At 37.4% G+C, this 137,587-nt stretch overlaps 1 protein-coding gene across 3 annotated transcripts; it reads right to left on the reverse strand.

Annotated features, from left to right (window-relative positions):
- Positions 1-26,315: 26,315 nt before the first annotated feature.
- LOC108695967 (mucin-4-like) lies at positions 26,316-88,366 on the reverse strand. Of its 3 annotated transcripts, none has more exons than XM_041569751.1 (37): positions 88,220-88,366; positions 81,312-81,348; positions 78,892-78,977; positions 73,990-74,049; positions 73,663-73,722; positions 69,405-69,464; positions 68,973-69,044; positions 67,173-67,220; positions 64,244-64,368; positions 62,682-62,960; positions 60,044-60,181; positions 58,298-58,457; positions 56,817-56,876; positions 56,667-56,726; positions 56,515-56,556; positions 54,804-54,863; positions 54,662-54,721; positions 54,509-54,550; positions 52,796-52,855; positions 52,646-52,705; positions 52,494-52,535; positions 50,784-50,843; positions 50,643-50,702; positions 50,490-50,531; positions 47,996-48,055; positions 47,855-47,914; positions 47,701-47,742; positions 44,392-44,451; positions 41,809-41,862; positions 39,387-39,511; positions 38,132-38,410; positions 36,616-36,753; positions 34,615-34,774; positions 34,234-34,358; positions 32,226-32,495; positions 30,506-30,643; positions 26,316-26,776 (listed from the first exon to the last, which is right to left on the reverse strand). In XM_041569751.1, exons 3-37 carry the CDS (start codon positions 78,926-78,928, stop codon positions 26,552-26,554), a joined length of 3,423 nt encoding a protein of 1,140 aa, XP_041425685.1. In that variant the 5' UTR covers positions 78,929-78,977; positions 81,312-81,348; positions 88,220-88,366; the 3' UTR covers positions 26,316-26,551. The 3 variants fall into 3 exon arrangements, with proteins under 3 accessions (XP_041425685.1, XP_041425683.1, XP_041425684.1); XM_041569749.1 differs by having other exon boundaries at positions 67,173-67,223; positions 88,220-88,365; XM_041569750.1 differs by lacking the exon at positions 81,312-81,348 and having other exon boundaries at positions 67,173-67,223; positions 88,220-88,365.
- Positions 88,367-137,587: the final 49,221 nt, after the last annotated feature.

Here is a 137,587-nt window from a genome sequence, read left to right on the forward strand (position 1 = left end):
AAGTCAAATTCGTAGGATTTTTTGCATCGTACGATCGTAAGATTCGTACAATTTTCCTTCGAATACAAAAAAACTTAGAAATATGCTCTGGAAGGTCCCCATAGGCTAACATAGCACTTCGGCAGGTTTAAGTTGGCGAAGTATTGAAGTCAAAGTTTTTTTAAAGAGACAGTACTTCGATTATCGAATGTTGGAATAGTCGAGCGATTTTACTTTGAATAGAAGGTTGAACTCGAAGTCGTAGTAGCCTATTCGATGGTCGAAGTATCGAAAAATTACTTTGAATTTTGAATTTTTCAACTTTGAAAATTCCCTCGATTTCACTTCGACCCTTGAGAAATCTGCCTCTAACTGTAACAGGAAGAAGCGTCGAAGCAAAAGACACAACTCTGTCTGTTAATTGGCTCATGTGACCTAACAAATATAGTTTGTTGGTGTGTATGTGAGCACATTGAATCCTATGATCCCAGGGGGCGGCCCTTATTTTTTTAAAATGACAATTTTCTATTTATGATTACCCAATGGCACATACTACTAAAAAAGTATATTATTATGGAAATGGTTTATTTACATGAAGCAGGGTTTACATATGAGCTGTTTTATGTAATATCTTTTTTATAGAGATCTACATTGTTTGGGGCTATAGTTTTCCTTTAAGGATACTGAAGAGGTTGTTATGCCAGCCATAAATCTATTACAATCGTGACACTGAAAAAAATGACTGAAATAAAATATGACCAGTACCTTGTTGGAGCTAGATCCATAATAAGGGACATTATCCCATGTTGCCACAAACACCCATTTCACAGTGAAGTTCCCATTATGGAAATATCTTCTAATGTCGGTTGTAGTTTGGGACAACAATGCTTCATCTGTGCTTTGCCGATAATATATGTCACCTTGATTTATGTTGTACACATCAGCCCAGAAGGGGGCAAGGAAAGGGTTCCCTAATGAAGTGGTGACATCACTGGGTATAAACATTGCTATTGATGAATTAAATGATATCAGACCATTGTTGTTAACCTGTTGGGTCAGAAAAAAAGCAAAAAGTGAAACTTTTTAGGTACATTAAATTAATTACACTATTGGCTAATGCATTTAGGTTTAAATATTGTATGTACATTCTTTACCAAATAAAATCATTTAGCAGAGGCTGTGCCAAAACAGTTTAATCTTAAAGAAAAATCAGTTTTTTCCTGAAGATCAAGATTTTTAGCACAGTTTCTGTAAAACAATTTTTTGAGCTCAAAGTTGTCAAGATCCAATGAAACAAATGGACGAATCAGGATTGTTTAAAGGATGTTTTTCAATCACACTCTATACATAAAAATTGTAATTATTCAACAAGTTTGTGCCATTCATCATGAGCAAGATGCACCAATCTACAGACTGACAGTCTGGACAGCAGGTCATAAATGACCAATTAGTCTTTTATGGGCATGTTTAGCAAGATTTGAATACAGATTTTAATAAATAAAAATTCACCCACACTCTATTCATTCCTATGGGGGTTTTAGAAGGATATTTATCAATGGGTGAAAACCATTTTATAAATAAGCTTCCAAAAATCCCATAGGAATGAATAGAATGTAGGTGAGTTTTTTTTATTTATTAAAATCTCAGCTCATATTTTGATAAATCTTACCCTTAATGTGTAATGATCACTGTATAAAAGCAGTAATATCTTGATTACCTACAGTGGCATTTCTTGGTCCTGCATAAATGACATTATGCCAAATGGGAACTAAAATATTAAAAAGTACAAAATTCCGCACCCTACTTACATACAATGAGGAAAAGGTCTTTCCAAAAAGAGGGAGTTTCATTGAGAGTTGTATTGGCCCTGATCCACCATCGTCATCTTTTGGATTGACAGTATCAATTTCCAGGCCATACGGATAGAGAACATCTGAGGGACATACAAATATACTCAGAGATAGTTATGGGTAGCTAATAGTTCGGTCTTACAGAGCATACTTGAGAAACCTCAGTTTTGTAAAAAAAAAAAATCCACCAAACTGAAGTGAATCATAAATGATCTGATTTACAAATAGTCTTTATTATTATTATTATATGTTGTTTACCCATTGTTCCTCAAAAAAACAATAATAAACCTTATCTATGGCTGCAAAAAACACCCTCATGTTGGGAGTTCTTGGCAGAATTTCACTACACATGCCCAGGTTTGGTCAAGGAGTTTTGATCCAACTGGGTTTATGCATGTGTGCCACCTCAAGAGGGTGGCCGTTTGAATAGACCATCCTGCAGTCACAACTGATCTGTCCAGAATAAATAAATATCAATATACAGATATGGGGTTAGTTATCCAAAATGCTTGGGACCTGGCTCTTTCCATAATTTGGATCTCTATACCATGTCTATTAAATAATCATTTAAACATTAATTCAGCCCAATTGAATTGTTTTGCCTCTAATAAGTATACATTAAGGGGCCGATTCACTAACTTCGAGTGAAGGATTCGAAGTAAAAAAACGTTGAGTTTTTTTTGGGCTACTTCGACCATGGAATGGGCTACTTCGACCTTCGACTACGACTTTGAATCGAAGGATTCGAAGTAAAAATCATTCGACCATTCGATAGTCGAAGTACTGTCTCTTTAAAAAAAACTTCGACCCCCTAGTTGGCCATCTAAAAGCTACCGAAGGCAATATTAGCCTATGGGGAAGGTCCCCATAGGCTTGGCTAACTTTTTTTGATCGAAGGATATTCCTTCGATCATTGGATTTAAATCCTTTGAATCGTTCGTTTCGAAGGATTTAATCGTTCGATCGAAGGAATTATCCTTCGATCGTACGATCGCACTATTTGCGATAAATCCTTCAACTTCGATATTCGAAGTCGAAGGATTTCAATTCCCAGTCAAATATCGAGGGTTAATTAACCCTCGATATTCGACCCTTAGTGAATCAGCCCCTATATCTTAGTTGGGATCAAGTACAAGGTATTGTTTTATTATTACACAGAAAAAGGAACGCATTGTTTAAAAATGTAATTATTTGATTAAAATGGAGTCTAGGGGAGATGAAACTTTGCCATTTTGAAACCACATTAAATGACAGCATTTTTAATGTACTGTACTACTGTCAAACAGTATTATTGAGTTGTTAGCAGCAGAAATAAAATAGTTTAAGGTAAGGAAGCCCAATTATACCCCCTAGGGTTTTGACATTTAACATGCAGGTAAAGTTGCTGTACCAAGTCAGCCAGTAAAAATGTTACAGGGCAACCCTTTGAAATAAAAAAATAACAAAAGTGGTATAAAGGTGATATATATAGCAGAGAACACCACAGCTTCATTGTAATCAGCTTGAAAAAGGAACTAAAATGTTCTGAAAGCTTGTTATGATTATATTAGTTAGCCAATACAGGGATCACCTCACCTTTCTACCACTTCTTTTATTTTCTTTTTTATTTCAAAAGTGTTGCCCTGTAACATTTAACATAAGGAAGACTTAAGAATTTTATGCCTAAGGAAGGGTGGACCAGAGTTCATTGCAACTATGCACATAAATAAATGCTACTTGCTTATGATGCCTTTTGTGCCATTTATCATTTGCTCTACTATAACCAACTGTGCAACATAGTTGAATTACTAAGACATAAAAATGTTTATTACCATTTCCGTAAGTGACTTGTGTTGAGCAGTGAGCTAGAAGAAAAAGGGAAAAAAGTTAGCGTTAATGTTATTTTGCATTAGTTTGTGCTGTCTTGGTTTCTCTGGTTAATACATTTCAGCCTATAGGGCTCAGTTACCATAACAAAGCAAAGTGCAAAGAAGTCTGAATTCAGTGGCACTACACACAGAAGGGGCTTGTCATGGACTTCCACTGCAACAATCAATAGTTTGGGTCTTATTTAGGATATCTGAGCTGAGGAGTAGTGATGGGCAAATTTATTCGCCAATTGCGAATTCGCTGCGAATTTGCGCTTTTCGCCGCCAGCGAATAAATTCGCAATTTAAAAAAAAAAAAAAAAAAACGGACGCCGGCGTCAAAAACGGCCGCTGGCATCGTTTTGCACATTTTTTCGCCGTTGCGCAAATTTCGTGGGAAATTTGTGAATTTTTCTGTGAATTGAAACGGCGCAAATTCGCCCATCACTACTGAGGAGCACCACAAATGCAAAGTGTTGCGGAACTCTGTATACATGGTTCAGAACACAGTTTACACATACTAATGCTTTATGGGTTCTAGGGGGCATGATTGACACCTACTTGTGCTCCAGTGCTTGTGAAGATAACAATATGAGCCCTTATATCTGACCTCTAGTGATGAGCGAATTTGTCCCATTTCAACGGCTCAATAGTCAAAAGTTATTAGGCAACAAAAAAATGTTTAATGAGCAAAAATTTCTCTCTCTCCAAATGCATTAAAGTTAATGAACATGTTTTCTTGTGCTGAATTTTTTTTGTCTCTGTGCCATTTTTGTTTTAGCAACTTTTTTGTTGCAGCACATTTTTCCACTGCAAATTTTTGCCACAGTTTAGAGAACAGCGAAATGCGGAAATTCCCTGTGAATCCAAGACTTCTGAAAACATTTGCTCATCACTACTGACCTCTGTACAATACTACATCGAATTACAACAGAATCGACTAAAGAATCCTGGATAAATCCCTTTAAAAACTGCATTATATTCAGTAATGCCAGTGGTGCTGTAATAGAAGAAAGTATAGCCAGAAAGAATAAGAACATATCTGGATATTAGTAGTGATGGGAGATTCTGACCCTTTTGGCTTCATCAAAAATTTGCAAAACAGCAAAAAATTCGCCAAACGCATTAAAGTCAATGGCCACTTTTACTTTGAGAATTTTTGGTTTTTACACTTCAAAAATCTTAGATTTCTCGAATTTTAGAGCAATAAAAAAACAAACATTTTATGATTCGTGGGAACACAAAAATAAATCCTTAAATTAGTAAATAGGCCCTTAAATGTTTAAATGGTATCTATGATCCTGATTACTCAGGACTGGAGGTTTTCTTAATGAGATGGCTTTCTGTAATGTGGAGCACCTTGCCATAGAAGACTATTAAAAATACTTTTCATCATGAAAAACCAAACAGGATTGCTTGGCCATCATTATGGATTGACAATAACTTACCATTAATCAAAAATTAATAAAAGGCTCATTTATCAACACTGCACAAATCTGCCCATGGGCAGTTACCCCTAGCAACCAATCAATGATAATCAGGTGCAAGTGGAACAATGAATGCAACAATATGATTGGGTTCCTGCCCAAAGGCAAATTTGCCCAGTGTTGACAAATGGACCCCACTGTCTTATTGCAAAAACAAGTACAAATCCATATAAAAGAGTTCCATAAAATATTTCTAGACATTGAGTATCTGGAACTTCAGTAATTTAAAATCTAGATCATAAAAACAAATGTTTTCTTATTGGCTGTTCTGCATGACATGAAAAATAAATAGAGCATCTACTAAATAAAAAAATAGGCTTATTATTTCGCAATAAAACATTTTGCTATAAAATCAATATTTATCATTGCCTGAGCCTTCAGGATTTATGGACCACAGGCGGTTTCCATTCGTATCAATCACAGGAGGTAGAAGCATATAAAGTGTTTCACAATCAGCGACAATATGTTAGTGGGGGGAACTACTTGGGCCATTATTTTTGGGGTATTTAAAAAATAATGTTGATTGGAATAGAGCAGGGGTCCCCAACCTTTTTCACCCGTGAGCAACATTCAGATTTAAAAAGAGTTGGGGAGCAACACAAGCACGGAAAATGTTCCTGGGTGGTGCCAAATAAGGGTTGTGATTGACTATTGGTAGCCCCTATGTGGACTTGCAGCCTCTAGGAGGGTCTGTTTGGCAGTACATCTGGTTTTTATGCAACCAAAACTTGCCTCCAAGCCTAAAATTCAAAAATAAGCTCCTGCTTTGAGGCCACTGGGAGCAACATCCAAGGGGTTGGAGAGCAACATGTTACTCACGAGCTACTGGTTGGGGATCACTGGAATAGAGGGATTAACATAACGTGGCCCTTCAGGAAATCCCACAATGGGACCAGTAACACCAGTTTCACAAGTAAAATGTTTATGAGAAGTTTTGTTTCTGTAGTTCTCAAGAGAGCCATGAATGCCTTTTGACCCCTGTTTATTTCCCTGGTTAAGTACTAACAACCATATCATTCCAAGGAGATTATCTGCTATTTTGCTGTGTAAACTCATGCCCCCCATGGTTATCCAGCTGCTTATTTACATGTACAATTATCTGCTCTGTGTAAGAAAATGTGTAACTTTGAACATAGTTTCCCCTTCACAGCTAGAACTACAAGATGACTTATCAGAAACCATCAATGATGCAATTCCTTTTAACTGCATTAAGGCAGGTTGACTCATTTACAGGTGGGGGGATGTATTTGTCATTAATGTTATCTAGCCCTGTATCTACAAACATACATGTTCTGAGGTTTTGGACATGGTATTCTACAGTATGAACCCCATACCTTCCAAATAAAAGATCCCTTACTTGTAGTAAGAATAGGTGCCTACTGCGATTTACTATTTAAAATTATAGAGACAACATTACTAAGGATGAGCACACATTTTACCAGATTTGCAGCTACATTTTTGTTTTTGCAATATTTTTACAAATCTTAACTAGAATTTTTTAAAATTAAACACTATTCAATCTGTTTTGGGGAGTATCTATGGCCAGTCAAACCAAGGTCAAGGACCAGAGTTAATAGAATTCAACCCCACAGTACCAAAGGCATATCCCACAACAAAAGAAAAAATTTCCTATATCCCAAAAATAGATGAGAAATTTGCAATTTTTATTCAGAATTCCATAATAAAAGAATATATATATAAGTCCAGAAAGTACCTGCACTCTATCCCTTCAGGTTTGTGGTGGGTGCTGGGTCAAAGTTATGACATATAATTTTCAAGAATGGATCCGCACTCCAAACAATTCAATCAAAGTGATTTTTATTGAATTATCACTCACGTGTCGGCCCACATTAGGGCATTTATCAAGGATAAGTGTAAGTGGTTACTTGTAACAAGTAATCACTAATTGAATATGTAACCACAATTGCTCATTTGCATTAATTGGTAATGATGTCATCTGTACGCCCACTTTTTTTGTATTTAAGTATTCACACAACCACTTACACTTATCTTTGATAAAGGCCCTAATGTGGGCCAAAACGTTAGACACGTGAGTGATAATTCAATAAAAATCACTTTGATTGAATTGTTTGGAGTGCGGATCCATTCTTGAAGATTATATATATATATATATATATATATATATATATATATATATATATATATATATATATATATATATATATATATATATACACACACACACACACATGTACAAATGCCATGGTATGCCAGAGTATGACCAATATTTATTTAGAATTCCAAAATAAAAGGATATATATATATATAAACTGACCCTATGGCATGCCTGAGTACCCTGGGGTATGTAAGTATATTATTTTAATCATCATCATCATCATTTATTTATATAGCGCTGTCAAGATACGCAGTGCTTTATTTTAATATGGAATTCTGAATAAAAATGAGTAATTTTTCATATTTATTTGAGCTATGGGGCAATTATTATTTTGCTGTAGACTAGAATTATGCCATGCAGGAACCACCCATTGACTCTGATGCCTATAGCACAAGAAAAACACCCACTGACAATTCATTTGGCTTTGGTAAAAACAGCCATTGGCCGCAATACATTAGGCATGAGATAAAACACAAGGAAAGATACAGAGGTTCTACCAACTCACCCAGCAGAAGAAGCACAAGGATGATACTGAGGTCCATACCATGACCTGGACTGGTGCTCTAGTTACATTATAAGCATACAGCCTCTGACTTATCTGAAAAAGATGATAAATACTGGTGGGCTTATTGTTTCTATTTCAAAACTACAGTACCACTACTATTAATACTTCTTCTACTTTAAACAATAAAAAAACACCAATTTTTTTTTAAAAATCTGAATATAAAAACATCCATTGAAAATAATCAATAAAAACCTTGATGCAACTCAACTTTGGGAGTTTACAAGCTCAAAAAAACCTTGAAAAATTACAATTTGTGAGTTTATAAGATAAAAAAAACAGATTTAAAAAAATTGCAACTCCGATTGACTTCTACATAAACTCACAAGTTTTAAAATGCCAAAGTTTTACATTTGAGTTTTTTTATTTTTTTGTACTTAAATACCAAAATTCAAATTTTTGAAAATATAATACGAATCGTGGCAAAAATTCAAATTCAAACATTGATAAATCACCTCCTTAAAGTTAGTTCTGATTTTCCAAGTCTATTTACATAGTATTCCAATAGAGCTTGATGCCTTTTAGCAAGTAAATAAAATACTGCTGACATGAATTAGTTTTCATATATGAAAAAAGAAAGATCAACAACAAGTAAACAAAAATATAAAAAAGAAAGAAAAAAATAGAATTATAGAAGAAGGCGGTGGTACATTAGGAAAAAAAATAGGAAGAAATTCAATGGTTTAATCCAATTTTTCAATAATATTTCAAAATCTCCTATACTATCAGTGTACTGTTACTTCTATATCTTCTTTAAAAAATAGAAGTATCCCTATTCCAAGATCTTGTCCATGGAGCAAATTTTTTTGTGTTTTAATAGCTGAATTATTCATCCTAGCTGTTACGTTACATTTGACAATTCTGATACAATTCAACAGGAATTTGTGAAATACTTAGTGGATTTGTATTTTTCCAATTTCAATATTGATCCTGGTGGCAAATAGAATATGATGAGCCACTGAATAAGAATAGAATTTTTTCCTAATAGTGCAGACATCATAGTTACATAGTTACATAGTTAAATTGGGTTGAAAAAAGACAAAGTCCATCAAGTTCAACCCCTCCAAATGAAAACCCATCATCCATACACACACCCCTCCCTACTTTTAATTAAAATTCTATATACCCATACCTATACTAACTATAGAGTTTAGTATCACAATAGCCTTTGATATTATGTCTGTCCAAGAAATCATCCAAGTCCCTCTTATAGTCATTAACTGAATCAGCATCACAACATCACCCGGCAGTGCATTCCACAACCTCACTGTCCTGACTGTGAAGAACCCCCTACGTTGCTTTAAATAAATAGACAAAGTTATCATAATACAGGTAAAGGACTTGTTATCCAGAATGTTTGGGTCCTCAGGTTAGCCTTAAACCTATTAAAAAAAATGATCTAAACTTTTAATAAACCCAATAGGCTGGTTTTACCTTCCATAAGGATTAATTATATCTTAGTTTGGATCAAGTACAACGTACTGTTTTATTATTACAGAGAAAAATAGTTTTTAAATAATTTTTAAAAATTTTTAATATTTGGACAAAATAGATTCTATGAGACACAGCCTTTCAATACTTCAGAGCTTTCTAGACGTGTTTCCGGATAATGCATCCCATACCTGTATTGAATATCTGAATAATGTATTTCTAGTGATGGGCGAATAAATTCGGCAATTTTCTGTGTTTCGACTTCAGTGAATAAATTTGCAAAACTGCCGTGAAAATTGTCCAGGTGCAAATTTTTTTCCGCTTGCGTCAAAATCACTGTGAGTCCATGTTTTTTGGACGTCAAAAATTTACGCGGGTGTAAATTTTCGAGTATAACAGATTTTTCACCATTTCACGGAAGTTTTTTTTTTGAAGCAAAATGGGAGAAATTTGCCCATCACTATGTACTGTATTTCCTGAATATGCCTACAAAGAGAAAGTTTCCTAGAATGGAACCAAATCTTTCCAACATATTTGTATAACCTGACACAGACAGGTGTAACATAACGCATACCCCATATACATCACAAAATCGCTAGAACACCTTCTTTCACAAATTATTTCATTGGGGAAATACATTTCAGAACCCCCCACAAAAAAAAAAAAGAAACAGTGTCCTCATTTATGTCATCTGTATGAGGCTCAAAAACTAATGCCTCCTATTATCTACAGGATCATTGGCAAACCCAATCTCATCCCTTTTAATACTATAATTTCCCTTTCAATTATTAGTCCTTTATACTAACAAAATTACCAGTTCCTATAGCAGAATGTAACTTCCTGCTTATTCAGGCGCTGGTAAATCTTTTTAATCTTTTAATGCTTAGTCTTCTTACAAAAAACTATTACTGATTTGCTGGCAAATTGTAGCAATTGTTTTGACATAGTGGAAGCAAGCTTGTTTTGGGGAAAATATATTGATGACAACATTTTGCGGAATTATGTTTGGTACAGCGTAATTATGATTTTAAGTAAATATTCTATATACAATACACCAGATGTATTTTAGGAAAACTTTGGTGGCTTTAGACAAGGAGACATTTTACACTTTAGCCAATGTTTCATTTTTTAATTTTATTTCTGGTATTTAATTATGTCCAATAGTTTGGACCCAAGCTGAATCATGTCTGATTCTCTCATCTCATTATACAGGTATGGGACCTTTTATCCAGAATGCTTGGGACCTGGTGTTTTCCAGGATAAGGGATGTTTCTGTCATTGGGATCTCCATATCTTATTATAATCTATCTATTATCTATAGATATTATATCATGTAAACATGAAATAAACCCAATAGGATTGTTTTGCTTCCAATAAGGATTAATTAACCTTTTAACAAGCAAAATGTACTGTTTTATTATTACTACACAGAAAAGGAAAATCATTTTAAAATGTTTTAATTATTTGCTTAAAATGGAGTCTATGGAAGATGACCTTCCTGTAATATGGAGCTGTGTGGATCATTGGTTTCTGGATAACGGATCCCATACCTGTATGGATTGGTCAAAGACACCAGAGATTGTGTTGTGGCTGTTGAATTAACCAGATGTCTTTTCACTACTCTATTTTATATATGCCACTGTTTTTATTCTGTGCCTTGCTGTTGTGTTTTTAATTTTTGTTCATATAGTACAAACTATTTACACCTTAATCAAGCCCGAAATATCAGGTTTTATCACAACAAAGCACATGAAAGCAAACCTTGTGTTGAGACCAATTTTCTATACAATATTTATAAGGAATATACCTTATACCCCAAACACAGGTTCCAGGGCATTTCAATGATGGGTTTTTTGTTTTTTCTTTTGTTTTTTTAATAATAGCCCCATATATGTTGTATTGTTGGAATACGCCTTGATGAAAATTAGGAGAAAAATGAATCTATTTTTTTACTTTATATATAATGTCAACTTGCCTATCATCTGAAATTAAGGGGGTTATTTATCAAAGTCCGAATTTATCTCAATATTTTCTGCTACAAACTCCCATCAAATCCACTTGGGTTTTTTATGCTTATTTATTATTACATTTTCCCGATAAAATTTGCTTTGCGGGAAAAAAAATCAGATTTTCCAAATTTTTCGGATTTTTCATCCGATTTTCAAGATTTTTTTCTACTTTTTCAATCTTTGGGAATTCTCCCATTGACCTCAACAGGTCTGAGATGCCAGATTTTCTGATTCAGACTTTTTTCATCCTCGGGGCTTAATAAATTCCAAAAAAATTGTGTTTGTCTGATTTTATTTTGCATTTGGAGTTTAGTAAATAACCCCCCTAAGTGTCTGATGTAAAGGAAAAATAAAATTTTAAAGTAAGAATTCAATAATTATCTTGCCTTAAACTCCCATTTGGCATAAATATGATATATATGTGTATATATAATATACGTAAAAGCTCTTGGTGGGCACCAGAGTAACATCAGCTGGAATTTACACAAAAAGTACTCATTTGCATGGCAAAATTTGTGAAAATTATATGGTCATTTATGACTCGCAATCGAATATGAATGTTTGTTTTACTTCAATGCATTTAAATACAGTGGTGATCAGATATGTTTAGACTTTAAGCTCTTTTGGGCAGGGCCCGTTTTACCTCTTGTATCTGCTTTTGTTTTTTATTTGTTGTTTTTATATGTAAATATTTATGTTTACTGTACATCCATTTATTGTACAGCACAACAAAATACGTTGGTGGCTTAACATGTTCCATGCTATTATTATTATTATTGATAATAATACAGGTATGAAATCAGTTATCCAGAAAGCTCTGAACTACAGGAAGGTCATCTCCCATAGAGTCCGTTTGATCCAAATAATCCAAATTTTTTAAAAATGATTTCCTTTTTCTGTGTAACAATAAAACAGTAACTTGTACTTGATCCCAACTAAGATATAATTAATCCTTATTGGAAGCAAAACCAGCCTATTGGGTTTATTTAATGTTTATATGATTTTCTAGTAGACTTTAGGTATGAAGATCCAAATTACAGAAAAGCCCAGGTCCCGAGAATTCTGGATAACATGTTCCATACCTGTACTGGTATAAAGTGACACATTATAACATCAGCAAGTACTGTTACATTAAGGGGCCCATTTAAAACAGTTTAATTTCATTTTTTTTTTCATGAATCACAAAAAAATTGTGGTTTTCCTATTTTTAAAAAAATCTCTAAAAATTTGAGACGTATTAAGTGTAAAAAACACAAAAAACACTAATACAAAACTTTCCAGATAAAATGTATCGAGGTCCTATAAAAGGCAATGGGAGCTGCCTGATCCTGTTGGACTGTTTTAATAAATTTGGACTTTTTGAGGTTTTTGGATTTATCCAAAAGGCTAAAAAAAATTTATAAGTTTTAGAGGTATTCATATTTTTCAGTGCATTGTTCAGTGTTGTCTTCCTTGTACTATTCAGATCTTTTAATAAATGTCATGACATCTGTGGTTTTAGAGAAAATTATTTTAACTGTGGTTTCAAAAACCTCTAAAACCACAAAACATTCAACCTTCAATAAATAGGCCTCCACGTTTCCTGTTTTTGTCTTAATGATTTATTATAACAAGTGGCAATAAAATTGTATTTTCTGGCTGAAAGCAATCGCTAATAAGAGATAACAGACACTTTCTATTCTTTTATGACAAGGTATCATGTAAAGAATAGAAACATAGAACATTGCACCAAAGGCTTCTCACAGTTTTATAAATATGCCCCAATCTTGTTCAGATTTACAAAATGTTTCCAAATCTCTGTCCAGCGATTAAGCCCATAATACATGATATTTTACAAACCTTATAAAAGGAGTAAATATTTACAATGCAGAGTTATTTCTGGTTCTTACCTGAGTGAGATGCACAATAAAGCCACTCGCCTCTCCTCTGTTCTCGCACCGAGTGTACTTGATGGAAACTGCTAAACCCAAAGAATGTTTTTAAATCTTTAACTTGGGACTGATTGACAAGAAACAAGAAAATCAGGGTGTGAATGAATTTCCATCAAACCAAGATTAACATGTGCCTGTAGGGAATAGCCATTTGTCCGCCAAGAATAATTGATTTCCCCAGTTATCTCCACTTAACGTTTACATTTTAAATTACGAATTAAAGATTATAAAAAAAAAATGTCATTAAATTTAGGTAACTCCCTAATAGACATTTCAAGAGCTAAGCGAATTTAGGGCCCTGTGAATAATGAGTTCTAGGGAAATTTCTGGGATGTGCCAATACTTAGGGGCACATTTATCAAGGGTTCGAATTCGAAGGATTTAGCTCAAATCCGAAGTATAAATCATTTAAGCGATTGATCGAAGGATTTTTCTTCGAACAAAAAAAGGTTAGAAAAGCGCTGGGGAAGGTCCCCATAGGCTAACATTGAACCTCTGTAGGGTTAAACTGCCGCAGTATGTAGTCAAAGTATTTTTTAAAGAGACAGTACTTCGACTATCGAATGGTCGAACGATTTTTAGTTCGAATCGTTCGAATCGAAGTCGAAGGTCGTAGTAGCTTATTCGATGGTCGAAGTACCCCAAAAAAATACTTCAAAATTGTTTTTTTCATTCAAATACTTCACTCGAGCTTAGTAAATGTGTAAATGTGCCCCTTAATGCTGTAAACTATTCCTGTACAATGAGCAGGTAGTGCCCTGTGTCTCTTTTACTCTCTTATCCATTCAATCTTTCCTAATTTCTTTCGCTATGTTATTGCATTAAAGGGGTGGTTCACCTTTGAGTTGAGTTTGTTATCAAGTTAATTATGTTACAGAATGACTAATTCTAAGCAATTTGCCTTCCTTTTTTTGAATAATTTGCCTTCTTCTTCTGACCCTTTTCAGCTGACCCCATCTAAAGCAAATCACCTGTAAAGTTACACATTTAGGAGGTTATTTATCAAAATCCAAAACTATTTGAGTAATTTCTGAAGACTACTGCAACCAAATCCAAATGGGTTTTTCCCCTCATTTATCAATACATTTTTCTGAAAAATTCCTGTGCGGGAAAAAAACCAAAAAAAATAGTGGAAAAATTTGAATCGTACAAATTTTTCAGATTTACTGCCTGAAACCTCTTTTCGGATTTTTGCCCAAAACCCACAAAATATTCGCATTACTGCACAACACCCAGCGCAAATCAGGATATCTTTGGGACTTCTCCCATTGACTTTTACGTGAACTCGGCAGGTCTGGAGTTGGAGTACTTTCTTATTCAGACTTTTAACACCCTCAGGGTTTAATAAATCCCTAAAAATTCAAGTTTTTTTTCCACTAAAGATTCAGATTTTATAGCAAAAAATGTTTTTTCTACTAAATCCCCTTATTGTTTTTTTTCTACTTTTTATTACTCATCTTTATATTCAGGCCTCTCCTATTCATATTCCAATCTGTTATTCAAATCAATGCATGATTGCTAGGGTACTTTAAAAAAGTTTTTGAAATATTTTTGACTTTACCTCCTTTTTTACTTTTATAATCAAAATGATCAGGTCAATAACGTCACCTAAAAATAAAAAAATCCTATTGTTTGACTGGGTTTAAAGGCTGAATCTAAATTGTAAAAAAATTAAACAAATCATGGGATTTGGATTTAAATCTAGAAATAAGATCGAATCGTTAATTATTGTTACCAAGTAGTGAGACATGATGAGAATATTTAGTACAAAAACAGTACTGATTTAAATATAGCCACATGCATTGTGATGGCCGAATCTATTCACCAGGCTCGAATTTGCGGCAAATTTTGTGTGATTCGCGTCATCAAATCAATTCGCGAAAATTCACCGGTGTCAAAAAAAAAAAAATGAGATGCCTTCCCCGTTTCACGGGAAATTCGCAAAATTTTTTAGCGAAACGGCGCAAATTTGCCCATCACTACACATGCATATTAGCAGGAAGTGGTGCTATTTGATATTTCCAACATTACAAGTAGCTAAGAGCAATTAAGGAGGATCTAAACACCGCTACTCAGCAACACTTGGATGTTTGTATAACTTTATTTAGAAAGCGCTACATGAACTTGCAGCAATCTACAATTTTACAGAGAAGAAAAGTGCCCACAGGAAGGATAAGCACCATAATAAATACTAAGTGGGATAGAATAAGGTCATAGACTAATGTTTTAGCTGTTAATTAAGGGAAAAGGTCTTATCTTAACAATATTACGTAGGAAGAAGCAGCAGGTTTTGGCAGTGGCATTAATACGATTAGAGACAGAAAGGGAATGGTCCAAGTTAACTCCAGGCATTGTACCAAATTAACTAATACTAAATTAATTTAATTTTTAATACTAAATCTAATTTTAGAGCAATAACCAAGATATAATCCACCCATAGCCAATTGATTTTAAACCGTGAAAATACTGGGTGGGGGGTTAAAAGGTGATAACACAATAAACACAGACTACAACTCCCAGCCTCCTCTTTTAGATTGAACCACACCTTAAAGGGACAGTAATGCCAACAATTTTAAGTGTTTTAAAGTAATTACAATATAATACAGTGTTGCTCTGCACTGGAACAACTGGTGTATTTGTTTCAGAAACTCTATTGTAGTTTATATAAACAAGCTGCTGTGTAGCCATGGGGGCAGCCATTCAAGCACAGGATACACAGTAGATAACAGATAAGTACTACTATAGTTTATATAAACAAGCTGTTGTGTAGCCATGGGGCAGCCATTCAAGCACAGGATACACAGTAGATAACAGATAAGTACTACTATAGTTTATATAAACAAGCTGCTGTGTAGCCATGGGGCAGCCATTCAAGGACAGGATACACGTTAGATAACAGATAAGTACTACTATAGTTTATATAAACAAGCTACTGTGTAGCCATGGGGGCAGCCATTCAAGCACAGGATACACGTTAGATAACAGATAAGTACTACTATAGTTTATATAAAAAGGCTGCTGTGTAGCCATGGGGCAGCCATCCAAGCACAGGATACACGTTAGATAACAGATAAGTACTACTATAGTTTATATAAAAAAGCTGCTGTGTAGCCATGGGGGCAGCCATTCAAGCACAGGATACACAGTAGATAACAGATAAGTACTACTATAGTTTATATAAACAAGCTGTTGGGTAGCCATGGGGCAGCCATTCAAGCACAGGATACACAGTAGATAACAGATAAGTACTACTATAGTTTATATAAACAAGCTGTTGTGTAGCCATGGGGCAGCCATTCAAGCACAGGATACACAGTAGATAACAGATAAGTACTACTATAGTTTATATAAACAAGCTGCTGTGTAGCCATGGGGCAGCCATTCAAGGACAGGATACACGTTAGATAACAGATAAGTACTACTATAGTTTATATAAACAAGCTACTGTGTAGCCATGGGGGCAGCCATTCAAGCACAGGATACACGTTAGATAACAGATAAGTACTACTATAGTTTATATAAAAAGGCTGCTGTGTAGCCATGGGGCAGCCATCCAAGCACAGGATACACGTTAGATAACAGATAAGTACTACTATAGTTTATATAAAAAAGCTGCTGTGTAGCCATGGGGGCAGCCATTCAAGCACAGGATACACAGTAGATAACAGATAAGTACTACTATAGTTTATATAAACAAGCTGTTGGGTAGCCATGGGGCAGCCATTCAAGCACAGGATACACAGTAGATAACAGATAAGTACTACTATAGTTTATATAAACAAGCTGCTGTGTAGCCATGGGGCAGCCATTCAAGCACAGGATACACGTTAGATAACAGATAAGTACTACTATAGTTTATATAAACAAGCTACTGTGTAGCCATGGGGGCAGCCATTCAAGCACAGGATACACGTTAGATAACAGATAAGTACTACTATAGTTTATATAAAAAAGCTGCTGTGTAGCCATGGGGCAGCCATCCAAGCACAGGATACACGTTAGATAACAGATAAGTACTACTATAGTTTATATAAAAAAGCTGCTGTGTAGCCATGGGGGCAGCCATTCAAGCACAGGATACACAGTAGATAACAGATAAGTACTACTATAGTTTATATAAACAAGCTGCTGTGTAGCCATGGGGGCAGCCATTCAAGCACAGGATACACAGTAGATAACAGATAAGTACTACTATAGTTTATATAAAAAAGCTGCTGTGTAGCCATGGGGGCAGCCATTCAAGCACAGGATACACAGTAGATAACAGATAAGTACTACTATAGTTTATATAAACAAGCTGTTGTGCAGCCATGGGGCAGCCATTCAAGCACAGGATACACAGTAGATAACAGATAAGTACTACTATAGTTTATATAAACAAGCTGTTGTGTAGCCATGGGGCAGCCATTCAAGCACAGGATACACAGTAGATAACAGATAAGTACTACTATAGTTTATATAAACAAGCTGCTGTGTAGCCATGGGGCAGCCATTCAAGCACAGGATACACAGTAGATAACAGATAAGTACTAATATAGTTTATATAAACAAGCTGTTGTGTAGCCATGGGGCAGCCATTCAAGCACAGGATACACAGTAGATAACAGATAAGTACTACTATAGTTTATATAAACAAGCTGCTGTGTAGCCATGGGGGCAGCCATTCAAGCACAGGATACACAGTAGATAACAGATAAGTACTACTATAGTTTATATAAACAAGCTGCTGTGTAGCCATGGGGCAGCCATTCAAGCACAGGATACACAGTAGATAACAGATAAGTACTACTATAGTTTATATAAACAAGCTGTTGTGTAGCCATGGGGCAGCCATTCAAGCACAGGATACACAGTAGATAACACATAAGTACTAATATAGTTTATATAAACAAGCTGCTGTGTAGCCATGGGGCAGCCATTCAAGCACAGGATACACAGTAGATAACAGATAAGTACTACTATAGTTTATATAAACAAGCTGTTGTGTAGCCATGGGGCAGCCATTCAAGCACAGGATACACAGTAGATAACAGATAAGTACTACTATAGTTTATATAAACAAGCTACTGTGTAGCCATGGGGGCAGCCATTCAAGCACAGGATACACGTTAGATAACAGATAAGTACTACTATAGTTTATATAAAAAAGCTGCTGTGTAGCCATGGGGGCAGCCATTCAAGCACAGGATACACAGTAGATAACAGATAAGTACTACTATAGTTTATATAAACAAGCTGCTGTGTAGCCATGGGAGCAGCCATTCAAGCACAGGATACACAGTAGATAACAGATAAGTACTACTATAGTTTATATAAACAAGCTGCTGTGTAGCCATGGGGGCAGCCATTCAAGCACAGGATACACAGTAGATAACAGATAAGTACTACTATAGTTTATATAAACAAGCTGCTGTGTAGCCATGGGGCAGCCATTCAAGCACAGGATACACAGTAGATAACAGATAAGTACTACTATAGTTTATATAAAAAAGCTGCTGTGTAGCCATGGGGCAGCCATCCAAGCACAGGATACACGTTAGATAACAGATAAGTACTACTATAGTTTATATAAACAAGCTGCTGTGTAGCCATGGGGCAGCCATCCAAGCACAGGATACACGTTAGATAACAGATAAGTACTACTATAGTTTATATAAAAAAGCTGCTGTGTAGCCATGGGGGCAGCCATTCAAGCACAGGATACACAGTAGATAACAGATAAGTACTACTATAGTTTATATAAACAAGCTGTTGGGTAGCCATGGGGCAGCCATTCAAGCACAGGATACACAGTAGATAACAGATAAGTACTACTATAGTTTATATAAACAAGCTGCTGTGTAGCCATGGGGCAGCCATTCAAGCACAGGATACACAGTAGATAACAGATAAGTACTACTATAGTTTATATAAAAAAGCTGCTGTGTAGCCATGGGGCAGCCATCCAAGCACAGGATACACGTTAGATAACAGATAAGTACTACTATAGTTTATATAAACAAGCTGCTGTGTAGCCATGGGGGCAGCCATTCAAGCACAGGATACACAGTAGATAACAGATAAGTACTACTATAGTTTATATAAACAAGCTGCTGTGTAGCCATGGGGGCAGCCATTCAAGCACAGGATACACAGTAGATAACAGATAAGTACTACTATAGTTTATATAAACAAGCTGCTGTGTAGCCATGGGGCAGCCATTCAAGCACAGGATACACGTTAGATAACAGATAAGTACTACTATAGTTTATATAAAAAAGCTGCTGTGTAGCCATGGGGGCAGCCATTCAAGCACAGGATACACAGTAGATAACAGATAAGTACTACTATAGTTTATATAAACAAGCTGCTGTGTAGCCATGGGGCAGCCATTCAAGCACAGGATACACGTTAGATAACAGATAAGTACTACTATAGTTTATATAAACAAGCTGCTGTGTAGCCATGGGGCAGCCATTCAAGCACAGGATACACAGTAGATAACAGATAAGTACTACTATAGTTTATATAAAAAAGCTGCTGTGTAGCCATGGGGGCAGCCATTCAAGCACAGGATACACAGTAGATAACAGATAAGTACTACTATAGTTTATATAAACAAGCTGCTGTGTAGCCATGGGGGCAGCCATTCAAGCACAGGATACACAGTAGATAACAGATAATGAAATGAAACTGCCTTAAAACTGGAGGAAGTGTTTGTTGTGGGTCCTGCAAGCTTACATTGTATATACTGTAAGTTAGAAACTGAGCAAAAGTTGAATATACAGTACATATTTCTCACAAGTTGCAAAATTGTTCTATTGTAAAGAATCCCAATAGGGAACTGGTTCTAGTGAGGGATGCCTTCAGATAGAAACTATATACAGCGATATATATTTATGACTTATTAAGACTTAGGGGCAGATTTCTCAAGAGTCTAAGTGAATTCGAGGGAATTTTCAAAGTAAAAAAATTTGAAATTCGAAGTAATTTTTTGGATACTTCGACCATCGAATAGGATACTACAACTTTGAATTTACTTCGACTTCAATTCGAAGTAAAAATCGTTCGAATATTCAACCAAATTAAACCTGCCAAAGTGCTATGTTAGCCTATGGGGACCTTCTACAACCATTTTCTAAGTCTTTACACATCAAAGTAAAATCGTTCGATCGTACGTTAAAATGGTTTGCATCGTTCAATTCAAACGATTTAATCGTACGATCGAACGATTTTACTTTGTGCGATGGCCAAATTCGGTGAAAAATACTTCAACTTCGATATTCGAATTCTAAGTATTTTAATTCGATGGTCGAATTTCGAAGTATTTTATTTTATTTAATTCCAGATTTTCCCCAATGAGAAAACCTATATCACAGTGGTAAAAAAAAAAACCCTGGAACTGAATTAGAAGAACATTTTTTTCTACGCAAATGGAATCTCACCTATAAGTTCAGGCATGATAAACTGGGCTGGATATTTTTGTATCTATTGAATTTCCCAGTGGAACACTTGACATTCATGACTATTCCATCTTAAATTGGTTATCTGGTAATATGTGTTACCATAAAGCTTCAAATACAGGTATGGGAGCTGTTATCCAGGATGCTTGAGACCTGGGGTTTTCCAGATAACAGATCTTTCCGTAATTTGGATCTTCATCCCTGAAGTCTACTAGAAAATCACATAAACATTAAATAAAGCCAAGGCTGGTTTTGCCTCCAATAAGGATTAATTATATCTTAGTTGGGATCAAGTACAAGCTACTGTTTTATTATTACACAGAAAAAGAAAATCATTTTTAAAAATTTGGATTATTTGGATAAAATGGAGTCTATGGGAGACGGCTTTTACGTAATTCAGAGCTTTCTGGATAAGTGTGTGTGTGTCTAACATTTGAATGGTCAGTTTGCATGTGAGCAGTCACTTTTATTTCATATGAAGGTTTTCACAAAAGTGTTTGTAGATGCAGCAGGCTGTCCACATTATCAGGAATATTGGTGGGATGCAGGAGTACAAGCATGGAGACGTTTTTATCAGAGAGATATAAGCCATTGAATGGTCTTTTGTGACAATGCCCAGATGCATGTTAAAAGCAGAAACCAGATTGTAGTAGACTGGGGAAAGAAACTGAAGCATACGGGACGGCAAAGAACAAAGAGAGATCAGTTGATATGTCTTAGAGCAAGTGTTTATTATTATACCATATCCATCTGAATAAGCAAAATAAAAATTATGGGTTTACTTTACACAGTAATAATTAGCTTCAGACATGTTACATTATAATACTCTGATGTATATATGATGGTAGGGGAACTCATTAGACATGGTTGACCTCATCAGATGCACCACTTTTACCTCATAAGCCAGTGAGAACAAGAGCATCAACAGCAATGGATTTGGTTCTGTAGGAAGCCTAGCAGAAAGGGGCAGATTTCATTCCTCAAATGACACATTGGGCTTATCTTTTTACCTATGGATTGTAGGAAGCGTTAGCACAACTTGTGAACCCCACTGCAACCATAATATTAGATCAGTCAATACAAATTAAGCTTTTTTTCTAAATACCAATGTTACCAACAGTAGCGTAACTAGAGTGCTCCGGGCCCCCCTGCAAAAAAATCTTCAGAGTGGGCAGGCGCACTCCGATCCCCATCTTCTCACCCACTTACCATCCTACCTCCGTCCCACCCAGACTGCACCCACTCCTGCTCGACTTGCTTCCTCGCGGGTTAGTAAGAGTGGCTGGGGAGGGGTTTTTTTTAAATTAGACATAAGCTGGCCATAGATGTTGAGATTTTTAAAAGATCCGATCCTCATTGTGAGACCATGATTTTCGCGGAACGATCGTACGAATTGACCATCAACTTAAAATACCAATTTGCCAGGAAAACAAAGGGGAGCTGCTTGGCCCTGCAAACATAGATACATTGCACTGGGACCGACAAAGATTTTTTGACCTGGCCGATCAATTTCCTGACAGATGTCGGCCGAAAAATCGTAAGATGTACGATCGTTCAAATCCCTCTATACCCCACGATAATTTAGAAGGATTGGTCGGGCTTCCCTAAAATCGGTCGTTCGCCAAGAAGAATCGTCGCTTCTATGGGGAGCTATAGAGGAAGCAGACCCCACCCATAGCTCACACTGATTCTTTCTTACACAAAAACCTGCACTACACTGCTGAGTTGGAGATGTTTCTCCAGAAGACATTGATCTAGTGAGAAGCACAACCATGGTACTAATTCCCTGGTAACATTTTCTGTGTGATTTGTCTATTGGTTGCATTTGTCTGTTATAACTGGATATTCCTACAGTATCAGTGTGTATCCCTGGTTGCAGTGTAATTCACAAATTGTGAGCAACAGAACCACGACAAGGTCCTTCCTCAGTCTGTTGAAAAAATTGTAGGGGAGCTCAGCCCCATGTCCTTTGCTAGGACCTTCCCCAAGGCTAACAGGGGACATTTATGGAGTGATAAACAATTTGCATTAATCATAAAAACTAATATTGCATTACAAAAAATGACAAAGCAAAGAAAAATGATACAGAATACTTACCCCATTTATTCAGAGGGGGCTTCTGAACCTTGTCGTCTGAGGCTGCAGACCTGATGCTGCCCCCCATTCCCACGAACATTATCTTAATGCGTAAATCATGCTACAGTACCTTTGTTATTACACTTTTTATTTATTAATGAACAAAAACTAGGCACGTGAGGTGTTTGCTTTGTGGCAGTCCGTCTCAGACCTGTAAAGGTTGTATATAAGTCAATGGAAGAGGTCCCTTTCCTATTTGGAAGTTTCTATGGTCTGGGCTGGAATTGGCCCGAAAATCAAACTATTTCTGACTTTTCGGGCAAAAATTCGAAAAATTTGGGCTTTTCTGGAAAAATTTAAAAAAGATGATACAATTCGGTAAAAAACTCTGAAAAAAACCGTATGATTCGGATTTTCACTCGATTTTATCGAGTTTGTCCCTGATCCAATTAAAGTGTGCTTTTTTATTAGTAAACAAGGTCACATCGTGGAATCTAATTTGGTCAGACTTTTTTATTTAAAAAAATTTGAAATACAATTTCAATAAATAACCCCTAAGAGTTATATCTGATTCTGCCGAACACTTTAATTGGAATCTTGAAAAAAATGGGTTGAGGTTTGGCGAAACCCAGAACAGAATCTTGGCTTCCATGTTGTCTTAAGTTCTAGTTACCTTTAAGGCATAAGAATTAACTAGTTCAATTATTCCTGTGTGACGAATACATAACATAGAAAAGCTTCTAATCTCCATATACTGTGGACCAAGAAATCACCTCTCTTAGACACAATATGGCAAAACTGATGCATCAGGTTGGGGTATATCTGGGATCTATGACCGGCTAACATCTTCTTTTTACTTGATGATTTGCCAAGACCCCTTAGCTTATTTTCTCAACAGCTGCCCAGAGCACACTGAGCATGTGCAGTCCTGCCGATTCTCATAAAATGGCCAAGATCCAAGACGAGGAGTTGATGTAGACAGCTTTGAAGGCCTGAATCACTGCTATTACAAGGTTGCTGAGGAACATCTAGGCTGATGCAGTTAATTTAGTATAGCAAATATAGAATTATTATTATTATGTTTTTTTAGGGTTTATTAGTACGCATCTGTTATCCGAAAAACCCGTTATCCAGAAAGTTCCAAATTATCTATCTCCCATAGACTCCATTTTATTCAACTAATACAACCTTTTTCTGTGTAATAATAAAACAGTAGCTTGTATTTGATCCCAGCTAAAATATAATTAAACCTAATTGGAAGCAAAACCAGCTTTACTAGTAGAGCTAGAAAAACTTCAGAAAAACATCTCAAGGTTTATCACGTGAAAACTGTATTGAAGTCTATGGGGAAAAACTGGAACTGAATTTGGAGAAAAGTTTTTTCTCCTCAATTTGAATCTCATCCATGGCTTTTCACGTGATAAAACTGGAGAAAGTTTTTACTCACTGAATTGAATCTGGCCTCTGTACAGGTATGGGACCTGTTATCCAGAATGATCGGGACCTGGGGTTTTCCGGATAACGGATCTTTCCGTAATTTGGGTCTTCATGCCTTAAGTCTACTAGAAATTAAATTAAACCTTAAATAAACCCAATAGGCTGGTTTTGCTTCCGAATAAGGATTAATTATATCTTAGTACAAGTGACTGTTTTATTATTACACAGAAAAAGGAAACCATTTTTAAAAATTTAGATAATTTGGATAAAATGGAGTAATTCGGAGCTTTCTGGATATCGGGTTTCAGGATAAATACCTGTACCTGTATTAATAACACAGGACATTGTACTCAATTTGCAGGGGAATTTTGGACATTGGAATGTGATAATACATTATGGGAGTTATTTATTAAAATGTTTTTTAATTTTTTTTTAAAGTGTTTTTAATATAAATATTCAAGTTCTTTAGTGAAAAATATTAAATATTAAGCTCTGAAGCTGCAAAAAACTTGAATCTGAAAATACTCCAGGTTAAACCAGTAGAATTCATGTAAAAGTCAATTGCAGAGTTCCCTTTAACCATTTGAAGATGTTCTTTGCCCTCCGGATTTTCTTGTCTTTGACGCTGGTTTTCACTCAAAAAACTTGAATTATTAGAGTATTTGTTCTTCAAGTGCGATAAAATCGAGTTTGTTGACCGACAATTTCAAAAAGTTGCACTATTTAAATTAATGATCAAAGTTTTTTATCCGATTTTTTATATGACGCTTCTGTACTTTTGTTATGTTATGGGACAAATTTATAAACATTTGTACTCTTTTCATTTCTACAACTTGAACTTCTTAAAACTAAAATCGTGGGTTAAATTAATTATGCTAAACAAAGAAAATTTTTTATATTTATTAATTGTAAAAACCACAAAAAAGCCTAATGCAAAAAATTGCCATCTAAAACAAGCTCATGTAGAAGTCAGTGTGAGCTGTAAAATCTTTTTAAAATCTTTTTTTAATGTCAATGTTTTAGAGGTTTTTGGGATTTTTGTTGCATGTAAATGTATCTAAATTCTTACTACAAAATCATTTCACTTTCCCTGAATTTTTTTTACTAAATAAGGAAATATTCATGATTTTTAATAATGTGAGCTTTGTCAAGGTTGAAAAAAAACCGCTAAAGCCTCACAAATTCAAATTTTGATAAATAGGCCTATGTATACAATAGTTTTGCTTTTACAGATCCTTCACTGGTGTAAACAGATCCTTACTTTGTACTTATTTAAGTACGCAAATTAGTTCATTGTAAACCATTGTGCTATTCTTATTATGCTTAGTCAGTACAGACTGAAACAGGACAAGTTGATATAGAAATAAATGCGATTAAGTTAAAAGGTGTATCACCTAGGGGCAGATTTATCAAGGGTCGAATTTCGCAGTGAAAAAACTTCGAAATTCAACCATCGAATAGGTGTAGTACTATAGTCAAAGTCTAAGGTTTTTTCTGCTAAATTAAAATTGTATGATCGTATGATGAAATCCTTTGTATCGTTCAATTCGTACGATTTCATTGATTTAATTTTACGATTTAATGATTTAATTTTACAAAAAAAAAAAAAAACCTTTGACTTATCAAAACTTAGCCAACGACTCATATAGGTTATAGGAGGTTCCCCCATAGACTAAACAGCAATTCAGCAAAGTGTAGAAGTTGAGGTTTTTTAAAGAGACAGTACTTCGATTTTCGTATGGTCGAATTTGTGAAGTATTTTCAATAGTGATGGGCGAATTTATTCGCCAGGCGTGAATTCGCGGCGAATTTGCGCAATTCGCGTCCAGCGAATAAATTCGCGAAACGCCCGCGAAAATTCGCGGAAAAAATTCGCCGGCGTCAAATTTTTTTTTTGAAAAACGGACGCCGGCGTCAAAAACGGGCGCCGGCGTCAAAAACGGGCGCCGGCGTCTAAAAAAAACGAATTTTTCGCCGTTTCGCGAATTTTTCGGCGAATCGAAACGGCGCAAATTCGCCCATCACTAATTTTTAATTCAAATTGAATTTTGGCCTCTTCGATGGTAGAAGAACCCAAAAATGACTTCAAAATTCTAAGTTTTTGAATCCGAAAATTCACTTCGACCCCTAGTAAATGGGCCCCCTAAAGTTGTCAGTAGACATTAAAGATAATACATGTCAAGAGCGTTTAAGAAGTACTGTGTTACTATGATGTTCTAAGGAAATTGAACTTCGCGAACATACTGTATCTAAAAATAATAACATCTAAAATAAGAGTTTAATGTAATTCAAAATGCCCCTTCTTTTTGCACAGGTACTATGGTGACAATTGTCTCGATATCTAATTTAGAGCCAACGCTTTCTCACCAACAGTCATCTCCACTCAACAACACAGAAAATCCACTGATTAAAAAAAAAATGTTCCTACCTGGTATCCCATTGGGAACTTCCACAAATAATTTGTCCACTTTGAAACTCCAGCATCCAGTAAAGTTAACGTTGCTTGTTGATGACAAACTGCTGACGCCAGAGGAGAACGAGCCAGGAAGTTTATAGAAACCGGTGTTCTCACCACTGTTAATACCAGCCTGTAGGATGAAGCTTTACATTAAATTAAGGGCATTCCCAATGTGATTTGTATGGAGATCATTAACATGCTTTTATGAGTCTAAGCGTGCTCCATGAACACAGAAGAATTTGATTTTTTTGTCATTGTATTAAGACATAGCATTGTTTTTAGCAAAATTCTATTTGTATACTTTTGATTTTTCAACCTTGACTAAACTCGCATTTTTCAAAAGCACAAATGTTTCCCTTGTTTATTAAAAAATCCAATTATAAAAAACACACAATGAAGGAACAGTAACACCAAAAAAATTTAAGAATTTTAAAGTAATTATTATACAGTACAATGTACTATTGCTCTGCACTGGTAAAACTGACGTGTTTGCCTCTGCAACTCTACTATAGTTTATATAAACAAGCTGCTGTGTATCCATGGGGGCAGCCATTCAAGCACAGGATACACAGTAGATAACAGATAAGTACTACTATAGTTTATATAAACAAGCTGCTGTGTAGCAATGGGGGCAGCCATTCAAGGACAGTATACACAGTAGATAACAGATAAGTACTATTATAGTTTATATAAACAAGTTGCTGTGTAGCCATGGGGGCAAACATTCAAAGCTGAAGGAGAAAAGGCACAGGATACACAGCATATAACAGATTTGCTCCATAGTATACAATGGGATTCTTCAGACTTTATCTGTTATCTACTGTGTATCCTGTGATTGAATGGCTGCCCCCATGGCTACACAGCAACTTGTTTATATAAACTATAGTAGTACTTATCTGTTATCTACTGTGGACCCTGTGCTTGAATGGATGCCTCCATGGCTACACAGCAGCTTGTTTATATAAACTATAGTAGTACTTATCTGTTATCTACTGTGTATCCTGTGCTTGAATGGCTGCCCCCATGGCTACACAGCAGCTTGTTTATATAAACTATAGTAGTACTTATCTGTTATCTACTGTGGATCCTGTGCTTGAATGGTTGCCCCCATGGCTACACAGCAGCTTGTTTATATAAACTATAGTAGTACTTATCTGTTATCTACTGTGTATCCTGTGCTTGAATGGCTTCCCCCATGGCTACACAGCAGCTTGTTTATATAAACTATAGTAGAGTTTCTGAAGCAAACACACCTGTTTCCCCAGTGTAGTACAACAGTAAATGACATTTTTATTACTTCAAAAGACTTTAATTTTTTGGTGTTACTGTTCCTTTAATAAAGAATTGGAACACTAAAACAAAATTGAAGTAAATAAATATTTTACAATTTTCTAAGGACACCTACCATTGGCATGACTGTGGCAGCTTTTAGATGCCAAAGTTCTGTATTTGTGTTTTTTACGCTTAATAAATATCTACATTTTCGTGGTTTAGAGAAATTATTTAATTACATGATTTGAAGAGCTAAAAAGTTTGATTAGCGGAAATGGAAAAAAAAATGTCTAAACACTGTTGGTTAAATTTGGTTATGTTTTCATTAAGCTAGCTTTTCCCAATATTGTCAAACATTTCATAAGTATTCCAGAATGGGAAAAATGTAATAATCTGGCTAGTTCATCCACTCATTTCCCCATTTCCCATTGTTTTTTTTCCAGATCTGAGCTTTTGAAAATCATTTTAGCTTATGGGCCAAACGCATCAACATTTGCTCCAAACTCAGTCGTGGTAAAAAGCTGTGTAATATGCAAAAAGGGAAGATTTATCAAATATTGAACTAGGTAATCATGAAAGATCAATTCATAAAAATGCATTTTAAACTAGTAAAAATATACTGTTCTTTTATAAATCTGCCTTCAATTCTATGAGACAATCCTGCAACTCAGTATATTCTTTTATAAATTGGCCTCCAATTCTATGGGACATTCCTGCAACTCAGTATATTCTTTTATAAATTGGCCTCCAATTCTATGGGACATTCCTGCAACTCAGTAAATTCTTTTATAAATTGGCCTCCAATTCTATGGGACATTCCTGCAACTCAGTAAAATATTTTATAAATTGGCTTCCAATTCTATGGGACATTCCTGCAACTCAGTATATTCTTATATTAATTGGCCTCCAATTCTATGGGACATTCCTGCAACTCAGTAAATTATTTTATAAATTGGCCTCCAATTCTATGGGACATTCCTGCAACTCAGTAAATTATTTTATATATTGGCCTCCAATTCTATGGGACATTCCTGTAACTCAGTAAATTCTTTCATAAATTGGCCTCCAATTCTATGGGACATTCCTGTAACTCAGTAAATTTTTTTATAAATCGGCCTCAATTCTATGGGACATTCCTGTAACTCAGTAAATTCTTTCATAAATTGGCCTCCAATTCTATGGGACATTCCTGCAACTCAGTATATTATTTTATAAATTGGCCTCCAATTCTAAGGGACATTCCTGCAACTCAGTAAAATCTTTTATAAATTGGCCTCCAATTCTATGGGACATTCCTGCAACTCAGTATATTCTTTTATAAATTGGCCTCCAATTCTATGGGACATTCCTACAACACAGTAAATTATTTTATAAATTGGCCTCCAATTCTATGGGACATTCCTGCAACTCAGTAAATTATTTTATATATTGGCCTCCAATTCTATGGGACATTCCTGTAACTCAGTAAATTCTTTCATAAATTGGCCTCCAATTCTATGGGACATTCCTGTAACTCAGTAAATTCTTTCATAAATTGGCCTCCAATTCTATGGGACATTCCTGCAACCCAGTATATTATTTTATAAATTGGCCTCCAATTTTATGGGACATTCCTGTAACTCAGTAAATTATTTTAAAAATCGGCCTCCAATTCTATGGGACATTCCTGTAACTCAGTAAATTCTTTCATGAATTGGCCTCCAATTCTTTGGGACATTCCTGCAACTCAGTAAATTCTTTCATAAATTGGCCTCCAATTCTATGAGACATTCCTGTAACTCAGTAAATTCTTTTATAAATTGGCCTCCAATTCTATGGGACATTCCTGCAACTCAGTAAAATCTTTTATAAATTGGCCTCCAATTCTATGGGACATTCCTGCAACTCAGTATATTCTTTTATAAATTGGCCTCCAATTCTATGGGACATTCCTGCAACTCAGTAAATTATTTTATAAATTGGCCTCCAATTCTATGGGACATTCCTGCAACTCAGTAAATTATTTTATATATTGGCCTCCAATTCTATGGGACATTCCTGTAACTCAGTAAATTCTTTCATAAATTGGCCTCCAATTCTATGGGACATTCCTGCAACCCAGTATATTATTTTATAAATTGGCCTAAAATTTTATGGGACATTCCTGTAACTCAGTAAATTATTTTAAAAATCGGCCTCCAATTCTATGGGACATTCCTGTAACTCAGTAAATTCTTTCATGAATTGGCCTCCAATTCTTTGGGACATTCTTGCAACTCAGTAAATTCTTTCATAAATTGGCCTCCAATTCTATGAGACATTCCTGTAACTCAGTAAATTCTTTTATAAATTGGCCTCCAATTCTATGAGACATTCCTGTAACTCAGTAAATTCTTTTATAAATTGGCCTCCAATTCTATGGGACATTCCTGCAACTCAGTATATTGTTTTATAAATCAGCCTCCAAATCTATGGGACATCCCTGTAACTCTTTTACAGATCTTTTCACTCAGAAAAAGTGGTAGGAAAGAAAGAGAAAGGATAATTTCATGACAATTTCCCCCTGAGAGCACATTGATAACATTGTTTCTAGATATCCTACACTTACCAGTACTGACATGCCTTTCAGTCCTATATCAGTAGCTCCACCAGTGTCTGTGCCCGTAGTCCAGTTGATATCAGCATAGTTGAACAAAAGGTAAGTGACGTTCCCATCGGTGCTCAGGATGGTCTGAAATGTGTTCACCTATCATCAAAGGACATAGTCCAGAATTATCATAGGTTCAATAATGTTTTCTGGTAACATTGTCCCCACTGGTCAAATGTTTTCACCCAGGAAAAGTGCTACGGAAATTTTCTATGATTTTCATTTCAACTTTTTTACATTTGAAGATGGAATGTGAGGCTCAGCCAGAAAAGCAATTTAGGTCAGATTTGGGTCAAATGACTGTTCTCTTCACTAGATACCAGAAAAAAAGTATGTTTTAGTGGGAGCACTTACCGGACACTGAATTCAGACGTGCTGTACTGCTAGCCGCCATCCCACACGGTCACAAGAATTCCAGGAACAAAAAAAGCGAAGCACCGTGAGAATTCAGTAAAATGTAAAAAAATTGAAATTTTATTCAATAGACATATAAAAACCAGTTACAGCAGCAGCCCGTGGCTGCCCGCTTAACGCGTTTCGTGGCGTCCTGCCACTTCATCAGAAGCTTCTGATGAAGTGGCAGGACGCCACGAAACGCGTTAAGCGGGCAGCCACGGGCTGCTGCTGTAACTGGTTTTTATATGTCTATTGAATAAAATTTCAATTTTTTTACATTTTACTGAATTCTCACGGTGCTTCGCTTTTTTTGTTCCTTCACTAGATACACCTGAAATCCCTTCTTAAAGGACAATTATAATGAGATTTGCAGTTAAAATCTTGGTACTACATATTCTTGGATCTATGGCTGAATGACCGATACACAAATGTTTTTCTATAGCCAACAGAACTGATACAAAGGACCTTTCCCTTGACATTTGATAAATATGCCCCATAGTATTTATGAATGGATAACTGCAGGCTTTAAAACTAAAACCTGTATTTTTTATTTATAATATATAATCAGCTGTGTAACGAGAAAGAGGAAGCAGACCCCGCAGTCACAGGGAGGCCAGGACTGTGGGGTCTGTTTCTCTTACTGGCTAGGAAGGGGCTGCAAGTTGGGGTGGGGTGTGGGCAAAGTCGGGGTGGGTGTGGGTGGAGTCTGGGTGGGGCATGGGCGGGACATGTTTGGGAAGTGTGTAGGAGGATGGGAATAAGAGTGTGCTCGGCCCATCTGAAGGTTTTTTCAGGGGAGTCTAGCACACTCTAGACTAGTAACCCCACTGTATATAATAGATAAATGACAGAAACCCTCCATATTGTCAGCTATTTAAATACATGTACATACTCCTGGAGTAGTAATAAATATACCCTATCTTGGATTGCACACAGTACTAGTGTTCTTCAGCCCCAATGTGGGCTGAACCGCCTGCTGCTCATTTGAGTGACAAAGTAGGGGGATGATAGGTGGTGGTGGGGGGGACACCTACATACCTTCCCCCACTACCCATCTTGAATGGAGTGCTGTCTAACAAGGACAGTGTTCCATTTACGCAGTGGGCAAACTGCAAAAAACTGTCTGTTTTTTTTTTTTTTGCACTTTGCACACTGCATGGGGCATTAATATTGAGACCTATTGGCTTTAAATATTTAAAACATTTTATGGAGGAGAGCTAAACCATGTGTATCTGTATGTACCTTTATATAACATTGACAGTAATAAAGCAGAAAGCAGAAATACCGTATTTGTAATATTTTCAGTTCTGCTCCATGTCACAACAAGCACCCACTGTGCAGAGAAATCTGTGGTATTGAAATAATTTCTAATGTCTGATGTTGCACGTGAAACAAGTTCAGCATCTCTGCTCAGACGGAAAAATATATAACCTCCTACATAGTCAGATACAGGAGTCCAAAATGGGGCCAGAAAAGCGACATTAAAAACTGGTAGGTTTTGGGGTGTCAGTAGTCCCACTGGCGTGTTGAATGATATTAGACCATTGTAGTTCACCTGGAGAGAAAACAAAGCATAGCTAACTACTTTTTGCCTTCTTAGTAATAAATATTATAGGGCTAGTACAATGCTTTACTTCTTTCATGCAAAAAAAGAGAAAAATCTATGAAGGTCAAGACTTTTAAAATGTTTGCAGCTCTGATCTATTTGCCTTTTTTGGAATTGGACTATATACAAAAAGCACATGGAGACTGAGCCAGTTTTGACTGATGTGGCATATAAAGTCCCCAAAACAATGCTGTAACAACATGTAGTTTATTATATTTGGCACTCACGGGCTTCATAAAAGCAGTGGTGTCAACTATTACATGTATATAGCATGTTCAAAGGCAAGAGGGTATAAATAATGATAGCATACCATGAAGTCTATGGAACCCTTAAACAGAGGCCAATTTAGTTAAGGCTGAGTTTTAGTGGTATTGGAGCTTTGTCAAACCCCGAATAAACTCTATTTCTCTAAAATCACGAATGCCACGAAATTCATTTTAAGATCCAAAATTAAAAAGTACGATAAGAAAAAAGTGCTGAAAAATCTGATAAAAAAATCTGAATACTTCTAAAACCTCTAAAAATGTGAGTTTTTTGGTCAATTATAAGTGGAAAAAAAAAACCAAAACCCCTAAGTCTGAATGGCTATAAAAAAAACGTTCAGTAGGATCAGTGCAGCTCCCATTGACTTCTATAGGACCTCCATTACTTTTACTAGGAGAAGTTTTGTATTAGAGTTGTTTGTGGTTTTTACACATCTCAAATCTTTAGAGTTTTAGAGATTTTTTTTTTTAAAAAACTCCCCCCCATAAATTTTTAGATGAAAAACTACGATTTGTAGAAAAATAGGAAATCTTAATGTTAGTACAAAAATAGATCCCTTAGAGTCATAAAAACTTTTGGATGACCACATAGGACATTTGGACTGCCCTGTGTCCGGAAATATCACTAACTTGTAGACACTGTCATATTGATGACATATGATAAGAAAAACAGGCTTTGAAGCACAGGAAAAAATGTGGTTGAAAATATAGTTCCTTCTCCCCATTGTGTATCTGGTGAGTAACTAGTGCATTATCAATAGGGATGTAGCGAACTGTTTGCCCGCGAACTAGTTCGCGCGAACTTCGACCGTTCGCGTCCGCCGAATGTTCGCGAACGTTTGGGAACGTTCACATTTTGAGTTCACGTTCGATTCGAATACAAGTCGTTCGACCATTCGACCATTCGAATTCCTTCGACCGCTAAAAATCGACCGATTTCCATTCGTTCGAACGATTGTAAGCATTCGATCGAATGAAAAGCATTCGATCAAATGGCTTCGATCGTTCGATTCGAATGAAAATCCTTCGATCGAACGATTAAAATCCTTCGATCGTTCGAATCGAACGATTTTAGCGGGTGTTCGAAGTTTGCGAACTGTCCGCGAACGTTCGCATTTTTTGCCGGTGTTCGCCAACGGCATTCGCGAACACCAAATCGGCAGTTCGCTACATCCCTAATTATCAAGCAGACTCCCAGATGCGCAAACATTCCCGTGGATGATTGTTGACTCTGGGGTTGGCTTTGCATTTTTTAATGTTGTTTAATGTGAGTTAATTTACATCTACAGAAATGTGAGAAATGGGCAATTTTAGCCTTATTTCTATTGCCAAGCCTTCTATTATCTTTCTGTTTGCTGATTGGGGGTAATAATTAAATAATTGTAATGCAAATGTGTGAACAACAACAAAACTGATATACTCACATATAGAGACGAGTAATAAGTGCCAAAAATAGGTATTGCAGTTGATAGATTGAGAGAATACGGGGTTCTATCATCTAGACCTTCAGTGACAGTGTCAATTGCATATCCATATGGGTAGAGTAAAGCTGTGAACAAACAGATGAAAATGCCACTTTCCATGTTATCATACTATTTCTTACATCCTTACTGACCATACATACAGCAATTGATGTTTCCAACATCTAACCTCTCAACTGATCATCAAAATGCTACAGGTGTATTTAATAATTACCCAAATGTATGCAGATCTGTTTAATGAGATTATTATGATCTTTTGCCTTTCAAAAAGACAAAAGAATGTCAAAAAATAAACCATACAGTAGAAACATTGTTTGGACTTACCAATAGTTCCATTAAGAACGTTAGGAATCAGATCATTCACTTGGAAAGCCCAGCGTCCAGAAAAGCCAACATTAGTAGTGGATGACACGTTAATAATAGAAGGAGACAATGACACGGGTATTACATAGCACCCAGTGGTGTTGCCGCTGTTAAGACCAGCCTGTGGGGAACACAAGATCCTGTTAACGGAATCATCCAAAAAAGAGAATTATATATATGTGATTTTCATATATGCGATAATATATACCTATATATTTTATTTATAGGTTGGCCTCATGTGTGAGACCAAGATATGTAGACCCAGCAACAGAAATATTTAGGCCCCTGTATCACAGGTGGATAAAACCCTCAGTATATGCTAAAATATACCTGCTAAAGTTGTGATCTCTGTTTTTACCGGTCAAGCAAATACATTCTCATGTATTGATTATTCTTAAAGGAGAAGGAAAGGTTAAAACTAAGTAAGCCTTATCAGAAAGGTCCATCTAAATATACCAGTAAACCCCCAAAGTAGTGCTGCTCTGAGTCCCCTGTCAAAAGAAACTTTGCATTTCTTTCCTTCTATTGTGTACTCATGGGCTTCTGTATCAGACTTCCTGCCTTCAGGTTAAACCTCATTGCCCTGGGCAAGAGCATGCTCAGTTTGTTCCTCTTCCCCCCCACCCCTCCCTTCTCTGCTGTAATCTGAGCCCAGAGCAGGGAGAGACTCAGGCAGGAAGTGATGTCACACCATGTTAATACTGCAGCTCCTATCCTAAACAAACAGAGACTTTCTAGAGCTTTTTACTCAGGTATGGTAAAACATTCTACAGAATAAATATAGCATTCTAGCTTGCACTATTGCAGCTGATCTATTCGCAATAAAATGCCTCCGTAGCTTTCCTTCTCCTTTAAATCAAGTTGGTGTCAACTTGGACACAAAAGACCTAGACCAGACTGCTCTACGTTTTCTGCATGTTCTGTTTCTATGTATGATTTTCTGATGACTAGATGGTCTAACCATATGCCTACAGTATTATTTCCAGAAACAATTTACCCAGTTAAATCTGTTTATGCCTTGATAACTCTAAGGTATATACTCCTTATTGCATCACTCTTCACATCTTCACATACACATTCATAAATTTTCTTAAGCTGCATTGTCTGGAATTCCCTTCCACTATAAACAAGACTTTGCATAAGACTTTCCAGTTTCTTCCAATCTCTCTGCTTCAAAACACGTTTCTTTAGGGCGGTTTCCCCTCAGCTAGCTTGGTATTCCTGATCTTATCCATTATCATTTTACACTGTAAGCTCTTTTGAGAAGGGACCTCATTATCTCCTGTATTTATAAGTATTTGTATATCATTTATATATTTGATGCATTGTAAAGATATGGGACCGGTTATCCAGAATGCTTGGGACCTGGGGTTTTCTAGATAATGGATATTTCTGTAATTTGGATCTTCGTACCTTAAGTCTGCTAGAAAATCAAGTCAGTATTAAATAAACCCAATAAGGATTAATTATATCTTAGTTGGGATCAAGTACAATGTACTGTTTAATTGTTACAGAGAAAAAGGAAAATTATTTTTAAAAATGTGGATTATTTGGATAAAATGGACTTTATAGGAGATGGCCTTCCATAACTCTTTCTTTCTTTCTCAATAACTCAATAACAGGTTTCTGATTAACAATTCACATAACTGTACATCACTGAGGAATAATTTGGAACTTCATAAATAAGTGTTTAGATATATATATATATATACATACAGTATATATATATATATATATATATATATATATATATATATATATATATATATATATATATATATATATATATATATATATATATATATATATATATACCATTATTAAACTGAAGATACAATAACCATGGACAAATATGCAGTAGTCTGCTAGTTGTACTTGAGCAGCAAATTGACCTGAATGGATTGGGGAATACTTAGCAAATGAAATTATGCATACAGAAAAAAGGACACATTTTTTTCTTACCAAAGCAGCTGTACCCCCAAGTCCAGTTGCACTTGATCCACCACTAGCAGTGCCAGTTGTCCACTGAATGTCTCCATAGTTAAACAGGACAAAAGTATGATTCCCATCTGTAGTAAGCACAGCCTGAAATGTGTTCACCTAAAATAAAACCTTTCATCAATTACTGTGATGTAGCTAATTTAACAGAGCAATCAAAATGAGATGTCCTAGCAATTAGAATTTTCAAATGCTGACCACTTTGAAAAAATACTAAAAAATGTGTTTATTGTAATAGTTTAAGTCAATCTGGTCTTCAAACTTTACTGATACTGTTACTTTCCCTATTGTTTCTTGATCATCATCAGTTTGACCTCCTTTTCTCTCTCTGTCTCTCTCTATCTCTGTACTCAACGTGCTAGTCTTGGCATCTAAGTAGATAGACAGCTGCTAAATGTCCCCAAAGTGATTTAGCAAACATAGAAACTCATACCAGGGTAGAACCAATCTACAACCAACTTCAGGTCTCATTAAAGGGTTAGTTGACCTTTCAACCTTACAAGAAGGTAAATACTACTGAGCTGGAAGTGTGCATTTCATGTGGTTTGGTGGCCTTAGTGAACATAAATTGCAACACAGCTAGGGATGATCACCCTGTAGGGTGTCACAATTTGCTTTAGCCAAAAATATGCTGCCAGGCAAAGAGGTGGGAAAAAATGACAATAGATCAATATGTATGTATGCACTTGCTATTTAATGAATGATACCATTTGGTTGCAGGACAAGTATGTGGTCTTTAACATTTCCATTTGCCAGTAGTGAACTGTTTATGGCCCTAATTTTCACCTAGAGTCAACATGATTCTTTAAACCTTTTGTCAATGTATGACAGAAGCTCAATTATGTGTTTTACCAGAGATAAGGCCAGATTCAACATAGTGAGAAAAAGTTATTTCATGGTTTATCACGTAAACAGTCATGGACGAGATTGAATTTGAGGAGAAAACGTTTTTCCCATAGACTTCAATAGAGTTTTCACTTGATAAACAGTGAGAAACGTTTTTCTAAACTGAATTGCATTTTGAATAAGTTGAATATCATCCATTACTTTTCACATGATAAACCTTTGGCCCATAGTGTGTAAATTAAGTTAATTCACTTCCCTTGTGTGATTTTACACGGACTGCAGTCTTCCAGATAAGCAAACACAGTGGAACTTGTATTGTGCTTACCATGCGGAAGGTCTGGGACATAATGTGGAGGTCATATTGTAGGATGCCCTTAACCCAGGATTTGCAGTTATTACCATTAGCATTTTGATCCAAATGGCAGATAGTTCCTAGATGTTAATTTCTCTGAAATTTTTGGCCTTATTCTAGTTGGAGTTTTGAAGCAGTTTTTTTTGTGGATTAAATTCAGGAATCAAAACCACTGCATGTTTCAGAATGATATATATTTTTTAATGATTCTGGTGGGGGTGCACAACCATCCATGAATGTACTGCAATAGCAAAAGATACTGTAAAATAAGATCAACATTACCTTGCCGGAGGTAGATCCATAATAACCAACTTTATGCCAAGTTGCCACAAAGACCCACAGAGCAGAGAAGTTCATAATATGGAAATATCTTCTAATGTCAGTTGTAGTTTGGGACAGTAATGCTGCATCTGTGCTTTGTCGATAATATATGTCACCTTGGACTTTATTAACGTCAGCCCAGAAAGGTGCAAGAAATGGGTTCCCTATTGCAGTGGGGAGATTTCTGGGTGTGTAATCATTTATTCGTGCACTAAATGACAACAGACCGTTTTTGTCAACCTATTGGGTCAAAAGAAAATAATTAAATGAATGATTTCAATGGCAAATGCCTTAACAAAATGGCACATTTATCATAGCTTTTCTGCTTTTTTATGAGCCACAAGGCTGCTTTAAGAAGTGAGGGGTTTCATTTACAAATGTGTTAATTAATAATTACAAAGTACAAAGTACTTAATAATTACAAAGTACTCCTCATTATTGTAAGGTGCGGATAATAAGGAAGCCCTGTATACCCTAGCACATTGTAGCCCCCCCCCAAGTACTACCTGGTTTTTATGTTATTAGTAAATAGGGGGTTTTTTTGTTTTTTTTTATTGTATATGTAAACCACAAAGAGTAACTCCGCTTCCTAATCTTTGTTATTTTTTGGTTTCTTGTCTGATGTGATTATCTATCAGGGGTATCCCAACCTTTTTTTTTTTACCCATGAGCCACATTGAAATGTAAAAAGAGTTGGGGAGCAACACAAGCATGAAAAACCTCCCCAGGGTGTCAAATAAGGCTGTGATTGGCTATTTGTTAATCCTATGTGGACTGGCAGCCTACAGGTGGCTTTGTTTGGCAGTGCACCTGGCTTTTATGCAACCAAAACGTGTCTTTGAGGCCACTGGGAGCAACATCAAGGAGTTGGTGAGCAACTTATTGCTTGTGAGCCACTGGATGGGGATGACTAGTCTACATAAAATGCAAGGGTTAAGCTGTCCATATATATATATATATATATATATATATATATATATGTATTTGTTTTATCATTATCTGATTTTGCCACCCAAGTGCAGAACCATTTGGGGCTTAACTAGGTCTTTGCCCTCCGGCAATGATTGGATTATTTACCACCTATCTAACTGCTGTTACAGTTTAAGGAAGCAACCCTATATAAAGGTTATCATTGACTCCCTGGTCCTGCAGAAATAACATTTTTTAAACAGAAATTAAGTGGTAAGGAGCAGTATAGGATTCAGCAAACACTTACATACAATGATGAAAAGGACTTTCCAAACAGAGAAATATTCATAGAGAGTTGTATTGATCCGGATGCACCATCATTACTTTTTAGGTTGACAAAATCAAGTCCCGGGCCATATGGGTAGAGAAGAGCTGAGGGAACATATGAATACACTTATAGTTATATATAGTTATGGTAACAGTTTGGTTTTATAGTGCATAGGTAGGAACTATCGCTTCTATGAACAACTCACTATATTGCCATGGATCTTTAATCCTCTGTTTCACAAACAGTATTATTTTCTTACAGTTGTTTTTCCATTGGTCCTCAACCTAAAATTTGAGGACCACACTCATGCTCTGAGCAACTAACTGATTTTGCCAGGTCTAAATCTGCTCAAACATGGCTTTATCTGGAGGTTTGGCCAGTTTCATTTATACTTCCAACTATCTGCACCTGTGTCACCTTGGAGGTGGCAGTTCTGACCATTCTGTAACTGCAGTTAATCTGTCCAAACCAAAAATTTCATCTGATCTGGGGAGGCATATTGAATAGTGGATGGTGTGGATGTGAATGTAGCCACAGCTTCTCTTCACTTCCTAGAGCAATTTTAATACATGGAAAAAAACTGGCATTTGCCCAGACACCACGGAAACTGGAGGCCCGCCATCAGATCTTCCATCTGCTATAACATTTTGCTGAAGCATACCCTTGAAATCATTTTAAGCCACTGTAAAAGCTTTACAGCACAATAAGGCTTCATTTTTTTACTCTATATTTTGTTTAGCAATTTTGTGATTATGGTTTATTTGCCTGCATTATGATATTCTACATTATCTATGTACAGTATGGTACCACAAAACTCTGAAAAAACCCCAAAGTTCTGGTCTGGTTTCAAACTTCTGCCTATAACAACCGTGCTCTGCAGTTATGGGCAAATCTGACCCATTTTGCTTTGCCGAAAATTCCCTGAAATGCATTAAAATCTATGGGCGTCAAATAGTTTTTTTGAGGCACATAAAAAATTTTTGTGAAGTGCGTCCAAAAAAATTTTGATGCACAATTTTTTTTCTGTTATTGGAGTCATTTTCACAGCGAAACTCTAATCAATTGCCCATCAAATCAATTGAACTGTATTGTATACAGGATGGATGGGGAACAGAGAATGCAGTCATGGAACAGGGTCAGGTGCTTTACAGAATCAGGAACCAGGAGCATAGTCAGGAAAAACAGCCCGGGTCAAAACCAATCATTAAGACCGTACAGAGTCATGATCCAGAAGAGTGGTCAAACATGCAAGGGTTGGTTCATACAGCGATATAGAAAAAGGCCAAACCTAGGTGAACGTAATTAATTAATTAATAATTATTAAGCATCCAATTTGGCAGCTGACATTTTCCAGTTACTCAAGGTGAAGTTGGGAATTGCAGTGTCAGAAATTGAAATAACACAAATTCATAAGCACTCCTACAATCAATAAACAAAAACAATAACCCTGATCTGATTCAGTTGTTTTGAGATGACAGTGGTCCAAAAATATGTAATTTTTATACCAGTATGCACAGTGCTCCACATTCCAAACAAAAGGATCCACAAAACAGAATGGGGGGTACAATACAATACATTGAAAATAATACCTATTTGATATTCAATGTAGTGTGTACATAAGAGAAAGGAGTCCCCTTGTCTGAGCCTCCTGCCCCTCACTACCTTGAATGGCATGCAAGGTATGGTGCTGGGAGCTTTTACATTATTACCCTTGCACTTGTCACCAATACAGTGATAACATATCAGCCAGTGCTGTATTAGTAAGGGGAGTCGCAGGTCTCTGTACTCTGAAACACAGCTCAGAGGCCTGCAGATGTTTGCTCCCAGACACATGTGCAAGTGAAAAAAATGTTTGATTACAGCCCTATTTTGCACATTTCATTTGGGTAAGCCATGAGGCCTCCACAAAGAAGGTTTTGGAAAGAAGAGGTGGGAGGCAGGGACATGGTTAGTAAAATGTTGAAGGCTAGTACAGATTAACGAGCCCTGAGGCTCTGAGCAGTACCCACCACCTCCCAACCACACATAAGCCTGGCCCTTTCTTCCGATGCTGGCCGTCTTTTATCTATGGTCCCCATATGACCGCCCGGGTAGGACATATGGAAATTCACCACTGTTTACCGTACTATAGACAAGTAGAAAGAAAGGTTTTCCTTTTAATAAACAGTAAAGGCACTGTTGGTTATTACTCTTTACAGTAGGCAACATTCACTTGTAACAAGGTACTTATATATTATATGCTGAGGGTAGAGCTGAAGAGATTTCCATTGGCCACAGTAGACTGCTATTTGTTTAAAATGACTTTTGTCACATTTATACCTTTTATCCACACTGTTATTCTCTGATTACATAACAAACTGCGCAACATTATGAATTATTAAGACATGATCATGTGTATTACCATTTCTGTATATGACTTGGCTCTTTTCTGTTGTTGGCTGTATTGTGCTTTGTGCTGAAAGCAAAATAAAAAAGTAAACATTTTTTTATTTTCCCTTAAAATTAATGTCCAGCCTATGGGTCCAGTGAACGAGAAACTGGAATACGAACAACAAAGGCCTGAATAGAAAAATAAGTAAGAAAAGGTAAACATGATAGCCTCATGGGGCAATAGTTTTATTGGCTGTTGGGGTTAGTGACCCCCATTTGAACACTCGAATAAAACAGAAGATGAAGGCAATATTTTTAAAAACTACAAATAATAAAAAATTAAGACCAGTTAAAAGTTGTTAAAAACATTTTAATGTAGAACTTCAACATCTAAAAGCATCATATAGAAGTCAATAGGAGCTGTCCTGGGCAAAACTTAAGCTATTTTTTGAACGTGAGTTTTTTTTGATTTTTTTTGGGGGGGGGGAGTTTGTAGACCCATTGAAAATGATGAGTAGAATATGAATTCAATTAATTCTAATTTATTGTGGTTTTATTTGACCAAGAATCAGATTTTTAGATTACATTTTTTGAAGTAAACATTTGAATTTGATTGAACTTAAAAAAAACTCTAAAATTAACAAATTGGAATTTTGATAAACAGTGTTCTAAAAATTGATGTGTAGGCGAACCCACCCTTTCATGAAGTGGCCCTTTTTCGTGCATTTCTCCTTTTATTTTTGGTCAGTATGTATTCTCTAGCCCAAAGTAGCTGCAAACATTCCAGATTCCAGTTTAAGATTTTATGCACTTGCAGATTCATAAAATCACTGAAAGATCCTGCAATCCAAGCCTATGGGTGATTCCATGAATCAATAAAACTTTATCACGAAAAAATGTGGGGAAAAAACACCAATGACATTGTTAGAATGTCTGCATGAATTTTGTTTTTCTGGGAATATAATGTGTTTTATGAACCAAAAAAAAAGCTTATGCAATTCTTAGAATTGTATTCACCCAGAAAAAAATAGCATATTCTTTTTGTTTTATGCTAGGAAACGCCCATTGACTCCATTTTGCCATGTCATGAATTTTTCCATTTCATTAATTTTTTGGTAAAGCAAAGAGGCCCAGTTTCGTTTAGTCATCACTATTTATATGAAGAAATATAGTATGATGTCAAAAGATATTTTATAAAATAATTCAAAAAGATACAGCTGATCTAGCATATCTTTATTCCTGTACACTGAAATTAACTTCACATAAAATACTAAAGCAAATAATGTACCCCCTACTATAAAATATAAGGATATTATTAGTCTCCTCAGAGTTCCAAATAGAGGCAGAAATGCTTTATTAAGGTCATGGAAACCTGAAGTGACTTATAATGGTTATTAGTGATGAGTGAGCAAATCTGCCCTGTTTTGCTTCGCCAAATATTCCACAAAACTGCTAAAAAACTTACAAAACGCATTGAAAGTTAATTGTTTTTTCATGTACACTTTGTTTTTTTCCTCATTCCAAATGCATTGAAGTAAATTTTTTGCATTTTTTCTAAAATGTTTCTAACTCCAAAGACATTGAAGTGAATGGGCAGACTTTTTTTTTTTGCTGTAAATATTTGCCACCGTTTCATTAATGGTCAGCTGCATAATATCTCTATGAATCCATGTGTGTGAAAAAATATTCTCCTCACTAATCCTTTTTAGAGGGGATACATTATTTAATATATTACACAAGTAATGGAAATGACATCACTAAGCACCAATATAAATTGATGACGTCACTAAGTACTAAAAATAGTTTCTAAAAATATAATTTACAGGATATTCCTGGTTATTGTATATTATTATAGTAAAATTTTATGAGTAACTTCACCTGTTTTAAACATGCCATTAAAGGTTTACCTTTGACCCAAGTATAAGCCGTGGTAGCGTTTTTCAGCATATTTTGGGGGCTGAAAAACTCGGCTTATACTCGAGTATATACGGTAACTTCACCTGTTTTAAACATGCCATTAAAGGTTTAAACCTTAGAAGCTGAAACTTAGAACTTACTTGTACGAGAGAGAGAGAGAGAGAGACAGAGAGAGAGAGAGAGAGAGAGAGAGAGAGAGAGAGAGAGAGAGAGAGAGAGAGAGAGAGAGAGAGAATTGGCCAGATTTTACATTGCTGGCATAAAATTCTATTAAACTTGCTTTAACAATAGTGATAGGCGAATTTCTCCCGTTTCGATTCAGCACGGCAAAATGAAACAGCAAAATTTTGATGTGAAACGCGGATTTTGATGCTGGCGTCCATTTACTGATGCAGGGTTCCAATTCTTTTGACAGGTCAAATTGCATCGAAAAAGAAATTCACCGCAAATTCATCCCTGGCGAATAAATTCGCCCATCACTATTTAACATGACAAACAACAGATAAATATATTTTACAACGACAGATAAATATAATATTTAGTACCTATAAGTATTTCTGTTATAAGATGACTCAGTGAATGCTGTCTCTAATACTGTTGTATCTTTAAAAATAACTTAAAAAAACAACAACATATGTTAACCATTATACAATATATTGAACATCCAGTTTAAAAAAAGAGGAGAATTTATTGTTACCTGAACCTGTTGCTGTTGTAATTTCATTGTTAGCGTATACCGTCTCTGATACTGTGGTGCCTTTAAAGTAATTTAAAAAAATAAATAAAATAATATATATATATATATATATATATATATATATATATATATATATATATATATATATATATATATATATATATATATATATATATATATATATATATATATATATATATATATATATATGAAACTAGTTGCAATTTTTCAGGACTTCCCAATTTTTTACTAAATCTGACCATATAACAACTTTCCCTTGTTTGTTATAGTTATACAGGAGCAGTGTCCAGCTCCATGTTGTAGCTCCCACCCTTCCCAGCTATAGTCAGGTGATCCCACTGGTGTCTAATAAAAGGGCAGCCAAGTTTGGGAGTTTTACTTTGAAAGCAGCAAGTAAGTTGCAGGTAAAACTTAGTCCTGTGTAAAATGTATAATGAAGCAATAGAATTCTTAATGAATCAGATGAAAATTGAGCATAGGACTGGCCAGATATGGGATGACTTTGACGTAGTTGTTCAGCTTAAATATATTGCAATATATGGACAAACAATCCCTGTGCTGTTTAAAGGGTAAGGCATTTTTTAGTAGCAGTATGCACAAAATGTCGCTGTCTTAAATATATGATAATGAGTGCAGAGGACCTCTTGTAGTTGACTATATATATATATATATATATATATATATATATATATATATATATATATATATATCTATATCTATATATATATATATATATATATATATATATATATGGTCAGATTTAATAAAAAATTGGGAAGTCCTGAAAAATTGCAACTAGTTTCATATTCTCCCAGTTAGGAATTAAGAATTGCTAAGTAGATGGAAAAAAAAATTACTGCTTGGTTAAACATGGTGGAGCTTGATCAGTAGGCTCCAGTGCTTTAAAAATATTTATAAATAACATAAATATAATCCTTATTTATTTTTTAGCTTGGCATTATGTGGACCATGAAACTTAAGTCCTTGCAAAACAATGATACCACATTAGGAACCAGAGGCAAGGTTAGAATCTTTCCTAAGGTGTCAGCACTTTGCAAGTTACCAAGAGTTACAACAATTTGCTCATAATAACAGTAAGAGCTGAAATTCTTGATAATTAACCAGAAATGTGGCTCCTCTAGGGCAGAGAGTGTAATTTCGATCTCTGCCCCAGCAACGTGCTCCCCTAGGACCATCTCTAGCACTAAAAATGTAAGATCAGTGGGGAGAGGTGGACGGCATCACAAAAGCAGCATAAGGGTGACTCAGGGGTCAAAATTCATGAAAGCATGTGACTAGCTAATAGGGATGTTTACACTTTTTTTGCCTGAGAGATCTAGTTCAGTTTTAGACAGGCCCTTGTTTCTGATTTTCTCAGATTCACTTTCATCTGGTATGGTGCCTATGGATTGGTGAAAAGCTGATGTCATTACAATATTTAAAAACGGATTACGATCTCAACCTGGCAATTATAGGCCAGTAAGTTTGACATCTGTGGTGGGCAAATTCTTTGAAGGCTTGTTACATTTAAAATGTTGTCCTAGTGAATGACATTATGAGCAGCAATCAGCATGGCTTTATTTTTTTATGTTTAATTTGATTGCTTGTTATGATGAGGTAGGTAAGATGCTGCACAGTGGGGGGGGCATTATATAATAAGTAGATAATAAACTTGTCTGTAACAAGCAATGCCAGTCACCAGCATCAAGGGCAAATAAGGTCTTGAGCTGTATTAAAAGGGACAGAGATTCACAGGAGGGGGTCATTCTTCCACTGTATAGAGCACTGGTAAGGCCCCATCTAGAATATGCCGTACAGTTTTGGTCTCCATCACTCAAACAAGACATTATTGTATTAGAGAGGGTACAGAGAAGGGCAACTAAGCTGGTAAATGCAAAATCTTAGCTATGAGGAAAAACTGGCGAAATTGGGGATGTTCACGCAGGAGAAGAGGCGCTTAAGGGGTGATATGATAACTATGTATAAATATATAAGGGGATCATATAATAATCTCTCTAATGATTTATTTACCAGTAGGTCTTTCCAGCTGACACAAGGTCACCCATTCCGATTAGAAGAAAAGAGGTTCCAGCTAAATATTCGGAAGGGTTTTTTTTTACAGTGAGAGCTGTGAAGATGTGGAATTATCTCCCTGAATCAGTGGTACAGGCTGATACATTAGATAGCTTTAAGAAGGGGTTGAATGGCTTTTTAGCAAGTGAGGGAATACAGGGTTATGGAAGATAGCTCATAGTACAAGTTACATAGTTACATACTGTAGTTAAATCGGGTTGGAAAAAGACAAAGTCCATCAAGTTCAACCCCTCAAGTTCAAGTTGATCCAGGGACTAGTCAAAATGTTACTATGTTACTATAGTTTGGTGGCATTTTCACTAGCAGCAAATGCATGCAGAATTTTGCCATGCATATTGTTCCTAAAAAAGATTCTGAAAAAAACACCAGCGGCGTTCTTAGAATTTCTACATGTATTGTATCTTGCCAGGGAACAATTGCATTTTTTTGCTCTGACAAGAATGAGAAAAACACCAGTTAGAACTACTCCATGCATTCTGTTTCACTGATAAAATGTTTTGTTTTTACACTGGAAAAAAAAATATGCTGAAAATACATCCATTGGCTCTAATGTCCAGAGGGACAACCCTCCTCCTGTTTTAGAAATTGTTTTGATTATTATTATTACTGTCATTTTTTATCAGTATTAGCACAGCTGTGCTATTTAATTTGAATTCTATTTTATATTAAAAAAGTTGGCAATTATTAGAATTCTGTCATGCATTGTGTCTCACCTGGGGGAAAATGCAATATTTTTTTCACTAGAACATACGTGAGATACCCTTACATAATGTATTTGATATTTTATTGAAAACAAACTTGACCAATCTCCCATCCACAAATGTATCTGATTTACTAATATTTTAATTAAAAGAAATTTAATCAAGAAAAAAACTAGAAAAATTCAATCGCCAAATTCAAATTGAGCAACATTTTCAAATTCTCAAGTTTGCACCGGAATTGTTCGAATTTTTTGGTGATATCATCCGAAAAACCCAAATTCTTCAGATTATTGTAAGAAACCCAGCACAGGCCTTAAATGATATTATCAAACTAGAAATGGGAAATCTGCCTTTGACTTATACATGACCTCAACAGGTTTGAGTTCGGGGTACAATAAATTTGAGTTTTTTCCCTCCAAAAATTAGTTTTCCCCTTTAAAAGCCCGACCAGAAAAATTCAAGTTTAATAAACAACACCCATAATATTAAGTACCTGTTTGTGTTTCTGTGATCATGGTCTCTGCTGTTATGGTGTCTAAAAAAAAATGAAAAATGCATAAGATATGTGAACAGTTTTTTTTCCACTTATTATAGTTTCAGAGACAGGGCATGGTTTCACAAGAACAGATAAATAGATTATTTAGTACCTGTAGATATTTCTGTTGTAAGATGACTTTCAGTGAATGCTGTCTCTGGTATTGTTGTACCTTTAAAAAAAATTTTTAATTATTTTAACCCTTATAATATATATAGGATACCCAGTTTAAAAAAAAAATAATGTTAAGTACCTGTATGTGTTTTTGTTGCAATTTCACTTTCCGTGAAAACTGTCACTGACACTGTGGTGCCTTTAAAGCAATTAAAACAATATAAACATATAAGTTTACCCTTATATAAAAGATTATAATATTAATCTGTAATATAATCTCAATGCTGGAAACCATATAAAAGTGTTTATCAACTTTACATAACAACACTTAAGCTCAAAACAATGATACCACATTAGGAACCAGAGACAAGGTTAGACCTTTCCTAAGGTGGCCGAGCCTTGCAAGTTACCAAGAGTGACTTACTAAGGGTCGAATATCGAGGGTTAATTAACCCTCGATATTCGACTAGGAATTAAAATCCTTCGACTTCGAATATCGAAGTCGAAGGATTTAGCGCAGATAGTTCGATCGAACGATTCGAAGGATTTTAATCCAACGATCGAAGGAATATCCTTCGATCAAAAAAAGTTAGCCAAGCCTATGGGGACCTTCCCCATAGGCTAACATTGACTTCGGTAGCTTTTAGATGGCGAACTAGGGGGTCGAAATTTTTTTTAAAGAGACAGTACTTCGACTATCGAATGGTCGAATAGTCGAACGATTTTTACTTCGAATCCTTCGATTCGAAGTCGTAGTTAAAGGTCGAAGTAGCCCATTCGATGGTCAAAGTAGCCCAAAAAAAACTTTGAAATTCGAAGTTTTTTACCTTCGAATCCTTCACTCGAAGTTAGTGAATCGGCACCTAAGAGCTGAAATTCTGGATAATAGACCAGAAATGTAGCTCTTGTAGTGCAGAGTGTAATTGCAATCTCTGCACTAGCAATGTGCCCCCCCCCAGGCCTCCAACACTAGAAATGTAAGAGCAGTGGGGAGAGGTGGACGACATCACAAAAGCAGCCTCAGGGTGGCTCAGGGGTCAGAATTGCCCCTGTTAGGAAAGATGAAAGCACATGACTAGCTAAAAGGGATGAGTAAACTTTTTTGACTGGTATAGTTTGGTGGCATTTTCACTAGTGGCAAATCCATGATAACATTTTGCCATGCATATTGTTTCTGAAAACTTTTTGGGAAAAAAACACCAGCGGCGTTTTTAGAATCTCTACATTTATTGTATCTTGACAGGGAACTAATGCATTTTTGCTCTTGAAAGAATGAAAAAAAAAAGCCAGTTAGAACTTCTCCATGCATTCTGTTTCGCTGGAAAAAAAAATTATGAAAATACATCCATTGGCTCTAATGTCCAGAGGGACAATTGTTTTGATTATTATTATTATTATTATTATTATTATTACTGTTGGTCATTAATTATCAGAGTTCTATATTAAAAAAGTTCTATCTTCTATATTTGGAGTTTTTTTTTCATTTACTCAGCTGGTACTTGAAGTTGTTTTGATTATATAATCACAACTCTGACTATTCTCAATCTGAGTCATGTAACATTACATAGTCATGGTAACATAGTAACATTTTAATGTGCTGGAAATATGTTGTATGTTATGTTATGTTATGTTATTCAATACAATTAACATCTACCCTTAAAATATATATGTCAGATTATATATATTGGACATTCAAGGATACAATAAAAATGAATGTGAATGTTGTCTCTGGTAATTTGGTGTTTTAAAAACAAGTACAAATGCATTTTAAAAAATGTGAGTCAGATTTAGTAAATATCAAACTGTCAAGTCTACTTGACTTGTTACAGTTCTACTGATAACTAACCTGCTCACTGTGGAGCAAAGTAATAATGTTAATAGTGTTACAAAAAGCATGCTATTAATGAACAAACAAATTTGAGATTGCATTTCAATTATTATGTTTTTATTTTCCTGTTTAGATTATGTGGCCTATGAATGTTAGGTTGTTGTAAAACAATGATGCCATGTTAGCAGGTGAATTGCCAATAGGGACAAGCACATTTTTTGGTCGGTATACTTTTATGGCAAAATTTGCATTTTTGCCAATGGCAAACATTTCTTGTTACTCAAAACTAGAATTTTTGCCAAATTAAAAAAAAAAGGCAATGGCATTATTAGAATTTTGTCATGCATTGTGTCTGACCTGGGGGAAAATGCAATATTTTTTTTCACTAGAACATACGCGAGATAGGCTTATGTAAAGAATTTGACATTTTATTAAAAACAAACTCCCATCCATAAATTTATCTGATTTACTAATATTGTAACTAAAAAAAATCGAATCAAGAAAAAACTAGAAAATTCTAGTGTCTTATTCGAATGTACCAGGTTCGATCACCCGAAATTCTTCGGATTATTGTAAGAAACCCATCAAAGACTATGATATTTTCAAATTGGAAATGGGACATCTGCCTTTGACTTGTACTGCACCCCGACAGGTTTGAGATGGAGTAATTTTGGATTCAGACTTCTAGCAGCTTCGGGGTACAATAATTTTGAGGTTTTTTCCCTCGAAAAATTCAAGTTTTCACCTTTAAAAGCCCGACCAGAAAAATTCAAGTTTAATAAATAACACAGATAATATTAAGTACCTGTTTGTGTTTCTGTGAACATGGTCTCTGCTGTTATGGTGTCTAAAAAAAAATGAAAAATGCATAAGATATGTGAACAGTTTTTTTTCACTTATTATAGTTTCCGAGACAGGGCATGGTTTCACAAGAACAGATAAATAGATTATTTAGTACCTGTAGATATTTCTGTTGTAAGATGACTTTCAGTGAATGCTGTCTCTGGTATTGTTGTACCTTTAAAAAAATTTTTTAATTATTTCGACCCTTATAATATATATAGGATACCCAGTTTAAAAAAAAAATAATGTTATGTACCTGTATGTGTTTCTGTTGTAATTTCACTTTCTGTGTATAGTGTCGCGGACACTGTGGTGCCTTAAAAGCAATTAAAACAATATATACATATATGTTTACCCTTATATAAAATATTATAATATTAATCTGTATTGTCATCTTCATACTGGAAAGCATTATACAAAATAAAAGTCTTTATAAACTTTACATAACTCCACTTAAGTTCACAAGAATTGGTAGAATGCAGGATGACCATGGCCCATGGTGTGGTTCTCCTAGGGACAATTTCCTTCCCATTTCATGGTCCTGTCCTCCTATAGGTAAATTCTGGTCAGGCAAATTAGACACTTTAACCACCAATCTGCCCACACAAAAAGATTGTAGCCATATTCTTATGCCTCCTGAGACTAACAGATAAGCTATTATACACCAATACAGGCAGAATTAGTCACCAGTCCACCATGTTCTTCACCAAGATGGTCGTACTGATGCAATGGATGGTCAATGCCTCTGCAACGATTCTCTTGACTGGAGGTAATTATGAAACCATGCCTCTTGGTCACATTAACAAATGAAATGCAAAGAGTTGGGGCAAAGTTTGATACATTGTGGGGACCTTGATGTGATCCAGACAGCCCATTTTACATTTCCCAAAAAGTAATGTATATTAAATAATAAAAGAGAATTATGCCTACCGTGAATATTAAACAATCTATTATTAACAATACAGCCATAATTAGACCCCACTCTGCCGTGTTCTACACCAGAAAGGCAGTACTGATGCAATGGATGGTCAACGCTTGTCATTTGGAGACAATTAATAAACTGTGCCGTACCCGTGGTAAGGAAGTAAGAATTGCTCAGGAGATGGAAACTATGATTACTGAAACTTTAGTCCATGTAAAACAATGATATCACATTAGGAACCAGAGACAAGGTTAGATTCTTTCCTAAGGTGGCAGCGCCTTGCAAGTTACCAAGAGCAACAAAAAATTGCTCATACTAACTTCTTATAACTAACCTGTTTACTTTGGTGCAAAGTAATAATGTATTTAATGTAATAATAATTGTAAAACAATGATGCCACATTAGGAACGATCAAAGCATGTGAATAGCCAACAGGTACAAGGACTTTTTTTTGCCTAGTATATTTTTATGGCAAGATTTTCACTTTTGCCAATGGTAAATATTTTTTGTTACTCAAAACTAGAATTTTTGCAAAATTAAAAAAAAAGGCAATGGCATTATTAGAATTTTGTCATGCATTGTGTCTCACCTGGGGGAAAATGCAATATTTTTTTTTCACTAGAACATACGCGAGATATGCTCATGTAAAGAATTTGACATTTTATTAAAAACAAACTCCCATCCATAAATTCATCTGATTTACTAATATTGTAACTAAAAAAAATTGAATCAAGAAAAAACTAGAAAATTCTAGTGTCATATTCGAATGTACCAGGTTCGATCACCCGAAAAGCCAAAATTCTTCGGATTATTGTAAGAAACCCATCAAAGACTGATATTTTCAAATTGGAAATGGGACATCTGCCTTTGACTTGTACTGCACCCCGACAGGTTTGAGATGGAGTAATTTTGGATTCAGACTTCTAGCAGCTTCGGGGTACAATGATTTTGAGGTTTTTCCCTCAAAAAAATTCAAGTTTTCCCCTTTAAAAGCCCGACCAGAAAAATTCAAGTTTAATAAATAACACCCATAACATTAAGTACCTGTTTGTGTTTCTGTGAACATGGTCTCTGCTGTTATGGTGTCTAAAAAAAATGAAAAATGCATAAGATATGTGAACAGTTTTTTTCCACTTATTATAGTTTCAGAGACAGGGCATGGTTTCATAAGAACAGATAAATAGATTATTTAGTACCTGTAGATATTTCTGTTGTAAGATGACTTTCAGTGAATGCTGTCTCTGGTATTGTTGTACCTTTAAAACAATTTTTTTAATTATTTCGACCCTTATAATACAGGTATATATAGGATACCCAGTTTAAAAAAAAACAATAATGTTTAGTACCTGTATGTGTTTCTGTTGTAATTTCACTTTCTGTGTATAGTGTTGCGGACACTGTGGTGCCTTTAAAGCAATTAAAACAATATATACATATATGATTACCCTTATATAAAATATTATAATATTAATCTGTATTGTCATCTTCATACTGGAAAGCATTATAAAAAATAAAAGTCTTTATAAACTTTACATAACTCCACTTAAGTTCACAAGAATTGGTAGAATGCAGGATGACCATGGCCCATGGTGTGGTTCTCCTAGGGACAATTTCCTTCCCATTTCATGGTCCTGTCCTCCTATAGGTAAATTCTGGTCAGGCAAATTAGACACTTTAACCACCAATCTGCCCACACAAAAAGATCGTAGCCATATTCTTATGCCTCCTGAGACTAACAGATAAGCTATTATACACCAATACAGGCAGAATTAGTCACCAGTCCACCATGTTCTTCACCAAGATGGTCGTACTGATGCAATGGATGGTCAATGCCTCTGCAACGATTCTCTTGACTGGAGGTAATTATGAAACCATGCCTCTTGGTCACATTAACAAATGAAATGCAAAGAGTTGGGGCAAAGTTTGATACATTGTGGGGACCTTGATGTGATCCAGACAGCCCATTTTACATTTCCCAAAAAGTAATGTATATTAAATAATAAAAGAGAATTATGCCTACCGTGAATATTAAACAATCTATTATTAACAATACAGCCATAATTAGACCCCACTCTGCCGTGTTCTACACCAGAAAGGCAGTACTGATGCAATGGATGGTCAACGCTTGTCATTTGGAGACAATTAATAAACTGTGCCGTACCCGTGGTAAGGAAGTAAGAATTGCTCAGGAGATGGAAACTATCATTACTGAAACTTAAGTCCATGTAAAACAATGATATCACATTAGGAACCAGAGGCAAGGTTAGATTCTTTCCTAAGGTGGCTGCGCCTTGCAAGTTACCAAGAGCAACAAAAAATTGCTCATACTAACTTCTTATAACTAACCTGTTTACTTTGGTGCAAAGTAATAATGTATGTAATGTAATAATAATTGTAAAACAATGATGCCACATTAGGAACGATCAAAGCATGTGAATAGCCAACAGGTACAAGCACTTTTTTTTGCCTAGTATATTTTTATGTTAAGATTTTCACTTTTTCCAATGGCAAATATTTTTTGTTACTCAAAACTAGAATTTTTGCCAAATTAAAAAAAAAGGCAATGGCATTATTAGAATGTGGTCATGCATTGTGTCTCACCTGGGGGAAAATGCAATATTTTTTTTCACTAGAACATACGCGAGATATGCTTATGTGAAGAATTTGACATTTTATTAAAAACAAACTCCCATCCATAAATTTATCTGATTTACTAATATTGTAAATAAAAAAAATTGAATCAAGAAAAAACTAGAAAATTCTAGTGTCATATTCGAATGTACCAGGTTCGATCACCCCAAAAGCCAAAATTCTTCGGATTATTGTAAGAAACCCCATCAAAGACTATGATATTTTCAAATTGGAAATGGGACATCTGCCTTTGACTTATACTGCACCTCGACAGGTTTGAGATGGAGTAATTTTGGATTCAGACTTCTAGCAGCTTCGGGGTACAATCATTTTGAGGTTTTTTCCCTCAAAAAAATTCAAGTTTTCCCCTTTAAAAGCCCGACCAGAAAAATTCAAGTTTAATAAATAACACCCATAATATTAAGTACCTGTTTGTGTTTCTGTGAACATGGTCTCTGCTGTTATGGTGTCTAAAAAAAAATGAAAAATGCAAAAGATATGTGAACAGTTTTTTTTCACTTATTATAGTTTCCGAGACAGGGCATGGTTTCACAAGAACAGATAAATAGATCATTTAGTACCTGTAGATATTTCTGTTGTAAGATGACTTTCAGTGAATGCTGTCTCTGGTATTGTTGTACCTTTAAAAAAATTTTTTAATTATTTTGACCCTTATAATATATATAGGATACCCAGTTTAAAAAAAAAAATAATGTTAAGTACCTGTATGTGTTTCTGTTGTAATTTCACTTTCTGTGTATAGTGTCGCGGACACTGTGGTGCCTTTAAAGCAATTAAAACAATATATACATATATGATTACCCTTATATAAAATATTATAATATTAATCTGTATTGTCATCTTCATACTGGAAAGCATTATAAAAAATAAAAGTCTTTATAAACTTTACATAACTCCACTTAAGTTCACAAGAATTGGTAGAATGCAGGATGACCATGGCCCATGGTGTGGTTCTCCTAGGGACAATTTAGTTCCCATTTCATGGTCCTGTCCTCCTATAGGTAAATTCTGGTCAGGCAAATTAGACACTTTAACCACCAATCTGCCCACACAAAAAGATCGTAGCCATATTCTTATGCCTCCTGAGACTAACAGATAAGCTATTATACACCAATACAGCCAGAATTAGTCACCAGTCCACCATGTTCTTCACCAAGATGGTCGTACTGATGCAATGGATGGTCAATGCCTCTGCAATGATTCTCTTGACTGGAGGTAATTATGAAACCATGCCTCTTGGTCACATTAACAAATGAAATGCAAAGAGTTGGGGCAAAGTTTGATACATTGTGGGGACCTTGATGTGATCCAGACAGCCCATTTTACATTTCCCAAAAAGTAATGTATATTAAATAATAAAAGAGAATTATGCCTACCGTGAATATTAAACAATCTATTATTAACAATACAGCCATAATTAGACCCCACTCTGCCGTGTTCTACACCAGAAAGGCAGTACTGATGCAATGGATGGTCAACGCTTGTCATTTGGAGACAATTAATAAACTGTGCCGTACCCCGTGGTAAGGAAGTAAGAATTGCTCAGGAGATGGAAACTATGATTACTGAAACTTAAGTCCATGTAAAACAATGATATCACATTAGGAACCAGAGACAAGGTTAGATTCTTTCCTAAGGTGGCAGCGCCTTGCAAGTTACCAAGAGCAACAAAAAATTGCTCATACTAACTGCTTATAACTAACCTGTTTACTTTGGTGCAAAGTAATAATGTATGTAATGTAATAATAATTGTAAAACAATGATGCCACATTAGGAACGATCAAAGCATGTGAATAGCCAACAGGTACAAGGACTTTTTTTTGCCTAGTATATTTTTATGGCAAGATTTTCACTTTTGCCAATGGTAAATATTTTTTGTTACTCAAAACTAGAATTTTTGCAAAATTAAAAAAAAAGGCAATGGCATTATTAGAATTTTGTCATGCATTGTGTCTCACCTGGGGGAAAATGCAATATTTTTTTTTCACTAGAACATACGCGAGATATGCTCATGTAAAGAATTTGACATTTTATTAAAAACAAACTCCCATCCATAAATTCATCTGATTTACTAATATTGTAACTAAAAAAAATTGAATCAAGAAAAAACTAGAAAATTCTAGTGTCATATTCGAATGTACCAGGTTCGATCACCCGAAAAGCCAAAATTCTTCGGATTATTGTAAGAAACCCATCAAAGACTGATATTTTCAAATTGGAAATGGGACATCTGCCTTTGACTTGTACTGCACCCCGACAGGTTTGAGATGGAGTAATTTTGGATTCAGACTTCTAGCAGCTTCGGGGTACAATGATTTTGAGGTTTTTCCCTCAAAAAAATTCAAGTTTTCCCCTTTAAAAGCCCGACCAGAAAAATTCAAGTTTAATAAATAACACCCATAACATTAAGTACCTGTTTGTGTTTCTGTGAACATGGTCTCTGCTGTTATGGTGTCTAAAAAAAATGAAAAATGCATAAGATATGTGAACAGTTTTTTTCCACTTATTATAGTTTCAGAGACAGGGCATGGTTTCATAAGAACAGATAAATAGATTATTTAGTACCTGTAGATATTTCTGTTGTAAGATGACTTTCAGTGAATGCTGTCTCTGGTATTGTTGTACCTTTAAAACAATTTTTTTAATTATTTCGACCCTTATAATACAGGTATATATAGGATACCCAGTTTAAAAAAAAACAATAATGTTTAGTACCTGTATGTGTTTCTGTTGTAATTTCACTTTCTGTGTATAGTGTTGCGGACACTGTGGTGCCTTTAAAGCAATTAAAACAATATATACATATATGATTACCCTTATATAAAATATTATAATATTAATCTGTATTGTCATCTTCATACTGGAAAGCATTATAAAAAATAAAAGTCTTTATAAACTTTACATAACTCCACTTAAGTTCACAAGAATTGGTAGAATGCAGGATGACCATGGCCCATGGTGTGGTTCTCCTAGGGACAATTTCCTTCCCATTTCATGGTCCTGTCCTCCTATAGGTAAATTCTGGTCAGGCAAATTAGACACTTTAACCACCAATCTGCCCACACAAAAAGATCGTAGCCATATTCTTATGCCTCCTGAGACTAACAGATAAGCTATTATACACCAATACAGGCAGAATTAGTCACCAGTCCACCATGTTCTTCACCAAGATGGTCGTACTGATGCAATGGATGGTCAATGCCTCTGCAACGATTCTCTTGACTGGAGGTAATTATGAAACCATGCCTCTTGGTCACATTAACAAATGAAATGCAAAGAGTTGGGGCAAAGTTTGATACATTGTGGGGACCTTGATGTGATCCAGACAGCCCATTTTACATTTCCCAAAAAGTAATGTATATTAAATAATAAAAGAGAATTATGCCTACCGTGAATATTAAACAATCTATTATTAACAATACAGCCATAATTAGACCCCACTCTGCCGTGTTCTACACCAGAAAGGCAGTACTGATGCAATGGATGGTCAACGCTTGTCATTTGGAGACAATTAATAAACTGTGCCGTACCCGTGGTAAGGAAGTAAGAATTGCTCAGGAGATGGAAACTATGATTACTGAAACTTTAGTCCATGTAAAACAATGATATCACATTAGGAACCAGAGACAAGGTTAGATTCTTTCCTAAGGTGGCAGCGCCTTGCAAGTTACCAAGAGCAACAAAAAATTGCTCATACTAACTGCTTATAACTAACCTGTTTACTTTGGTGCAAAGTAATAATGTATGTAATGTAATAATAATTGTAAAACAATGATGCCACATTAGGAACGATCAAAGTATGTGAATAGCCAACAGGTACAAGCACTTTTTTTTGCCTAGTATATTTTTATGGCAAGATTTTCACTTTTGCCCATGGCAAATATTTTTGTGACTCAAAGCTAGAATGTTTGGCGAACTGCAAAAAAGAAAAGAATTGCCAATGGCCCTAATGCATTTGGACAAAAAAAACACCCATTGACTGCAATGCATTTTTGAACGATAAAAGTTGTCATGCGTGTAAAAGATTTTGTGCATATGATTTTTTTGTTGCCTACTGACTTCAATGCATTTTGTGAATTGTTGCCATTTCACAAGTTTTTGCAATTTTTTTGCAAATGCATAAGGAACAAATTTGCTTTCAAAAAGACAAAAGAATGTAAAAAAAAAAATACAGTAGAAACATTGTCTGAACTTACCAATAGTTCCATTAGGAACATCAGGAATCAAATCATTCACTTGGAAAGCCCAGCGTCCGGAAAAGCCAACATTACTAGTGGATGACACGTTAATAATAGAAGGAGACAATGACCCGGGTATTACATAGCACCCAGTGGTGTTGCCGCTGTTAAGACCAGCCTGTGGGGAACACAAGATCCTGTTAACTGAATCTTCCAAAAAAAAAGATGTAGTTCATTGTTTTCAAGAGAATTGTATAATATAAGAAATGTATAATACACCGTATAATTATATATTTTATTTATAGACTGGCCTCATGTGTGAGACCAAGATATGTAGACCAAGCAACAGAATTATTTGGGCCCTTGTATCACAGAAGGAAAAAAACTTCAGTGCCTTATCTATCAAAATCTGAATTTTTCTGATCTTCTGAATTTTAGATTCCAATTGGACCTTATTTATTATTTAAAAAATCACGATTTAATTGGATTGGGGGACAAACATAAAAAAATTTAGCAAAAATGCGAATTGTATGCTTTTTTTCAGATTTTTTTTCACTCCATTTTTTCAGGCTTTGTCCCGAAAAGCCCAATTTTTGGGATTTTTGCCCGAAAAATCTGAAATTGTTGGATTTATTTGGGCTTATTCTAGAGCAGACCACAGAAACTTCCAGATATTATAGGGACCTTTCCCAATGACTTATATACAACCTCGGTAGGTCTGACATGCCAGATTTTCATGATTCAGACATTTTTCATTGTCGGGGTATAATAGATCTTGAAAAATTTGAGTTTTTTTTTACACTAACGTTTTGGATTTTATAGTAAAAAAACTCAAAATTTTTGCGTATTTGGCATAAATAACCCCCTCAGTATTGTGATATTTATATGCTAAAATATACCTGCTCAAGTTGCGACCTCTGTTCTTACCTGTCAAGCAAATACATTCTCATGTATTGATTCTTCTTACATCAAGTTGGTGTCAACTTGGACCCAAAAGACCTAGACCCGGCTGTCCTGTTCTGTTTCTATGTCTGATTTTCTGATGACTAGACGGTCTAACCATATGCCTACAGTATTATTTTATGTGAGTTCCAGAAACAATATACCCAGTTAAATCTGTTTATGTCTTGAGAAGTCTAAGGTATATACTCCTTATTGCATCACTCATTACCTCTTCACATACATATTCAAGGATTTGCTAGAGCTGATTTCTATGCAACTTCTCCTCTTGTAGCTTGGTATTCCTGATCTTACACGTTCTCATTTTACACTATAAGCTCTTTTGAGGCAGAACCTCAGTATCTCCTGCATTTATTAGTATTTGTATATTATTTATATATTTGATGTATTGTACCGGTATGGCACTGGTTTTCCAGAATGCTTGGGACCTGAGGTTTTCCAGATAATGGATCTTTCCATAATTTGGATCTTCATACCTTAAGTCTACTAGAAAATCAAATAAACATTAAATAAACCCAATAGGCTGGTTTTGCTTCCAATAAGAATTAATTATATCTTAGATGGGATCAAGTGCAGGGTACTATTTAATTATTTCAGAGAAAAAGAGAAATCTTTTTTAATAACGTGTATTATTTTGAAAAAATTGAGTTTATGGGAGACTGCCTTTCCATAATTTGGAGCTTTCTGAATAACAGGTTTCCAGTTTAGTCTAATAGTTGCACTTGAGCAGCAAGTGGACCTGAATGAAGGAATACTTAGAAAATAAAATTATCCATACAGAAAAAAGGTCACATTTTTTCTTACCAAAGCAGCTGTACCCCCAAGTCCAGTTGCACTTGATCCACCACTAGCAGTGCCAGTTGTCCACTGAATGTCTCCATAGTTAAACATGACAAAAGTATGATTCCCATCTGTAGTAAGCACAGCCTGAAATGTGTTCACCTAAAATAAAACCTTTCATTAATTACTGGGATGTAGCTAATTTAACAGAGCAATCAAAATGAGATGTCCTGGCAGTTCACATGTACAAATACTGACCACTTTGAAAAATTACTAAAAAATGTGTGTAATAGTTCTAGCCAATCTGGCCTTCAAACTTTACCAAACCTATACTGATTGTTACTTTCCCTATTGTTTCTTGATCATTACCAGTTTGACCTCCTTTTCATCTCTGTACTCAACGTGCTAGTCTTGGCATCTAATTGGATAGATAGTTGCTAACTGTCCCCTATTTTTTTTTAGCAAAACATAGAAAATCATAACAGGGTTAAAGCAATCTACAACCACATTAAAGAGTCAGTTGACCGTTCAACCTTACAAGAAGGTAAATACTTTGAGCTGGAAGTGTGCATTGAGCTACCAGAGAAATACATTGATGTGGTTTGGTGGACTTGGTGAACTTTAGGGGGCCGATTCACTAACTTCGAGTGAAGGATTCGAAGGTAAAAAACTTCGAATTTCAAAGTTTTCTTTGGGCTACTTCGACCATCGAATGGGCTACTTCGACCTTCGACTACGACTTCGAATCGAAGGATTCGAAGTAAAAATCGTTTGACTATTCGACCATTCGATAGTCGAAGTACTGTCTCTTTAAAAAAAACTTCGACCCCCTAGTTCGCCATCTAAAAGCTACCGAAGTCAATGTTAGCCTATGGGGAAGTTACCCATAGGCTTGGCTAACTTTTTTTGATCAAAGGATTTAAATCCTTCGAATCGTTCGATTCGAAGGATTTTATCGTTCGATCGAAGAAATTATCCTTCGATCGTTCGATCGAACTATCTGCACTAAATCCTTCGACTTCGATATTCGAAGTCGAAGGATTTTAATTCCTAGTCAAATATCGAGGGTTAATTAACCCTTGATATTCGACCCATAGTGAATCGACCCCCAAATGTAACACAGCTAGGGAGGATCACCCTGTAGGGTCAATGCAGTGGTCGGAATTTGCTTTAGCCAAGAATATGCTGCCAGCAAAGAGGTGGAAAAAATGACAATAGATCAATATGTACATATGCACTTACTATTTAATGAATGATAACATTTGGTTCCAGGTGATTCTTTGGGCCTTTTGTCAAGGTACTGTATGACAGAAGCTCAATTATGTGTTTTACCAGATATAGGGCCAGATTCAATGCAGTGAGAAAAAGTTCTCACGGTTTATCACATGAAAACTCATGGAAGAGATTTATTTTGAGATTTGAGGAGTAAAACCTTTTCTCTAAATTCAAGGAGAAAAAAACTTTTCTCCAAATTAAGTTCCAGCTTTGTTCCCTTAGACTTCAATAAAGTTTTCACTTGATAAAAAGTGAGATACGTTTTTCTGAACTGAATTGCATTTCAAATTTAATCTCATCCATGACTTTTCACATGATAAACCTTTGGCCAATAGTGTGTAAATTAAAGGGATACTGTCATGGGAAAAAATTTTTTTTCCAAAATGAATCAGTTAATAGTGCTTCTCCAGCAGAATTCTGCACTGAAATCCATTTCTCAAAAGAGCAAACAGATTTTCTTATATTCAATTTTGAAATCTGACATATTGTCAATTTCCCAGCTGCCCCATGTCATGTGACTTGTGCTCTGATAAACTTCAAACACTCTTTACTGCTGTACTGCAAGTTGGAGTGATATCACCCCCTCCCTTTCCCCCCCCCCCAGCAGCCAAACAAAAGAACAATGGGAAGGTAACCAGATAACAGCTCCCTAACACAAGATAACAGCTGCCTGGTAGATCTAAGAACAGCACTCAATAGTAAAAACCCATGTCTCACTAAGACACATTCAGTTACACTGAGATGGAAAAACAGCAGCCTGCCAGAAAGCATTTCTCTCCTAAAGTGCAGGCACAAGTCACATGACCAGGGGCAGCTGGGAAATTGACAAAATGTCTAGCCCCATGTCAGATTTCAAAATTGAATATAAAAAAATCTGTTTGCTCTTTTGAGAAATGGATTTCAGTACAGAATTCTGCTGGAGCAGCACTATTAACTGATTCATTTTGAAAAAAAAATTTTTTTCCCATGACAGTATCCCTTTAAGTTATTTCTCTTCCTTAATGATTTTGATACATGGACTGCAGCCTTCCAGATAAGCAACCACAATGGAACTTGTATTGTGCTTACCATGCGGAAGGTCTGTGACATAATGTGAAATTAAAAGGTAAAAAGGTCACCCTAAACCAAGGATTTGCGGTTATTACCATTAGTATTTTGACCCAAAAGGGTAGATAGTTCCTAGATGTTATAGGATTTCCTCTTAATTCTTTGGCATTTTTCTAGCTGGAGTTTGAAGCAGTTTAGGCTTTTATGGATTAAAGTCAGAAATCAAAGCCACTGCAAGTTTCAAAATGATATATTTTTTTAATGATTCTAGAAGGGTTGCACTACGATCCATGAATGTACTGCAATAGCAAAAAATACTGTAAAATAAGATCAACATTACCTTGCCGGAGGTAGATCCATAATAACCAACTTTATGCCAAGTTGCCACAAAAACCCACTGAGCAGAGAAGTTCATAATATGGAAATATCTTCTAATGTCAGTTGTAGTTTGGGACAGTAATGCTGCATCTGTGCTTTGCCGATAATATATGTCACCTTGGATATTATAAACGTCAGCCCAAAAAGGTGCAAGAAATGGGTTCCCTATTGCAGCAGGGAGATTTCTGGGTGTGTATTCATATATTGGTGCACTAAATGACAACAGACCATTATTGTCAACCTATTGGATCAAAAAAATTAAAAATTAAATGAATAATTTCAATGTCAAATGCCTTAACAAACTGACACATTTATCATAGCGTTTCTTCTTTTTTATGAGCCACAAGGCTGCATTTACAAATGTGTTAATTAAATACCCCATCCAATGCCCCATCCACAAAGTACTTGTGCTCTTGGGATCATCATTGCAAGGTGTAGATAATAAGGAAGCCGGATACACCCCAGCACATTGCAGCCCCCAGTACTACCTGGTTTGTATGTCATTAGTAAATGAGTGAGGTGTTGTAATACCCATACACTTTGGTATGTCCCCAAAAGAGAACAAGCATTGAGTTAATTTTATTGTGTTGCTTGTCTTTTGGGGTCTGACCAAATAGTTGCAAATCACAAATCTTTCCTACCTTTCTACAAATTGTCAGTCATGCGACAATTATATTTAAAAGGCAACCTATATTTGCTTTTTGTCTTTTTAGTGGCAGTTATATATATAAATGAGTAACAAAAGAGTGTAATTCCACTTCTTAGTCTGTTATTTGTTGGTTTCTTGGCTGATGAGATCATCTACATTGGGGGTTTCCCAACTTTTTTTTACCCGTGAGCCATATTCAAAAGTAAAAAGTGTTGGGGAGCACCAGAAGCATGAAAATGTCCCTGGGGTGTCAAATAAACTCTGTGATTGGCTATTTGTTAGTCCTTATGTGGACTGGCAGCCTACAGGAGGCTCTGTTTGGCAATGGGTTGGTGAGCAACATGTTGTTTGTGAGTAGTGGTGGGCAAATTTATTCGCCAGGCGCGAATTTGCGGCAAATTTGCGTGATTCGCCGCCAGTGAATAAATTTGCGAAACACCCGTGAAAATTCGTCGGCATCAAAAAATGGACGCCGGCATCAAAAAACGGACGCCGGTGTCAAAAACGAGACTTTTTTTTAGAAATTTTTAGCCATTTTGCAAATTTTGCAAATTTTTCAGCAAAGCGAAATGGCGCAAATTCGCCCATCACTATTTGTGAGCCACTGGTTGGGGATCATTGGTCCACATAAAATGAAAGGGTTAAGCTGTCCATATATACCTGTATGTATTTGTTTTATCACTTTTTGATCTTGCCACCCAAGTAGAGAACCAGTTTGGGATACACTAGGTTTTCGCCCTCCAAGCAATGATTGGGCTATCTACCACCTATCATAGTGCAATTACTGTTGACGGAAGAAACTTGATATAAAGGTTTTCATTGACTCCTGGTCCTGCAGAAATAACAATGCAGTACAGGATTCAGCAAACACTTACATACAATGATGAAAAGGACTTTCCAAACAGAGAAATATTCATAGAGAGTTGTATTGATCCGGATGCACCATCATCACTTTTTAGGTTGACAAAATCAAGTCCCGGGCCATATGGATAGAGAAGAGCTGAGGGAACATATGAATACACTTATAGTTACATATACTGTAGTTATGGTGACAGTTTGGTTTTATAGTGCATAGGTAGGAACTATCGCTTCTATAAACAACTCACTATATTGCCATGGATCTTTAATCATCTGTTTCACAAAAAGTATTATTTTTTTACAGTTGATTATCCATTGGTCCTCAATCCAACATTTTTATATCTACAAGAGCCACACGCTTGCTGTGAGTAACTAAATGATTTTGCCAGGTCTAAATCTGCTCCTACATGGTTTCAATTTTATCTGGAGGTTTGGCCAGTTTCATCTATACGTCCAACTATCTGCACCTGTGTCACATTAGAGGTGGCAGTTCTGACCATCCTGTAACTGCAGTTAATCAATCCAGACCAAAAATTTCACTTGGAGATGCGCATTGATTGGTGGATGGTGTAGATATTGTAAAAGTAGCTGCAGCTTCTCTTCACTTCCTAGAGCCATTTTAATACATGGGAAAAACTGGCATTTGTCCAGGCCCACCATCAGATCTTTCGTCTGCTGTAACATTTGGCTGAAGCATGCCCCTGAAATCATTTTAAGCCACTGGAAAAGCTTTACAGCACAACAAGGCTTATTTTTTTACTCTATATTTTGTTTTGCAATTTTGTGATTATGGTTTATCTGCATGCTAATTGCCGGCATTGTTATATTCTAGATTATCTATGTATTGTATGGTATCCCAAAACCCAGAACAAACCCTAAGATCCTGGTCTTGGCTCAAACTTCTGCCTGCAACAACCGCCTTCGGGAGGAGCTCTTGGTAGTGAGGGGCGAATCGGTCCCATTTCTCTTTGTTGAAAATTCCCCAAATACATTAAAGTCTATGGGCATCAAATTTTTTTTGAAGCCCATGTAAAAAAATTTTGAAGCGTGTTGAAAATTTTTTGAAGCGTGTCAAAAATGTTTTGACGCATAACATTTTTTTCTCTTATTGGAGTCTATGGTCATAAAGTTTGCGGCAAAACTTGACGAAAATTTTCACTCATCAAATGCCCTCCACTATTATTCAGATGCCAACAGGTCTTAAAGTGAGAGGACCAAGGATAGGAGGGGGGGGTTCTGGGCTGATGTGTGAACTGTAACGTATACAGGAAGGGTGGTCAACAGAGAGTGCAGTCATGGAACAGGCCAGGTGCAGTACAGAATCAGGAACCAGGAGCATAGTCAGGATAAAAGGCCGGGGTCAAAACCAATCAATAACACGGTACAGTTAAGATCCAGAAAAGAGGTCAAACAGGCAAGGGTCGGTTCAGGCAGAGATACAGCAAAGGCCAAAAACAGGCAAAGGTCAGGAACTATCAGGAAATAGACCTTAATTGGGCAATGAGTGAGTGCAGGATGGGGGGGTTATAGCCAGACTAATGTTTGTCACAGTGGCCAGATAGGCAACAGGTGAAACAAGCCACGCCACCTTGCAATTACAAAGGAGTGAACCATGACCTTAGCTGTCTGCTCATCATCATGAACATTAGCAACGCAGACAGCACAGAAACACCAGGTCCCTGGTTCAACTCCAGGCACGATGCTACAATCTGCTTCAGAGTAGTACTATCACAGTTTATTGGGGCAACTGCAGGGGTCCCACCACTGAGATCATTGCACTGTGCCCTCTGCCCCCTTAAAATGTCACATTCGATCGTTTATCAACCATCCCCATGTATAGCTACACACACACTATAAATACTTTTCAGTATCAGTAAGAAAACAATTATTAAAAGCAAAAAGTTTGTGTATAATGTGTAGGTTCTTTTCCCAATTTGGCAACTGACATTTTCCAGTTCCCCAAGGTGAAGTTGGGAATTGCAGTGTCAGAAATTGAAACACCACAAAATTCATGAGCACTCCTACAATCAATAAACAAAAGCAACAACCTGGATCTGATTCAACTGTTTTGAGATGACAGTGGTCCAAAGATCTGTGTATGTAATTTTTATAGCACTACCAGTATGCACAGTGCAAACAAAAGGATCCACAATAAATTTAAAATAATACATATATTATGTTCAATGTAGAGTGTACATAAGAAAAAGGAGTCCCCTGTCTGAGCCTCCTGCCCCTCAATACTTTGAATGGCATACAAGGTATGGTGCTGAGGGCTCTAACACTATTACCCTTGCACCTGTCACCAATACAGTGATGACTAAAGCAGGCAGTGCTGTATTAGGAAGGGGTGTCGTAGATCTCTGCACTCAGAGGACTGCAGACGTTTGCCCACATACAAATGTGCAAGTGAAAAACAATGTCTGATTGCCGCTGTATTTTGCACTTTGCACATTGCATTTGTCTAAGCAGATGAGGGCTCCAAGAGGCAGGCTTTGGAAAGAAGAGGTAGGAGGCAGGGAACATGGCTAATAAAATATTGAAGGCCGGTACAGATTAACCAGCCGTGAGGCTCTGAGCAGTACCCACCACACATATGCCTGGCCCTTTCTTTTATCTAAGGTCCCCAAATGACCACCCGGATAGGACATTTGGAAATTCACCACTGTTTGCCGAAATATAGGCAAGCTAGAAAGAGGCCATAAAGCCCAGTTTTTTTCTTTTAATAAACAATAACTAATTTGGTTATTCCTCCTTACAGTAGACAACATTCTCTTGTAATAAGGGAACTGAATTGAAGAGATTTCCATTGGACACAGTAGACTGTTATTTGCTTCCAACGACATTTGTCACATTTATCCTTATCCCTTTTATCCACACGGTTATTCTCGGATTATATAACCAACCGCACAACATAATGAATTATTAAGACATGATCATGTGTATTACCATTTCTGTAGATGACTTGGCTCTTTTTTGTTGGCTGTATTGTGCTTTCTGCTGAAAACAAAATAAAAAAGGGTAAAATGTTTTTGTTTTTTTTATTTTTCCTTTGTGAATTCATTTTGACTTCATCTTTCAACCTGTGATGATCATGATATTGCTCCACGTGATACCATGATGGACGGTATTATAAGAATGTATAGAAAGAAAGCTACAAAAATGGGAGCTGTCCTGGGCAAAATTAAAACTATTTTGGCAACGTGAGTTTTTTCTTTCTTTTTTTTGAGTGTTTGTAGACCCATTGATAGTGATGGACGAATTTATTCGCCAGGCGCGAATTTGCGGCGAAATCCCTCGATTCACCGCTGGCGAATACATTCGTGAACCCGCCGTGAAAATTCCCCAGCGAAAATTTGCCGGCGTCAAAAAAATGGACGTTGGCGTCCGTTTTTTTTACGCCTACGCAACTTTGCCAAAAATTTTGCCGGCATCAAAAAAACGTATGCCGGCAGAAAAAAAATGGATGCCGGCGTCAAAAACGAGACGCCGGTGCCGTTGTGAGAATTTTTCCCGGTTTTGTGAATTTTGCGGGAAATACGCGAATGAAAACGCCCCAAATTCGCCCCTCACTACCCATTGAAAATTATAAGAAAAATATGAATTCAGTGTATTCAAATTTTTTTCATGAAATCAGATTTTTACTTTCAAATTTTTAAACAAACATTCGAGTAAAAAATTGAGTTTCATTCAAACTCTAAAATTGACAAATTGGAATTTTGATAAATCCAACATAGTATGATGCCGTGCAAGTTCAGCTGCATAGAAAACATTAAAACCAAGTAAAATTTAAATAGTAATTTAAAAATACAATTTATAAAATGATTTCATTTTACAAATAATTTAGAAAGATACAGCTGATCTAGTGTAGCTTTATTCCTGTACACTGAAATTAACTTCACATAACCCACGAAAGCAAATAATGTACCCCCTACTATAAATTATATGGATATTATTAATCTCATCAGAGTTCCAAATGAAGTCAGAAATGTTTTATAAACGTCATGGAAACCTGAAGTGACTTATAATTCTTATTAGTGATGAGCAAATCTGCCCTGTTTTGTTTCACCAAAAATTCCACGAAACTGCTGAAAAATTTGCGATCAATAATTGTTTTTTTACATGCGCAATTTTTTTTTCTCGCTCCAATTACATTGAAGTCAATCTGCATTTTTTTTCTCACTCCAAATGCACTGAAGTCATTTGCCATTTTTTCTATAGTTTTTCTCACCCCAGAGACATTGAAGCGAATGGGCAGGTTTTTTATGCAAATTCTCTTTTCTGTGAATTTTTGCCTCAGTTTTATCAATGGTCAACTGCATAATTTTGCAACAAACCCATTTGTGCAAAACAATGCTCATCACTAATCCTTATATTTTACAGTAGGGGGTACATTATTTATTATAATACACAAGTCATGCAAATGACATCACTAAGCACAGATAATAATTGATGACATCACTAAGCACTGTTTATAAGAATATAATTTACAGGATATTCCAGGCTCTTGTCTATTATTATAGTACCATTTTTAGAGTAACTTCATCTGTTTTAAAAGAAGAAAGAATTGGCCAGATTTTACATTTGCTGGCATTAAATTGAAAAAGTGATTTGACTATGGTCCCACCTCTAAATATTTCTGTTGTAATGTAATTTTCAGTGAATACTATAAAGATTTGTTAAACTTGCTTTAACATAAAAAACAACAGATAAACATATTTTACAACAGATAAATATAATACTTAGTACCTATAGGCATTCCTGAACCTGCTTCTGTTGTAATTTCACTGTCCGTGTATGTTGTCTCTGATACTGTGGTGCCTTTAAAGTATATTAATATGTAACAAAATCTTTATACAGGACAGAATTATACGATATAAAACTCTTCATCAAGTTTACATAGCTACAAAAAATTAAAAATGAAGACCGCTGAAAAGTTGCTAAAAAAATTTGAATGTAGAATTTCAGCATCTAAAAGCTTCATATAGAAATCAAGTGGGAGAATGTAATTAAAAGTCAAAGGAGTTATTTAAAATGCAAAAGTCGCTCATGTCCAAACCATTGTGCATCAACATTATTCGGACGCCCATTGACTTTAACGCCAGCGGTGAAGCGTGTCAAATTCACTAATGTCATCCATTATACAATATATTGAACATCCAGATAAAAAAAGAATGTTACCTGAACCTGCTTCTGTTGTAATTTCACTGTCCGTGTATGTTGTCTCTGATACTGTGGTGCCTTTAAAGTTTAAAAAGAAACAACTTATGGTCATTTAGTGATGGGTGAATACATTTTCACGATTTGCCACCAGCGAATAAATTTGCGAAACTGCAGTGAAAATTCACCGACATCAAAAAATGTTGCACGCGCATCTGAAAAGTCGCTCATGTTAAAACCATTGTGCATCAATATTATTCGGATACCGATTGACTTTAACGCCAGTGGCAAAGCGGGACAAATTCCCTCATCACGAATGTCATCCATTATTATTATTATTATTAACATGTATTTATATAGCGCCAACATATTGCGTAGCACTGTAGAGTAAATGTGATTATACAACTAAATCACATGAATTATATACATAGAACATATGGAGTAACAAACATCACAATCAATACAGGTACAAAAAGGTGAGGAAGGCCCTATGCATAGGCATACACTCTAAAGGGAAGGGAGTAATACACAAGGTGTGGGAGTGGGCAAGATTGAATTAAGTGGGTGAGAAATGTGGTACTGTATGTGGTGTTGCGTTTGGTAGTTAAGCAGAGTGAGGGTAGGCTTCTCGAAAGAAGTGCGTTTTCAGAGATTTCTTGAAAGCAGAAAGGTTGGGAGAAAGTCGGACAGATCGTGGGAGAGAGTTCCAGAGGAGGGGTGCAGCCCTTGCAAAGTCTTGAATGCGAGTATGTGAGGAGGTAATGAGAGAAGAGTTGAGTAGCAGGTCAGTAGAAGAGCGTAGTAAGTGGTTGGGTGAGTATATAGGGATGAGTTCAGAGATGTAGGGTGGGGCAGAGTTATGAAGTGCTTTGAATGTCAGGGTCATTAATTTGAATTTGATTCTGAAATGTAGCAGAAGCCAGTGCAGGGATTGACAGAATGGCGTGGCAGATGAGGAGCAGTTGCTGAGGTGTATGAGCCTAGCAACAGTGTTCATTATGGAATGGAGAGGTGACAGTCTCTGGAGGGGGAGGCCAATTAAAAGAGTTACAGTAGTCTAGACGTGATATGATGAGACAGTGGATAAAAATTTTGGCAGCATCTTGGGTGATAAATGATCGTATTTTGGATATGTTCCTTAGGTGGAATTGACATGATTTAATAAGTGACTGGATATGAGGAGTGAATGACAGGGCAGAATCTAGGATAACCCCAAGGCACCGGGCCTGGGGAGAGGGGGTGATAGTGGAATTGTTAGCTATGATGGATACTTCCGGGATGATACTGGTGTTAGTTGGAGGAAAGAGAACCATTTCAGTTTTAGAGAGGTTTAATTTAAGGTAGCGTTGCGACATCCAGGTAGAGATAGCGGACAGGCAGGAGGAGACACAAGTTAGGAGTGCTAGGTTGAGATCAGGAAATGAGAGATAGATCTGAGTATATGAGTATCTGAGTATTGTCAGCATAGAGGTGGTAGTGGAAACCATACGAGTTGATTAATTTGCCGAGGGAGGAAGTATAGAGGGAGAATAGTAATGGTCCCAGGACAGAGCCTTGAGGAACTCCAACAGAAAGAGGTAGGGGAGAAGATGATACTCCGTTGTAGGAGACACTGAAGGAACGATTGGTGATGTAAGAAGAGAACCAGGACAGGGCTGTATCATGAAGGCCAAGTGAATGGAGGGACTGGAGGAGGAGAGGGTGATCTACAGTGTCAAATGCGGCTGAGAGATCAAGCAGTATTAGTAGTGAGAAATGATTGTTGGCTTTATCGGTTAAAAGGTCATTAGTTAGTTGAGTCAGGGCAGTTTCCGTGGAGTGTTGTGGCTTAAAACCAGATTGTAGGGGGTCCAGCAGGTTATTGTCAGAGAGGAATGAGGTTAGTCGGTTGTAGACTAGGCGCTCAAGTAGTTTAGAGATGAAAGGTAGTAGAGAGATTAGGTCGGAGGTTGTCAAGATTGGAGGGATCAAGAGAGGGTTTTTTCAGAATGGGGGTGACAAGAGCATGTTTTAGTTGAGAAGGAAACAGTCCAGTTGAGAGCAAAAGATTAAATAGGTGAGTTAAGGCTTTGATTAGACAAGGATTGGTATTACGGAGAAGTTTTGAGGGAATTGGATCAAGCGGGCAGGTGGTAAGGTGAGAAGAGGCCAGAAGCTTTGAGACTTCCTCATCAGTGACAGGGGTGAAGGAGCACAGGAGAGACTGGGCAGTGTGGAGGGAGGGTGGTGGAAGTCTAGGGGGGTTGAGTAGTGTAATGTCCCTTCTGATAGTGTCAATTTTGTTCTTGAAGTGCTCAGCAATATCTTGAGCAGAGACAGATGTGCATGGAGGGGGTGGAGTAGGGGAAAGGAGAGTGTTAAAGGTGGAGAAAAGTTGTGCTCGTTTTTTAGAAAGGGAGTTAATGAGTGAAGTAAAGTATGTTTGTTTGGCTTGGAAGAGGCTGGTGTTATAGGAGCGCAGGACAGATTTGTAGCTCCAAAAGTCTGATTCTGAATGGGATTTGCACCAGCGATGCTCAAGTGCACGTGAATGTCTTTGGAGCGCTTTTGTATGAGCAGTATGCCACGGTTGAAGTGGTTTGGGTCTAGCACGTTTAGTTTTTATAGGAGCAAGCTCATTTAGGGCAGTGGTGAGAGTACTATAGCAGACAGAGGTAGCCACATTAGGACATGAGATGGCTGAGATATTAGAGTGAAGAGAGTCAAAGGAAGAAGAGAGATGTGACACGTCTACAGCTTGCAAGTCACGGTAAGTACGTGTTTGGGGAATAGCAGGGGGTGAGGAGGGAGTTAGTGAGAGTTGAAATGTGAGCATATTGTGATCAGAGAGGGGAAATGGTGAGTTAGTAAAATTGGTGGTTGAACAGAGTCTGGTAAATATGAGATCCAGAGCATTACCATTGGAGTGAGAGGGGGAGTCTGAGCACAAAGATAAGCCTAGGGAGGAGGTGAGTGAAAGAAGTTTAGAGACAGAAGAGTTGTTAATGTTGTTAACGGGTATATTAAAGTCACCTAATATGATGGATGGGATGTTAGATGAAAGAAAGTAAGGAAGCCAGGCAGCAAAGTTGTCCAGAGATTGTGCAGTTGGACCTGGTCGTCGATATATAAGAGCAATGCAGAGTGAAACAGGAGAAAAGAGCCTAATGCAGTGAGCCTCAAATGAGGAGAATGATAGAGAGGGAACAGGTGGAAGAACTTTAAAAGTAGAGTGGGGAGAGAGAAGCAAACCTACCCCACCTCCAGGTCTGTTACCAGGTCTGGGAGTATGAGTAAGGTGTAGCACCCATAGGACAGGGCAGCAGGTGAGGTGGTGTCAGTAGGAGAGAGACAGGTTTCAGTAAGTGCGAGTAGGTTAAAGGAATTTGCAATGAAATGGTCGTGTATAGCGGTGAGTTTGTTGCAAACAGATCTGACATTCCAGAGAGCACAGGAAAGAGTAACTGGGTTTTTGGGTATAGGAGTAAGAGTTCTGTACTGTTGGAATTTGCTCCGGAGAGAAGGAGCTCGTGGTCGTGATATAACTGGGATGGGGTAAGGGCCAAAGTTTGGGGAAATGTCCCCAGCTGTCAGTAATAGAAAGGAAAGATAGACTAAGTGAGTGTGGGATTTATAAGTCCTTAGTTTGTATGAAAAAGAGGAGTTTTGTGGAATAGCTAAACAGAGTACTTTATAAACTTCATGTGTGGAGAGGGAAGGAGAGGAGAGAGGCTGAGATTTGTATAGAACTGGGATTTGATGGAGGAGGTAGTGAAAAATGTTTTATGAAACATGAGAGTGAAAGGAGGAGAAATGCAGGATAAAGCAAGTTTGGAGTAAGAGGTTACAAACTGGCAGGTACAAACAAATCTGTTTTCTTCTTCTCCCAACTGGTTCAAATTTGACAGAAGATAGTCCTGTTCCTTTTGCCTTGTCCAACTGTCATTTCTAAGCACTTGTGAAATATTAGCACTCGTGCCATGCCCCAGAAACGAGTGCCATCCCCAAAACTGGGTCTAAATTTATATGTAGCTGATTGGGAAAACCAGAGCCTAATTAATCAATTAATCAATAAAACAGCCAGCAAAGGGCAGAGTTTTACAGACACCAGAACCGGGTTTGGGGCTATAAAAATAGCTCTTGTTCACTGAGGAGAGGACACAGATGTGCTTGAGATATTTATCAAAGAACTAGAGCAGAATAGGCCTGACAGACAAAAGTTATTGGAGTTAACAAATACAAGTAGGGATATAGCAGAATTACCTGAATAAGGAGTTGCATATAAAAAAAAGAATGTTACCTGAACCTGCTTCTGTTGTAATTTCACTGTCCGTGTATGTTGTCTCTGATACTGTGGTGCCTTTAAAGTTTAAAAAGAAACAACTTATGGTCATCTAGTGATGGGTGAATACATTTTCGCGTTTTGCCACCAGTGAATACATTTGCGAAACTGCTGTGAAAATTCACCATCAAAAGGAAAAGTCGCTCATGTCCAAACCATTGTGCATCAACATTATTCGGACGCCCATTGACTTTAATGCAAGCGGCGAAGCGGGACAAATTCGCCCATCACTAATGTCATCCATTATACAATATATTGAACATCCAGATAAAAAAAGAATGTTACCTGAACCTGCTTCTGTTGTAATTTCACTGTCCGTGTATGTTGTCTCTGATACTGTGGTGCCTTTAAAGTTTAAAAAGAAACAACTTATTGTCATCTAGTGATGGGTGAATACATTTTCGCGATTTGCCAAAAGCGAATAAATTTGCGAAACTGCAGTGAAAATTCGCCGACAACAAAAATTTTTGGACGCGCATCAGAAAAATCGCTCATGTTAAAACCATTGTGCATCAACATTATTCGGACGCCCATTGACTTTAACGCCAGTGGCGAAGCGGGACAAATTCGCCCATCACTAATGTCATCCATTATTATTATTATTATCAACATGTATTTATATAGCACCAACATATTGCGTAGCACTGTAAAGTAAATGTGATTATACAACTAAATTACATGAATTGTATACATATAGGAGTTCTGGGCTGAGATTAGGAGATGAGAGATAGATCTGAGTATCGTCAGCATAGAGGTGGTAGTGGAAACCATACGAGTTGATTAATTTGCTGAGGGAGGAAGTAAAGAGGAAGAATAGTATTGGTCCCAGGACAGAGCCTCGAGGAACTCCAACAGAAAGAGGTAGGGGAGAAGATGCTACTCAGTTGTAGGAGACACTGAAGGAATGATTGGTGATGTAAGAAGAGAACCAGGACAGGGCTGTGTCACAAAGGCCAAGCGAATGGAGGGACTGGAGGAGGAGAGGGTGATGTAAAGTGTCAAATGCGGCTGAGAGATCAAGCAGTATTAGTATTGAGAAATGATTGTTGGCTTTGGCGGTTAAAAGGTCATTAGTTAGTCGAGTCAGGGCAGTTTCCGTGGAGTGTTGTGGCTTAAAACCAGATTGTAGGGGGTCCAGCAGGTTATTGTCAGAGAGGAATGAGGTTAGTCGGTTGTAGACTAGGCGCTCAAGTAGTTTAGAGATGAAAGGTAGCAGAGAGATAGGTCGGAGGTGGTCAAGATTGGAGGGATCAAGAGAGGGTTTTTTTCAGAATGGGGGTGACAAGAGCATGTTTTAGTTGGGAAGGAAACAGTCCAGTTGAGAGCGAAAGATTAAATAGGTGAGTTAAGGCTTTGATTAGACAAGGATTGGTATTGCGGAGAAGTTTTGAGGGAATTGGATCAAGTGGGCAGGTGGTAAGGTGAGAAGTGGCCAAAAGCTTTGAGGCTTCCTCATCAGTAACAGGGGTGAAGGAGCACAGGAGAGACTGGGGAGTGTGGAGGGAGGGTGGTGGAAGTCTAGGGGGGTTGAGTAGTGTAATGTCCCTTCTGATAGTGTCAATTTTATTTTTGAAGTGCTCCTCAATATCTTGAGCAGAGACAGATGTGCATGGAGGGGGTGGAGTAGGGGAAAGGAGTGTTAAAGGTGGAGAAAAGTTGTGCTGGTTTTTTAGAAAGGGAGTTAATGAGTGAAGTAAAGTATGTTTGTTTGGCTTGGAAGAGGGTGGTGTTAAAGGAGCGCAGGGCAGATTTGTAGCTCCAAAAGTCTGATTCTGAACGGGATTGGCGCCAGTGATGCTCAAGTGCACGTGAATGTCTTTGGAGCACTTTTGTATGAGCAGTATGCCACGGTTGAAGTGGTTTGGGTCTAGAACGTTTAGTTTTTATAGGAGCAAGCTCATTAAGGGCAGTGGTGAGAGGGCTATAGTAGACAGAGGTAGCCACATTAGGACATGAGATGGCTGAGATATTAGAGTGAAGAGAGTCAAAGGAAGAAGAGAGATGTGACACGTCTACAGCTTGCAAGTCACGGTAACATGTTTGGGGAATAGCAGGGGGTGAGGAGGGAGTTAGTGAGAGTTGAAATGTGAGCATATTGTGATCAGAGAGGGGAAATGGTGAGTTAGTAAAATTGGTGGTTGAACAGAGTCTGGTAAATATGAGATCCAGAGCATTACCATTGGAGTGAGAGGAGTAGTCTGAGCACAAAGATAAGCCTAGGGAGGAGGTTAGTGAAAGAAGTTTAGAGACAGAAGAGTTGTTAATGTTGTTAACGGGTATATTTAAGTCACCTAATATGATGGATGGGATGTTAGATGAAAGAAAGTAAGGAAGCCAGACAGCAAAGTTGTCCAGAAATTGTGCAGTTGGTCCTGGTGGTCGATATATAAGAGCAATGCAGAGTGAAACCGGAGAAAAGAGCCTAATGCAGTGAGCCTCAAATGAGGAGAATGATAGAGAGGGAACAGGTGGAAGAACTTTAAGGGGCAAATTCACTAAGATTCGAAGTTGCGCCAGGCGCAACTTCGCCGCACTTCGCCAGGCGTATTTTCGCCAGTGCTCCGCAAATTCACTAAAATCCAAAGTTGCGCACAGGGGTAGCGTAAGTTTGCGAAGTTGCGCTAGCGTTAATTCGCCAAGCAAAGTGAAGTTTCGCTAGCGATGGTTCATTTGCATACGGCGCCAAATTCAAATTTCAATGGAGGAATATGTATCAGCACTACAAATGCCTAGAAAACCTTCAAAACATCAAATTAAAATTTTATTTTGCCCTACACATGTGCCCACTGTATAGGTAAGTTGCCATGAGTCAGGAAATGTAGGGGGGAAGGAGAGGAGCCCCAAAAATTTTTTCGATCTTTTTCAGCCTATCACCCATAATGTAGAAAACACGCCAGCGTTTTTTGGGACTTAGAAAAATTTTGACTTTTTTTGAAGCAATCCCTATCTACTCTATTGCGCTTCGCCTGGTCTGAGGTGGCGAAGGAAGTCTAGCGTTCGGCGCTTCGGAGCTTAGTGAATTTGCCCCTAAAAGTACAGCGGGGAGAGAGAAGCAAACCTACCCCACCTCCAGGTCTGTTACCAGGTCTGGGAGTATGAGTAAGGTGTAGCACCCATAGGACAGGGCAGCAGGTGAGGCAGTGTCAGTAGGAGAGAGACAGGTTTCAGTAAGTGCGAGTAGGTTAAAGGAATTTGGAATGAAATGGTCGTGTATAGTGGTGAGTTTGTTGCAAACAGATCTGACATTCCAGAGAGCACATGAAAGATTAACTGGGTTTTTGGGTATAGGAGTAAGAGTTCTGTACTGTTGGAATTTGCTCCGGAGAGAAGGAGCTCGTGGTCGTGATATAACTGGGATGGGGTAAGGGCCAGGGTTTGGGGAAATGTCCCCAGCTGCCAGCAATAGAAAGGAAAGATAGACTAAGTGTGAGTGGGATTTATAAGTCCTTCGTTTGTATGAAAAAGAGGAGTTTTGTGGAATAGCTAAACAGAGTACTTTATAAACTTCATGTGTGGAGAGAGAAGGAGAGGAGAGTAGAGAGGCTGAGATTTGTATAGAACTGGGATTTGATGGGGGAGGTAGTGAAAAATGTTTTATGAAACATGAGAGTGAAAGGAGGAGAAATGCAGGATAAAGCATGTTTGGAGTAAGAAGTAACAAACTAGCAGGTACAAACAAATCTGTTTTCTTCTTATCCCAGCTGGTTCAAAATTGACAGAAGATAGTCCTGTTCCTTTTGCTTTGTCCAACTGTCATGTATAACTGTCATTTCTAAGCACTTGTGAAATATTAGCACTCGTGCCATGCCCCAGACACAAGTGCCATCCCCAATACTGGGTCTGAATTTATATGTAGCTGATTGGGAAAACCAGAGCCTAATTAATCAATGAATCAATTAAACAGCTAGCAAAGGGCAGAGTTTTACAGACACCAGAACCAGGTTTGGGGCTATAAAAATAAGATTAATTAAGATTGAATGAGCGCCAGCGTCGGTGTCTTTAGCTAGTGAAGTTGCGCCAGCGCCCGTTAATAAATCTGCGAAGTACCGAAATGAAGTCACGCTGGTGAATTTTCACTAACGTTGGTCACTTCTCCCTTTAGTAAATTTGGCCCATAGACTTTAGGGGTCATTTACAACCTCAATTGCCATGTTTTACTAACCACAATGCAGCACTTTCTTTCAGTTGCCAGGGGGAGATGTGCCTGACACAATTGCATCCAATGTGTTACAATTTTGCACAATTCTGGGTGCCTATTTATTAGACCTCAATTTTTTATGGTAGAGTTTTTAAAGGGGAAATCTCAAATTTTTAAAACCTAAAATTTTTAGAGATTTATCATACCCCAACGGTTAAAAAATGCTCCGGCTTAAACCTGTCAAGGTCATGTAGAAGTCAATGGAAGATGTCACTTTTACAATTTGAAGATGTGTTCTGCAATGGGTTTTGTATGATAATCCAAAAAATTGGGGGGTTTTCAGGTGACAACTCAAAAAAATCAGGTGATTCGGATGTCATGAGTTTTTTGAGCTGATTGTTTGATAAATGAGTTAAAAGTCGTGGATGGGCTTTAGGTCGACTGTGGTTTAATTCTAAAAAAAATGAGATAATTTAAGTTTTAGTAAATACCCCCTGAAAAGTTAATTTAAAGGTGAAAAATCCCTTTAACATTTTAAATGTATATGAGGCATTTGCAAATAGGAAACAAGACAAATGTACCATGTCTCGTGCACAACTTTTTGGACTCTCAAAACATGCACTGGCCACTTGTGATAAGCGAATTTATTCGGCAGGCACGAATTTGCGTCTTTCGCCATCAAATAAATTCAAAATTTTCTTGACGCCGGTGACAATTCCAATGCGGGCGACAATTTAGACGCCGGCAACAATTTATAAACGCCCATTGACTTTAATGTGCGTCGTAATTGTCGATGGCGTCAGAATTGTCGCCGGCATAAAAAAAAATAAGAATTTGACTCTGGCGTCACAAATTACTTAGGAAATTCACTCATTTTTCGACAAAGCGAAACAAGAGAAGTTCGTCCATCACTACTGGCCACTTCAGAGATCATTATATATGTCACTGTTTGTGGGGGGTGTCTCCATACATTATAGGAATATCCTTATAATAGGCTAATAGGACAGTTCTCCTAAAAATTCTTCAAAAACAATAGAGAAATGACTCACCCAGCAGCAGAAGCACAAAGATGGTGCTGAGGTTCATACTGAGCTGATGATCTGGTTATATTCCAAACATACACATTTTATTTCATCTAAACAGGAAAAGAAAAACTGAAAATGAGTCCTGTTTCCCAACCCCAGATTAGACCATATCACTGTTATCAGTTTTACAGGCGGATCAATCCAAAGTCATTAAGATTGGAATGCACCTAGAGTGTGGTTATCATTTTCTGGACAAATCAGAATACAGCTGCACTGCTCCGGGGATTCTAAGGACAAGTGTTTAGAGGCTTTACTAGTGTGAAGTAATGGAGGCTTGACACTATTGTACCTGTCCTGCCTCATCTTCCAAATCCCATGCAACTGTGTATTGGTACAGCAGAACCCTGGCGCTACCACCACCATTAAAGTAAGTCTAGTGTTCCAACAGCAGCCTGCGCCAATAAGTGACTCAGTCAGTCGCTGACTAACTCAGAGTTAGAGAGCTGAAAAGCAGGAAGTAGTGTTCTGGCTATTATGTTACACATCCACTCACTCCAGCCTTTATATGTTACATTTTTGGCTAACTAACTATATAGAACACATTTTTTATTTTGCATAGCCTGTCTATTTACCCAATTTTTATTTTTACTCTGAACTGCTCCTTTAAGAAAATAAAGTAGGTTCCTCGCAAATCACACTGAACTGAATCTTTTTATGGTTGGAGGGTAAAGATTTTGCCTTTGGTCCCCTGGGCATAATTTAGATACTAGATTGGGTCCTCAGTTCTAAAAGGGAAGCTGGGAAGAGGGACAAAAAGATTTGCTCCGCGGAGTGCTACGAATTTTTTTGACCACACCCACTGAGTCTTCGTACTCCCAAGAGATCTCCTTATCTAAAACTGTTACAAAAGTATCTTAAGGGCAGGGGCACATGGGCAGATTCGGGAAAATTTAGTTTGTCGGCTCTTCTTTGGGCGACAATCTCCCTGAACTGCCTTCCCTCTGCCTTCCGCCTGCTATAATGAGAAAACGCCAGAGCAATGGCACTTGTGGCACTTCGATTTCCGAAGTTGCCGATGTTGCCTCACGAGGAAACTTCAGGCGACTTTGGAAATCAAAGCGCCATAAGTGCTTTGCCACAGGCGATTTTTCATTTTAGCAGGCAAATGGTATGGGGAAGGCAGTTCGGGGAGATTGTCACCCAGAAGAAGAGGCGATTAGTTGCCAGGCGACTAAATCTCCCCGAATCTGCCCGTGTGCCCGTGCCCTAAGTATCTATGCTGGGCTCTCTGCCAAAAGCTAATTATGTTATAAACTTTGTATCTTTTTCTGGCTGTTCAGTGCAGGAAATCAAAGAGAAAGTCAGGAAATTTCAGTACAAATGTGGGACTGCAGGCTGAGCAGTCAAAAGCAGGCTGTCCTGCGAAAAATGGGACAGTTGGGAGTATGGTATTCTGCAGTTCAGCTACTGGCCAGAAGATAAAAGGGGGTGTGTTAGCCAGCTAGTCTGGGTCCTTTTTACCAGAGAGGAGGGAAAGTAGTTCCCTAAGATGTTATAAAATGGGATGATGCCATGTGCTCTCTCTCTTTTCTGGTGCACCCACTCCCTAGAGGAGGTGGATATGTGGCTGGGAGGGCCTGAGGTGGAGGTAGGCCTCAGCAAGCGTCAGGTAAGAAAATGTAATAGATCACAATAGGAGTGACAGGTAGGTTTAGGAAAGTTAGTGAGCAGCTAAGGCTCCAACGATGAGTTTAGTGGAGGGTTAGCACCCTGCAGTGACAAGGCCACCAGGTTCGAGACTCAAGTGGTCAGGCTCAGGGACAGAGAGATACTTGGAGTGTAGAACTAGCTGTGAGATTCACCTTCAATGGGGATTGTGCACCAAAGGCAGAAAAGTGGCTCAATTGCAAAAGCTGACTAACAAAGGATCAGACAGCATCCGTGAGTAACACAATTGTGTGTAAATAACCTGCTGCCACTACTTGTTCATGAAGTGTAATATCTGAGCATACATCTTGATTGACTATTGAGAAGTGTATATTCTTATGGATGATGAGATCCTTTTCGTTATAATGGAGGGTTCAACTTCAGAGTTTAGGCACCGCAAGACCTACAGACTTTCATAAATCAAAGATAGGACTCTGGAGAACCAAATTGCAGTTTCAGTGATTCATTTATTCAAAATGTGCACGACATGTTTCGAGCCTAGTGGCTCTTCCTCAGGTGCTTATACAAATGCTGTGGATAACCCAAACCCTTTTAAAACACATCAAAACAAACAAGATGGTCCATTCCACACTGGCTAGACACATTCAGGTACATTGTAACACAATTATTTTTCCTTACAGAGCACTGCCCCCTTCAGGCCTACTCCGATACTGCACCACAGATTAAAGTACAATTACATATTACAGTAATCATTATACATTTAGGTAGTTGCCTACCTTTCAAGTAAACAGTCCATGTTGTATCTTTAACAAGCTGAAAGGTAAAAAGTATACATTAGTTTTTACAGAAAACATTTAAAGCTTAGTGCATCATTTAATCCCAACGGTTCAGGTGTGTTCAATGTATCAATCCATTTAGCCTCACGTTGAAGTAACAATTTCTTTCTGTCCCCACCCCTAGCTGGAACGGGTATTTCTTCTAGTACTTGCCACCTTAGGCTCGCACTGTTGTGCTTATTGTCAAAAAAGTGTTTACCTACTGGCGTGTGGGTTTTAGATTCATTCGGATCATAATTAGTTATAGACCTTTTGTGTTCACCGATCCTTACTCGTACTTTTCTGGAAATCTGGCCTACATACATCTTGCCACATGGACATTTCAGGCCATAAATAACAAAATCACTGTTACATGTAGCATACTGTTTCACTTTAATTTTGTTACCTTGTAGAGGATGTGTTACATTTTCACCTTTAATAATGGAATTGCAGCATCCACAATTTAAACAAGGAAAAGTACCTACTTTTGGGGTGCTGAGGAATCTTGTGGTTTTTTGTTTAGATCTTATGTCAGACTTAACCAATCTATCGGCTAAGTTTCTACCCCTTTTGTAGGAAAATATCGGGAGGTCTTTGCAGTATTTGCCTAAAGAAGGGTCCTTCTGGATAATTGGCCAGAACTGACAAATTACATTTTGCATAATTTTACTGTTAGGGCCATAAGTAGTTACAAAAGGAAACTGAGTTGATTCTTTTTTGTTAACTTTTCTGTGAAGTAAGGAATCTCGTGGAACCCTTAGAACCTCATCACGTACTTGGGTTAGCAACTGTCTTTCATAACCTCTTGCTACAAATTTTTCTATTAACCCATTCGCACTATTGAGGTATTTTAAATCGTCAGAGGCTATCCTTCTTATCCTTAAAAATTGCCCCTTAGGTATTCCTTTAAGGGTACTAGGAGTGTGGTAACTGGTCTTATGTAACATGTTGTTTCGTTCAGTCGGTTTACTGTACAAGTCAGTCGTTAGAGTGTTTCCTTCTTTAATCACATTTACATCTAGGTAATGTACCATTTTAGTGCTATAGTCAGCAGTGAATTTGATGGTCGGATGTTGTGTATTGATGTACTCAATGAATTCACACAGTTTGGATTCACTAGAATCTCATAGTAAGAATACATCATCCACATATCGCAGATAACATTTTATGTGTGTACTATATTCACTATGGCCCAGGATTATCTTTTGTTCAATATAGTGCATAAAGATGTTGGCATAGCTTGGCGCGAGATTACTACCCATAGCGGTGCCTTGTGTTTGAATAAAGAATTCATCATTAAATCTGAAGTAGTTTTTTTTCAGAACAAAAGACAGTAAATCAAGTAGAAAATATATTAGATTATGTGGAGTCTGGGTAGTTAGTAATGCCTCCTCAATATAGTGTATGCCCTCCTCATGTGGTATTGAGGTGTATAGGGATTGGACGTCGATGCTACACAGTACCCAGTCCACCCCCACATGTGTCAACTCTTGTAATTTACATAAAAAATCAGTGGTGTCTTTAAGGCATTCAGGGATTTTTTTCACTATGTCCTGGAGATATGAGTCAACATACTGGGATAAGGGTTGTAACACTGACCCCATACCAGAGACAATGGGTCTCCCTGGTGGGTTGGTTAGGCTTTTATGTACCTTAGGGAGTAGGTACAGTACAGGTGTACGGGGATGTGTGGTAATTAAGAAGTCTTTGTTGTTCTTTGTGATGATCCCAGACTCAAAGGCTCCCAGTATTACGTCATCCACTGATTTTTTTATCTGCCAAGTAGGATCAGAGTGTAATTTGTCATAGTGAGCAGTGTTATTCAATTGTCAATGTGCCTCCGCTATATAATCACATTTGTTCATGATTACAATGCCACCCCCCTTGTCAGCCTTTTTAATCACAATATCTGCATTATTTTCTAAATCCCTCAGTGCTTCACGATTACGTTTATTAACATTGTTACGGATATTACAGAAGTCATTACGCCACTTAATCCCTGCTTCGTGTAGCACAATGTTTTCAAACAGATCAAGAGCATTATTTGTCACATCAGGTGTAAAATCACTTTTTGGTTTAAATTTCAATCCAGGGTTGTCACAATTAACTACATTAGTTACAACAGGTTTGTCAAAGTGTTGCTTAAGCTTTAACCTGCGAGTGAATTTAAAGAAATTGATTTTCCAATCAAAAAAATCAGTCTTATATGTGGGAATATATCCTAGCCCCTTATTAATGAGTTCAGTTTCACACTGGTTTAGGATATGGTTGGATAAATTAATAATCAGATCCACATTGTCATTGGTATGAAGCAGTGTAGCATCAGAGTTATTTACCTTGTAAATATATTCCCCTTGAGTTAGGGACGGTAAAACTGCCTCTGTGTCTGTTTCCTTTGGGATTTCCGCAGCATGCCTTCGTCTGCGCCGACAGCCCCTGTGATGGTGCGGTCCTGTGTGTAAGAGCGCTCGCCTCCGCCGCCCGCATCTCTCCCCTGCCTGCCACGACTGGAAAAAGGATGTGGTCGTTGGTTGCGATCCTCTACATCGCTGTAGGAGTAGTCATCCGACTCGCTTCCACCGGAGCTCCACTGGGACCTTCCAAAATGGCGTCTTGCTGGCTGTGTATCACGCGGTCTACGGTGTCCCGGCAGTCCAAACCCAGTAGCGCATTGCTGCCTCGGGGAACCATCCTTCCAAGCATAGACTTTGCCGGCTGCATAATCCCTTGTACAGATGCAGCCACTTTGGTTTGTCTGTTTGACACAGAATAACTAAACACAGATATCCCATTTATCTCATTTAACACAGAAAACTGTGTCACAACATCCCATCTAATTAAAGCATTCACCATTGTGAACAATGGTGCTTTGGTATGCTAATGAAAAGGTTAAATGCATTAAATGAGTTAAGATAACTTTAGATAACACAGTTTCTTCAATTAACTCTGAGTCATGACGCATTTAACTCACAAATCCAAGTGGCTTCATCTGTATCACGCTCGAATTTGCGTAGTTTCTTGCCAAGTAAGTCTGTTTTAAACTTATCCATGGCTGACTGCACACTGCTTAATGCTTTTTCCAATGCTGCAGGATCTGTATATTGTGGCTGCATACGCTCTTTAACAGCAGCGATCTCCTTCTGCACTCTGGCAATCTCAGGCTGTAGGTACTGTACTGTAAGGACCATTGCATCCAAGCTGGCTTTGTTCCAGATGCCTTCCCATTTATCCTGAAACTCTTGTTCAGTAAGACAATGTAGGGGTTGTAATCCACTTCGTAGTCCTCTTGGAATGCGTTTTGCTTTGATATATTCTATGAGCGTTGTACTAAGTAACGTGAGTGATATTTCTTTTCGTGATAAGTTAAGCAATTGATTTAGTAAACCTGTATTGGTTTGTAACATGTGTAAACCAGCATTAGTGTCTGCTGAAGATATGATTTTAATTATATCATCATCAGTATAGCCAAATGTTGAGGCTCTTTCTTGGGTTAATCCAGCGATGGTGTCAAACGACATAGTGGTATTCAGGATACTTCACCCGTTGCGGAACAACTTCAAAGGTATATTCTTATGGAAGATGAGATCCTTTTCGTTATAATGGAGGGTTCAACTTCAGAGTTTAAGCACCGCAAGACCTACAGACTTTCATAAATCAAAGATAGGACTCTGGAGAACCAAATTGCAGTTTCAGTGATTCATTTATTCAAAATGTGCACGACATGTTTCGAGCCTAGTGGCTCTTCCTCAGGTGCTTATACAAATGCTGTGGATAACCCAAACCCTGCTGCAATTCCATTATTAAAGGTGAAAATGTAACACATCCTCTACAAGGTAACAAAATTAAAGTGAAACAGTATGCTACATGTAACAGTGATTTTGTTATTTATGGCCTGAAATGTCCATGTGGCAAGATGTATGTAGGCCAGATTTCCAGAAAAGTACGAGTAAGGATCGGTGAACACAAAAGGTCTATAACTAATTATGATCCGAATGAATCTAAAACCCACACGCCAGTAGGTTAACACTTTTTTGACAATAAGCACAACAGTGCGAGCCTAAGGTGGCAAGTACTAGAAGAAATACCCGTTCCAGCTAGGGGTGGGGACAGAAAGAAATTGTTACTTCAACGTGAGGCTAAATGGATTGATACATTGAACACACCTGAACCGTTGGGATTAAATGATGCACTAAGCTTTAAATGTTTTCTGTAAAAACTAATGTATACTTTTTACCTTTCAGCTTGTTAAAGATACAACATGGACTGTTTACTTGAAAGGTAGGCAACTACCTAAATGTATAATGATTACTGTAATATGTAATTGTACTTTAATCTGTGGTGCAGTATCGGAGTAGGCCTGAAGGGGGCAGTGCTCTGTAAGGAAAAATAATTGTGTTACAATGTACCTGAATGTGTCTAGCCAGTGTGGAATGGACCATCTTGTTTGTTTTGATGTGTTTTAAAAGGGTTTGGGTTATCCACAGCATTTGTATAAGCACCTGAGGAAGAGCCACTAGGCTCGAAACATGTCGTGCACATTTTGAATAAATGAATCACTGAAACTGCAATTTGGTTCTCCAGAGTCCTATCTTTGATTTATTGAGAAGTGTACCATCAGTTCAATAAATTGATGGTGCCCAAAGTTATTTGATCAAGAGTGAATACTGTGTGTGCTTATACCAAGTGGTAATCCCTTCCTCCATACCATAACTGGGGGCCCCACCTGAAGATAAAGAGTCTAATTATATAGTGCCTGCAGGGTTATATAGTTGCTGGGAGTTGCCCGGGTTCTGTAACCAGTGTATAGTAACCCAAGGAAGGTTAAGGCAGACCCTCATCCAACCACCTGTTACAGGTAGTTCTATCAACAGGGTTTAAAGATGTCAGCGGTTGGTTCAGTGATCATTTCTGCTCTCTTATGGCTTATATTATTGTCTTTATCATGGTACTTCTTTGTGTCTACTGCCAATTTAAATAATGTCACATCATGTTATATTAATATTTTGGACCTTCATTGTATAATACACTTATATATATGTTCTGTTGGAACAAGACTGAGAACTGGAACTGAACTGAGAGAGAAACATATGCCATAATAATAGAGTTCTGGCTCTTATCTTTACCAAACTGAGACACTATAAAATGATAGGAAAAAGAGTATTCTACAGATGTCTTTTTTATGACAGTGGCACTGGTGGATTACAAGGAAAGGTTGAATTGTCAGCTGTCTATTCAGTTGGCCAAGTGAAATCTATGGTTTGTGTGCTTATTGTAGCTACTTACAAGAACCTAAATCGATAAGCAAAATCCACAGATTAGGGGACAACACAAAGCTTGTTCATCTTAAAGGAGAACTAAACCTCCTTTCTACTAAAAACACCTACCCTCCATAGCCCCCCCTGCTCCCCCATCCCAAGTAAATACCCCTTGTTGCAGAGTCAGTGCAGCGGAGCTCACGGGGGCCTATTAATTTAGGTAATCATTGGGTCTTCTTCCAGCACTTCGTAATTCTCGTCACTTTCGGTGCATGTGCAGTTTTAGCAAACCGAAAATGGTCCAACTGTGCATGTGCCAATACGACACTTACTGAGATTACCGAAGCAGCTGAAGAAAGGGGGTTTAGTTCTCCTTTAAGGATAATTTATAGTAGAAGAAAGTTTATAGGGAAAATATGAAAACCTCTACACAGGTTCTAGCTGAAACCAATACTGATTGAGAATGTGGTCTGAAACAGAAGACTATGGAGTTTCCACAATATGCAAACTAAATTAATGCTGTGGTAAAAACCTTGGTGGAAATTCTGAATTCAAATCATTCAGTCAGTAATGTGGAACTGGTAGCTTCATGTATTTTGAAAGGTCAAAAATGTTTTTTATGTAAAAAGGCACCTTGACATTATTAGAAAACAGTACATTTAATTTTCAGTACAAAAGTTTGGCATAAAAGTTTTGACATGACACACAGAAAGAACCCACAATGTGGCTTTGACAGTGTGTGCCATTGCTCGGTCTAACTCACAATCTGGAGTTGAGCAGCTGCTATAAACAATAAAAAGCCAATATTTATATACAAAGAGAAGAAGAAAAATTGGCAGTGCACAGTTTGCCTTTAAAAATAATTAATACAAATGAGGTGTAAGTACCACACTTTGGCCAAAACATATAATATGCAAACTGTACACTAGCAATCTTTTTCCTTCTTTTTGTATAAAAGTTTAGACACTTTATTACAGGTATGGGACCTGTTATCCAGAATGCTCAGGATCTGGCATTAACGGATCTGTCCATAATTTGGATCTTCATACCTTAAGTCTACTAGAAAATCATATAAACATTAAATAAACCCAATAGGCTGGTTTTGCCTCCAATAAGGATTAATTATATCTTAGTTGGGATCAAGTACAAGCTACTGTTTTATTATTACACAGAAAAAGGAAATCATTTTAAAAAAATTGGATAATTTGGATAAAATGGAGTCTATGGGAGATGTCCCGTGAATGCCCATCTTTCAAAGGTCAAATTTTAGTGGCTTTTTTGAAACCACGATTAAATTCTTTCTCTAAAATCAAGCATGTCATGAAAGCTATTAAAATATGTAATTATAAAAAGTGCAAAAAAAAAAAGTTGGATGATGTGTTAAGGAATACGAGTTTTTCGGAGAATCACTAGCAAACAAAAAAAAAATCGAATTGATTACAAATGGTCCAATAAGATCAGCACAGCTCTCATTGACTTCTATAGAACCTTGACAGCTTTTACCTGGTGAATTTTTGTATTAAAGGTTTTCGTGGTTTTTAAACTTAACAAATTTGTTCCATAATACAATTATAAAATAAGTCAAAAACATAAGGTACAGTTGTTTTCTCTTACCTGAATGTGATGTTCCAAAATAACGACATGCCCCTCTCCACTGCTCTCAAACCCAAGTGTTTTCAAGTGACACAAAGAATGTCCTTAAATATTATTCTGAAACCAGAAAATCATGTTGTGCGTCAACTCTTATGAAACATGAGCAATATGTGTCCTTAGGGCATAGCTGTCATGGCTGGCACCCTAAAATCAGAACAAACGTCAGGGTCACGGTCTTGGCTCACCTTTCTGCCTATAGCAGCCACCTTTGGTCTTGGGAGTAGCCCTCAGTTACTCAGATGCCACCAGGACTTAGTGTGAGAGGAACAGGATGAAAGTTCTGAGCAGACAAAGGGGCCAATTCGTAGCAGAGTACGAACATGAGTAAATACCAGGAATGAGGCACGGAATACAAGGAATGTAGAGAAGAAAAAAAATGCATAGTCAGATACAGACAGGGTCAGTCCAGGCAGAGTTCACTCACGGTCTACTACAAGCTAAGTTTGATCCAGGCAGTGAACAAGCAGGGTCAGATATCAGGCAGAGGTCCGTACAGGCAGAATTCAAGTGACGATGATAATTAGGCAGAGGTTGGTAACAGGAAAGCAATCAGAAAGCGCATCCAGGAAACTATGAAACATAGACCTACAATCGGTACTGAATCACTGACTGAATCTATCTTAAGTACAAATTATTTTTGCCAAAGTGACGTCATCACACACGCCATGTAACTGTTGTGTACCCACGAACTAATAGAAGAGACAAACGTTTGTGCACATGACTCACGCATGCAAACAGCCTCCCTGCAATGGCAGCGACAGGCATCCCTGCTGCTGCCCCACTAGACCACCATTTTACATTACCCCCCCAAGGAGGGACCACTGGACCCCAGTTTTATGAGTAAACCTATTGTGAAATTGTTTCCTGAGAAGATCAGCCCTGACACCGAAAGCAGACAAATACAAGATTCCTCTGCACTCAACCCATTATCAATATATTTAGGACATTGAGACATGTGCCTAAAGCTGGCCATAGACGCAAAGATCTCATCGTACGAATCAAGGATTCGTATGATTTTCGGAACGTGTGTGGAGAGTCCCAACATTTTTCGTCTGGCAGAAATCGGTCGTTTGGTCGATCGGACAGGTTCGAAAATTTCTGTCGGCTGAGGGGGCAGAACATCGGCTGATCTGTTCTTAACTACTTTATTTGGTCGGAATGGTAAAGACTTTGATCTGAATGGTTAGTGGCGGGTCGGGAGATGGGAAAGTCCAATCGCACATTGATTCGTAAGATCGGATCTTTGCGTCTGTGGCCAGCTTTAAGCTACTAAAAATGGCTTTCCCTTTAAACAAAACAGGGATTGTTTGTCCATATATTGCAATATATTTCAGCTGGCCAACTATGTCAAAGTCATCCCATATCTGGCCAGTCCTATGCTCAACTTTCATCTGATTCATTAAGAATTCTATTGCTTCATTATACATTTTACACAGGGACACAGTTTTACCTGCAATTTACTTGCTGCTTTCAAGGTTAAAACTCGCAAACATGGTTGCCCTTTTATTGTTGTTTGGAGCTACAACATGGAGCTGGCCACTGCTCCTGTATAAACTATAACAGCAGTGCCCAAAAGGTACATTGGGATCTACCAGTAGACCTTTAGCTGATGGTCAGTAGCTCTCAAGACACTGTCATCAAACAGCTTAATCTAAATCAGCCTCCTGTTTCATTCTTTCAATTCAGATATTTATATGTTAAAGGGGTTGTTCACCTTCAATGTACAAACCTTATGAAACCACTAACAATGCTCTCAATTGTTCCATAACAAAAAGTAAAAATGCCATTGTAAAAGCTAATTTCTATACCTATTAACTCACTTCTTCTCCAGTCTCTCTGGCCAGTTTTCTGAAGTGATGGGAGTGGCCTATTTTGAACCTGACACACCCAGAACTTCCTATATGATGACATCATCATGCCCAGGCTTTGCCCTTACTTGTTTCCTATTGGATGTTGATACTGCCCTCCTCCTAGTAATTTATTGGGTGCTTGTGAACTGTAACCGGTCACATAATTTGAATGGTCATTGGTTGATTACTCAATTGTAATGGCAGAGGTTAACAGACGCAGCATATAAACAAACCTGCCTTGTAACAAACAATCACACAGCCATGCAGACAAATACTTGTTCTCCCAATTCTGGCACTCTCCTTCTGCCTAGACTAAAACTGAATGTAGTGCCAAAGGGGTGCAACCTTTTCTGGGAATAAATACTGGCTTTTCTATATTTTTATCTTTTAATACCTTTGGCATTAAGCATAATGTCAGTTATTTACAAAATTGCAACAAAAACCAGCACTGACTTGCTTAGAAACGTATGTAACTTACACATCTAGCAGGGACAGTAGGGCTGCCACCTCACCCTTTTAAAACCAAACACATATGAAATCCACAGGCTGCATGGCTAATTATCAACTCATTTAGATGCTGCAGACTGAACTGATTTCTGTGCAGCCATGTATCATGCATCTAAATTAATTGCTAATTAGCCATGCAGGCTGTGGATTTCATATGTGTTTGGTTTTAAAAGGGTGAGGGGGAAACCCTAAGTTATATTTTTCATGATATAGGGATCTATACCAGAAAAATATTTTACTTTATGCACAAAAATTAAACTCATTTGGAAAGCCTCAAGCTCATACAAATAGTCAGCTGCTGAATAATGATTTTTTATGAGGTAAATACACAAAATAATACATGCCCCCCCCCCCCCAAATAATATATTTCTGGAAAGTACAAGTGTCATCTCCCATAGTATCCATTTTAAAAATGATTTCTTTTTTCTGTGTAATAATAAAACAGTCGCTTGTACTTGATCCCAACTAAGATATAATTAATCCTTATTGGAAGCAAAACCAGCCTATTGGCTTTATTTAATGTTTACATTATTTTCTAGTAGACTTAAGGTATGAAGATCCAAATTACGGAAAGATCCATTATCCAGGTCCCAAGCACCTCGATCCCCCCATCTGCACAGTTGAAGTTTGTTCTATTCATGTGAACTGTTAGATTTGTCATTTTGTTACAAAGGTGAACAACCCCTTTAAGGTTACATAAGAAATAGTTAATTATAATTAAATACAGCAATATGTACTTTTCCATAAATCAATATTTAAGTAATATTTTCCATGAAACAGAATGCTAACAATGCTTTTATGGATGTAGATCATAATGGGAAACATCACTAAAAGTAGACCTCGCATTAGTAAAGTATCGGCACTCCTGAACTATAACAAACAAAGGAAAGTTGTGCTCACCACTCATTTTTAAAAACTATTAAGAATGGTTTCAATAATGCTGTGACCACAAAATATATAGACAAATTCAAGAGGTCCTCTGCACTCAACCCATTATCAGGTGGAGGACTGACCATAACAGGGATGACTTTGATGTAGTTGGCCATCTTAAATATATTGCAATATATGGACAAACAATCCCTGCAGCTTAAGTCACATCATGTCTCAATGTCCTAAATATATTGATGAGTTGAGTGCAGAGCCTCATTGCACCCCCGCTTAATAGTTTTTAAAAATTAGTGGTGAGCACAACTTTCCCTTGCTTGAACGGAATCAGACACCATGATCTCTCCTTTGGTCCAATGTACCAAATACTGTACCTTGCCCCTAGCAAGCCTCTGAACTAGACCAACGCTGGAGGAGCAGGGGAATGTTGATGAACCTGTGTAGCTGCTTTTCAAAGAGAAACATGCAAAGAGTTAGAAATTTTAAGATTTTTAGGAAGTTCAAGATGAACAGAGGTGGGATTAATAACCTCCAAAATTGGATATGGGTCAATGAACCTAGGTCGTAACTTAAGTGATGGAACCTTAAGTTTAATATTTCTGGTTGACAACCATACCATGTCCCCCATCTGATATTCAGGTGCCTCCCTTTGGTGCCTGTCAGCAGCCCCAGCCACAGAAAGGGACTCTTGCACCTCACGTCAAATCTTTGCGAAGCACTCAAAGGAGGAGTCAACCACAGGCACAGGAGATACAGTAGCTGACCATTATAAGAGAATGTTTTTGGATGTGACCCATAAACAATAACAAACTCCCCTGTAGAACCGTGGGGGGATTGTTACAGGCAAACTCAGCCCCAGGAATTAGCCCAGCCCACTGAGATTGATTGTCTGCAACATAACATCTTAGCTATTGTTCCAATGACTGGTTAACCCTCTCTGTCTGACCATTGGTCTGAGGGCAATAAGCCAAAGAAAAAGATAAATCATTACCGACCAAAGACCAAAAAGCTTGCCAAAACTTTGATATGCAGTAAACTGTACCCCTCTGTCTGAGACAATGTTCACAGGGAAACCATGTTGCTTAAAGATATGCAAAATACTGTCCATAACACAGCCAATGCTTTCGTAGAAGGGAGGTGGGGGAGGGAAATAAAGTGACCACTCTTACTAAATCTATCAACTATAACTATATACCAAATTGCAGTATTCCCTTGGGAAGGAGGAAGGACAACTATAAAGTCCAGACAGATGGGTCCAGGGTTTATCTGGAATGGTGAGTGATTGTCCCTTAGGTACAGTTCTAGAAGGTTTAGACCTCTGACAAGTGGGACAAGAATTAACAAAATTCTGGACATCCTGCTTTAGAGAGGGCCACCACTAATCACGGGATAAAAGTAATTAGTAAAGAGGTCTTACATGGATGTCCAGCCATTCTGGAATCATGGGTCTCAGATAGAACTTGTTCCTGAAGATTCTCAGGAACAAAAAGTCTCCCAGCAGGAGTACAATCCGGAGCGCCTGCTTGAGCTCTGGATAATAGGATGGAAAGGTCTGAACCCAGCGCTGCTACAATCACCTCCTTAGGAATGATGGAATCATATACAATGGTTTCAGAAGGATTTGATTCAAAGCTCCTGGAAAGTGAATCAGCTTTAAAAATTTTTAACTCAGGCCTATAAGTAAGGATAAAATTAAATCGAGTGAAAAACAAGGCCCATCTGGCCTGTCCAGGATTAAGTTGTTTCACTGATTCAATATACAGTAAGTTTTTATGATCAGTGTATACTTTAATAGTATGCTTAGCCCCCTCAAGCAAATGTTGCCATTCTTCAAAGGCCCATTTGCTAACAATTCCCTATTACCAATATCACAATTGACCTCAGATGAAGAAAACTTTCTGGAAAAAAAAAGCACATGGGTTTAGCTTATTGGTAATTGGGTGTCTTTGGGACAAAACAGCTCCTGCACCAACTTCAGAAGCTCCAACCTCAACAACAAAAAATATGTTGTATCAGGATGACGAAGGACAGGAGCTGTCACAAATATCTTTTTCAAAAGTTCAAAGGCTTCAGTAGGCCAGATGCTGGGATCTACTCCTGTCTTAGTTAGATTGGTGATAGGAGCTACAATGGTAAAGAAATTTCTGATGAAGTGCTTATAATCATTAGCAAATCCAGAAATTTCTGGATGGCTTGTAGAGAACACGGTTGTGTCCAACCTATCACTGCCTTTACTTTCCCTTGATCCATCTCCAGTCTCTGCTGTGAGATGTTATACCCCAGAAATTGTACAGAAGAAACCTCAAAAGTACATTTTTGTAACTTAGCATAGAGTTGTATGTAGTATGTCTTAACCTAAGTAGTACCGTTTGTACATGTTGATGATGCTTATTTAAGTTAGAAGAAAATATGAGAATATCATAAAGATATACCACAACAAATAGGCCCAATATATCCCGAAGAATATTATTTACTAACTCCGGAAAAGAAACGTATAAATATTTGTAATGCCCATCTCTAGTATTAAAAGCCATTTTCCACTCATCTCCCTTCCTGATGTGGATAAAATTGTAGCCCCCCCTAAGATCAAGTTTAGTGAAATAGATGCATTCTTAATTTGATCAAACAACTCAGAAATTAGAGGAAGAGGATGTTGTTTTTATAATTGTAATCTTGTTAAGACCCCAATAATCAATGCAGGGGCAAAGACCCCCATCTTTTTTACCCACAAACTAAAACCCTGCCCCAGCTGGAGAAGTAGAAGGTCTAATAAACCCTCTCTCTAGGTTCACTTTAATTTATTCTTTAATGGCTTGGGCTTAACTCGAATCGAGTTTGAAAAATATTTGAAAATTCGAATATCGAAATTTATCACGTTCTGTCTCTTAAAACTTTGACTTCGACCATTCGCCATCTAAAACCAGGTGCTGTTTTAGCCTATGGGGAATCTCCTACAACCTATTTGTCAATTGGTGGACTTTGAAAAATCTAAGGTTTTTTTTTTTTTAAATTCTTCTAATCGAATTAGATTGAATACGATCTTACTTCGATTTGAACGATGTGAATACAGCCTATTCACCCGCAGAAAAAAACTTGTATTCTTTTAATAAATTTTATTTGAATTTCAAAGTTATGGGAGTTCAAAAAAACTCCCATTACTTCAAAATTCGACCCTTGATAAATCTGCCCCTAAATGTTAGTTGGAATCAGGAACAAGTTGCTCTTTTTTATTACAGAGAAAGAGGAAATCATTTTTGAAAATGTGAATTAATGGATTATAATGGAGGCTAGGGGAGATGACCTTCCTGTCATTTCTGGATAATGGGTTTCTAACGGATCCCATACCTGTACAGCTAAATATTGGTGCAGAAACAATCAGATGTTTGCTTTCATTATTGCAGCTTCAATAGAAAGTTTCACAAATTTCACAGTCAGTACCCTTACCTCCAAATTGCTTTAATCCGATGCACGTCCAACGGTTTCCAACTTCAATCCGTTCAATCAGACCACATATAATAATTGACGGCACCAGTCAGCAATTTATTATTTTAAAATGCCTTTATTGGGACATAGGCTCTGACCCCAAACACCCGGCAACGTTTCAGACCAGTCTCGGTCTAGGCTTGAGAAAAGACCGAGACTGGTCTGAAACGTTGCCGGGTGTTTGGGGTCAGAGCCTATGTCCCAATAAAGGCATTTTAAGATAATAAATCGCTGACTGGTGCCGTCAATTACTATATGTGAGCTTCAATAGAAAGATCATAGCTAGCTGCGGATTGGTGGTTTCTGAAAATGTGCCCTTTGTTTGTAGAAAGCAGTGACTATCAAGTATTTGGATAAAAAGCTAGTATTGTTCTGAATACACACATTTCCCTTTAAAGAAAGGAATCTCAGCCTATTGCCAGCACCCAAGACCTGAAACTTTTCTGCCCAATTTATGCAGCATACATTTCTGCTTTTGGTATAAACTGGGAGTTAATTACTAGGTGCGAAGTGAAGAACCACCATATGTTTTTGCACTTTGCCCTTCTTTAAATTGGCAGAGAAGCCTGCATTCTCATACCTCCCAACATTTCGGAACCAGAAAGAGGGACAACATTTTTTGACCATGCCCCTTTTTTGCAACCACACCCCTAATTACCATACCCATTTTATGAAATTTGCCAGGTTATGAAAGTTTGAACACATTTCTGTAGTTTTTATGTTTTATTAGTTTTACTAATGAAGGTGAATTGTCCCAAGGGACAAAACTGTTACAAATGTATCAAGTATCTATTCTGAGTTCTCTGCCAAGAGCCAATTAAGTTAGAAACATTGTAATATTCAGTGCAGAGAAATAGGGACTTTCCCCTTCAGTGCAGAGAGATCTGGACTTTCCAGTACTAACGAGGGACTGCAGGTTGAGCTGTCAAAAGCGGGACTGTCCCACTCAAAATGGGAGGTATGCATTCTCCCTCTGTTCAGTAGTGTTATGTTCATGGCACTCAGGTAGAAACTCAAAGCCAGGTCTCAATTCTTATTGAGCCCACTTGTACCCAGGGTCTATGTAAATTACCCTTACTATGATTAGATGCATATGTTAATGGTATTCTGCATATTCAGAAGTGTTTGATTCTTCTCTGGTGCCAACCCACTATTAAGATCTAATATTTATTCCAGTTCACAATGCGTGTATTCTACGTCCAGTCTTCAAAAAAAAATAAACATTACTTCCTTGCACTAGAATGATCAGAATGCACTAAACAAGTTATTGATTGACATAGGGTTTGACATCATATGGGTACAAAGGTATTTTCACTAACAGACATATTACATTCCCCAATAGTCGTCTTGGGGATAAATATATCATAAAAGTTAATGTTTAATGATTCCTTTTTGGCTGTTCCTGAAAATCACAGACCAATTTGGTGTTCTTGCTTGGGCCAGAACTCTGACCATCTCTATGCCCAATATTTCATGAAACAAAGATCCAAAGATAATGAGAGCTCCAGGGAGCTAGAGAGCAGCTGTTTGAGGCAAGTGTAAAATTTTCAAGGAGAGCATTCACACTTATTTGTTTTGGGATGAAATTAATCGCTTTGCACATTACAACATTTAGGCGGTTATTTACGGAAACGCAAATTTTTCTCATAGTTTGAATAAAACAAACTTAATCAAATTCCCATCTACGATTTTGCCTTATGTATTTACAAAATAACTAAAAAAAATTATATTCGGCAAAAGTCTCAATAAAATTGTGAAAAAACTCGAATCATAACAATTTTTCGATTTGACTCCTGAATCGCTCAATTTTTTTTGCGTTATCGCCTGACAACCACTGAAAACCAATGCAGACCATGATGTCTTCAAACTGGAATGGGACATCTGCTATTGACTTCTACAGGACATTGGCAGGTCTGAGATGGAGTATTTTTGGATTCAGACTTTTAGCAGCTTCAGGGTATAACAACTCTTAAAAAAATTGAGGTTTTTGACGAAAATGTTGAGGTATTCCCTTTAAAAGCAAGACCAAAAAAATTTGAGTTTTAATAAATAAAATTAGTGGTTCTATATATAAAGTGAATTGTTAATTGAATCCATGTTCATATCACTGGGTATAGTATGTGTATTTTAAATATACTGTATATTTCTGGTTACACACACATGCAAGCAGGTACCATGCATGACCTCATTTTTATTTTTAACCCAATTTGTTTTTACAAGATTAGAATTTATACAAGATCCAAATATAACAAGGTATAAATATACTGTGCATACAGGATGTGGGATTATTCACAGGATGCTCAACAGTTTAACAATGAAAAGCCCATTCAAATTGACTTCTTAGTTAAACCCAATAGGTTGCATTCAGACCATCAAATGGACCAGAAGAATGTCTAACAATCAGGAAGTGAGGGCAAAGCCACGTTAAATAATTCAAGATAGCTTCAATATATTTAGTGAGAAAAATAGTAAGATAGTCTCCTTGATTGTTTTAACCAAATTTTTTATCCACTTAGCTATAGCAGAGGTCAGTAAAATTTTTGTAAGAGGGATTATTTTCTATAGAGAGAAAAATAATAAAGTACCCCGCAATAACTAATTATTAATCAAATGGTCACTCCAAAATCTTTAATTACTCACCAACGAAATTTTCCAATTAGCACGATTGGTGTTGGACACTCAGTGTCCCAACTATATATATAGTTCCACACCCCACCAATAATAATTAACAAGGTATTCCAAGTTGAATTAATCAGTGACATTAAATAACATCTATTCAAACGTCAAGTAAGAGTGAAAGCAGTATCTGGATTAAAATGCCGTAAATATCCCGTAAATAGGTTAAGGTTAAGCAAAATGGCACCTCAGTATGCCAATCTGTTTATGGCCCAGTTAGAGGAAAATTACCTGGCTTCCTGCAACACTAGGCCCTTAACCTATTTAAGGTATATAGATGACATATTTATCATATGGACAGCATCAGAAAAAGAACTATTGATATTCCACCAAAGATTTAACCAATTCCACATCACCATCAACCTTACCCTTAACCACTCTTACTCACACATCAACTTCTTGGATACAACCATCTACAGATGCAGCCACTTTGGTTTGTGTGTTTGACACAGAATTACTAAACACAGATTTTCCACTTTTCCCATTCATTTTTCCCATTAATTAACCCTCGATATTCGACCCTAGGTAAATCTGCCCCTAAGTCAGGGCCTTAATTTAGGGTCAGGTTTCATGTCACACTATGTGACCTGACTGAATCGAGACTCCCGGACAATTTACAACTATTTATCTGTACATTTGATCCCTATCTATCTGTAACGTCCTAATTTATTGCCCATGAATACCTTTCACTGATCTAACAGTAGATATGCTGTGCCTTTCTAGCTTTCATTTGTATTTTGCCTGAGGAAGGGGCCTTGGTGTTCCGAAAGCTTGCAATGTATTTTTATTGTATCACTTCTACAATACTTTTTGTATTTGTTTGTTTTTTTATTTGTTATTTCTGCTACTGGCTAACACGGTACCACAGTTTTTGTTTTGTGCATAAATAGTGTTAAAATCCCAATCAAAATTTCAATATTAGTAGGTTAACAAGTAGCAGATTTATATGACCAATATAAAATTAGGATATAAGAACATATAGAACCATGCGCTCAATTTTACAAAAAATCCTTCGAATTCTCAAAATGTAACCAAATACTGGCTATAGGTTATAGGAGGTCCCCATAGGCTAACATAGCAATTTGGCAGGTTTAAGGTGGTGAAGTGTCGAAGAGACAGTATTTAAATTTTCGAATGGTCGAATTTGTGAAGTTTTGATTTGATGGTCGAAGTACCCAAAAACTACTTCGAAATTCGAAGTTTTTGAATTCGAAAATTCAATTCGAATTCACTTCGACCCTCGTGTCCCATAGAGTCAGAACCTGCAGCACTCAATATCCTCCTATATGTTTCTGTAAATTACCCACCCACTTAGATTTTAATCTCAATGGGGCACTCTTGACTCTTTGACACTTATGGGGGACACTAATTTTGCCCAGGTGCAGTAACCTATAGCAACCAATCAGAGATAGCATTTACTTGTCACCTGTTTAAAAGCAAATATTCTATTGGTTGTTATTGGTTACTGCTCCTTGGCAAACTTTGTGCATTATATTATATCGGGGGGTTAGCGCTTAATCTTTAATGTAACTGTATGTTGCATGTATTTGTAGTTGTTATTGAAATTACTTGTGTTTGTTCCAGTTTATTGTTCTGCTGTACAGTGCTTGGTACATAAGTAGCACTATTTATAATTTACATACAAGAAGCACATAATCTGCAAACTATTTTGTTGGACATTGAACAAATTCTAACTCCTTTAATCATTTCCTTTTCAAATCATAGTGCCTAGCATATTATACAAATATAATCGGTGACAGGGGGTATCCTTGTCTTGTGTTGTTTGATATGTTAAAGCTTTTCAAAAGGAAAGTTGAAGTTAGAACTGTAGCTTACAGATTGGTATACAAAGTCATATTATTGTAAAGGAAACCGATACTCACCGCCATGCTTCGGTCCAAGATGGCATCCAAGATGGTGGCGCCCTGTTCCTCCACGTGGATCCTGCTGGTCACAGCACTGTGATGCCAGTGTCTTCTCGCCCGCCGATTGGTCCCCGGCGTCAGAATGGGTGCCTGTGTCCAAACGCCAGCGTCAGGACGCCAGCGTCAACGTCATCCGTCCAGCTTTTGGCGCCAAAACAGGCCTATTTAAAGGAGCTTGAACACTGCAACATTGCCCAAGTATAGGTTTCACTTTGTGCATTCCTGAGTGTGACTCTAGTATTGTTATATTGATTCCTGTGTACCGACCATTGCCTGATTAACCATTTTGACCCTATTCTGCCTGGATTGACCCCTTTGCCTTAACTCTGACCATTCTATTGCTGAACCCTCTTGTACCTTGAACTTTGTTTGCTTAAACTGCCTCCTCCTTGGTCCGCACTCCAACTGTGCCTACGGCCCTTACAAATATCCATCATTTCCAGTAAAACCAGATGTTTGCAATAAGGAATTCAGAAAATCCAAAGGCCTTCAATGTATCTACAGAGAAAAACAAAGAAGCCCTTTTCTGAATTTAAGTCCAATGTCGTGCATTAATAAAGCTCTTGGTTAAATCAGAATCTTGTCTATTACGTACAAAGCCTACCTGATAATTATTGATCAAATCAGGTAAATATGAACTAAACAAAGATTCAGAATATTTGCAGAGAACTTAGAATCTATGTTTATCTATACTGAGTAAAGGTATTTGACAATAACTTGCTGGATTATCTATGCTGGTCTAGTGTCGTATAAAATTCTATACATTCACTTTTGAATGATTGTATTAATATCTACACATTATGGAGTTATTTATTAAGGGTGGAATTTTAGAGTTCTGTGAGCTTTTTTAGACCTCAAATGAACTCACAACTCTCTGGATTCTAATTTAAGAAAACACTCGAATGGAAAAAGCTGGAATCAGCGAGTTCGTGGTTAACAACCTGAAAACTCGAATTGATAGAGTTTTCGGCAGATAAAACTTAGGGCCTTATTTATCAAAATTCGAATTTATCTCATTATGTTCTGAAAAATATTCCGACCAAATCTGCATGGGTTATTTCCCCTTATTTATAAATACATTTTCCCAAAAAATTCCAGTTCGGGAAAAAAAAAACATACGAAAATTCGAATCGTAAAACATATGAAAAATCTGATTTTTTTTTTTATCTTTGCCCAAAAACCATGAAATTTGTTTTATTAGTATTATTGAATGAAACCCAGAGCAGATCAGACTATTTTCAGGGCTCCCATTGACTTATATACAACCTTGGCAGGTCTGAAATGCCGGATTTTCAGATTTGGACTTCATCCTCGGGATATAATAAATCCTGAAAAATGTGAGGTTTTTTTTTTCATTAAAAATTAAGATTTTATAATACAATACGTTTTTGGCATTCGGACTTTAATAAATAACCCCCTTAGAACAACTCAAACATCATGATGGCTTTTAACATGTTCAAATGATTCAAGGGACCACTATCATTGACTACATGACCTTGACAGGTTTTAGATGTTGTACTTTTGGTTTCGAGCTACAGTATTTCAATGGAAATCTCCACAGTCTGAGCAGCTGAGTTTCTTATCACACTGCAAGGAGATTGTGTGTTATTATTGATGTTTCATGTATTTTGCCTTATCCTAAATGCTCTTAGGTTATAAACATCCTGTAGGTGGACTGGTAGCCTTGCAGTGTTTCTCTACTGTTTTAAAAGAATGAAAATAGAGGAGGGCCTGAAATTAAAAAATAAGTAATAAAAATGAACAATAAAAATGTAGCCTCAACGAGAAATAGTTTTTGACTGCTGGGGTTAATAACCCCCCCAAAAAAGTGCCAGAAAAGGAAAGCAACTCATTCAAAAATTATTAAAAATTAGGAAAACCAACTGAGAAGTTGCAAAGAATAAGCCATTCTATAATATACTAAAAGTTAAGCTGAAGGTGAACAATCCCTTTAAGATCATGTCTGCTTATGCTTATAAGTTCTTCTGTCAGCAGTTGTGTGATTATATGCTGATTGAGTGTGGTGTTCCGATAGATGCCAGGTTGGTGCGACAAGGCAAGTTACACCTCCCCCATCTTATTTGTCTGTGCCTTGATAACAAGAGCAGCTTCTCCATCTCCTGTGATTTTCAATGGCAATTCAATAACAAATAATAGGCCTTTACAGGACAACAATTTTTTTGGGGGAGCGTGGCCTGACGTGGAACAGGAAGGTCGCATGAGCTGAGAGCTCAGTGCAGCGCGACCCGTTCCAACCACGTGCAGCAAGTTTTAAGAGGGGCAAGTCCGAAAAGGACAAAACCCCCGAGCGCAAGTTACAACCGGCCGATAGTGAGATAGACCCAATGTTCTTAAAGAAAAAAATGATCCGGTCTGAATCCAAAATGGCGGCCGCAAGTGCAGAATGCGATGAGAAGGCAGATTCCTATAGAGAACACTCTGATGCAGACAGTGAAGGTGAGGAAGACCTGGATATACAATCATATATCACAAATCTCCCTTCAAAGTCAGATATAAAGGAAATGTTGCAAGATGTTACTGCAGCTATTAAAGAAGAAATACAGGACATGAAGATGGACATGAATATGTTAACCCTTGCTGCCCACACTGATGGCCAGAGCACAATCAAAGTAAGTGCTATGATAATCAAAAGGCTATATATAATCACATACAGCAACAAGACAATGTTATTCAGGATCTTCAAAGGCAAATAGAAGATCAAGAGAATAGGAGCAGGAGAAATAATATCAGAGTAAGGGGTGTACCAGAAATATTCCAAACGGAAGAAATACGCCCAGCCCTGCTTCAGATATTTAACTCCATATTAAAAAGGGACACAGATATGGACATAAAAATTGAGAGGGCTCACAGAGTCCAAAAACCTTAAGCGGCTCCATTAAATGCTCCTCGGGACATTTTATGCTGTATACACTCCTTTTCTGTAAAAGAAGAAATCCTTAATAAAGCCAAGGAAATAAGTCAACTATCTTATGAGGACTGTAATATAAAACTATTTCAGGACCTCTCCAGAACAACTTTGGTCAAGTGGAAAATGCTAAAACCATTGACGGATATCTTGAGAGAACAAAATATCCCATACGTTGGGGATATCCATTTTCTCTCTCAGCCAGTAAGGACGGCGTTACTGCGACTATACAACACCCGAGTGACATTAAGAATTTCCAGAAAAAAATATACTTACCTGATGTAGAACTACCTGGATGGTTACCTACTATGGGGAAGATTAAAGACCTGGACTTTACCATGCAAGAGAATGGATGCATACACCAAATTCCAATAGGATCAGTAGGACCCCGAGGACCCCAAGAGAAAGGTCAAGACTTACTCCTAATTGACACTCTCTGATAATAGGACTACAATACAGGACTTTTATGAAGACCCAATAGTGAACTGGTCTAAAGACATACCCGCAGGTTATAGGTAACGATATAAAGTTTTCATGTTTTTGAAATGAGTGTTTTTTCAAATGTTATCACTAAAGTTTCAGGGTTGACAAACCCACTATCTTTGAATGTTACAAAGTTAATTTGAATATTTTTCAAAATACCCCATCGAAACACAAGGTGAAATTTACAACTAAAGTTATGGTTGGAACGAGATCAGATGGAAAATCTATAGAACAACTAGTGTGATGATCCATCTATGCTCCGATCAGCCACCCACCCCCTATAGAATGGTGCTTAGCACTCAAGCCGCTTACACTCCAACACAGCACTGGGTTTCTCCCAGAATAAGTCTATTGCAGCATACTGTATATTCCTACAACCCCCTTTCCCAGGGCATTAGAATGCTCTCCCTCCCTTTTCCTTCCCCCTTTCTATCCCAATTTTGCAAGCAAACAATACGTTTAAGACATATAATACAATTGAGATTAAAATTAACTCATAATTATGGCCAAAACAAATAACCTAGAAGGTTTAGTTCACTCTCTAAATGTAAATGGTATCAATGGACCAATCAAACGGGCCCAAATCTTTCACCAATGTGCTAAGATTGTATTGATTCAAAAATCTCATTTTAAAGAAAACCATGTTCCAGTACTTAAACTACATCTTTACCCTCATATATATTATAGTAACAATCCAACGAAGAAAGCTCCTGGGGTATTGACCTTAATCCATAAAGATCTCCCGTTTAAACATATGGATACAATTATTGATAAAGAAGGCCGTTATATTATAGTAAAAGGGAAATTAGCAGACCAAATCTGCACTATAGCCAATGTATATGTACCAAATACAGGACAAGTATCTTATTTGAAACATGTTCTAAAGATCTTGGACAAATTTAGAGGGACTTATTATTTTAGGGAGGATTTTAATTCAACTCTGAACCCTCTGGTTGATTCCTCATCTAAGAAAACCAACATTTCCTACAAGGGATTAAAAGAAATCAAAAAGTTACTTTCTGAGATGCAATTAGTAGATATCTGGATAGTTTTAAACCCAACAAAAAAGGATTACACACACTTTTCAAAAGTACACTGTTTATTCGAGGATTGATTACATGTTTATTTCACACTATTGGTTACGGTTATTCACAACTGCGGATATAGGGAGTACGATTTTATCAGATCATTCACCGATACTTACAACATTCTCAATTCTGGGTACACTAAGGTCAGAATTTATATGGATGCTGAATGAATTTCTATTACATACAGAACATAGGAAGAAGCAAATATAAGAGTGGATAGAATCAATACTTAATAATAATAATAATAATACAGCAGACATTTCATCAGCAACACTGTGGGAAACTTTAAAGTGTGCGCTTCGAGGGAAATGAATATCCATGGGTACCCATCTAAAGAAAGAAAAAGAGATAGTTAAGTTATTAAAAGACATATCCAAATTGGAACAATCTCACAAAGAAAGTATAGCCCAAAGAACTTTAGAAATATTAGAAAGTAAACGATTACAACTAAAAGTTCTAATTAACCAAAAAATTCAGAAAGCATATATGAGGATGAAACAAAGATCTTACGAAATGGGAGACAAATGTAATAAGCACTTTTCTAGGATACTTAAAAAAAATACAACCCCAAACACAAGTCATGTCAATCAAAGACGAGAAAAACATTACACACCATGACACGAAAAGGCATAGCAGAAGCCTTTCAAAAATATTATCAGGCATTATATATACTAACATCAAACTACCCCAGTGCCAATACCATAAATAAAATAGATACCTTTATACCTGATTTTGGAATCGCCACATTAACTCCAGAAACCAGTAAGTTGTTAGAGGCTCCCTTTGAATTAAGAGAATTAGAAGAATGCATAGATTCTTTACCCCCAGGGAAAAGCCCTGGCCCAGATGGCTATACATCTATAGGTGGCCATACACGGGCCGATAAAAGCTGCCGACGGACGAGTCAGCAGCTTATTGGCCTGTGTATGGGGCCCCCTGACGGGCTTCCCCGATCGAGATCTGTCCGAAAGTCGGGCAGATCTCGATCGGATGGGACTAAAAATCCCGTCGGATCGCGCCCGCATCTGTTCGTTGATGCGGTCCCGCGTTCCGACCACCCGTAAAGCCACCGTTAGGATCCGATCGTTGGGCCCTAGGGCCCACGATCGGATCAGCCTGATATTGCCCACCTCAAGGTGGGCATATCGGGGAGAGATCCTCTTATTTGGCGACATCGCCAAACGAGCAGGTCTCTCCGTGTATGGCCACCTTTAGTCTTGTATGGCCACCTTTAGTCTATAAAGCATTTAAGAAAGAGATATCTCCTCTACTACTAGATTATTTCAATGGGGTCACAATGTAAAGGCCCGAAGGCTCAGTATGGGGTGCGGACCAACGAGGAGGCAGTTCAACAAACAAAGTTCAAGGTACAAAAGGGTTTGGCAATAGAATGGTCAGAGTCCAGGCAAAGAGGTCAATCCAGGCAGAATAGGGTCAAAACGGTTAAACAGGCATAATAAAGCTATACTTACCTGATATTATCCATACTGACCAAGCAGGGTTTGTACAAAAAAGGGAGGGCAAAGACAACACATCCAAACATATTTCATTGATTGATTATGCCAAAAAACAAAATATCCCCTCTATCATACTTACTACTGATGCCGAAAAGGCTTTTGATAGAGTAGCATGGCATTTTCTCAAAAGAACTCTGACTGGCTTTGGCTTTGGCCCTGAAATAATAATGTCCCGATATAATTTACTTAGATCTGCCCATATTTTTATACCTAGGTATTTAATCGTCATGTTAGGCCATTTGAGCAGAAAGTTTTGTTGGATTGCTTTAGCTTTAGGTTCTGTAATATTTATATTTAATATCTCCGATTTTGAATAATTAACCTTAAAGTTTGAGATTTCTCCAAACTTACCCAATAATGACAATATTTTTGGAAGAGCGATATTACGTTTTGTGATATATAGTGATGGGCGAATTTGCGCCATTTCGCTTCGCCGAAAAATTAGCAAATTTCGCGTGAAATTCACGAAACGGCAAAAAATTTGCGATTGTCCCGATATCGCGAATTTTTTGCCGTTTCGTGAATTTCACGCGAAATTTGCTACTTTTTCGGCAAAGCGAAATGGCGCAAATTCGCAAATTTTTTGCCGTTTCGTGAATTTCACGCGAAATTTGCTAATTTTTCGGCGAAGCGAAATGGCGCAAATTCGCCCATCACTATATATCACAAAACGTAATATCGCTCTTCCAAAAATATTGTCATTATTGGGTAAGTTTGGAGAAATCTCAAACTTTAAGGTTAATTATTCAAAATCGGAGATATTAAATATAAATATTACAAAAGCTAAAGCAATCCAACAAAACTTTCTGCTCAAATGGCCTAACATGACGATTAAATACCTAGGTATAAAAATATGGGCAGATCTAAGTAAATTATATCGGGACAATTATTTACCCCTCTTATTATCCTTTCAGAATATGATAAATAAATGGGAGAAAATGCAACTATCTTGGTTCGGGAAAATACAAGCTATCAAAATGATATTGATGCCTAAACTATTATATGGTCTCCAAGTCATCCCAATACTGGTGCCTCAATCCTTTTTTACATCTGTGAAATCCTTAATTTCTAGGTTTATATGGGGAGGTAAAAACCCTAGATTAAAACACAATCTATTTACTGCTATAAAAGACAAGGGAGGATTAGGACTTCTAGATTCCTACTACTAGCAGTTCATCTAGTGCGCATACTGGGATGGTTGAAAACAGGAAAGATTGGTGTTCTCTGGATCAATTAACGGTAGACTTTCCATTAGTCAACCTATGGATTGGAAAAGATTATATTTAGAAAAAATGATTACAACATCCAATGGTTGGGGCTACCTTAACAATATGGCACAAAAATAAAATTAAGTTATGTTTAACAAAACTTCCATATATCCACCAACCGTTACTGTTCAACCCAGAGTTACAACCAAGCATGGAAAAAGGTGCTTTTAAGAGATGAACTAAACTCAGTGACCTTATCAGAAATAACAAAATGATCCCCTTAGCAGACACCAAAAGAAGTGGGGCAAACATCCAAGAGACATCTAGGGTTATAACCAACTGTACGGGTACAATCAGGCAAGAGATAATAGAGAATGGAACAGGCCGGAAACAAATTGGGAACTGCTTTTATCTAAATCAGGGGACATTAATAAACTTCGCTCAAAAATCTACCACTTATTAATTGAAAATCAATCTCAATGCTCTAGATCTATTTGTCTAGAATGGGAGAAGGATCTTAACATAGACCTACCGCATAACGTATGGTATAACATTCTTAAATCTGCAGAAGTCATCTAGAGCTGCGAGAACTAGAGAGGCAATATGTAAACTGATTATGAGATGGCATTATACACCTAAAAAAATACAAAAAATATACCCATCTAGCTCAGGATTGTGCTGGAGATGTAACACTTCTGAGGGAACCCACACACATATATGGTTAACTTGTTCAGTTATACAAGACCATCGGAATAAAGTCCTAGAAACGATAAATCAGGTGACAGATAGTAATATACAGGTAGAACAACAAGAGGTGATATTGATTATATAATTTATACTTGAAAATGAAGGTAACAACATCAATAACAATGTCAGTTCTGTAAGAAGCCGGATGAAGCAGCTGAAAAACTCATGACAGAAATCTTCTGCAACTAACATATTAGGCTTTTCTTTGTACCCCTGGATTGTAGGAAGCGTTAGCACAACTTGTGGATCACACTGTACTTCTTAGAAATATCATGGAGTAGGTCATGCCAATTTTTTTTTTTTTTTGCAAAAAGTCACAGCAAAAAGAGTGACTGTGAAAAAAAACACAAGATCTTAAAAATGGAGATCTTTAAAAAAAAAACTTGACACCTGAAACCCATCAAGATGCAACAGAAGTCAATCAAAAATCTTTTATCAACATTCAAGAACGTTTGAGTTTTGTTTTCCCATCAAGTCTTTGGCATTGTGTGGTTTTCCCATAATATTTTTTTCACAATGGCAATTTTTTTTTCTCAAACATGGAGTTCAATGACCATTTAAGTGCAAAAAAGTTGTATACATTTTCTCAGGGGCTTCATTAGTGTTTATTACATACTTGTTTTAGGGGATCATTTATCAAAATCTGAATTTTTCTGATTAATTAATTTAAAAAAGTCCGACCAAACTAAAATCCACAATGGGATCTTATTTATTATTAAAAAGAATCGTATGGTTTTTATTGTATTTTTCTCAAAAATAGCGCAATTTTTACAGGCTTTTTCCTGAAAAGCCAGAATTTTTAGTATTTTGCCTGAATAGCCTGATTTTTTCAGATTTTTGCCAGAAAAGCCCAAAATATGTTTGGGCTAATTCCAGCACAGACCACAGAAACTTCCAAATAATATAGGGACCTCTTCCATTGACTTATATACAACCTGGGCAGGTCTGAAATGGCAGATTTTTGGATTCTGACTTTTTGCAGCCTCGGGGTATAATAAATCTCAAAAAATTTTAATATTTTTCTCCACTAAAAATTCTGATTTTATAGTAAAAAAAAACTTGAATTTGTCAAGATTTTAGCATTCAGAATTTAATAAATAACCCCTAAGAGTCACATGACACAAGTGACAATATGTTATCATTTAACTGATGACAGCACTAAGCTCAGTTAATAAGGATATGCATAGCATTTGTCTATTACCACTGAATAGTCCAACATGCTTGTTCCCGTTTGCAGTGTAGTCCACAAATTGTGAGCAACAGAACCACGACAAGGTCCTTCCTCAGTCTGTTGAAAAAAATTGTAGGGGAGCTGAGCCCCAAGTCCTTTGCTAGGACAATAACCAATGCTAACAGGTGACTTACCTCTGAGTAGCAAATCCTGAACATCATATAGATAATACATAGACCATATTTTCATAGAGCACATAGGAACAGAACAAATGCAGGCGCTTACAGAAGCTTTGAGAAGATCCCTCTTTTCTGACATTGTTGACTACAATGTGAGAGGTTCCAAAAATACTTAGATATTTATCCAGTTGTCTTCAACTTTAGGACTCTTTAGAGACTTTGCAGTAATAAAGGGTCGCCCATTGTAGATAACCGAATGAACTATTACAACGTTCCCGACGGTACGACGATACTTAGATCTGGGTGTCACATTAAGGAATAGCGTGGTGGAACATCTAAAGGATTGTTTACAAAGAAAAAGGCACTCTGGCCCCCAATTTTGCACCTTGAGCGATTTTCTTTGTTCTCCAGCATGCTCACTGAAGGAGCACTAAGGGAGGTGATTTGATGCAAGAACATTTGCATCTGGAGCAGATGTTAATAAGGTTCCTTCAGTGGTTATAGAACAGTTGTGGAAAATGGAACTATGGAAAATGGAAATTAGGTGATTAAATCTCTTGAGAACCTTTCCCAATCCCATTATAAGGATTGATTCAGATTGGGCAGGAACTATGCTCCTTTTGTTTCCCAAACCTATATCTTTTTCTATTACTGTAGTTTAGTATAAGTCTAACGGTGAGACTGTCGAATGCGCTTTAGTAAAATATTTTGTTTTGTAATTAGTGATAGGCGAATAATTTCGCCTGGCGCCGAATTTCCGTTTTTTTCGTGAAAACATTCAAATTGCTCAATTTTGTAGTGAAAAGTGAATTGCTTGATTTTAGTGAAAACGTTCGAATTGCTAGATTTTTCCGTGAAAACCTTCGAATTGCTAGATTTTATAGTGAAAATGTTCGAATTTCTCATTTTTCTCATGAAGACGTTCGAATTGCTCAATTTTTTAGTGAAAACATTAGAAATCTATGATTTTTTCCGTGAACTTTCCAATTTCATGATTTTTCTCGAATTTTTCGGAAATTCACAAATTTTCCAGCGAAACGGGAGAAATTCACTATTTATCATTATTTGCAATGACATTTATTCCATTTTTATATCTGAAATTATTTTAGTTATAGTTTTTTTCTTTGCCCACATAACTAGTGGAGCACAAGCCAAACTGAATTAAAGATGCTTCATTGTAGACGGAACATTCTTCATCTTCTTGTGATCTCTACATTCTTCCCACGTTGAACGAAAAAGAACCAAGCTTTGTTGATTCTTAATTTCTCTGAATTGGTAACTTCACACACCAGCCAAAGGTATCACAGAAACACAAAACAGCAGTCACAAATTGTCACTCAACAACAGCCAATCATTCAGTGCTTGCATCACATGAAACAGACGTGCAATGATTAATAATGGGTGGGAAAGTGTTACAGATGTTTTAATAAATATTTGGTATAAATTTCAGCATATGGTCACTCATTACCTAAACATGATGAATATTTAGTGTTTGACTTGGGAACTATAGTTGGTTTCCTAATTAAATGATCTTTTTTGAAGATATTTTAGATTTGGGGGATACCCTGGTCTCCAATGAAGTGCAAAACTCTGAACTAAAGGGGCGCATTGGGACCAATTCATAAGTGAAATAAATTGCAAATGAAGTCATGACTAGTCTATCCAATTATCGGAAATCTTTGACTATTCTATATAAGAGCAGTTGTACTAGTGAGATAATGGTGATCAAGGTGAGGATATACTTACAGGGAGAAGTAACTGTGGTCCATGATCCTGTTGTAAATCTGTTTGCTGTTTAATAAATCAGGAAATAATTATTTTTAATAACGGTGTCTCCAAGGTATTTTATCTTCAACGTATCTATCTACCATAATCTGGTAGTCAAGAAAATGTCTCAATGCAAAGGCACATATTCATTTTTTCAGAATACATTGATGAATGTGTTCAAACGTCATTCTGTTAGAATGCAGTACTGAGCTCCAACACTTTACCTATCTTGAAAATGAATGAGCATTGCTGAATTTAATGCAATTCAAGTTAACAGGAATTTACTAATTCTAATTTGTGCTTGAGAAGATACATTTTGAAAGGATGATGGGGGACACCCATTGAATAGTGCTACACATGGATCCTGAGCCAGTGCTCCATTTTTCTAAAAAATACACTGCTCCTGGGAACCTACAGTACCATGAATATTCCCCATTATCTAACTCCTTTGTGAAAACCCAGGACTGGTGTATTCACAGTGGAGTGATATCAGGGAATATGGATCAAAGGGTAACTGTACCGTGCATGTACATACCATGGAGCTGCTGGAAAAGTCTTCAAATATGGCATGGCACAAGACCCCATAAAAGGTGTCTGAGGACAGTGCATTTTTTAGTAATGATGAACTCTGTCCATGGATCTGAGGTTAGAAAATAGTTACTTGGGGGGGGTGCCTACAAAATAGCACCACACAGTGAATATGACCCATAGTCCTTTAAAACTGACCTTATCAGTTTACAGAGGGTGAACCATTGCTTGTAAATCAACCAAACTTTTAAACTCATTCCCCGCAAAACTTGTTCCGCATAAACAAAATATTTTAAACTTGATAACTCACTAGAGGTGCTCCATGTAGGCCATGCTGCAAAAAAAAAAAGCCTTCTTATACTCAAAACCAAATAGAACATCGGCACACTCCATATACTGCTTCTGCAAACATTTGAAAAGAGCTTCTTTTATTTTTGTGAGATCCCAGTATGTAAATAAACCCCAATTCGGAGTCGGTTCGGTATTCGGACAAATCTTTCACAAAGGTCGAGATTCATGGGTTCAACCAAATCCAAAATAGTGGATTCAGTGCATCCCTAATTATAATTAGCGATGGGAGAATCTGACTGATTTTGCCAAAAATTTTGAGAAACGACAAATATTCATCAAAATGCAATGAAGTCTATGGGTGACAAAAAGTTTTTTTGAAACGTGACACTTTTTTTTCACCCATTAAAGTAAATGGGCGTCATTTTTGCTCCAAAACTTGGCAAAAAAATTTGCTCATCACTAATTATAATAGGTATCTGTTATCACCATTTAACTTGCTACTGGGAGCCGTTAATATACAGCATATTTGCCTGGGTTATACTGTATAATGACCACATTAGAGTTGGAAGGCGAAAACTGATTCGTGGCCTTTAGATCTTTGATCAAAATATGATTCTTTATTGCTTTATAACTAGAAGTTGTATGCCAGTGGCACTGCACATGCTCAGTCTGCTCAAGTCAGCTCTTGGAAAAGTTGCCAAATATTATCAAAGATATGAATGCACAAAATCCAGGATTTAGTTGGGCGTTGTCTCATTTTGCAGGATTCAGATTCAGTCAAATCCTTAAAGTTAAAATTCTGAAACACTAAGGGGGTTATTTATTAAAGTCCAAATTTATCTTAATATTTTCTGCTACAAACTCCGATCAAATCTGCTCCGATTTCTTATGCTTTTTGCCCAAAAACTCCGAAAATTTCGGGGAATTGCACGAAACCCGGTACACATCAAAAAATCATTGGGACGTCTCCCACTGACTAATGTGAAACCTCGGCAGCTCTGAGATGCTGGATTTTCAGATTTTTACTTTTCCATCCTTAGGGTTTAATAAATTCCAAAAAATTTGTGATTTTTTAAAAGTCTGATTTTATTAATAAAAAATCGTGCTTTTTGCATTCGTAAATAACCCCCCTAAATTTCACATGGCACAGTTTTGCAACAAATATTTTCACAAATTCACAATACAAAATACAAATATCAAATTAGAAGGATTTTAGCGCAAATCCTACGATCGAACAAAAATCGAACGATTCGAACGATTTTAAGCGATTGATTGAAGAATTTTTCTTCGATCAAAAAAAGCTTAGAAAAGTAATGGGGAAGGTCCCCATAGGCTAACATTGTACCTCGGTAGGTTTAAACTGCCGAAATATGTAGTAAAAGTTTTTTTAAAGCGACAGTACTTCGACTATCGCATCGTCGAATAGTGGAACGAATTTTAGTTAGAATCGAAGTCGAAGGTCGTAGTAGCCTATTCGATGGTCAAAGTACCCAAAAAAATACTTCGAAATTCAAAGTTTTTTTCATCCGAATCCTTCACTCGAGCTTAGTAAATGAGCCCCCTAGTGTAGCTTTATTCCTGTACACTGAAATTAATTTTACATAACCCACCAAAGCAAATAATTTACCCCTTACTATAAATTATAAGGATATTATTAATCTCATCACAGTTCCAAATAAAGTCAGAAATGTTTTATAAACGTCATGGAAACATGAAGTGACTTATAATTCTTATTAGTGATGAGCAAATCTGCCCTGTTTTGTTTCACCAAAAATTCCACGAAACTGCTGAAAAATTTGCGATCAATAATTGTTTTTTTACATGCGCAATTTTTTTTCCTCGCTCCAATTACATTGAAGTCAATCTGCATTTTTTTTCTCACTCCAAATGCACTGAAGTCATTTGCCATTTTTTCTATAGTTTTTCTCACCCCAGAGATATTGAAGCGAATGGGCAGGTTTTTTATGCAAATTCTCTTTTCTGTGAATTTTTGCTTCAGTTTTATCAATGGTCAACTGTATAATTTTGCAACAAACCCATGTTAGCAAAACAATGCTCATCACTAATCCTTATATTTTACATTAGGGGGTACATTATTTACTATAATACACAAGTCATGCAAATGACATCAGTAAGCACAGATAATAATTGATGACATCACTAAACACTGTTTATAAGAATATAATTTACATTATATTCCAGGCTCTTGTCTATTATTATAGTACCATTTTTAGATTAACTTCATCAGTTTAAAACATGCCATTAAAGGTTTAAACCTTAGAAGCTGAAACAGAACTTATTTGTACGAGAGAGAGAGAGAGAGAGAGAGAGAGAGAGAGAGAGAGAGAGAGAGAGAGAGAATTGGCCAGATTTTACATGTGCTGGCATTAAATTCAAAACATGATTTTACTATGGTCCCACCTCTAAATATTTCTGTAAAGATTTGTTAAACTTGCTTTAAAATAAAAAACAACAGATAAACATATTTTACAACAACAGATAAATATAATATTTAGTACCTATAGGTATTTCTGTTGTAAGATGACTTTCAGTGAATTCTGGCTCTGATACTGTGGTGCCTTTAAAGTTTAAAAAGAAACAACTTATGGTCATCTAGTGATGGGTGAATACATTTTCGCGTTTTGCCACCAGTGAATACATTTGCGAAACTGCTGTGAAAATTCACCATCAAAAGGAAAAGTCGCTCATGTCAAAACCATTGTGCATCAACATTATTCGGACGCCCATTGACTTTAACGCAAGCGGCGAAGCGGGACAAATTCGCCCATCACTAATGTCATCCATTATACAATATATTGAACATCCAGATAAAAAAAGAATGTTACCTGAACCTGCTTCTGTTGTAATTTCACTGTCCGTGTATGTTGTCTCTGATACTGTGATGCCTTTAAAGTTTAAAAAGAAAAAACTTATGTTCATCTAGTAATGGGTGAATACATTTTCGCAATTTGCCACCAGCGAATAAAATTGCGAAACTGCAGTGAAAATTCGCTGACATCAAAAAATTTTGGACGCGCATCAGAAAAGTCGCTCATGTTAAAACCATTGTGCATCAACATTATTCGGACGCCCATTGACTTTAACGCCAGTGGCGAAGCGGCACAAATTCGCCCATCACTAATGTCATCCATTATTATTATTATTATTATCATCAACATGTATTTATATAGCACCAACATATTGCGTAGCAGTGTAAAGTAAATGTGATTATACAACTAAATTACATGAATTATATACATATAACATATGGAGTTACATACATCACAATCTATACAGGTACAAAAAGGTGAGGAAGGCCCTATGCATAGGCATACACTCTAAAGGGAAGGGAGTAATACACAAGGTGTGGGAGTGGGCAAGATCAAATTAAGTGGGTGAGAAATGTGGTAATGTATGTGGCGTTTGGTAGTTAAGCAGAGTGAGGGTAGGCTTCTCGAAAGCATTGCATTTTCAGAGATTTCTTGAAAGCAGAAAGGTTGGGAGAAAGACGGACAGACCATTGGAGAGAGTTCCAGAGGAGGGGTGCAGCCCTTGCAGTCTTCATTGCGAGCATGTGAGGAGGTAATGAGAGAAGAGTTAAGTAACAGATCAGTAGAGGAGCGTAGTATGCAGTTGGGTGAGTATATAGAGATGAGTTCAGAGATGTAGGGTGGGGCAGAGTTATGAAGTGCTTTGAATGTCAGGGTCATTAATTTGAATTTCATTCTGAAAGGTAACGGAAGCCAGTGCAGGGATTGACAGAATGGCGAGGCAGAGGAGGAGCGGTTGCCGAGGTGTATGAGCCTCACAGCAGTGTTCATTATGGACTGGAGAGGTGACAGTCTCTGGAGGGGAAGGCCAATTAAAAGAGAGTTACAGTAGTCTAGACGTGATATGATGAGAGAGTGGATAAGAATTTTGGCAGCATCTTGTTTGATAAATGATCGTATTTTGGATATGTTCCTTAGGTGGAAGTGACAAGATTTAATAAGTGACTGGATATGAGGAGTGAATGACCGGGCAGAATCTAGGATAACCCCAACGCACCAGGCCTGGGGAGAGGGGGCGATAGTGGAATTGTTAGCTATGATGGATACTTCCGGGATGTTACTGGTGTTAGTTGGAGGAAAGAGAACCATTTCAGTTTTAGAGAGGTTTAATTTAAGGTAGCGTTGCGACATCCAGGTAGAGATAGCGGACAGGCAGGAGGAGACACAAGTTAGGATTTCTGAGTTGAGATCAGGAGATGAGAGATAGATCTGAGTATATGAGTATCTGAGTATCGTCAGCATAGAGGTGGTAGCGGAAACCATACGAGTAGATTAATTTGCCGAGGGAGGAAGTATAGAGGGAGAATAGTAATGGTCCCAGGACAGAGCCTTGAGGAACTCCAACAGAAAGAGGTAGGGGAGAAGATGATACTCCGTTGTAGGAGACACTGAAGGAACGATTGGTGATGTAAGAAGAGAACCAGGACAGGGTTGTGTCACGAAGTCCAAGCGAATGGAGGGACTGGAGGAGGAGAGGGTGATCTACAGTATTAAATGCAGCTGAGAGATCAAGCAGTATTAGTAGTGAGAAATGATTGTTGGCTTTAGCGGTTCAAAGGTCATTAGTTAGTCGAGTCAGGGCAGTTTCCGTGGAGTGTTGTGGCTTAAAACCAGATTGTAGGGGGTCCAGCAGGTTATTGTCAGAGAGAAATGAGGTTAGTCGGTTGTAGACTAGGCGCTCAAGTAGTTTAGAGATGAAAGGTAGCAGAGAGATAGGTCGGAGGTTGTCAAGATTGGAGGGATCAAGAGAGGGTTTTTTTTTCAGAATGGGGGTGACAAGAGCATGTTTTAGTTGGGAAGGAAACAGTCCAGTTGAGAATGAAAGATTAAATAGGTGAGTTAAGGCTTTGATTAGACAAGGATTGGTATTGCGGAGAAGTTTTGAGGGAATTGGATCAAGCGGGCAGGTGGTAAGGTGAGAAGAGGCCAAAAGCTTTGAGACTTCCTCATCAGTGACAGGGGTGAAGGAGCACAGGAGAGACTGGGCAGTGTGGAGGGAGGGTGGTGGAAGTCTAGGGGGGTTGAGTAGTGTAATGTCCCTTCTGATAGTGTCAATTTTGTTCTTGAAGTGCTCAGCAATATCTTGAGCAGAGACAGATGTGCATGGAGGGGGTGGAGTAGGGGAAAGGAGTGTTAAAGGTGGAGAAAAGTTGTGCTGGTTTTTTATAAAGGGAGGTAATGAGTGAAGTAAAGTATGTTTGTTTGGCTTGGAAGAGGCTGGAGTTATAGGAGCGCAGGGCAGATTTGTAGCTCCAAAAGTCTGATTCTGAACGGGATTTGCGCCAGCGACGCTCAAGTGCACGTGAATGTCTTTGGAGCACTTTTGTATGAGCAGTATGCCAAGGTTGAAGTGGTTTGGGTCTAGCACATTTAGTTTTTATAGGAGCAAGCTCATTAAGGGCAGTGGTGAGAATACTATAGTAGACAGAGGTAGCCACATTAGGACATGAGATGGCTGAGATATTAGAGTGAAGAGAGTCAAAGGAAGAAGAGAGATGAGTGAATACATTTTCGCGTTTTGCCACCAGTAAATAAATTTGCGAAACTGCCGTGAAAATTCGCTGGCATCAAAAATTTTTGGACGCGCATCGGAAAAATCGCTCATGTCAACACCATTGTGCATCAACATTATTCGGACGCCCTTTGACGTGGGAAAAAATTCGCCCATCACTAATGTCATCCATTATACAATATATTGAGCATCCAGATTAAAAAAAGAATGTTACCTGAACCTGCTTCTGTTGTAATTTCACTGTCCGTGTATGTTGTCTCTGATACTGTGGTGCCTTTAAAGTAATTAAAAAATATATATATATATTTACCATTGCATAAAATACCACAAACAATATTAATCTGTAACAAAATCTTTATACAGGACAGAATTATACGATATAAAACTCTTCTTCAAGTTTACATAGCTCCGCTTAAGCTCAAAAGAACTGGAAGAAAGCAGGATAACCAATGTCTATGGTGCGGTTCTCCTGGTGCCGATTTTCTTCCCATATTATGGTCCTGTCTTCCTATAAGTAAATTCTGGTCAGATGAATTGGACACTATAGCCATCAATCTGTCCACACCAAAGATTGTAGCCCTAATCATATACCTACCATGAATAATAAACAAGGTATTAGCCACCAATACAGCCAGAATTAGACCCCACTCTGCCATGTTCCACACCAAAAAGGCAGTACTGATGCAATGAATGGCCAACGCTTGAAACCTTACCAGTGGTTTAATCAACCAATGAAATTCAAGGAGTTGGGGCAAAGTTTGATAAACTGTGGGAACCCCATACATATCAGTTTATCTTACATAATGAAGGGGAACTACACTAACAAACTAGATTAGACAGTTTGGTAGTGTCCATTGAAAGAAATTAGGTATAAAAGGGAGTCCTATGCTTTTATGGCTGTGTGTTAAGTGGTTATACGCACCATTTCAATGTGCTGGAAATGCATTATATGTGATGTTATGCAATGCAATTAAAACCTACCCTAAAAAAATATGTGTTTGCTTATATATTAGACATATCATGCATTTCACAGGAATTTATTTAAAAAAAATACCTGCAATTTTACTTCCAGTGAATGTTGTCTCTGGTAATGTGGTGCCTTAAAAATAAGTGCAAATTTATTTTTTTTAAAAATTATGGGTCAGATGTAGTAAATATCAAATTGGGAAGCCCTGAAAGATTTCAACAAGTTTAATATTTTCCCAGTTAGGAAATTAGAATTGCTCAGTAGCCATGGTTACTGCTTTGTAGAACATGTTGGAGTTTATGTGCCATATGTTAAGAAATGTAGGGGGGAAGCCGGGTGCCCTAATAAAAATTTACGCTCTTTTGCAGCCTATCACCCTGAAAAAATGAAAAGTCACATGTGTTTTTTTGGGACTTACAGAAATTTTCAAATAAAGTTTGAGGAACTCCTATCTACTCTATTGCACTTCGTCTGGTCTGAGGTGGCGAGGGCAAGTCTGGCGCAAGAGGTAAAGTTCAGTAAAATTTGCATCTCAGTGAATTTGCATAGTTATGTCCATTCACCAGAGCGCAACTTCGCCTGGCAATTAAGATTGACAATCATTTCTCACTACTAATACTGCTTGATCTCTCAGCCGCATTTGACACTGTAGATCACCCTCTCCTCCTCCAGTCCCTCCAGTCGCTTGGCCTTCGTGACACAGCCCTGTCCTGGTTCTCTTCTTACATCACCAATCGTTCCTTCAGTGTCTCCTACAATGGAGTATCATCTTCTCCCCTACCTCTTTCTGTTGGAGTTCCCCAAGGCTCTGTCCTGGGACCATTACTATTCTCCCTCTATACTTCCTCCCTTGGCAAATTAATAAATTCGTATGGTTTCCACTACCACCTCTATGCTGACGATACTCAGATCTATCTCTCATCTCCTGATCTCAACCCAGAACTCCTAACTCGCGTCTCCTCCTGCCTGTCCACTATCTCTACCTGGATGTCGCAACGCTACCTTAAACCTCTCTAAAACGGAAATGGTTCTCTTTCCTCCAACTAACACCAGTAAAATCCCGGAAGTATCCATCATAGTTAACAATTCCACTATCACCCCCTCTCCCCAGGCCCGGTGCCTTGGGGTTATCCTAGATTCTGCCCTGTCATTCACTCCTCATATCCAGTCACTTATTAAATCATGTCACTTCCACCTAAGGAACATATCCAAAATACGATCATTTATCACCCAATACGCTGCCAAAATTCTTATTCACTCTCTCATCATATCGCGTCTAGACTACTGTAACTCTTTTAATTGGCCTCCCCCTCCAGAGACTGTCACCTCTCCAGTCCATAATGAACACTGCTGCGAGGCTCATACACCTCAGAGGCTCCTCCTCTGCCTCACCATTCTGTCAATCCCTGCACTGGCTTCCATTACCTTTCAGAATCAAATTCAAATTAATGACACTGACTTTAAAAGCACTTCATAACTCTGCCCCACCCTACATCTCTGAACTCATCTCTATATACTCACCCACTCACTTACTACGCTCCTCTACTGACCTACTACTCAACTCTTCTCTCATTACCTCCTCACATGCTCGTATTCAAGACTTTGCAAGGGCTGCACCCCTCCTCTGGAACGCTCTCCCACGGTCTGTCTGACTTTATCCCAACCTTTCTGCTTTCAAGAAATCTCTGAAAACGCACTTCTTTCGAGAAGCCTACCCTCACTCTGCTTAACTACCAAACGCAACACCACATACAACACCACATTTCTCACCCACTTAATTCGATCTTGTCCACTCCCACACCTTGTGTATTACTCCCTTCCCTTTAGACTGTATGCCTATGCATAGGGCCTTCCTCACCTTTTTGTACCTGTATTGATTGTGATGTTTGTTACTCCATATATTCTATGTATGTAATTCATGTGATTTAGTTGTACAATCACAAGTACTTTACAGTGCTACGCAATATGTTGGCGCTATATAAATACTGTACATGTTAATAATAATTATAATAATAAATTCACCAGAGCGCAACTTCGTCTGGCAATTAAGATTGAATGAGCGCCAGCGTCAGTGTCTTTAGCTAGTGAAGTTGCGCCAGCGCCAGTTAATAAATCTGCGAAGTACCGAAATGACGTCACGCTGGGGAATTTTCACTAACGTTGGTCACTTCTCCTTTTAGTAAATTTGGCCCATAGACTTTAGGGGTCATTTACGACCTCAATTGCCATGTTTTACTAACCACAATGCAGCACTTTCTTTCAGTTGCCAGGGGGAGATGTGCCTGACACAATTGCATCCAATGTGTTACAATTTTGCACAATTCTGGGTGCCTATTTATTAGACCTCAATTTTTTATGGTAGAGTTTTTAAAGGGGAAATCTCAAATTTTTAAAACCTAAAATTTTTAGAGATTTATTATACCCCAAACAGTTAAAAAATGCTCTGGCTTAAACCTGTCGAGGTCATGTAGAAGTCAATGGAAGATGTCGCTTTTACAATTTGAAGATGTGTTCTGCAATGGGTTTTGTATGATAATCCAAAAAATTGGGGGTTTTTCAGATGACAACTCAAAAAAATCAGGTGATTCGGATGTCAAAAAAAAAAACTGGAACAATTCGAATTATCTCTGGATTTTGTCAAGACTTTTCCCACATTGAGTTTTTTGAGCTGATTGTTTGATAAATGAGTTAAAAGTCATGGATGGGCTTTAGTTCGACTTTGGTTTAATTTTAAAAAAATGAGATAATTTGTGTTTTAGTAAATACCCCCTGAAAAGTTAATTTAAAGGTGAAAAATCCCTTTAACATTTTAAATGTATATGAGGCATTTGCAAATAGGAAACAAGACAAAAAAAATGTACCATGTCTCGTGCACAACTGCTTGGACTCTCAAAACATGCACTGGCCACTTGTGATAAACGAATGTATTCGCCAGGCCGAATTTGCGTGTTTCACCATCAAATAAATTCAAAATTTTTTTTGATGCCGATGACAATTCCAATGTGGGCGACAATTTAGACACCGGCAACAATTAATAAAGGCCCATTGGCTTTAATGTGCGTCGGAATTCTCGCTGGCGTCAGAATTGTCGCCGGCATCAGAAAAAATAAAAATTTGACTGGACTCAAAAATCGCATTTCGCAGGAAATTCACAAATTTTTCAGCAAAGCGAAACACTGGCCACTTCAGAGATCATCATATATGTCATTGTTTGTGGGGGGTGTCTCCATACATTATAGGAATATACTTATAACAGGCTAATAGGACAGTTCTCCTAAAAATTCTTCAAAAACAATAGAGAAATGACTCACCCAGCAGCAGAAGCACAAAGATGGTGCTGAGGTTCATACTGAGCTGATGATCTGGTTATATTCCAAACATACACATTTTATTTCATCTAAACAGGAAAAGAAAAACTGAAAATGAGTCCTGTTTCCCAACCCCAGATTAGACCATATCACTGTTATCAGTTTTACAGGCGGATTAATCCAAGGTCATTAAGATTAGAATGCACCTAGAGTGTGGTTATCATTTTCTGGACAAAGCCGTATACAGCTGCACTGCTCCAGGGTGAAGAAAAAGTGTTTAGAGGCTTTACTAGTGTGAAGTAATGGAGGCTTGACACTATTGTACCTGTCCTGCCTCATCTTCCAAATCCCATGCAACTGTGTATTGGTACAGCAGAACCCTGGCGCTACCACCACCATTAAAGTAAGTCTAGTGTTCCAACAGCAGCCTGCGCCAATATGTGACCCAGTCAGTCACTGACTAACTCAGAGTTAGAGAGCTGAAAAGCAGGAAGTAGTGTTCTGGCTATTATGTTACACATCCAGTCACTCCAGCCTTTATACGTTACATTTTTGGCTTTAACTAACTATATTAGACACATTTTATATTTTGCACAGCCTATTTATTTACCCAGTTTTTATTTTTACTCTGAACTGCTCCTTTAAGAAAATAAAGTGGGTTCCTCGCAAATCACACTGAACGGAATCTTTTTATGGTTATGTAGGAGGGTAAATATTTTGCTAACCCTGGGCATAATTTGGACACCTAGATTGGGTCTTCAGTTCTAAAAGGGAAGCTGTTTCCTTTTTCCTATGTGAATCTATTCTATACCTCCCAACATTTTGAAAATAGAAAGAGGGACAAAAAGATTTGCTGCGCGGAGTGCTATGATTTTTTTTGACCACACCCAGTGAGTCTTCGTACTCCCAAGAGATCTCCTTATCTAAAACTGTTACAAAAGTATCTTAAGGGCAGGGGCACATGGGCAGATTCGGGGAGATTTAGTTTGTCGGCTCTTCTTTGGGCGACAATCTCCCCAAACTGCCTTCCCTCTGCCTTCCACCTGCTATAATGAGAAAACGCCAGAGCAATGGCACTTGTGGCACTTCAATTTCCAAAGTTGCCAAAGTTGCCTCACTAGGAAACTTCGGGGCGACTTTGGAAATCAAAGCGCCCTTAAGTACTTTGCCACAGGCGATTTTTCATTTAAGCAGGCGGAAGGTAGGGGAAAGGCAGTTCGGGGAGAATGTCGCCCAGAAGAAGAAGACTAAATCTCTCCGAATCTGCCCGTGTGCCCCTGCCCTAAGTATCTATGCTGGGCTCTCTGCCAAAAGCTAATTATGTTAGAGACTTTGTATCTATTTCTGGCTGTTCAGTATAGGAGATCAAAGAGAAAGTCAGGAAATTTCAGTACAAATGTGGGACTGCAGGTTGAGCTGTCAAAAGCAGGACTGTCCTGCAAAAAATTGGACAGTTGGGGGTATGGTATTCTGCAGTTCAGCGACTGGCGAGAAGATGTTACTATATAAAAGGGTTGTGTTAGCTAGCTAGGCTGGGTCCTTTTTACCAGAGGGGAGGGAGAGTACTTCCCTAAGATGTTATAAAATGGGATGTTCCCATGTGCTCTCTCTCTTTTCTGGTGCACCCACTCCCTAGAGGAGGTGGATATGTGGCTGGGAGGGCCTGAGGTGGAGGTAGGCCTTAGCAAGCATCAGGTAAGAAAAATGTAATAGATCACAATAGGAGTGACAGGTAGGTTTAGGAAAGTTAGTGAGCAGCTAAGGCTCCAACGATGAGTTTAGTAGAGGGTTAGCACCCTGCAGTGACAAGGCCACCAGGTTAGAGACTCAAGTGGCCAGGCTCAGGGACAGAGAGATACTTGGAGTGTAGAACCAGCTGTGAGATTCACCTTCAATGGGGATTGTGCACCAAAGGCATTAAAGGTGGCTCAATTGCAAAAGCTGATTATCAAAGGATCAGACAGCATCCGTGAGTAATACAATTGTGTGTAAATGACCTGCTGCCACTACTTGTTCATGAAGTGTAACATCTGAGCATACATCTTGAATATGTGATTGAGAAGTGTACCATCAGTTCAATAAATTGTTCTGCTGTTTTAAAGAACCACTGGTGCCCAAAGTTATTTGATCAAGAGTGAATACTGTGTGTGCTTATACCAAGTGGTAATCCCTTCCTCCATACCATAAGTGGGGGCCCCACCTGAAGATAAAGAGTCTAATTATATAGTGCCTGCCGGGTTATATAGTTGCTGGGAGTTGCCCGGGTTCTGTAACCAGTGTATAGTAACCCAAGGAGGGTTAAGGCAGACCCTCATCCAACCACCTGTTACAGGTAGTTCTATCAACAGGGTTTAAAGATGTCAGCGGTTGGTTCAGTGATCATTTCTGCTCTCTTATGGCTTATATTATTGTCTTTGTCATGGTACTTCTTTGTGTCTACTGCCTATTTAAATAATGTCAAATTGTGTAATATTTATATTTTGGACCTTCATTGTATAATACACTTATATATATGTTCTGTTGGAACAAGACTGAGAACTGGAACTGAACTGAGAGAGAAACATATGCCATAATAATAGAGTTCTGGCTCTTATCTTTACCAAACTGACACTATAAAATGATAGGAAAAAGAGTATTCTACAAATGTCTTTTTTATGACAGTGGCACTGGTGGATTACAAGGAAAGGTTGAATTGTCTATTCAGTTGGCCAAGTGAAATCTATGGTTTGCATGCTTATTGTAGCTACTCACAAGAACCTAAATTAATAAACAATATCCACAGATAGCATTAGGGGACAACTCAAAGCTTGTTCTGCTTAAAGGAGAACTAAACCTCCTTTCTAATAAAAACACCTACCCTCCATAGCCCCCCCCTCCCTGCTCCCCCCGCACAGGAGTTACCACAAGTCAGTGCAGCGGAGCTCACGGGGGCCTATTAATTTAGGTAATCATTGGGTCTTCTTCCAGCACTTCGTAATTCTCGTCACTTTCGGCGAATGCGCAGTTGTAGCAAACCGAAAATGGTCCAACTGTGCATGTGCCAATACGACACTTACTGAGATTACCGAAGCAGCTGAAGAAAGGGGGTTTAGTTCTCCTTTAAGGATAATTTATAGTAGAAGAAAGTTTATAGGGAACATATGAAAACCTCTACACAGGTTCTAGCTGAAACCAATACTGATTGAGAATGTGGTCTGAAACAGAAGACTATGGAGTTTCCACAATATGCAACTAAATTAATGCTGTGACATAAACCTTGGTGGAAATTCTGAATTCAAATCATTCAGTCAGTAATGTGGAACTGGTAGCTTCATCTATTTTGAAGGGTCAAAAATGTTTTTTTATGTAAAAAGGCACCTTGACATTATTAGAAAACAGTACATAATTTCCAGTCAAAAAGTTTGGCATAAAAGTTTTGACATGACACACAGAAAGAACCCACAATGTGGCTTTAACAATGTGCGCCAGCGTTCAGGCTAACTCACAATCTGTAATTGAGCAGCTGCTATAAACAATAAAAAGCCAATATTTATATACAAAGAGAAGAAGGAAGGTTGTCAGTGCACGGTTTGCTTTTAAAAATAATTAATACAAATGAGGTGTAAGTACCACACTTTGGCCAAAACATATAATATGCAAACTGTACACTAGCAATCTTTTTCCTTCCTTTTGTATAAAAGTTTAGACACCTTATTACAGGTATGGGACCTGTTATCCAGAATGCTCAGTATCTGGCCATAATTTGGATCTTCATACCTTAAGTCTACAAGAAAACCATTTAAACATTAAATAAACCCAATAGGCTGGTTTTGCTTCCAATAAGGATTAATAGTATCTTAGTTGGGATCAAGTACAAGCTACTGTTTTATTATTACACAGAAAAAGGAAATCATTTAAAAAAAATTTGGATAATTTGGATAAAATGGAATCTATGGGAGATGTCACGTGAATGGCCATCTATCAAAGGTCAAATTTTAGTCGCTTTTTTGAAACCACGATTAAATTCTTTCTCTAAAATCAAGAATGTCATGAAAGCTATTAAAATATCTAATTATAAGAAGTGCAAAAAAAAAAAAGTTGGATGATGTGGTAAGGAATACGAGTTTTTCGGAGAATCACTAGCAAAAAAAAAAATATCTAATTGATTACAAATGGTCCAATAAGATCAGCACAGCTCTCATTGACTTCTATAGAACCTTGACAGCTTTTACCTAGTGAATTTTTGTATTAAAGGTTTTCGTGGTTTTTAAACTTAACAAATTTGTACCATAATACAATTATAAAATAAGTCAAAAACATAAGGTACAGTTGTTTTCTCTTACCTGAATGTGATGTTACAAAATAAAGACATGCCACTCTCCACTGCTCTCAAACCCAAGTGTTTTCAAGTGACACAAAGAATGTCCTTAAATATTATTCTGAAACCAGAAAATCATGTTGTGCGTCAACTCTTATGAAACATGAGCATTATGTGTCCTTGGGGCATAGCTGTCATGGCTGGCACCCTAAAATCAGAACAAACGTCAAGGTCCCGGTCTTGGCTCACCCTTCTGCCTATAGCAGCCACCTTTGGTCTTGGGAGTAGCCCTCAGTTACACAGATGCCACCAGGACTTAGTGTGAGAGGAACAGGATGAAAGTTCTGAGCAGACAAAGGGGCCAATTCATAGCAGAGTAGGAACATGAGTAAATACCAGGAATGAGGCACGGAATACAAGGAATGTAGAGAAGAAAAAAAAACGCATAGTCAGATACAGACAGGGTCAGTCCAGGCAGAGTTCACTCACGGTCTACTACAAGCTAAGGTTGATCCAGGCAGCGAACAAGCAGGGTCAGATAAAGGCAGAATTCAAGTGAAGATGATAATCAGGCAGAGGTTGGTAACAGGAAAGCAATCAGAAAGCGCACCCAGGAAACTATAAACATAGACCTACAATGTAACTGTTGTGTACCCACAAACTAATAGAAGAGACAAACGTTTGTGCACATGACTCACGCATGCAAACAGCCTCCCCGCGATGGCAGTGACAGGCATCCCTGCTGCTGCCCCACTAGACCACCATCTTACATTACCCCCCCAAGGAGAAACCATTGGATCCCAGTTTTATCAGTAAACCTATCGTGAAATTGTTTCTTGAGAAGATCAGCCCTGACACCGAAAGCAGACAAATACAAAAGATCCTCTGCACTCAACCCATTATCAATATATTTAGGAAATTGAGACATGTGCCTAAAGCTGGCCATAGACGCAAAGATCTCATCGTACAAATCAAGGATTCGTATGATTTTCGGAACGTGTGTGGAGAGTCCCAACATTTTTCGTCCGGCGGAGATCGGTTGTTTGGTCGATCGGTTAGAAAATTTCTGTCGGCTGCAGGTAATATCTTTGCGTGTATTGCCGATCGTACGATTTTCAGTGGGAGACTGTCACTTGCTTTTTCTATCGTACGATTGCTGTCAGGGGCAGAACATCGGCTGATCTGTTCTTAACTACTTTATTTGGTCGGAATGGTAAAGACTTTGATCTGAATGGTTAGTGGTGGGTCGGGAGATGGGAAAGTCCAATCGTACATTGATTTGTACGATCCGATCTTTGCGTCTGTGGCCAGCTTTAAGCTACTAACATGGCTTTCCCTTTAAACAAAACAGGGATTGTTTGTCCATATATTGCAATATATTTAAGCTGAACAACTATATCAAAGTCATCCCATATCTGGCCAGTCCTACACTCAACTTTCATCTGATTCATTAAGAATTCTATTGCTTCATTAGACATTTTACACAGGGACACAGTTTTACCTGCAACTTACTTGCTGCTTTCAAGGTTAAAACTCGCAAACATGGTTGCCCTTTTATTGTTGTTGGGAGCTACAACATGGAGCTGGCCACTGCTCCTGTATAAACTATAACAGCAGTGCCCAAAAGGTAGATCGGGATCTACCAGTAGACCTTTAGCTGGTGATCAGTAGCTCTCAAGGCACTGTCATCAAACAGCTTAATCTAAATCAGCCTCCTGTTTCATTCTTTCAATTCAGATATTTATTATGTTAAGGTTACATAAGAAATAGTTAATTATAATTAAATACAGCAATATGTACTTTTCCATAAATCAATATTTAAGTAATATTTTCCATGAAACAGAATGCTAACAATGCTTTTATGGATGTAGATCATAATGGGAAACATCACTAAAAGTAGACCTCGCATTAGTAAAGTATCGGCACTCCTGAACTATAACAAACAAAGGAAATTTGTGCTCACCACTCATTTTTAAAAACTATTAAGAATGGTTTCAATAATGCTGTGACCACAAAATATATAGACAAATTCAAGAGGTCCTCTGCACTCAACCCATTATCAGTGTGGAGGACTGACCATAACAGGGATGACTTTGATGTAGTTGGCCATCTTAAATATATTGCAATATATGGACAAACAATCCCTGCAGCTTAAGTCACAACATGTCTCAATGTCCTAAATATATTGATGAGTTGAGTGCAGAGCCTCATTGCACCCCCGCTTAATAGTTTTTAAAAATTAGTGGTGAGCACAACTTTCCCTTGCTTGAACGGAATCAGACACCATGATCTCTCCTTTGGTCCAATGTACCAAATACTGTACCTTGCCCCTAGCAAGCCTCTGAACTAGACCAACCCTGGAGGAGCAGGGGAATGTTGATGAACCTGTGTAGCCGCTTTTCAAAGAGAAACATGCAAAGAGTTAGAAATTTTAAGATTTTTAGGAAGTTTAAGATGAACAGAGGTGGGATTAATAACCTCCAAAATTGGATATGGGTCAATGAACCTAGGTCGTAACTTAAGTGATGGAACCTTAAGTTTAATATTTCTGGTTGACAACCATACCATGTCCCCCATCTGATATTCAGGTGCCTCCCTTTGGTGCCTGTCAGCAGCCCCAGCCACAGAAAGGGACTCTTGCACCTCACGTCAAATCTTTGCGAAGCACTCAAAGGAGGAGTCAACCACAGGCACAGGAGATACAGTAGCTGACCATTATAAGAGAATGTTTTTGGATGTGACCCATAAACAATAACAAACTCCCCTGTAGAACCGTGGGGGGATTGTTACAGGCAAACTCAGCCCCAGGAATTAGCCCAGCCCACTGAGATTGATTGTCTGCAACATAACATCTTAGCTATTGTTCCAATGACTGGTTAACCCTCTCTGTCTGACCATTGGTCTGAGAGCAATAAGCCATAGAAAAAGATAAATCAATACCAACCAAAGAGCAAAAAGCTTACCAAAACTTTGATATGCAGTAAACTGTACCCCTCTGTCTGAGACAATGTTCACAGGGAAACCATGTTGCTTAAAGATATGCAAAATACTGCACATAACACAGCCAATGCTTTCGTAGAAGGGAGGTGGGGGAGGGAAATAAAGTGACCACTCTTACTAAATCTATCAACTATAACTATATACCAAATTGCAGTATTCCCTTGGGAAGGAGGAAGGACAACTATAAAGTCCAGACAGATGGGTCCAGGGTTTATCTGGAATGGTGAGTGATTGTCCCTGAGGTACAGTTCTAGAAGGTTTAGACCTCTGACAAGTGGGACAAGAATTAACAAAATTCTGGACATCCTGCTTTAGAGAGGGCCACCACTAATCACGGGATAAAAGTAATTAGTAAAGAGGTCTTACATGGATGTCCAGCCATTCTGGAATCATGGGTCTCAGATAGAACTTGTTCCTGAAGATTCTCAGGAACAAAAAGTCTCCCAGCAGGAGTACTATCCGGAGCGCCTGCTTGAGCTCTGGATAATAGGATGGAAAGGTCTGAACCCAGCGCTGCTACAATCACCTCCTTAGGAATGATGGAATCATATACAATGGTTTCAGAAGGATTTGATTCAAAGCTCCTGGAAAGTGAATCAGCTTTAAAAAATTTTAACTCAGGCCTATAAGTAAGGGTAAATTTAAATCGAGTGAAAAACAAGGCCCATCTGGCCTGTCTAGGATTAAGTTGTTTCACTGATTCAATATACAGTAAGTTTTTATGATCAGTGTATACTTTAATAGTATGCTTAGCCCCCTCAAGCAAATGTTGCCATTCTTCAAAGGCCCATTTGCTAACAATTCCCTATTACCAATATCACAATTGACCTCAGATGAAGAAAACTTTCTGGAAAAAAAAAAGCACATGGGTTTAGCTTATTGGTAATTGGGTGTCTTTGGGACAAAACAGCTCCTGCACCAACTTCAGAAGCACCAACCTCAACAACAAAAAATATGTTGTATCAGGATGACGAAGGACAGGAGCTGTCACAAATATCTTTTTCAAAAGTTCAAAGGCTTCAGTAGGCTAGATGCTGGGATCTACTCCTGTCTTAGTTAGATTGGTGATAGGAGCTACAATGGTAAAGAAATTTCTGATGAACTGCTTATAATCATTAGCGAATCCAGAAATTTCTGGATGGCTTGTAGAGAACACGGTTGTGTCCAACCTATCACTGCCTTTACTTTCCCTTGATCCATCTCCAGTCTCTGCTGTGAGATGTTATACCCCAGAAATTGTACAGAAGAAACCTCAAAATAAATTTTTGTAACTTAGCATAGAGTTGTTATGTCTTAACCTAAGTAATACCTTTTGTACATGTTGACGATGCTTATTTAAGTTAGAAGAAAATATGAGAATATCATCAAGATATACCACAACAAATAGGCCCAATATATCCAGAAAAATATTATTTACTAACTCCTGAAAAAAAACGTCAGGGGCATAGGCCAAAAGGCATAACTAAATATTTGTAATGCCCATCTCTAGTATTAAAAGCCATTTTCCACTCATCTCCCTTCCTGTTGTGGATAAGATTATAGGCCCCCCTAAGATCAAGTTTAGTGAAATAGATGCATTCTTAATTTGATCAAACAACTCAGAAATTAGAGGAAGAGGATATCGTTTTTTAATTGTAATCTTGTAAAGACCCCAATAATCAATGCAGGGGCAAAGACCCCCATCTTTTTTACCCACAAAGAAAAACCCTGCCCCAGCTGGAGAAGTAGAAGGTCTAATAAACACTCTCTCTAGGTTCTCTTTAATTTATTCTTTAATGGCTTGGGCTTTACTCGAATCGAGTTTGAAAAATATTTAAAAATTTGAATATCGAAATTTATCAAGTTCTGTCTCTTGAAAACGTTGACTTCAACCATTCGCCATCTAAAACCTGCCAAATTGCTGTTTTAGCCTATGGGGAATCTCCTAGAACCTAGTTGGAGTCAATTGGTGGACTTAGAAAAATCTAAGTTTTTTTTTTTAAAATTCTTCTAATTGAATTAGATTGAATACGATCTTACTTCAATTTGAACGGTGTGAATACAGCCTATTCACCCACAGAAAAAAACTTGGATATTTTTAATACATTTTAATCGAATTTCAAAGTTATGGGAGTTCAAAAAAAACTGCCATTACTTCGAAATTCAAACCTTGATAAATCTGCCCCTAAATGTTAGTTGGAATCAGGAACAAGTTGCTCTTTTTCATTACAGAGAAAGAGTAAATCATTTTTGAAAATGTGAATTAATTGATTATAATAGAGGCTAGGGGAGATGACCTTCCTGTAATTTCTGGATAATGGGTTTCTACTGGATCCCATACCTGTACAGCTAAATATTGGTGCAGAAACAAAAAGCAACCAATCAGACATTTGCTTTCATTATTGCAGCTTCAATAGAAAGATCATAGCTAGCTGCGGATTGGTGGTTTCAGAAAATGTGCCCTTTGTTTGTAGAAAGCAGTGACTATCAAGTATTTGGATAAAAAGCTAGTATTGTTCTGAATACACACATTTCCCTTTAAAGAAAGGAATCTCAGCCTATTGCCAGCACCCAAGACCTGAAACTTTTCTGCCCAATTTATGCAGCATACATTTCTGCTTTTGGTATAAACTGGGAGTTAATTACTATGTGGAAAGTGAAGAAAACAGGTGAAAACCGCCATATTTTTTGCACTTTGCCCTTCTCTAAATTGGCAGAGAAGCCTGCATTCTCATACCTCCCAACATTTTGGAACCTGAAAGAGGGACAACATTTTTTGACCATGCCCCTTTTTTGCAACCACACCCCTAATTACCATACCCATTTTACAAAATTTGCCAGGTTATGAAAGTTTGAACACATTTCTGTAGTTTTGATGTTTTACTAAAGTTTTACTAATGAAGGTGAATTGCCCTTTAAGCTGTGAGTCTAACTTCTCCCAAGGGACAAAACTATTACAAATGTATCAAGTATCTATTCTGAGTTCTCTGCCCAGAGCAAATTAAGCTAGGACATTGTATCTCTTTTGGCTATTCAGTGCAGAGAAATAGAGACTTTCCCGTTCAGTGCAGATAAATAGGGACTTTCCCCTTTAGTGCAGAGAAATAGGGACTTTCCCCATCAGTGCAGAGAGATCAGGACTTTCCAGTACTAACGAGGGACTGCAGGTTGAGCTGTCAAAAGCGGGACTGTCCCACTCAAAACGGGAGGTATGCATTCTCCCTCTGTTCAGTTGTGTTATGTTCATGGCACTCGGGTGGAGACTCAAAGCCAGGTCTCAATTCTTATTGAGCCCACTTGTACCCAGGGTTTATGTAAATTACCCTTACTAATATTGATGGGCGAATTTATTCGCCAGGCGTGAATTCGCGGCGAATTTGCGCGATTAATAAATTCGCGAAACGCCCGCGAAAATTCGCAGAAAAAATTCGGCGGCGTCAAAAAAAAAATTTTGAAAAAAATGGACGCCGGCGTCAAAAACGAGACGCCGGCGCCGTTTTGGCGAACTTTTCGCCGTTTCGCGAATTTCGCACGGAATTCGCGAATTTTTCGGCGAAGCGAAACGGCACAAATTGGCCCATCACTACTTACTATGATCAGATGCATATGTTAATGGTATTCTGCATATTCAGACGTGTTTGATTCTTCTCTGGTGCCAACCCACTATTAAGATCTAATATTTATTCCAGTTCACAATGCGTGTATTCTACGTCCAGTCTTCAAAAAAAAATAAACATTACTTCCTTGCACTAGAATGATCAGAATGCACTAAACAAGTTATTGATTGACATAGGGTTTGACATCATATGGGTACAAAGGTATTTTCACTAACAGACATATTACATTCCCCAATAGTCGTCTTGGGGATAAATATATCATAAAAGTTAATGTTTAATGATTCCTTTTTGGCTGTTCCTGAAAATCACAGACCAATTTGGTGTTCTTGCTTGGGCCAGAACTCTGACCATCTCTATGCCCAATATTTCATGAAACAAAGATCCAAAGATAATGAGAGCTCCAGGGAGCTAGAGAGCAGCTGTTTGAGGCAAGTGTAAAATTTTCAAGGAGAGCATTCACACTTATTTGCTTTGGGATGAAATTAATCGCTTTGCACATTACAACATTTAGGGGGTTCTTTACTGAAACGCAAATTTTTCTCATAGTTTGAATAAAACAAACTTGACCAAATTCCCATCTGCGATTTTGCCTTATGTATTTATAAATTACTAAAAAAAAATATATTTGGCAAAAGTCTCAATAAATTTGTGAAAAAACGAATCATAACAATTTTTTTAATTTGACTCCTGAATCGCCTGCGAACCACTGAAAACCCAGTGCAGACCATGATGTCTTCAAACTGGAATGGGACATCTGCCATTGACTTCTACAGGACATTGACAGGTCTGAGATGGAGTATTTTTGGATTCATACTTTAAGCAGCTTCAGGGTATAACAAAATCGAGGTTTTGGATGAAAATGTTGAGATATTCCCTTTAAAAGCACGACCAAAAAAATTTGAGTTTTAATAAATAAAATTAGTGGTTCTTTATAAAGTGAATTGTTGATTGAATTCATGTTCATATCACTGGGTATAGTATGTTTATTTTAAATATACTGTATTTTTCTGGTCACACACACATGCAAGCAGGTACCATGCATAACCTCATTTTTACATTTTTAATTTTTTTTTAACCAAATTTATTTTTACAAGATTAAAATTTATACAAGATCCATATATCAAGGTATAAATATACTGTGCATACAGGATGTTGGATTATTCACAGGATGTTCAACAGTTTAAAATAGTGATGGGCGAATTTGTCCCGTTTTGCCGAAAAATTTGCTAATTTTATATTGGTCACATAAATCTGCTACTTGTTAAGCTAATAATATTGAAATTTCAATTGGGACTTAAACACTATTTATAGCACTGCACTTTAAATTCATGAATTTGGGGATTGAAAAATAGAGGAGTAATTGATTCTTAATTAACTTCACTAAACAAAGTGTTTAATTTGATTGAAGTTTTATTTAATAATTAAATTATTATCACACTTTAGTTTGAGAGCCGGTAATTAATTGATTACACATTGAGTCCTTCAGCACATTATCAATTTATTTTTATTTTATGCACTGCACTTTAATTTAGCAAAATCTGAAATTTTGGATTTAAAAGGCATTTAATCCAGATTCTGCTTTCACTCTTACTTAACGTTTGAATATTTGTTATTTAATGTCACTGATTAATTCAACTTGCAATACCTTGTGAATTATTACTGGTGGGGTGTGGAACTATATATAGTAGGGACACTAAGGGGCAGATTTACATAGGGTCAAATATCGAGGGTTAATTAACCCTCGATATTCGACTGCCAAATGTAAATCCTTCGACTATCGAAGTCGAAGGATTTAGCGCAATTTAGCGCAATAAATAATTGTTTGATCGAACGATTAAATCCTTTGAACCGAACGATTCGAAGGATTTTATACCATCGATCGAAGGATATTCCTTCGATCAGGAAATTGTTAGGAAGCCTATGGGGACCTTCCCCATAGGCTAACATTGGCCTCGGTAGGTTTTAGGTGGTGAATTAGGGGGTCAAAGTATTTTTTAAAGAGACAGTACTTCGACTATCGAATGGTCGAATAGTCGAACGATTTTTACTTCAAATAGAAGTCGTAGTCGAAGGTCAAAGTAGCCTATTCGATGGTCAAAATAGCCATATTTGACCATTCGAAATTCAAAGTATTTTCTCTTCTAATCCTTCGCTCGAGCTAAGTAAATGGGCCCTTAAGTGTCCAATACTAATCATGCTAATTGGAAAATTTAGTTGGTTTGGAGTAATTAAAGATTTTGGAGTGACCATTTGATTAATAATTAGCTATTGCGGGGTACTTTATTATTTTTCTCTCTATAGAAAATAATTCCTCTTACAAAAATAGCTTCAATTGATGCTTGCAATTTTGACGCTGTCGTTAAAGTCAAATGGCATCCGAATAATGTTGACGTGCGACGGCTTTGACGCGAGCAAAAATTCGGTATTTGTTGAGTATTTGTAATGAGGCTGCACCCTGGCTTTGTTCTTATCTTTCTAACTGATCCTTCTCTGTCTCTTATGCTAAGAAAAGCTCATCTCCAGTTCCACTTAATGTAGGGGCGCTGCAAGGCTCTGTACTTGGCCTATTGTTATTCTCCCCATACTCTCTGTGTTTGAGGAATTTCATTCACTTGTTTGGCTTTAAATATCATTTGTATGCTGATAATATCCTAACATATTTTTCAGACCCTTCATTAACAGCTGAAAATGAGAATCAAAGTGTCCCTAACAGTCTCCAACTGGATGAACCAACATCACCTCAAACTGATCCATTCCTAACAAATACAGAATCATTTTTCCACCAAAACTTGCTTCTACTCACCTTATTACTGTCTCTATAGATGGCTTGCTCATTAACTCTGCCAACTCAACACATCAGTCTCTTCAGAATAACTCATAGATACCCTTATAATACACAAAAGCCATGAATATCCTGTAAATTATATCCTTATAAACGGTGAGTTCTGATGTCATCAGTTATAAACGGTGAGTTCTGATGTCATTTCTGTCACATGACTCATTGAAATTTGTGTATTATAATAAATAAAGTACCCCCAGTTGTAAAATATGAGGATATTAGAAGTTACCTCGGAGTTCCATGACCTGTATAAAAACACTCGGCCTTCGGCCTCGTGTTTTTATATGGTCATGAAACTCCTCGGTAACTTACAATATCCCTATATTTTACAAAAGGGGGTACTTTATTCACTATATAATACCTGACCCAATTCTGGCACTTATAGGGGCAGATTTATCAAGGGTCGAATTTCGAAGTGAAAAAAACTTCGAAATTCGACCATTTAATAGGGTAGTCCGACATTCGAAGTCGAAGGATTTTTAAGATCGTACGATCGTACTTCGAATCGTTTGATTCGTACAATTTAATAGTGCGATCGTACGATTTTACAAAAAATCCATTGACTTCTCAAAACCAAATACTGGCTATAGGTTATAAGAGGTCCCCATAGGCTAACTTAGCAATTTGGCAGGTTTAAGGTGTCAAGTGTTGAAGTCAAAGTTTTTTAAAGAGACAGTACTTCAATTTTCGAATGGTCGATTTTGTGATGTTTTTTCAATTCAAATCGAATTTTGGCCTATTCGATGGTCGAAGTACCCAAAAATTACTTTGAAATTCGAAGTTTTTGAATTCGAAAATTCATTTAGACCCTCTTGCCCCATAGAGTCAGAACCTGCCGCACTTAATATCCTCCTATTTGTGTCTATAAATTACCCACCCACTTAGTTTGTAATCTCAATGGGGCACTCTTGACTCTTTGACACTTATGGGGGACACTAATTTTGCCCAGGTGCAGTAACCTATAGCAACCAATCAGAGATAGCATTTACTTGTCACCTGTTTAAAAGCAAATATTCTATTGGTTGCTAATAGTTACTGCTCCTTGGCAAACTTTGTGCATTATATTACATCGGGGGGTTAGCGCTTAATCTTTAATGTAACTGTATGTTGCATGTATTTGTAGTTGTTATGGAAATTACTTGTGTTTGTTCTAGTTTATTGTTCTGCTGTACAGTGCTTGGTACATAAGTAGCACTATTTAAATATACATACAAGAAGCACATAATCTGCAAACAATTTTGTTGGACATTGAACACATTTTAACTCCTTTAATCATTTCCTTATTTCACATCATAGTGCCTAGTAGTTTTATACTCAGACAAATATAATTGGTGACAGGGGGTATCCTTGTCTTGTGTTGTTTGATATGTTAAAGCTTTTCAAAAGGAAAGTTGAAGTTAGCACTGTAGCTTACAGATTGGTATACAAAGACATAATATAAAAGGAAACCGATACTTACCGCCATGCTTCAGTCCAAGATGGCGGTGCCCTGTTCCTCCACGTGGATCCTGCTGGTCGCAGCGTTGTGACACCAGCATCTTCTCGCCCGTCGATTGGTCGCCATCGTGAGAACGGGTGCCTGCTTTCAAACGCCATCGTTAACGTCATGACGTCGTCACGTCCAGCTTTTGGCACCAAAACAGGCTTATTTAAAGGAGCTGCAACATTGCCCAAGTATAGGTTTTAATTTGTGCATTCCTGGGTGTGACTCTAGTATTGTTATATTGATTCCTGTGTAACGACCTTTGCCTGATTAACCGTTTTGACCCTATTCTGCCTGGATTGACCCCTTTGCCTGAACTCTGACCATTCTATTGCCAAACCCTCTTGTACCTTGAACTTTGTTTGCTTAAACTGCCTCCTCCTTGGTCCGCACTCCAACTGTGCCTACGGCCCTTACAAATATCCATCATTTCCAGTAAAACCAGATGTTTGCAATAAGGAATTCAGAAAATCCAAAGGCCTTCAATGTATCTACAGAGAGAAACAAAGAAGCCCTTTTCTGAATTTAAGTCCAATGTTGTGCATTAATAAAGCTCTTGGTTAAATCAGAATCTTGTCTATTACGTCTATTACGTCAAAGCCTACCTGGTAATTATTGATCAAATCAGGTAAATATGAACTAAACAAAGATTCAGAATATTTGCACAGAACTTAGAATCTATGTTTATCTATACCGAGTAAAGGTATTGGACAACAACTTGCTGGTTTATCTATGCTGGTCTAGTGTCATATAAAATTCTATACATTCACTTTTGAATGATTGTATTTATATCTACACATTATGGAGTTATTTATTAAAAGTGGAATTTTAGAGTTCTGTGAGCTTTTTTAGACCTCAAATGAACTCACAGCTCTCTGGATTCTAATTTAAGAAAACACTGGAATGGAAAAAGCTGGAATCAGCGAGTTTGTGGAATTAATCGAGTTTTCGGCAGATAAAACTTAGGGCCTTATTTATCAAAATCAGAATTTATCTCATTATTTTCTGAAAAATATTCCGACCAAATCTGCATGGGTTAATTCCCC

Source organism: Xenopus laevis, chromosome 7L (assembly GCF_017654675.1).
Source record: "Xenopus laevis strain J_2021 chromosome 7L, Xenopus_laevis_v10.1, whole genome shotgun sequence".
Classification (NCBI taxonomy): Eukaryota; Metazoa; Chordata; class Amphibia; order Anura; family Pipidae; genus Xenopus; species Xenopus laevis.

Bases quoted from the DNA above. Each gene is read 5' to 3' on its own strand.
- LOC108695967 (XM_041569750.1), bottom strand. From the start codon at position 78,928: ATGAACCTCAGCACCATCTTTGTGCTTCTGCTGCTGG. The intron at 48,056-50,489 runs GTACTTAATATT...ATTGCTTTAAAG, and splicing joins GTTCACAGAAACACAAACAG to GCACCACAGTGTCAGTGACA. The intron at 47,743-47,854 runs GTACTAAATAAT...ATTTTTTTTTAG, and splicing joins TACAACAGAAATATCTACAG to ACACCATAACAGCAGAGACC.